This window comes from Rhinocladiella mackenziei (assembly GCF_000835555.1).
Source record: "Rhinocladiella mackenziei CBS 650.93 unplaced genomic scaffold supercont1.2, whole genome shotgun sequence".
NCBI lineage: Eukaryota > Fungi > Ascomycota > Eurotiomycetes > Chaetothyriales > Herpotrichiellaceae > Rhinocladiella > Rhinocladiella mackenziei.
The window spans coordinates 1176393-1303500 of record NW_013550603.1 but is presented as its reverse complement, the minus strand read 5'-3'; the positions used below and the strand labels follow the sequence as shown (position 1 = coordinate 1303500).

Sequence of the window (127108 nt, the reverse complement as noted above, 5' to 3'; positions counted from 1 at the left end):
AAAATTGAATGATTCTTTTTGCCTCTCTTTGGCAAGAGCAATCAACCCAAATTTGCATATCCCGAGGTCCCACTGTGTTAGCTCAAACAGTGTATTCCCCCTCTCATCATTGCATGCATCATAGCGAGGAAAAGAGAGGGAGGGAAAAAAAAAAAAAAAAAAAAGATTCTTGTATGCTAATCGTGACAAGTCAAGTGGTTCGTAGCGCTGCTATCGTGCGACCTTGTTTTAGGGCTTTTCGTAACGAGGTAGTTTGGATCGGGAGGTGGTGCAATGGCTCAACGGCAAAAGAAGAGTTTATGACGGGCCTAGAGCCATTCATGTTCGCGGGATAAGTTCATCACCAAGTTGAAGAGCTAGACCTTGACTAGTCGGTGTTTTGCGTGATAACGTCGGACTGGCTGTTGATGGCTGGACCGAATCAAAATTCAGACTTCTTCGGGCAAATCGACTCGGAGTTTTTGCTATGTTCGGTGTTCGACTTCCCCATTGAGGCTGCGCAGGGGAGGGGGTGACATTGCAGAAATCCGCCAGATTGAAATTTTGAGCTGGAGTCTGTAGAGCACCATTGAATAATCCTAAATGTGTACCCGGAGTGGTCATCACAGAAGATGGGAGGCGTGAATGTTGAGGAGGGGTAGAAGGTGGATCTTTGGAGGAAGTAGAGGCTCGGTGGACGTGAATTGCCGGAGAACGGGATGGTGAGTTGGCAAGGTAAAGGAGGAGATCAGCTCCTGCTTGTTTTGCGTTAACATTGAGCAGATGTTTTGTTGGTGGAGGTGTCCGCGGTGGTGAGGAGGATAAGATACTGCTCGATGGCTCGTTGGCAAAGGAAGGCATTGGCAGGTCATGGTCTTCGTCGTCAGAATGAACATCAAACATAGGAGAATCGTCATGGGAATTAGGCACGCCAGCAGGATCGGTATGAAGCAGACTGTTCTTTTGAGAGGATTGTGACCGTCCTAGTAGCGGTGATGATTGTGCCAGCCGATGGTCTTGCTTCCAGGTCGTGCAGCTGCTAGACTGTCTCTCGAGGCCAGTGGTGGATGAAGATCTCACTCGTTTTCTTGCCACGAAGGGAGGCTCGGGAACCTTGAACGTTGTGCTCGCAGGCTTCGAAAAACGGTTACTTGCAATGGAGGAAGTGGGAATGAACTCGTCGTCAGTGCCGGAAGAAGCGTCGGAGGGAATGTCATCCTCTATGAATGGTCTCTTTCTCTTCAGCTTTTCTGTGAACTCGGGCTCAATGGTGGAAAGGGTTCGATCCTGCCAGCCATTCTGAGCTTTGAAGCTTGCAAAGGCTAAACAGTCTTGAAGATTTCGAGCAACCTGTGAAAAACTTTCCGTTAGGATCCTTGAGGACTCAAGGGGGAAAAAAGAAAAAGAAAAAAAAGAGTCGAGTGAAACTTGGTGGGTGGGTTACCTTTGCAATTTCCACTCTCCGCATCACCTTCTCGGCCACTTGAGCTGCAGCATAGGGATGCTGCTGAGAGGCCATGTTGTTGCAAATACCGTGTGAGACCAACATGAGGGACTGGTCCTGGAGGGAGTTTTGGGGAGAAGGAACTTGAAAGAGTCGAAATATGTGGTGTTGGCCGGGGATGTCAAAGCGCGGGCTAGGAACAGTAGAGCTTGTCAACTTGCCGGATCCAAAGTCGTGACTCGTGGGGCCGGCGACCAGGGCAACGGTGGGCAACCGCGGTTTTGTGGTACTAACGGGCTCTCCTGGTCAGAAGAGTGGAATCATGGTAAAGGACGTTAGAGAGGAGGGGGAACAAAGGGAATGGCAGAAGAACGACCGAGAAGGTTTAGCAGAGGGAAAGTGGTCGGCAGAGCAAGAATTTCTGTAGCAAAAAAGAATATGGGTAACTTTTTCCTCTGCTCGACGCGCCCCAGCTGAACAGTGGCATTAATTGGTATTGGCACTGGAGAAGGGTGAGTTACCTTTCCCACCTCAAGGCCTTCTACTTTGGCTAACGTTTTGCCGTGGCTGGAGCTGGTGTCCAAAGCCATTGGTCGTCTGCCCTCAACCTACTTTGGAACTTACTGACTGGTTGTGAGATTGGCCGCTGCATTGGTGGCCTGCATCTCTTCAACTTGCTGCAGCCATAGGCGTGTCTGCAGCTGAATCCATTTCAAACCCACGTTACCCTGTCACCCAATAACACCCGCGACTGAGCCATGCGTCTCCCGTTTTCTGATCACTCTTGTCACCCAATCTGGCGCCTGGAGGAACCAGATACTGGGCCGCATTTTGCCAATTGTTTCTTCGGATATCGCCTCTCCTTTTTGTGCCCGTCTCCTCTTGGTCCGAAACCCTGCACATCGACGTTTTACAAAATTCCATGGCAGGTATAGTGATGTGCTGTCACTCATTTCGAAGCTGTCAAACGATAAGATGATTTCCTCCTTTATTTTCTTGCTCGTCGTCAGTGGCACCCAACATGATGACTTTTTGCTGGGTTCGATGGTCTGGGTCTGGGGAAAGACTACCTACCAGAAGAGGCGTAGCAGCAAGACCAGGTACAGAATGCACTATGCGATTACTAACCGTCCTCCGTTGTCAGATCCTTTGATAGCAGGCCAGAAACCCTGTCGTGGGATCCTGATGCACGAGAAGCACTATTTCGGTAACGATGCCTCTTCTGAGTCTTTTCGCACAATGAGAAACACGGAGAAGGAAAAAATTTTTATTTTTTTTAAAAAAAAATTATCTTCTGTTGGCTGTGCTAAAAGAATTGATATTCCTACCTCCCTTTCTTCGACATCGTTCTCCATGCCCTGGCCTGCAACTCTAAGTTGAATTGCCTATCACAAACGTGAAGATACAGTGGTGACGGGCTTAGCGAAAGATGCTTTGGACAGATAGGGATACTCAGAAACTATCCATCTGTCGTCTGCAATTCTTGGTGCTGGAGAGAGTGAAAACATGGCGAGGAGTGCATTGATGGAACATAAGACATGATGATACCTATCCTCTCTTATAGAGAAGACCAGTTTTGCCTATGAATTCCAACGATATTCAAAAATTATCATGGGCCCAGGATACGGTCGGTGGCCCCCTTGCAACTGAGTCGCGTGGTACTTTTGAGAAATTGCACATTGATAACGCTCCCTAAAAGTTTTGTTCCTGTTCTCCCATTTCCATCATCTTGCATCATCGATTGTACATTTACCTTTGCAGCAGAAGGAGAGGGTTGAAGGTCGAAGGTCAAGCCATCTCGGTGGATATTTGCCGAATTCTAAGTTTTCTCTGTCCTGTATCAGCATTGTGGATTGCTCTTTTTTTTGGGTTACGGACGGGAGAAAATGAGAAACACACCGATAATCAGTGACCAACAGGGCCTAGTGGGGCTTGAATCTGAGATGCTGGGATGATGGCAGATGATGGGGGGATCCAGTGAGCGCCAACCGCAACGCCACTGACGGAGTCACTCCCTTCCAACATGTGTCATGAAATGCATGGCCGGAGGTTGCGATTTCTCCGGGCACCAGACTGCAAAACTGCTGGGGAGTCTCAACACCCAGGACGTCCCCGGCATGTGCTTTAACTAGTGGTGCTGCTCAACATGCCTATTTACCTTCTCCACCTTTTGTTATCATTGCAAACTTAACCCACAAGCTGATTGATTGCGTGCTTGCCGGCCGCTTGCAAATCCAGCTTCACCAACCCCTTCCCCCCGGGGGGAATGTTTCCGAGCACTGACGAATCGTACCTGCTTGCAGCGGCGTGTGTCTGGCCAAAGCAGTAGAGGCAGAGTCCTCAGCGCAGTCTGCCGTCAGGAGAATAGCTGGAAGGCTGCCTTTTTATCCCAGTAGTGACGGAGTACTACGGACTTGAAGTCTGAAGCGTCAACTTTGCCTCTCACCACTGGCCGGGCATCTGACTCTGTGCTGTAGCAAACACTAACCCAACCTAGTTGCCGGCACAGTTCAGCATCATCCACCATAGCAACCTTTTTGTTATCATCGACAACCTTTGGCAAAACCTGCGCTCCTCAATCCCCCTTATTCTTTTCCGTTTCACCTCACTGTCACTCGTTTACCCTCCGCAGGGAATCATTTTCTAATATCCTGTGGTGACGACCCTTATCCGCAAACTGCCCTACGGAAAAAGGCTCCATTGCACATGCATGTGCTTTCGGTCGTTACATCCCCATCCACTCGCGACATCTTCGTCGCATCGTCAAGCTCGGTCCCCGCAGCATCTCATCCTGAATGACCAGATCATAAACTTTAGGATCTCAATCCTTCATCCGCCATGCCTTTCTTCAAAGACCTGCGCAGGCGATCAAAGGCCAGCTTCCGAACGTCTGGTTCCTCGACTGAATCCAATGGCACAGTACCAACTGCCAAATCTTCTTCTACCCTCAATTCTGCTCTAGGAAACACAACACCGCCGTCGACATATCATGCCAACGGCTCCGCCTCCAATGTGCTGGCAACCGTAAAATCCAATGGCGATACCCCTCCGCCAGTGCCTCAGCGGCCGAACATTATGATGCCAAATTCAAACCGGAACAGCATGATCGTAAGCGATGAGGACACAAGAATACTTTTTACTGTTGCGGAAATTGACAAAAGATCCAGACTCTGTCTCCGTCCGGCTCGAATGGCACAACGCGAGTTCCTCCACCCACTTCCGCGTTTGCGCCAAAGCTCACCTCGATCTTGGACAACTCAGTGGTGCGTAAACACTAGACAAAAGTATTGTGAAAAGCTGGCTCACGTTCAGTGCCTAGGTATATCACAAAGTGTTGTTGGTAAATGGAGAAATTGGTGATCCGAATCAGAAACCGATGGATGGCAACTTGACGGTTCATCACGACAAAGACGGACAAGCTTTTCCGCCCACCAATTGGCCTGTATCCGACTCCTACTTCAAAGCTCTCGTGTATCTTTCCCCTGGATGGAACAAAGTGCGCTTCGATTTCACGTCACCGAAACTGAGCTCTGTCAGCAACGGATTGGCCCCGACACTGCATACATCCTACATCATGCTGAACTACCTTCCTTTGAGCAATGCTCCGCCTTTGCAGTTGGTCATCCTTGCCGGCAAGGATTCGCCGTGCACATATGATGCAGTTCCCCAGAGAATACACAACGAGGGCAACGATCTTGACATGGCAATCCGAAAATTTCGAATGGCGGCTCACCTATGGCAAGCATTCACAGCCGAGCAGATGTATAGGCACAAATTTGGGAGAAGATGCTTCAGATTTGATGAAGAATGGCAGACTGGCTCTCTTTCGATCCGTGATTGGGAAACAGGGCAGATGAAGAATGAGACCAGAGTCCACGTCGTACGGTCGGACAAGACTACCGCAGAATTACGGGATCTGCAGTATGCACAACAGCACCGTCCAGCAGCGAAGAAGGGCGAACTCTATTCCATGGCGGCCGACGCTGTCAAGAAACATTTCAACATCAAACCTGGCCAGAAGCAGTATGTGGCCTGTCTCCTGCTCGATGCCCACTGGGATCCAGAAGTCGGAACCATTACGGGACATGCCGCTCTCGGTGGTACTGGAGATGACCTGGGCCTTGCAATTTTTGGCTCTCATGCCCTTCAGAGTTACCCGTCTTGTATCGAAGAGGTGGTACCGGCTTTTATGGACTGCACGCAAACGGACACCAAGTACGTTGCAAACGATTGCAATGAATCTGGAAGCAGCTGGGAAGCTGCTAATATCGGAATCGGTGCACATCTTCATGAAGTCGGCCATCTTTTTGGTTGTCCTCACCAGGAAAGCGGAGTCATGCTCAGAGACTACGTCCGGCTCAATCGAACATTCCTAGTCCGGGAGCCGTATTCGACCAGGACGAAATCTCAAGGACTCAAAGTTTGTCGTCAGGACGACGAATGCGATTGGCATCGGTTAGATGTCCTCCGTTTCCGGCATCATCCGTGCTTCAGGCTTCCAAGTGACGAACCTTTCCCGTCCCAAGATGATAGCATCCAATATTTTCCAGTGGGCAACGGACGGATTATATGTTCGGCACCAACTGGAATTTCGTTTGTTGAACTGGGGACGGAAGGTGATGACTTGTGCCGACAATGGATCGAATTTATCAACACCGACCAACGTCACAATAGTCTTCCCCGACAAGTCACATTGGTGGAGAGTGACCTTCGAGGGCGTCTCCCTGAGGACAAGAAAAAGGCTAAACTAAGCCTCAACATCTTCTGTGGCAGCTCAAGAAGTCAAAAGATTGAGGATGTGGACGATCTGTTATCAAAGAAAAATATCGTCAATCTCCCCCACGTCAGACCGGCACCAAAGCGTGACGAAGGCTTGACCATGAATGCCTACAACAATGTGGTGGGGTTGGGTAAGACTTTCGAGTCCCGACTTGGCTTCAAGAGCAAGAAATTGGGTTATTCACAATTGGAGGGATCCAAACCAGAAGAATTGATATTGGAGAGTACCCACCTTCAGACAAAACTCTTGACTTCCGTCAAGGTGTATCACGGATATGCCCTTGATGGAATCGAATTTTGCTACGAAGATGGCCAGAGTCAGCTGTTCGGCAAACGAGGAGGCAAACCTGGCGGTGATGAGTTTTTCCTCGGTAAGTTGTATATAGTGTTTTGAGTGAGTCCCGACGCTGACCAGTTATAGATACTCGCCGAGGGGAAACAATTCTTGGATTTTATGTGCGAGCTGGTCTCTGGATTGATGGTATCGAGATTTTGACAAGCACTGGCCGAAGATCGGGTGTCTTTGGCAATGCCACTGGAGGGTCGGGGTGAGTTGTCCACACTTCCATTGATTATTCATTCCTCTAACGATACCACAGACATACTTTGATGGCTCCTCGGGGTTATAGTCTTGCCGGGATCTCGGGTTCCTGCGGAGCATGGATAGACGGTTTTCAAATCATCATCGCGCGGTAATGATAATTGGAGGCGAAATGCATCGACGATGAAATCCACATACCTACCGGGGGGGGGGGGCGATTTTCATGAATAAGGTAATTAAAAAAATACAAGATAAGGTAAAAAGAAAAACTCCACAGTTCTACGAAGGGCGGCAATAACTTCAGTTGGGATCAGTTGATACTGGCCAGGTTCAGCATCACAAACGGAATAATTTTTGTTCAACTCTTGTACCGAAGCCACTGGAAGGTGAATACTCATCACGCATACGATGACGGCCAAAAGGAATGCTGGTGAGAAGAAGCCACAACTCGACGGTTAATGGGGAATGTATGACATGGGCCTGTCAACGATTAGGCAAGTGAAGATATCTTAACAGAATCAGGTCAACATGGAAGCAGGCACGCAAATGTGTATATTTTTGGGACACAGGGAGCATACGCAAGACAGGAATATAGGGTGGGTTGTCCAGCCTTCCGGCACGGGGTCAGTGGGAAAACCTAATTAAATGAACGAGTTCGGAATCCTGGCCCGAGGGAAGGGAGAGGTAGTAGTGATCCGAATTCATATTTTGATCCAGGTATGGCTTTCTTTTCCCAATGTTCTTTTCCGGGATTTCCTTGTCCGCCTGCCGTGTTGAAGGATGCAGATGTATAACCCAGAAACCACCAATCTTGATATATAAAAGTTGACAAGGCCAACGAGTCCTGCGAAGAGCTGGTCTTGGACATCAACTCAACTCCTCTAGCACGGAATGGCTTCCACCTTGAAGACCATCAGACGAAAACTACTCCAGCTGTTCAATCCGATCTGTCTGATGTCTGGCTATCTTTGAGCACCCCAAAGCATTTCTCGACTTCCCGGAGACCTCAACTTATTGTCATTATGCCATGCAATATCCCAAGACGGCGAATGTTGAATTTGTTATGTTCTGCATGGACCTGTTTTGCATCCCATCTTGGTGGTGTTTCCTCTCCCAAACCTCGATCAATATAAAAGAGAGGACCGAAATACCTTGTTCGATTGGCTCTTTGAGTTAGTTGATCAATCAACTCCAGAGACAACAAGCCAAATCACATGCAACGACAACCGAGATGCAACGTAGCTCGAAGTATTGAATCCTCGATGACTGGTTCTCTTGCGATGGATGGGCTTGCTCAGCGGCTCAGAGTACTCGGAGCTCCAGTGGTAGCCGCATCGTAGTTTCATTCTGAAGAATATACCATTGTTGGTTCCGACGAGATATCATGCGTGGCTAGAGTGGAAGGTGGTTCAATTATCAACATTAGGAAGAGAGAGATATCTGTATGGCTTACCGACGTGTCTGTCGTCCATGGTTGCAATGAATGAAACAAGAGCCATGAGGAGGGGGGCTCGGATATCCAATTCCATCATTTAAGCACGGAAAAATGTGAAAGATTATTCCAAGAGGCCCAGACAGTCGACTGAGAGTCTACATTTCTTGCAATGAAGTGAGCTTCCCAAAATTAGCGGCGTTGTCTGACCAAGCCGACGGTCTGAACTTCTCCCTAAAGGCGGGACGACACGGTAAAAAGTTGTTTTCTTTCGTTGACGATGTGACTTCAGGCCGTGACTTCAACTGATGTTCAAGCCACCGTATTGGAGTCACTTGCTGTTTGATCTTCCAGGGATGGAAAAGATCTTCGAGATATGTGGCGCACACATTGTGGACAGTGGAGTAGTGCAGCGGGTTGATTGCGTTTCTTTTCAAAGCTTTGTGCCGTAAGGGAACACACTTTGATGTACACTGACGAGGTGCTTCTCCGAAGAAAGAATGACCGCCATGAGAAGAGTGTGATCCAAGGATAAGCACGAGGGTTATCGCTGGCGAGGCCGACCAAATTTGTGGTTCAAAGCTTCATTTACTAGAGCGAGCCACCCCTAGTCTTTAGAGGCATTGGGGCATGTTTCCAGTCGCAGGGTGCAATTTCCAGTTCAGAGGAGAATCTCCGTTGTCGTTACGAGGATTATAATCTATCCAGTAGCATAGAGAGGGTAAATTCCTGAAGAATACCATCCGTGTCATCGGCATGAATGCCAATTCTGCCACAGCCCCATCTTTGTCTACGGGAGCCCACTGGCATGCTTCCCACCCATGCCCACGGCCCCCAAGGCGCCGCTTGCTCCGCTCAAATTTGTTCCATCCGTGTTCCAAATGTCTCGAATCGAGATTGCCGGGTATTCATCATCTTTCTTGTCCGACCGATATGGTCAGTCACGAGAGATCAAATTTCTCGATTATGGACAATGGTCCGAAGAGATGATTTCACGACCTGTCGATTGAGACGATCGCTTACAACCTCAGCCCTAGGACTGGACAGATTTTGGATGTTCACAAGAAATATGGGGCATCAGTGAATCAAAGTGTGGGACTCATCGGGGCGTATACGGGAGGGTTCGATGCTGCTCATTAAAGATGCCAGTCCGTCATGATTGGTGGAGTCTCCGCCCAGAGACAAATGACGAAAGATACGAATAAAAATGAAGGGGGTCAGTTGACCAGAATATTCGCCCTCTTTTCGTGCACCCCCCGTTTTGTTTCATATTGCAAAGGCTGCAACCACAACGGTTGGTTTGAATGAAAAGGCCGTGATGTAATTTCGGGAGTTGCACCACGCAGCACTATGATGAGTTTGTGCGGTGTGGTTGGAGGAACAGCAACGAGTTGTCATTGGTCGACTTGCCGGGCGATGACTTGGGATTGTCTTGGAAAGGGACGGGAGAATAGCCTGGGAAGTTGCTTTGCGAAGTAGGTGAAGTCATCGATGACTGCCAGTAGTTAGCCGAGTGGTCAGAGTTCAGGACTTTGGTTGGACGAGGCGATTAGAAGGCCAATGGTCAATACGGTGAGCACCGGAGGAGCGGTCAAATGCAGGCAGTCCGGGGACCAAAGGCCGAGAGCGGTGTTTCTCGCTGCGTACGTGTACAGGGAGGATCACTCGGAGAGTTCACAGTGGACGATGCTACTCCGTGAGTCAGTTGGTGTGAAAAGGCAGCTGGTGACCATTGGTGAAGGCGGTTGTACGGAACGTAAGAGGGATGATTGATCGACGCCGACCGGGGGGACCATAATGCTCGACAACACGTGTGGACGATCAGTAAAAAGGTCAAAGATATATGTCGTCCGCCACCCGGATGTACTGGTATTGTAGATACTAATTGGAGCGAGAGTCCGCGCGGAGCGACGAGCTGTTGGGTGAGGACGAATCTTTTTCTACAGAATGGCGTCGATCGGAACCCGGTCTCTAAATCGGACAAGTTGCTCTCGTTGGCCGCTGGCAGATGGGTTGCCAACTGTTTCATCCGTCAACACGCAATTCGGTCCTGGGAGAGATGGGGAAATGAGAGAATCTGATATCAGGAAGAATGGGTGACAAACTTGTGGCTGAGAAAGTGGGTGCCAGATGGATGCCAGAAAGCGTAGGCTTGATCGAGGGGGAGTCAAGCCACAGCTGAGCCGGCAATTGTTACCAGCAAAACCCTAGTTTTTTTGAAGTAATTTGCCACAGTACAATTGCCAGGAATTGCCACCGGTAGAAGGTTTGCGATGCCTCTAGCCACTGAGAAGCCACATCAGGATGATGCAGCGAGCCTCTCATTTTGTCAAGCTACGAACCTTCCAACCCTCCCAGATGCGTGGCGGTGCGCGGTCGATCTGGTCGATCAACCACCTGCAGAGAAACAGTCACGTCCCAGCGTGGTCCCTTTCAGGCACATTGCCTCATTTCCCACGGCTCGGCAGGGATCAGCCTGGTCGAACACGCATCGAGGGCACCATCCTGGCTTGCTTCAGAATTTGCTGCATCTTCCAGTAAAATGAGGTCGATAGATGGTTCAGCCCACGCAACAGCCACATCGCCTGACAAACTGAGGACGGAAGGGGTTGCCACTTGAAGTCTTGCAATCAATCGAATCAAATCGGTCCAGAGTCCTCGAGTGGGAGTGTGCAAGCCGTAGGCGGGAAAGGAAGTGCAGCCTGAGGCACGAAGCGGCACTTGGCAAGAATATCCGTCTCTGCCGTCGCGGTGGTTAGGCGTGGCGCAGTCGCTCAACTTACGGTGGAGGGGGTCCTTGGGTGCTTTAGGCACTCTCCCCCGGTCAGTTTCACCGGAGCTGCTTTCCTTACGGCTTGGACAATTAGGCTCCAGGCTAAAACTGGGGCCTTGTCCAAGTGCCTGCCCAGTGCTCAGCAGTTCGACTTTTCTCCCGTAGCTGTTGCGGCGGTACTTGTGGTAGGCCCTCAACTCCCGGATCGCGACCTGCCTCTCGAGCCACAAACTCATCTCATCCTCTTCTCGATTCAGCATCCACTTCTCCTCGAGCATCCTTGATCCATGTCCCCCCAATCACGGGCTAAATCATCATACAGAACTGCCAAATGGCTGATGCGCCCATCACTATCCGGTCGCACTATGACAGACCACCACTTCAACTCTATTTTGCATCCAGAACGCGCCCTACCTAGCAACCTCATACCTCATTCCTCACTCTTCTCTTCAAACCAACGTCGATCCCTCGTGTCTGATAATTTTTTTTTTTTTAAATGTTTTTAAATTTTTCCTGTTTCTCTTGCTTCTCGCTCCGACTTCAAAAACGTGCGATCATTCCACCTTATCGCCGTGCCACCAACTCGGGTATCTGGAACCATAGCCCGACCACGACTATTGAACAGCAATACTACTTTTCCTCGACACGCGTACGTAGGAAGGCGCAGCACCTCGAGAACTTCATCCACATTGGCCCCCTTGAAGCAGGTCGTCTTTTGGCCATCGCAACCATTCACAAATGCGCGACGGCTGACTACCATCACTTTTGTCCGAGCAGACAACGGCCACATGTGGTTGATTTGACCCCATTCTTTCCCGGAACCTGCAGCCTGAGACGCCGCCTCCGCCGCAAATGTTTCGCAATCGGTTCGTCTTTGCACCTTGATCGATATTTGTTTCACTTCCGCGGGCGATGCCTGCATACTGACCATCATGTTTGCCCATAGGCGCAATACACAGAAACCCGATGAGGAGTTGTACACGGCCTTCAAGGAGTCCTTTCCCGAGGTCGGCCCTAGTTCTTCTCCCTCAGCTGTCCAAGAGCAAGGAGGGTCTGTGCGTCGATTGTCCACTCTTAGCGAGACCATCATGGATGAACCATCTACCACTCAACGGTATGCAAGCCATCGTTTTACTTCAGTCCATCTCTCCGCTCTCTCAGGTGGCCTCGAATGTCGTCGACCGGCAACAATGTCTCCTACACTCCTCTCTTCCGAAGGCCATCCTCACAACGCTGACTATTTCACCAGAGCCTTTGAGGGTCAACCAGATGTCAAAGATCCGGAGGCCACCCCGAAACCTTTTTCTGACGCCTGGCGATTTACACCTTCACTGATGGATCCCAACTCATTCGCCTTCTCCGCTTTCGCAAATCAACCTCCGGGCTATTATACACCCACGCCTGGAAGCATTGGGACACTCTATCATCCTCAAGCTGGCGACCTTCACACTCCCGGAATGGGAATGAATACGCCGTTGTCACTACCGCATTCGGTCCACGACTTGCATGCCCAGGACCCGTTAATAAACCTGCAACATTTTAATCCGCATCTTCTTCACCAGCCCCATCTCTTTCAGGATCCTTTTCACGATCAGCAACCTCAAGTCCATGTGCCGACGCAGCCCCCGCCGACATTTGCGCCTCAACAGTTCCTGCAGCATCAGGACTCCGGGTATGTGGCGATGGACGAGACTCCCCACAAAACGACCCCGACACAGGCGGAACCAGGCGTGGAGCAATCCACCATGACTCGGCCTATTCAACAGTCTCTGTCGGGGAGCATGGGCGTCAACGGTCTACCAATGGAGGAGAAGTCAGTATCGTCACATCTACAATCGGCATTCACTGACACACAATCAGCAGATTTCGATTCCACACGACTCTGAATGCTCCCACCGCGATGGTTCGGCACGCGGATGAAATACCAATCACGTATCTCAACAAGGGTCAGGCTTACACGATGTCCATATGGGATACGACGCTTTCCATCCCGCAGAACACCCCTCTGAAATACCGCACTTACGTTCGCGTTTCCTTCGAAGACGAGCAACAGCGAGCTAAACCTGGAGCGTGCTGGCAGCTGTGGAAAGAAGGGCGTGGTTCAAACGAGGCCCATCAACGAGGAGGCAGACTCCTGGCTGTGGAATATGTCGACCCCAATCAAGGAGGCGATGATGACTTACGGAAGTCCCAAACCCAGCTGGAGAAGGCCTCCTTTGACGGATTCGCCGTCACCTGGTTTCCCAACCCAGTGAACGGAGGGCCGGATTGTTCGATTTCGGTGCGGTTCAACTTTCTCTCCACCGACTTCAGTCACTCCAAGGGCGTCAAAGGGATCCCGGTTCGATTATGCGCGAAAACGGAATTAGTGACCACGCAGACGTCCGCCAGCAACGAACCCGAGGTCTGTTTCTCCAAAGTCAAACTCTTTCGGGATCATGGTGCGGAGCGAAAGCTATCCAACGATGTTGCACATGTCAAGAAAACGATCGACAAGCTCAAACAACAAATTGCTCAAGCCGAGACCGGTTTAGGAAGTTCGGGAAAGAGGAGGAGAAGTGGATCAATCGCCAAAGCGTCAGCCGCCCGACCTGGAAAAGGAATGAAGCACAAACGGACTTGGTCCGTCGACTCCGAAACAGAGGGGACCAGGTTTTCGGCAGAGGAGGACCTTCAAATGAAGCTGGTGAGCATGCAAGATATGTTTTCCTCGACGCGACCTGTCAGTATCCTTTTCTTGCGTGGCGACCCGGAGGACGATCCGGACCTGCACCCGGTTAAACTACCTGGTAGCAGCGCCGATATGAAGGAGGTAGGACGAGCAACTACGTGGGAGTCAAGACAGAGTGCTTCCGACTCCCCGACCTCCAACGCGCTCTCTCCAAGCTCCAGTTCGGCATCACAAACGACACCAAAGAGAAAATATTCGGAAATACAACACTCAGCCATACAGGAAGAAGGTGAAAGCGAATACAACAATGAGCCAGTGGGAGACGTGTCTGGATCATTGTCTCGACCAGTTAAGATCCCCAAGACGGAGGCTGCATCGGTCATCAAATCTGACCTCTTGGCGGTTGATGTGGATGGCAGCTATCAGCCTCCAGCCGAAAGACCAATTCGACCGGGTACGTAATTCTCCCGGATGTGACAAGAAAAACCAAGCTAACCTGTTTACAGTGGCATGCTTTTATGTTCGTCAAAAGGACGCGATTAAGGAGTACTACCGCGCCATATACTTGATGCAGCGAACCGTTAAAGATCTGATCAACGGCATATCACATAAATTCCAGATTGACCCGCACCGAGTAACCCAAGTGACGCACATCAACTCCCAAGGACTCCATATCATTGTGGATGAAGATGTGGTTCGAGAACTGCCAGAAGGGCAAGACATGATTGTCGAGTTTGCACCACTTCAGTCCGATCAACCGGTCAAACACGAATTTGTCGCGCCCGCTGTCACGGAAGTGATGGTCGACGGGGAAATCGCCCCTACCGACACCTTGATATCGGATCCTTTGGAGATGTGGCTGGATTACTGAACGGTGTGCACCAAGTGGCACCCCAGAAAATTGCATGAGATACCCCCCGAATTTTCCTTGGGTTTTTGAATTCCATTACGAACACGACGACTGCATGGAGGCGATCTTTCAGAGACAGGTTTTGGCATATTATATTACTTGATACCCCTAATGGCGCGAAGCCGTGTCAGGATCGAGACCCTGGATTGTTGACACCAATTTTGGCGATTTTGCAAGTTGAGCGACAAGGAGGCAGAGATCTTTTGTGGATGACAGTTTTTGTTTTCTCGATCAACATCTACAGCAACAATTTTTCTCTTTTCAGTACAGCACAGGACGATTGAATGACGGGATGATATACGGGTCCCGGAGCGGAGTCCGACCATATTCTTCACGAGATACATGACCTTTCGAGATACCCACATTGTCGGACTATTTCTTTTCTTTGGCAGGATGATACCCGATGACCCCGTTTCCAGGAGTCGCCACCAATACCGATGTATCGACTAATTTCATTGAAGACCAATTTACTATATTTTTTGGTGTCTGCGCGGATAAATTGTCCGCGTGTTGAGCCAAGACGCGATTTGCAAAGAGATGCGCTATCTCTGACCAGGAGCGATGCAGAATGAAATCATTTGCGCTGTGAACAAGCAGTGCAAGCTGGTGATTGAACACCAAAAGGCAAAGATGGGCAGGTTAGAAGATGGCCTGGTAATGGGGTGAGGTTGGGACGAGGCGGAACTAGTGGTTTTGGGCCTTGCAGGACCCGTTTCGCCTGGTATGGCAAGGGGAAAGGCCTGCACCAATCAGAAGATTTCAAACAGGATCCGGAACCAACGGCTAAATGTTCCAGAGCCGAGTGGAAGGATTGACAAGGTGGGGGGAAGGGTATATCGAAGGATCAAAGAGTGGCGGCCGTGGCAGTGCCCGCGATAATAACAGCAACATCGCAAGGTGAAGCGAGGCACAAAGCACGAAGCACAGTCCGAAGATAGATCTCAGCTGACGATCTTTGTTCACTTTGATATAGACTTGGAACATGCATGGGGCTAGGACCTAGCATGGTCAAGTAAACCAATGCAAATGCCCAGATTGTGAGTCAAGAATAGCTCGCACAGGATATAGTCAGGGCCACGTCACCCTCAAGCGCTGGAATTTTTTTATTTTTCTTTGGGATCTTCATCGAAACGGTTGGTCGGAAGGCCTGATGCAATGGGGCGGCTGGAGGAGGATAAAATTCAGCGGCATCCGCCACGAGCAACCGAGACTGGTTGGACTTGGCTGCAGCATTCTAAAGCATCGATGACGCCATCAAATTGAAGATGGAATGGTTTGCCAAAAAAAGCCAAGCCAATCAGGTACGGGCTATCGTAAGATGGGAGAATGTGACGAGGAGGTCGGGCAGGGTCTGAGACAAGGTTGACAAGATTGTTTCCAGAAGGTTAGAGTTGATGAATGCGGTTATCTAGAATAGAAATCAGCCTTGACTTGTCCAAATGCTAAGCCGTGGAGCGAGACGCCACAATCACATGAGCCCACGTGGATGGATTTGGGGACGGTGTGTCGTATCCTGACATGTCTATTACTGTGCTAGCAGTTCACGGCGCCATGCCCACAATGCGGCAATAATCCTCTCCTTTGTGCTCTTCTCACAGTCTCGAGAAATGACTGTCTTCGTTGCGCACATTGAACGAGCTGTTTCTCCCCCGGATTCGTCGCAGTAGTGAATCTCTCCCTTGTCCAGGTGTCAATTGAAACACGGCAACCCTACTGCTTCTATCGTCGATTCAATAGCCTCAATCCCTCTGACTTGACGCCCGTTAACTGTTGTCCAATCCATCAAAGATGTCAGATCCTTATTCCATGCTCGGTCTTCCTCGAGAGGCAACGTTCCCGCTGCCTAAAGCAACTGGAGTTACGCACCCACCTAGGCAAAGGGAGCTCACGCGACGAACTCGTCAAGACCCAAGCTACCTATGAGATCCTGAGTGATCTAGTCATGTGAACTAAATACGACACCCAGTTGCCTACGAGATCTTCTGGTCAATCTTCAAGTACTATGACAGGGAATTCGAATGATAATACCAATCCAGCTGGTGAGGCAAGCGCCGGGCGAAACAAATTCTCGACGAGACCAATCACCCTCTTGAAGACACTACCATGGCTCAATTGACGGATCTGGAAGCTCATGCACGTTCAAGAGCGACTCAATCTTCAGATCCAACCCCAACAATCCCTGGAATTACAGTCGTCAGTCCTCAGCCTTGTCTGCTCGCTTAGAACCCTATACTCTTCCACCTCTCGCTAAGATTCAACAACACATCGCAAACGTGAAGGCCCGTCTCGCGCGCAAGGTTCAAACCGTCCAAGGTCTACCAGAATTGTACAAACTCAACACGACGATTACAAAAGCTCTGCGAGAAAAGCTTCACCAAGCAAATCTAGCCGACAATATTTCGGAAGATCCCTGGATCCACTTCTCTTCCGTTGAGTCTCTCCTGTCAAGCCAAGTTGCTGCAGCTGTCCCTGAGACTGCAAGCCATTGAAACCCAGGAGTGAGGACTAACCTCGAAGTATGTCAGCATCTCTTTTGCCCTTTGACGCTAGTTAGCACCCCCGAAAGCTGGAAGAAGACAAGAAGTGGCTGGCCGAGATGAGAGTGGCAATGGACAGGACGATAGATGCCGCAAAGAAGGACAGCATGCGCCAGGACCTTGGGGACGCTATCATCCTTCAGCGAGACTGTTGACGTTGCTAGTGTTGGCAAAGAAAAATCTTCTCTGGTAAAACACTAGATTTGGTGTTATAGAGATGTACCCCTAGTCTGCCAAACTTACGAGGATTCACTTACCGGAGGAGTACCCTATGTTTGCATTCTCAACATTGTCAGCCATCCTGAGGAGGTGGCAATTTTCCATCCCACACTGCCCACAGCCTCGACCTGAAGAAGAATCCATTATTATTGGCTGTGGCGTTGATTCTCTCATCCGATGCATACGTTCCATTGTAATCTACTTTTCAACCTAGTGGAGAAGTCGATAAGCCTGCTCAAATGTGGCCTGATCGACAGGTAATCCTACATGCCGTTGTGGCTGTGCATGCGTATACCCCCTTCTTCATCCCGCTCCCAGGTGTGGAGACCGGCATCCGTACATATCAGGTAATCTAACCATATGCAGGTCCAAAATACCTTGCTGCTTTTTATATCTTCTATTTGTCCACCTTAGTGTTATTTCCGGCCTCTCCACCATCTAGAGCACTTCTACTTACAGACCAGTTAAACTTCGGAACTATCTCTGGCACCCGCTTTCAACCGAAGCATCTGGACCCGTGGCACCAAGAGGCTAGATGCTTTATGCCACAGAGGCTCTTCGTTCACTTTATCCAAAGGAGAGCGGAACCGCACGTTCCCGAAGTCCTACAACGGACTGCACTGTTAGTCTGGTATGTGCACAGAGAACGCATTGCGCGGGCTTTTGTCCTTCCCCTGACACTGGTCCTGTTAACTAGGTTATTCGAATAAGTTAACCGAGAGACTAGCAGCTCAAAAAAAGAAATGCTCCTCAATTCTATCGGTTCGACCAAAAGCCGAGCATTCGGTTATCGTCCTTGATAGGTTAACCACGATTTGGTGTCATTTTGGAGGTAAATTTGGTGGAATAAAATATAAACTTCAATTCCATTTTTTTAATTTGGGATTTACGTGGTTGTGGCTTGGCACTGTCACGTGAGGACGAAGGCCACCCCCATCGGATCCAATCCGTGGACCACATGGCCCCTCGGGGAGGGGGGTGCCCTACTCGATGGAAGTCGATATTCTCGATATCGAGATGGTCCATGGATCGGATCCAGTCTGTGGACCACCGCCATCGGACCCAATCCGTGGATCACATTGCCTCTCGGCCAGCAGCCGAATAACTTATCGATAAGCTAGTTAACTTGCTAGACTAGACTAAGAATAAGTTAGTCGAATAATCTAGTCGCTTGGCTGACTTGAATAACTGAGAACACTGGTCCTCGTAGCTTGCGATCAGACTATCGATTCTTCAGGATCTTCATACTCCTTTTTTTTTTTTTTTCCCCTCTCCTTATTACTTGCGTACCTGACCAAGCCTTTGTTACCGGATAACCTCGGCCGGCTTATTGAGAACTTCAATATTCGCTATGAAAAATGCTTGGCCAATCGATAACTTGGGAATGTCTCGGGAGAGCGACAACCCACAGCGACTCGCGTACCACAGCGACAATGCTAAACACCAATCGGGCCTAGTTGTGCGAGCATTGTCCGAACGATGGAAAGGTACCTGGCAGGAGGTAGAGTCAAGAGAATGCGCACTCACACTGCGAGATACAACTAGGCAAAAGAGCATGGATTCATTCAAGACTAACAGGAAACTCACAGGACGTCAGGACAGCCCTGAAGGGGGTCGGCAGCGAGGTCACGAGGCGGCAGGAAGACTACGGAGGCGACAGACGACGGAGGCGACAGACGGGCTACACAGGCGACAGAGAGGGTCTGACATGCCACACCACTAAAATCGAGTGCAAAAAGGCGTGGAAAGGCAAATGCAAAGGACTCCATCAAAGGGGTTCAACGACGTCGTGGAAAGAACATCAAAAAGCGCCAACTATATGAGGGAGGCCAGGTGGATGGAAAGATACTTCAAATCCCTAGGGAAAATGGAGGGTTTTCAGGTACCTTTCCATCATGCGGACAACGCTCGCACAACTAGGCCTGATTGATGTTTAGTGATGTCGCTGTGGTACGCGAGTCGCTGTGGGTTGTCGCTCTCCCGAGACATTCCCGATACCTTCGTGTATTCGGCGAACGCGAGACATGATGACGAAGCACGAAGAGATCTATTGTGAGATGCGAGGTGAGGTGGACTGCAAGCCAGACTTGTTGATCCAATTTTTCCTCTTGGTCTTGAGGGCAGATCGTCGTTGATGATGCGGGTCAGTTCGATTATGTTGGATAATGCTGTTTAAGAACAAGAGAGGAAGACCCTCGATGATGTTGATGTCCGAAGATGAATGATTTTGACATGGTCGAGTGATTAGGACCTCTTTGAGAGATGCTCACCCTCAATCAACCTGATAGTCCTCGCTGTCCTGCTGGCAGGCCAGTCGTATTGGACGACGCTCCCTTCGGCTGGCATCTTTCATCGGCATGATCTTCGCCAATGTCATATCGGGGACGAGAGGGGGAAGGAAAGGAGCAAGGGAATACCGCAATGGCAAAGGTTGACTGAAGTAGTCGTCGTTATAAACGAGTGCTCTAGTGGGCTAGTCCCAACTAGGCCTAGCGTTCCACGTGACAGCCAACATACCCTTGACCGTGTTGAGCATAATGTACAAAATCCCAAGGTTCACAGGAGATGGCATACGCGAATATCTTCTTTCTATTGCTACACACTGGAGATCCTGCTTGTTGGGCCGAGAGAAGATTGATTGATTGAATCTATCTGAGCGAGGCGCAAGCTAGAAAAAGGCCACGAAGGCTGCAGTGCACGTGACTAGGCTAGTCCCAATGTGGACTGCCAACACTGCTGTTTAGCATCCGAAGAAGCCGTGGATTGTCTTTCCCGATCCTTGTCAGCCAGGCAGCGCTTATTGTTAATCAGTATGTCAGCCCGATCGCGCTGGAGGGGATAGGAGTGCTGACTGTTGGCAGTCCACATTGGGACTAGCCTAGTCACGTGCACCGCAGCCTCCGTGGCCTTTTTCTAGCTTGCGCCTCGCTCAGATAGATTCAATCAATCAATCTTCTCTCGGCCCAACACTGACCTTGGGAACGGTCATCATCCCCTTCACCAAGCGAGATTTCTCTCCTTTCCTTTTCCCGCCCTTCCCTTTTCACTGAACAATGGTCATCCAAATGTAACTCGTTCCGCGGCTAGCATTGGGACGAATCGAGGCCAATATCGTTGATCTTTCAATAGATCAAACCACTCGTTACTATAAGCTGACTCTCGCCAGAGCGAACTGGCCTGGTTGAAAATCCCAGCCGTGTGACAATATGGTGTTCCTTTAATACCTACAATTTGATCCCCCAGTGAAAGGCGGCCAGGACAGAAAGGAGACCTCAGCGTACTTTCCACGAATTCAGAACGCAGCTGATGATCTTCAGCAGTTTCCATTCATGCTTCTTTCGAATTTCCGTCCAATGGTGCGACTCGGTGAAAAACTTTCAAAGGCGACATCCCTGCTGACACGATCAACAAACGGCGTGGGCCTGATTGAGCTTCTACTCGTATCTTCCCATTCGTCAAATTATATTTGCGCCCGTACTAGATGAGCGAAAACGATCTTTGCGTGAACAGTTCGTTCTCGTCCACGGACTTCCGGCGCTCGAACCATTGGTCCGAGGAAAAAAAGGTTTGGAATTCGACCAGAGGCTCTCGGCGACAGAATCCATCACTTGGGATCGGCAGATTGGGGAGCGAACGCGACGATTTATCGCTCGAGTAAGCATGGTGACAGGTGAGTAAATTACAGTTCAACGCAGATTGCAGGGAAATTTCCCGCCGACTTTGGCGGCCAGTGCCGCCGCTTTGGGAGGGTTTCTTCCCTCGATACCAAGATCGCTACCCTATCCTTGCCACGTGGTTCCGTGACACCCCCCGGGGCCACTTGGTTCAGACTGGATCCGATGGGGGGTGACCCGGAAAATGTTTACTCCGTTGAGGGTAGGTTGCCCACGGGATTTCATCGGATCCAATCCATGGACATCTATCGAGTAGGGTCCCCCGGCCGCATGGTCCACGGATTGGATCCGATGACGATGCGGCAAAGGGAGCGCCCAGTTGCCCACGTGACACTGCCAAGCCATAGGCTTAAGTGATTGGCCAGCACGCCGCTCTTGGCGTTGCCACACAACGCCAAGCCCTAACCAGGCGATTCCAAAATTAAAAAATAAAAAAAATCAAGTTCATATTTTATAATGCCCAAAACTGCTTCAAAATTGACACCAAATCGTGGTTGACCTATCAAGGACGTAACCGAGTGGTAATACACTCGGCTTGCCGTCGAACCGATAGAATTGAGGGGCCTTACTAGTGTTCGATCATTAGGTAAGGTAAGAGGGTTGTCCGGCCTAGCTTTCTAGGTGCCCTAAATGGGTAAACGTAATGCTCCAGCCAGTGATTGTTGATGATGTCGTCTTGTTCATCGTTGGGAGGTCACTGATTCAAACTCTTCTGCAGTTGAACTTGTGTGGCTGAAGCTTTCACTGGCTGCGGCGCCCCATCTATGAGTTCGTTAGAGATGGACTATAGGAGGGGGCTTGTTTATTTTCTTACTACTTTTTATTTTGCGTGTATGTGAACCATCTGCCTTATAGAGTCCGTATAACCATTCGACGACTTTAGGCGCATACTAGAGGCTCTTGAGACATACACGATTATTTAATCCCCTTTGGCTCTTTACGGCTGCTCGCAAAAAAGGTGTATGCTCTCTTTTACGAATACTCCCCTTACGGTGCTTGTCTATATCTTAACAGAGACCCTTCTTAATGCGAGTAATATACCAACAACGTATACGGAAGACTTACTTAAGGAATACTAAGGTGCAGTGGGAAGGTAGCAAAAATAATTTTTGAATCTTGAGCTGCTGGTCCTAATGCTCCGCGTTACTACGAGCTAAGGTGGCGCCGCAGGTAGCGCCATAACCCTGGTTCCTTCCCACGCTGCTGCCTACCCACCCCTTAGTCATACTCGACTCAGCCGCACCAAAAGACTTTCTGTTTGACCCTCCGAGAATAAGCATTTTTGTTCCTTGAAAAAGAAAACTTGATCTCCTTTCTTTTGAGATGGATAAAAAGGGCCAAAAGACGTTCGCAGAAGGGTCTTCCGATTCTAAGGCGCCTCCCTTGCAAAGAGACTTTTTCGACCAAGAAGGGTCCCCCGATCCCGAGGCGCCTGCCTCCCTTGCAAAGAGACTCTTTCGACCCAGAAGCGTCCTCACCTATGAAAGCGTTTGCAGACTCAGATGAGTCTTCCCGCCACGATTCACCGCCATCATCAATGGTCCTTGAAGATTCGCCGTACGAGCCGAGTGATGAAGAAGCTAGATTATACTACTATGGCTTGCCTTCCGGCCCCCGCTTGGTGGCTCGATCTAGTGGACTGCAGTGGCGTCACAAAGAGCATGGGGAAACTCACCCTCGGGTCAAATTTCTCAAACACGTCGGCAAGCATTCCATCATCGACAAGTGGAATCCACAGCTTCAGAAACAAATTATCGATGTTCTATCGCCTGCCGACTGGACTTCTATCGATATTTTGCGAATTGGCTACCGGGGACCGGACAATGATGGCGTGTGCCCTGTGGTACTCTGGATTGGCGTTACCGGCGGAAGCCTAACTTGGCGTGATGGATTGACCATTGTGAATGCCTGCATCGCCATTCTGAAAAGTCACGAACTCCCCGATATTGAATGTGAGATCAGGGAATCACAAGTCTGGGAACTGGTACAGACAACACCACCAGTCCTATATCTACCGCCGGTGTCTGATACCAATGCGACGGCTGAATACCAACTTCCACTAACTGCCTCTCCTGGCCAAGCAATTGGTCCTGAGGGGTCCAACGTTGAAGGCACTCTCGGCCTATACCTCAAACCCGGCGATTCTAATCCACAAATTCAGAGCATATGGACCGTTACTTGCAGACACGTCGTCCATCCTTACGATAACAAGAAGGATGCATATCGGTTTAAGCCTGCTACCGGCCAGCCGCGCACGTATATGCTATTACCCGGAAATATCACTATTGACAAAATGGAGAAAGATGCCAAGATCCAGCTGGATGCGCAAGCTGATCGGCTGCAATATGCTGAGGAGAGGTTGAAGCAATGTGAGCCCGAAGAAGAGCAGGGGTGGGAAAACGAAGTGCATGAAGCGTCTATTGTGGATAAAGACACTCGGGAATTTTTGGAAAATATACTACCTAAATGGCAAAGCAAGGCTAATCGCAGATTAGGCCATGTGGTATTTGGCCCTCCAGTGGAGACTGCTGATCCTATTGACACAGCGGATGCGTTTGGACCCCGTCGCGACTGGGCACTGATAGAGCTTGATCAAGCAAAGTTTTCAGAACCCATAACGAACGCCGTTGATATTTTGATCGGGCTTGGGATGAGCCGTCAAAACCTGGTAACAGTGCTTCATCCTGACCCAGCGAGTCCACACAAGTTCAGGATGCCACTCAACGGAAAACTGCGTCTTCAGCACACAGTACCGATCAGTGAGCTGAAGAACCCGAAAATGCTTGACAAGAACGGAGACCAGTGCCTAATAGTAGGCAAGAGAGGCAGAAGCACTGGCGTAACATGGGGATGCTGCAATGAGGTGAAATCGATTGTACATGCCAGTGGCGAAACAACGATGGAATGGTGTGTAGTTGGTGGCGTCGACAGGCGAGCTTTCGCACCTTTCTCAAATAAAGGAGACTCGGGATCAGCCATTTTCGATGTCAATGGCAGAGTTGCTGGAATATTGACTAGCGGCGTGGGTTTGACAGCGACATCAGACGTTACGTATATGACACCGATGGCATGGCTACAGCAGGATATGAAGAAGTGCGGTTATACTGTTGAAATTACATAGTCCAGAGCATACGCATCCAAGAAGAGCCCTCAAAATCGCGAATAGGTCTCCATTATCGAGACCATTTCAGCAACTAGCCGTCTTCTTCAATGTCTCGTTATATTCAAAGGTCAAAGTCTTCACGAACGAGAGCACCCCAGACTTCTTATACAACTTCCGGCAATAGCTGGACCTCAAATAATATCGGATTAGCCCGGTTAAAGCAGATCTTTCTTCCACAGACCGCAACAAGCGATTATCGTCTTCTCTTAATCGATGGCCACAAGAGTCACACAACGTACGAATTTATGTGGGAATGCTGGCAAAATAAAGTTGTTCCGTTCCATCTAATACCCCATTCCAGTCATGTTCTTCGGCCTCTTGATTTATCATGCTTTTCTCCCTTGAAAAGTCGATACAGAGAATAGATTGCTAATCTAGCTAGATTCGACGACGCATCAAGCGTTAAGAAGTCTAGATTTCTCTCGTACTACGAAAAGGCGAGAGACGAGAGTCTTACTTTGATCAACATCGAGGCTGGCTGGACCGCAGCCGAAATTCATCCATGAAACCCTCGAAAAGTTATTCGATCTCAAGTTTACAGAACGTCCTTGACAGCCAAACTACTCCTCGTAGGCCGTCAAGTCGACCTGTCCTTCGAGCAAGTCTTTTGCACCCCTCAAAACCGACGTCAATTAAACGAATCGATCACGATTTTTTGTCAAGAACCACTTTCTCGTTCCGTACGAACACTCCAGATCGAGATGTAGAGTCCGGGCACCGACGGCGCACCATGGAAGGAAAGTTGAGCGTCAACCACGACGTCTGAGGATGTTCGATTTTGCTATTATCAGTGACGACGATCTCCCTGGGCTTTTGCAAGTCTGGAACAAACGCCTGAGGGGCCCATCACCCAGATTCATCTTCGCAAGGCGGTATAGGGGGGCTTGTCGACGCCAACACCCTTAGGACCCTAGTCGAGGCGTAGATGATGGACGGGGTCAGCTGAGCCTGCACGTTGCAGCCGGTGCAAAGTCAAATGTGCCACGGAGAAATTGGGAACTTGAGGAGTCGAAGTGCCGGCCGTGAGGATCGGGATTTGAGAAGGTGATCGAGGCGCACTCGAAGAGGCGAGGCAGATTTTGAAGGCCCCCGGGGAAGGGGGGGGAAAGAGAGGGATGGGATGGGAGACGAGGTTCTTATAGACGTCAAAAGCGGCGGCGCGCCCAGCCTACGACCATGCCCGAAAGGGTAGGGCCGCCTAAACCGGAGGTGCAATTTCCCGGCAATACACTTTACATGGCCAATGTGCGAGAGCTTTCTCTGTCAAAATGTCCCCCTGGATGCCAAGACGTTGCATAGCCTGACAAAAGGTCCTTGAAAACACAAACAGCTCGATCATCTTTTTACACAAGTGGCGGCTGTCAAATATGTCATATCTTACATCTCACGCGTTGAGTGTTGAGCTCTCTCATCTAGAACCGACGTGAAAGAACCAAGCACGCGTTCTATGATGCTGCTATTTCTCTCGATGTTGCATCTTTTGCTGCGACTAGACTGTTGATACTCGGAGCTTAACCTTGGGCCAGAATCCCTCAATCTACGCGACACGAGTCTGTTGTCGAAATCTTGGTGAAAAGGGTCTGCGGGTTCTTGACTATTATGACTGACGGAAAAATTCCATCTCATAGAGATTCGCGTTTGATCACCATGTGCGAAGAAGACGACGACGAGATCTCCGAGACACCTATCCTTGAGATGAACGATTGTTGATCACGATAGAGAACACGAACAATTCCCTTGTTGAAGCTTTCAAGACTCATTCTGTCCCCGTCTGTCGGTTACCTGATTTGAAAATCTATCTCTCCTGATTCGCAGGATGTTTTATCCAGATTTCCCCTCAGCTCCAGATCGTGCCACTCGCGTCCTTTCAACCCCTACGGCCATTGCCGAATTCGGGTGCTTTGACATGTTGAGGATTGATCAGACACTTGTCTTTGTTCCACAAATATCTTTCAGACCAGCTTCTGGCTGATGCTGCTCTATCTTTCCCTCTGATTGCCAGTCTGAGCTTCTCAATTTACGTACCGTGACATGAGTGGTTGATGGGACTTGCTCTTCTCCCAAATGCCTCGATGGCAGAGGCCCTCATATATGGCACCCAGTGGCCTGTTCGAGATCACTTCCTCTCGGATCCTCAGGTTCAATCTCCTTCCCATATGACCTGATGTACGACTATTTATTTACAAACAATGACGAGTGAGGTGCTAGTGAACGGTGGTGGTGGACGAATGTCTGATTATAATGGAGCCACTTTGGAGATCCTCACGGTCGTGTTGGCCATTGTCTCTTTCCTCGTGGTACTTGCGAGAGGTATTGCAAGGCACCGCATTAGTCGAGCGATTGAATCCACTGATATGCTTTTGCCTTTAGCACTGGTAGGCCGATCATTACCTATTTTTACGGGGTGGTCAATTGACCCAAGGCTACGCAGGTCATTGCAATTGCCCAAAGCGCATGTGTGAGATTCCTACTATCCAATGGTTTGTTGGGAAGACATGTTTCTTCTCTGGGCGCTGCTGAGGTATCACAATATCAGAAGGTGAGCATGTCCACCATCGATATCATCACCAAGAATCCTAGCTAATTCGTACAGTTAACCTATATCAGCAACCTCCTCTTCCAATCCGTCCTTTCCCTAACCCAGATCATTGTCGTCCTGCTCATTAAAAACGTCGAACCACAATTGCCCGTCCGCATCGGGTGCAACTTTCTTCTGGGACTTATTACGGTCTATTCGACTCTGGCCCTTTCAGTGCTTGCTTTTCAGTGCTCTCTTCCAACACCATGGCTGGCCAGTCCAGGGAAATGTGTTGACCGGGTAAGTCTCCATGACCACGACCATGACCGTCTCCAGAATGGATTCTGATTTACCGGCAACAGCAAACCTTCCTGATCATACTCATCACTATCAGCCTCGTCATTGACGTAGTTACTCTCATCCTACCGGTCATTATGATGTGCAAGCTCAAAACGTCTCTCGACAAAAAGATCTTTGTCTGCATTCTTTTCGGCACTCGAATAGCCCTCCCTCTGGTCACGATCCCACAAGTTTCACACTTGCGATCTGTCCTCGTTTCCCATGATCCAACATGGGATTCAGTCTCGCTCCAGATCTGCATCCAGGTCATTATGAACATCGGTATCATCACGGCGTGTCTGCCCTCTCTTGGCCGAATGATGTGGGAGACGTGGTCCGGCCGGAAATCTACATGGCCATCTCGAGATTCCTCGAGGTCACGGGATTTTGGACATGAGCTGGGACTGGATAATACTCAAACATGTGTTCAAGAGAAGCCACACATTCCGGAACGGAATTACGCGTTGTACACCTCCAGGAAAGATAATTTGAAAAATGAAGTCCTCGTTGGGGTGTCTCAAGTTGGAATTTTGGACTCTACCTGCCCAAACCAGACCCTGCAGAAGGACCCTGCAACTCCCCAGTGCACAGTCTCTCGGCCAGATCCAGTGAGGATGCAGAAACACCCCTACCGACGTCCAGTCAGCAATCGTTTATCTCCTGTTCTCGAACAACCTACGTCTCCTCAGCATCCGATCATCCGAGAAGCCACTCCTATACCAGCATTCGGCCAGCATGGCACAGAGACTGAGCGAATTCCCCCCTCACGGTCTTTGTCCAACCGGACACAAATCCTGTCTTATGTGACGGAGACAGAAGGCTCATTCAACGATGAAGACCACTCTGAGCTCGACATTGACAGCTATTACCTCAGAAACACACAGATGGTCCGATCATATATCCCCAGCCGCACTGAATTGGTGTTACAGAGCATGATTGAGGATCTTCAAAAGGAGAACTCGGCAGTCCATCCCAGTCAACGATGGGAGTATGGTTGGATTTAGAGGCCAAACCTTCCCTCGTGCTTGAAGGCTGATGAAAAAATGATTTTGACGCTTTTATGACGGTACAACCCGTCTAACGGTTTATGTGTGTATGTGTTATGCTTTTCTGACAATTCATTGTAGAATACTCTGGTGTTGACTTTTACATGTGCATTTCGAAAGCATTATATTATTGAATTGAATTGGCATTACGGTCCCAGAAACAACCTGGTAAAAAGGATAAAGGGAACGAGAAAGGGTTTGCCGGAAGGACATTACATGCATGGAATACGCATCTTGATTGCTGACTGCATTACCCGTAAGTGAATCATGGAAAGAAATGGACGGAATGGAACAAAATACCGTCCCAGTTTGTCAAATTCAACGAAACCAAACAAAGGGAAGCTTGTCAATTTCTTGACTTATCTTGTGCCTTGCCCTTTAACGATAAATTGCCCAAGCTGAATCTGTTCTGTATATCTCTCCTCCTCCCCTTGCTCACCGTGAGATCCTCCAGGGTGCCTCCCAATTAGCGAAGGCGAAGCTAATAATTTCCTGCTGCAAACACTATACCACTTACTTGCTTGCTCAGTCCTATCCATTCCCACCAAATTTCGCCAGACCCCTTGTCCTTCGTCTTATTCGACTAGATGCAGAGTGACATCAATAGCACATGCTGGTAACTAGAGTGCACATCCCTCTATCGAAAAGCGCCCGCTTACCCAAGGACGTCGGGAGCGAAAGGTCACGGGTAGTTCCCATTCAGCCGATGTTGACGATGACAAGAGGGCACTCCACTGTCTGTAGCTGGTTTTGGCATTTTGTGGGCCCGTGCCGGTGAAGTGAAAAAGACGGCATATTTTTCCGAGTCAAGAGGGAGATATGTATAGCGTAGGACGGGGCAGCGTAAGCGTTGGTACAAGCAGTTGAGTAAATTGGTTAGAAGGTGGATTGAATAGGGGGAGAAGGACTCAGAGACGTTTTATGGTGGTGGCGGAGTGACAAGGCCGTGTGAAGGAAGCCAAGGCCTCTGATAAATTACTACTCGTATCGCTTGTTCAAGCTGGTGGTATTTCAGACTCACACTATTGTTACACGAAGATTGCACCGAGATCCTGCCAGTCGATTCCATCCAAATCCAAAAAGTTGGGGGGGACAACGGCAGCCGAAGCTTCGTCCACATATTCTTTCCGCACCCGCATATTGTCAAACAACAATGACGAAGCCATTCTTGACCGTATCGATGGCGTTCTCTTGCAATCTCTCAATATCATTGTGCTACGCAATAAGTGACATCCTCTCTGAGTATGATCGTCTTGGACTTTGACGGCAGTAGACAGCGATTGAATGGCATGGTTGATTTTGTCCTGGACAAGTTCGCGTTGGCTGATATATGGAGACCAAGAAATTTTTATCAGCATCACGGTGGCAAAAAACAAATGTCGCAAAATGTGTGCGGGTACAATTGAGAGGTTGCATTCTGATGCCGTCTGGATGAGACGCATGGCCTCGTTCTCGGCCTGGTAGTAAAGGGGGACAATATCTTCTGATCTCGGAGTATCATCATGTAATGCGAACGACAACAGCTGCAATTTAGAGGCAAGAAGACTCAGATCGAGCATCTGGGATGTCTCGCCAGCGATTTCTTCTTTAAGCCGGTCAAATTCGACAAGGAAGAGTTTGATCATGTCAATTCGAGTCGAGGGTTCCAACAAACCTGACGGCGTTGATGCACTTGCACCGATGACACTATTAAACTGTGTAGTGAATTGAGAGATTCGATACAGGTTGGCCAGGAGCGGAGAAATATGGCTGCCACTGAGGGCTGCCCGAAAAGAAAAATCCACGGGGATCGAGAGGGGAATGCCCAGGCGAAATGACTGCAGTTGGGCCACAATGTAACAGGCTAACCAAGTTGACCTCTTGACCTCTTCCCGCTCCACTGATGGGTCCTTTTTTGAACTGAACTCGTTTCCAAAATTGGGTCGATGTAGACCCATCTGAAGGGCCGCCTGAGTCGCCATGCCGCTGTAGATAAGAGAAGGATCTTCCGTGGTGTTGGAGTAAGGAAACGGCCACATACAAAGAATTAGAAGGCCCTGAACAATCTCAACGGACCGAGGGGGAGTGGCGATGATAGTGGCGACGAGGCTGGAGATCTCTGGCTGAAGCAGAAGTATGGGATGATCTGAAGCAGCGGCCGCACAAATGGCCCAGAACAACAGGGGACATCTGTCAAACACTGGGTCCGGCGAAAGACACATATTCATGGGGAGGTGAGGATGGCAGCGGATTGAGAAGATTCGGAAAAGCTCCGTCACCTGAGCTGCGCTGAAATGGACATTGCCAATCGACTTGGCCGAGAGACAAAGTCCGTCTGCTGGCGGTGTGGATGTTGCGACAATTGTTGCCGGAGGCGGGCAGGTTTTGTCAGCAGGAGATGTATGCGGACTGGCAGATATTGTTGTAGAAGATGGCTGGGGTTGGCTTTGAAGAGGCTGGGCGGCAGTGCCTCGGAGATGATTGATCTCTTCTTCCAGCTCCAGAATGCGTTTCGCCTTGGTGATCCGCTTGAAGTTGCGGTCAAAAGTACAAGTCCGACGAAGGGTTCGACATCTAGTACAAGGGTCTGGGTGACTGGTCGAGGCATCACAGCGAGCTTTCCACTGGCGACATGTCGTGCACGCTTTCGGCCTCATGGCGAGGTATGGGTTGCGCTATGCAGCTACTAGTTGGCCGTGGCAGGAGATGGGAGAGATGCAGAGTGCGACTTTGGGCAAAAATGGATATTTACGATGGTATTTCTCCCCGGTAGTCGGCAGCGCTTTCGCAGTGGTGGTAGCTCCATCGCCCCACTCAGTGGCAAAGCTTGCTACCACATTCAACGCCTTCTAGCCAGGCGTACCACTGCCATGGAGGATCCACTTACAGTACAGTAAGCGCCTCCTAATTATGCCTTGGTACTCGGTCCTCCGCAAGTCTTGCCTGCTCGAAGTCATCTCCAGGCATTCATATTGCGGTAGCGCAATGTCATTGGCTACCATGGCCTCGGCCGTTTCAAATTGACCACTCAGAGAACAAGGGACGCAAAGAGGACGATACGTGCATGGATTATGTAAGGGGCAAGCAAACATGGGCGGGTAGAAAGTTGGCGAGTGCATTGAACTTTTCTTGGTATTTTTTAAGAGGACACATGCACACGAAGAAAAGCAGAGCATAAGGAAAGGAAACAATTAGAGCTTTGTGTGTGGTTGCTCAACGACTTTGACGACGACATCCTCCCTGCATGACAGGCACTCAAGTGCGAAACCGTTCATCACCTTTACAATATGGTCGCAGCTCTCTCCCATATCTGCCCTCTTTCTCGTTGAAATATTCTCTCGCTAGTCCCTTGAGAGGCATCTGTATTGGCGCAATGCTACCCTCAGGCCGTGGGTGAAGTCAAAGATGAGACGAAACACGTTGAGCTCACAGGGAAAGAGACAAACAGAGAGATTCCCGCTGCAGGGCCCAGCGAGTCATCCTCCATTCAAGAGCTTTCAATATGGCCAAAGATAACCGCTGCATGTATGTGTGGTCTGAACTCCGGAATCCTTCTATGAGGATTTGACTTGGTCATTGTTGGGACTGTTGTTTCAATGCCTGTCTTTCAGTAAGTGCTCTACTGTACTCTTGTATTCTGCTGAAGTGTATACTGAGAATCTTGCAGAGAAGTGTCTGGTGAGCTCTATGAGGAACAATATATTGTCTCATCTTCATGGTTATTCGGGTAGAGTGCCACAACTCCAATTGGTGTTATGGGCGGCTCCTCGACTGCTGGTTGGTTTCATCAACCCCAACTTGTCTGTCTGAGATCCTTCCTGTCCGACTTCGAGGACCAGTTCAGACCTTCTTTCGATTTCAAACTCCTTGGACCACTCACTGGTGTAGTTTCGGTCCGGTCGCGTTTGGCTAAGACTGAGTCAACGACAGATGCTGAGGTTCAAGTCAGTTTCGAACTTCTTTCCGAATCGATTCAATTGGGAATAACAGCAATCTCACACCGAAGAGGCCACTTGACGTGGATGCCAGCATCGGTATTGATTTCCTCATTGCCGGCATCTGCTGTGGAATAGGGGCTAGTGCCATGGTGACCTTTCGGACTGGGCAAATTTGGAAGGCGGATATTGATTCTGACAATATCCATCCTTATTACCCCCCATTCCGTTGCGAGTATGATAACCACTTACGACCACTGCTGGACGTCGGTGTATGAGCAACCGGTTACGTGAACGCGGCGAAAGCGTCAACACTCCAACTGAGAGCCAAAAACCAAGGATTCGGATGGTTCTTCAATGGTGTTTGGACAATAACTTTTGGTATCTGCACACCATACATTCATATCCTGATGCCAGAAACCCGGGAGGGAAGACTGGGGTTGTCTTTGCAGCGCTTGCAGGCATTGGAACAAACCATCTCGTGGTTTATTCCCCCTGGGATGATGATCAAACACTGGCTGAAATTGATGCCATGCTCGAATTACAATTTCCTACCAGGCTTTCAAGCATTGGAATGGGAGGTGGGCTTCCTATGGGAAAGTGCTGATGTTTGACCAGACAAGGCACTGAGATTATTGAGAGAGGATGAAAATGGATTGATGAAGAATTGCGTATTGATTTCGAGGCCAAACAGTGCCGAACCAAAATAGAAGATGAGGCTTACATGCACAACTAGAGGTGTAGTCTGTAAATACATAACTCGACGTATGAGGGAGCATATCATGATGCTCTGCTGAAATTCGATAAGTGCGACATCACTTCCTAGATTATTCATCTAGAATATCCAAGTACCAGCAAGATTGCCATGAGATATCCTTTGGCCAGATTCCTGGACAACAGTGTTGATAGTGTTGTTGAATTTGCCAATCCAAAAATCCAAGCCTCAGGTCAGTTTTGACCTTGCTCCAGCCTCGAATGTGCGCCTGCGAAATATGATTTACCCAAAGCGCATCGACGTTCCTTTGTCGTTAATCCACCGCCTAACAACACATTCATTCTCTCAATATGGCTGCTGTGACGTCGGGTTATATAAAGAGATATATCAACCACAGAGAGCTTTGGCCGACAAATTTCTGAGAGATCGAGACCGATAGAACAAGAATAAGGCCGCAAGAAAACTCCTTCCAAAGTACACCCACCGGAAAGGCCAGCACTACCGTGATGACACTGTTATTTGATGCGGACTCAGCCTCTATGCAGGAACGCTATGAAACTTCATTGACTCATTCACCAAGTTAGCAGCATTTAATCAAAGTTCTTAGACAAAGAGGAGACTTGACCCTGAGTCTTATCCTTCAGTGGCGTGGATTTTCTGGATCATACCGAGCTGTTCTCAGACAAGGCTGTGAGCCCCTATTCTAATAACCTGCATATGCCTTGGTGTGGTAAACTTAAGCCATCAATGGAAGACAGTCACCATTGTCCGTCAACATCGCCGCGATGATAGAATCTTCACGTGATAGGATAATTGTTCTTCTCTGTGGGACATATCCTCGGACTCCCCGACGAGACTCTCGAGCAGATAATGGGCAAACCCGTGGTGACCGGTCAATTCCCCGCAACTTCGCAAAGACCTGTCAGCGCTTCTACCAAATCTCTGCAGAAGAACTCCCTCGCTTGGTCAAACTCACCGCCGACCGAGACGCATACCTCTTATCGTACACTCTGCTGAATGAACCGGCCCTGGCCAACAAAAGCACACCCATGAATACGTATCTGACTTTCTCCTACCGGAGAGAATGATCGAGGGGCTCTCGAGTCGGCAGAATCTGCCCGTTATCTTTCCAAGCTGGGACGACTTTGACCTAGATGCCATCGCCATCGCTCCTCCTCCATGGGCCTACAGCTTTTTCCAGGGCAAAACAGTTCCACAACCTAGTCGGATGACGGCTTTGCGTTCATGTAAGTACGATATCAATTTTAAAGGTGCCGATGTCATCTATACAAGTAGATGCTAACAAAAACGTCCAGGCAAGGTAGGCTTCGAGGTCATCAATAATTACTCATATTGCCAGGAAAGAGTTAGTACTCGTGAACGTTCGCCTGTCAAATGTCGTGCGTATATCTCTGGAGCACAAAACGTCCACCTCGCCCAGGAAGATTTGTCTGGAGAATTGCTTTTGCTGGGGGATTCGAATCCACCGAATACGTGGGCGTGAATGACTGGTGGATGGCCATGCGGCATCTTTCGCCATGCCTGAACCCTTCGATATCCGACCGAAATAATTGAGATGGGATGGGAGGGACAAGTTATCGGAATGGTAGGATTCGCTCTGTCCGCTCATCAGGTCAATTTTCTGTCCATACACGTCGGAAGTATGAACGGAAGGGATTGCCTGACAAAGGAAGATTCTTCAACGTGAACATCGTCTGGGCCTCAGGAGCTTTGTTTCGAGTTGGGGGTCGATCAGCTTCTACAAAGCCCATCACCTCATCCCGAGGAAGTGTGTACTGCTAAAAAGATCATTGAAAATAGGGAGAGACACCTCGGAGAGTCCCTGGAAGCATATATTCATTTGATTGAGAAACAGACGGAATATGGGGAACCCTGACGGTCAGAATGAGAGAGTGACCGAAAGAGTTTGCCTTGGTTAAAGTTTATTTCTCCATTCTCTGGTTGGGGGAATCATCATTTCATGACAATGTTTTCTGTTTTACCAGCTGAGGTATCTAGCCGTTCGCCGAGCTCCATCACTCCTAGCTAGTCTTTGCAAGCATCGATCTAGCTTGGATTGGTCTCACACCATCTAGGGTGGGGAGGTCGAGGCAACAATCTAGCAGATGGCGTGAGATTTTCCGTGTTTGCCTTGGAGAGAGTGGTTCTCGTCCTTGTAATGCTCAACATTCCGACCAACTTTGCCGGTATGAGTATGTTTCTTCACGTGCCTGCCCAATGCATTTAGCATTATGCTCAAAGGGATAAATTATTTTCCGGAAGACTTACTCTTGGTATCGTTCCATGGTCTTGCGGTCCATCTCTCCCAGCACTTGCAACGCCATTTTGATGTCGGACACCAGACTGTCACAGCGTTGTTTGCTGAAGTCTTCACGGACAACAACACGCATCAATTTGAGCCTCTCACTATGCGGGGCCATGGTGTAGGCAGGAACCACCCAGCCACGTTCACGAAGCTGATGTGCAATGGCAAATTCATCGAACATTTGATCGTCATCTGGGTCCAGGCGAAATGCAACCACGGGTAATGATCGCCCTCCACCAGGAGACATGAGAATAAAGCCCAGGGCTCGGAGCTGAGCAGCCAGATAGTCGGATGTACGGGTGAGGTTGAGCATGATGCTTCGATAGCCACGTTTACCCAAACGAATCATTTGGTAGTATTGGCCGATCACATGACTTGCCCCTTTGCTGAAGTTCAGGGTGAAAGATGCTTGGTCAGCTCCGAGGTAGTTGATGTTAAAGACGAGTTCTTTGGGCAAGTACTCGGGTGATCTCCAGATGACCCAGCCGACACCTGGGTACACCAACCCATACTTGTGACCTGAGACGTTGATGCTAGCCACCTTCTCGAGGCGGAAATCCCAGACCAGATTAGGATTGACGAAGGGGGCCACGAATCCACCCGAAGCGGCATCAACATGAATGGGGCAGTCGATGTCGTTTGCGACAAGTAGGTCATTGATCATTTGAACGTCTTCATACTCACCGGTGTATGTCAGACCCAAGATGGCACAAATGCCAATGGTGTTCTCATCCACCAGATTGACAGCTTCCTCAGGGTCGATGACATAGCGATCTTCAGTACAGTAGACGTATTTCTCCTCGACATCAAAGTAGCGAGCAGCCTTTTCCCAACAAACCTGCACTGCACTGTTCATGACAATGTTGGGCTTCGAAAAGTCTTTTCCTTCGGCCTTGCGCTTGTTTGCCCATCTCTTCTTCATCGCCAGGACGGCAAGCATGATTGCCTCGCTGGAGCCAATTGTCGAGGTGCCCATTGCGTTTGTTCCATTTTCAGCGTCAGGAGCGTTGTAGAGGCGCGCGATCATATTGACGCAGCGATTCTGGATCTCGGCCGACTGTGGATATTCCTCGTAGTCAATGAAGTTCTTGGAAAATGCATCCGTCATCAGCTTTTCAGCTTCGTCTTCCTAGCCACAAGAGTCAGCATAACTATGCACGTCTCCTTCAAGATGAATAAGGGGCTACCATAAAGGTGGTGACAAAGCTGGCCAGGCTATTGACGGCATTGTTAGAGCCAATTCACAGTCTCTCAACGATCAACCTACTTTAGCATTGGGTTGCCGTCGAGACTCAGTTCGTCCTTGATCATGCGATAGGCAATTTCTTTTGGCATTTCTCTTTCTGGCATTTCATGGCTGGGAAGATCTTGAGCAGCGAAGCGGGAGCCGTAGACGGAAGTAGAGAAGTCATCCTCTCCAGGAGGTTCGAGGGAGATGTGCTCAAGGCCAGGGACAACTGATGCCCGGCGTTGAGGAGCATCGAAACCTGCGCCTCGATGAGGGTCGTGCTTGACGCCAGCTAAGTGCACCATGTTGCTCGAGCAATCTTTAGGAGACGGCGGAGTGCGCAATTGGGAGTAGGAAAAACGGTGAGAGAGGAGTCGAGTGAGACGGAGGAAATCGAAAGAAAAGAAGCTGGCAAGGTTTCAGCAGAAAACTGAGAGTATAAGAAGAGGGACGGGCGGTCAGGGAGCAAACAGATAGGCAGGGAATTTCAGTTTTTTGGTTCTGCAGGAGACCAGGACAGCTACAAGGAGGTAGAGAACATGATGATTGGGTCGCAGAAGTTGTGCAAAGCACCTTACTCAGATGGTCCGGCCCCTCAGGTGCATGACGAAGCTCGCATGAGGAACGTCCGGATGGCGAATGAGTATGTGGTGACATTTTGGATGATGAGAGTAGAACAACATGAGCTGGCAGGGGAATTCTATGGTGACAGTTGGTGGGGGGGGAAGGACGGGCCGCAGGCAAGGGCTCTCCATAATCGCCGCGGCTGGATCTGCTCAAGCTGCAAGATTGCAACCTCCTCGACTACCCACGGATGCCACCAAACCCAGTCCAAATCCCAGGATCAGCTCGCATCCAACACTGTCACCCACGGGCCCCTCGGGCTCTAGCGAGCTTGTCGTTGCTTGGTTGTCCTCCTTCCCCCTTTCCGATCCAGCAAGTATTGGCGGCCTTTTGTCTGTGGCTGTCAATCTTGCAGCTCCCCTGCGCCTGACGCTGATTGCGCCCTCAGTTCGTCCAGTCGAGCACTCCCTCTTCGAACTAAATTAGCACTCCCGGTCGAAGATGGTCCAATGGCATGTTGTGTGTGAAAGAGAGAGAGACCGGGTACGTGGACTGAACACCTATTTGTTTGGAGGAAGGTTTGAGTGATTAACTGACATTTCCTGGACTCTGAACATGCACACACATTTCAGAAGCATGCGACTTTGATCCTCCCATGCTTATGCTGTTGCATCGACCCAGCACTGTCTCACCACGCCCTCTAGCTCAGCGATGCTCTCCTGACACCACTCATTCGATCTATGCCCAGGAGATTGATGGCGTGAACGTCGTTCAGCGAAGCCCCTTCCATCGAATAATCTGGTCCGAGATGATGATACCTCTCCGATCCTGAATCACCATACAGTTCCCTTAGTCGTGCACAAATATCCAGCCGTCTTTGTTCGTTTAGCTTGAGGGCAATCTCACTAGGACTCGTGAGCTTCGATGTCTCCTCATCTTGACTTTCGGACTGGCCTAACAACCTCTGTTTGATGGAAAAGTGTCTCCCTTTGGGCCATGAAAACTTCCTAGTGAGTCGTATCATGGGCCCAACACACATGAGGTCGAGTTCTTCGCAGTCCCTCTGAGAAGGAATCCCTGGCCCAATGTTCAGAAGGACAGAGATGTCCACATTCTGGCCGTAGAGGCCGAATGCTTCCTCCAGTGCAATGGATGTGATAGGATGCGATTGGGGAAAGATCTCGTCAAAGAAGATCGTATTCTTAATCTGATACGGTCTTAAGAAAAATTTCACCGCTCCCGTTGCGGCAAATACTTCTGGCATGCGGTAGTTCTCAGGATTTGGACCGGGAAGGCTGGTGTTTCTGCTGTACTCTTCAATGTTATATGACCTGAACAGCTGGTATTTCTCCTGTTGTTTGTTTTGTCGCTGTACGACGCCGGCCGCAAATCTGTTTATGCCACAGAGTCGACTCACGCATATTGGCAGCGGCTCGTACCGTTCCTTTGTCTCTTCGCCCCTTCTCCTTGACGCATCAACACTGGATTCAAGTCGTATCGCTCAAGAGTCTCTTCAACAACTGTGGTAAGTCGATCCTGATCAAGTCTGAAAGATCGGCTCATCCTTTGCGCGTTGGGGTTGTTCGTTTCAACATCCACCTTCCTCGCGATCTCCATGTACATAGCCATACAGGCGGCTATATCGAGTTGATATCGCCCAAGCAGAAGCGCAATCCACCTAGGTCTAAGGTCAGAGCGAGGCATCTTGAGCTTGAATCGAACTCACCCGCCAATGCCCACACCCCCAATCATGTCGAATAATTCACGAGGTGCTGGTGGCCGGGCGGCCCCATTTTGCTTTGCCACTGCTCTGCAAACAGCGTTGATACTGCTCAAAGTGACCAGCGCTTGAAGGCCACCACCATCTACTAGAGTCAGTCCAGGAAAGATACTGAGAATTTTGTTGAATGTACAAAATTTTTACGCACCTAAAGTGAGTATTTTTTCAACGATCTTGGATTCTGTCGATCCATTTTCTGCAGATGCCTGTCTCACTGGAACCATACCCACTGGGTGGGATCTTATTTTGAAGGACTCCTATGGACCTCATGACTTTCTCTCCTTCAAATACCTCGGGCTGGAGCCTGGCGTTTGTTCATCCATATGGTAGGCGGAGCTCTCAGCACTCCTGACGCAAACTGGCTTCTCATTACGTCCTTGTAAAACCTCTCAACGCATAGCCTCGCCACGCGACACCTTGTGAGAGGGTCAAATGAATCAGCCCTCTACCCCGCCTGTTATTTGTGACATGTGCATCGCCTCTTCTTCCTCTTTTGGCCCCATCCATATGCAGCCTGATTGCTTCTTGGCGCTAAATCCCCCCGGTTCGATGTCACTGCAATCCCATCGATTCATTCGAACTTGGTCACTTCTCCTCAAGGACATCCATGTCTCAATGAGTGTGCTCCAGATTATGACTTCGATTTTCCTCCAGTGAGTCAAGCTTTCTGGGGACCTTTGTCTCTCCAATTGGGCGTTCCGTGGCCGCAGCCATGTCATCAGGAGTGATCGGGGTGCATGACCCCAATCTTTCGTTGACACAGTTGAGGGCTCAGCAACAAGCATTACCTTCATTTTAAATCTGCGTCCGATCTCGTTCTGCACGCGCAATTCGCCGTCAGTCAAATATCACTTGCCTCAATCCGACTTGACTGTATACGAATAGACCAAAAGACGATGAATACGGTGCCTCAGGCTGCTGTAAGCCTAACTCAGCGACCTTTGCGACCTATGGCCATGGTGTCACTAGGTACGAGAACTATCGATCCTCTATTCCAGAGGGTGGCGCTAACTATCCGCGCAGATGGTGGCGGCGTCCGGGGTCTCTCATCGTTGTTGATCCTGCGGCTATTACTCACCCTTGTGACCCGAGAACTTGTCGAAAGGCAGGTCATACCAGACGACCAGTCTACCCTGAATCCTCAGGAGGTCTTTGACATTGCTGTGGGAACGTCGACAGGCGGGTAAGTAGGCCTCCCTCAACAAGAAGGCTTGAGCTAACAAGGACAGACTGATTGTATTAATGTTGGTCAAGCTGGACATGTCATTGGAAGAATGTATTGAACAGTATAAAGTTCTTTCGGGAGAAATCTTCTCAAAGGAGCGTCCACTGTTAAAAAGAATCTTCGGGGATGACTGGTCCAAGTTCTCCGGCAAGAGACTCCAACGAGCCGTTGAAAAGTTGTTATCATCCAGAGGCCAGCCGCACGACTTGAAACTACGTTGTAGCACTCAGAAAATTAGCGTGCAGGGGTAGGTAGGGCGGTCCTTTGTCACGAGAAACCGAAACCACTGCCTGTTTTCCTTTGCACGCATGAATGTCGAGGACCGGACCGACAGCACATGTAAGATTGTGATCTCGAGCTTCGAGAAGCCGCAAGGGCGACTTCAGCAGCACCGTCATATTTTGAGCCCATGATAATTCAAGGCCGATGTTTTGCCGACGGGGGATATGGCGAAACCAACAATCCCTCGTGGGAGGCCCAACTTCATTTCCAAAAGAACCATACTCTCTCAGTGGAGCAACAGCTAGTTATGATCAACATCGGAACGGGTACATTGCCCGAAGGCTTTGATGAGGCGGGATTGCCGCAACGACCATGGTGGACTCATCTCTTGCCCAACGGCCTGGTCGAGGCTCTTGGTCTCCTCTCTGATCTCGTGAAGATGGCGACTGAGTGGGAACAACGGGCGAAAGACTTGTACTATATATCAGACAGGTTCCCTGATCAGCTCTTCTTTCATCGATTCAGCGCCGACACTGGTATTCACGACATCAAACTGGACGATTGGCAAGCAGTTACAGATGCTGACGGTCCGAATGAGATTGAAGTCAAGACCACAACTTACCTTCGGGGCTCTAAAGTCCGGACTCGACTGCAAGCGGCCGCGGAAAAGCTAGCCGATGTGTATGTTGCACGAAACAGTCCAGCCGAAATTGTTTCACCCAGTACTGTGCAAAATGAAACTAGGATTGATCTCTCTATCCCACTTGAAGGCTCCGATGCCGAAGCGGGACCAGTGTTCGTTGGAAGGGGTTCTGAATTCCTCAGCATACCGTTAGCAGGAGAAAGACTTCCAAGTCTTGGTTCCAGCTCAGATGCCACCCAATCACCTGGATCATCTCCTCCCGCCACACCAGATCCAAGTCGGAGGACGATGTTACCACCATTAATCACTGACCTTGTATCAATGTGTGTTTTGAGTCCTCAGAGTGGTCCAGTCTTGTTTGTGGGTACTTGAAAAAGGGAGAGAATTATTCATTATGTCATCACGGATACCAGGACACGAATATATGAAAATGTACGATATCGGTTCAAGCCGCCAAAGGGGGGTTCACAACATGCAATTGATGCCATACCCCATATTAGTTTGGTCTTAGAGTCAATAGGCCTTATAAGTTAGGTTGGGCCTTGGAATCCACTTCCTTTACAGCTAGGCACGGCGCTCACTGCTCAGCCGCGAAATGCATGGTATGTGCTTTGTTCCCTTGTGAAATTCGAAGTTCTCCATGCCCACGTATCCTGCCAAACGAAGGCTCTTCGGAAGATGGCTGGAAACGATCGAGTGTCAAGGCTGATGGCGGCGTTTTGCATCTCAACAGGTCCTATGAGAACTTCCATCGTATAGGGCCGTGGCTGGTGGCGCCACATGGTCTCGAGTATAGTTGCTGGCTTTTGTAGGTGGCATATTTGGCGGAGTACGGAGAAATTATGGGGCATCTCTTACACCTCGGCAACTCTTCGCCTCCTCAACTAGTTCCCTCTTTTGTTTCTCTCGCAACCATACACCATAATTTTCTTTCTGCAACCTTGCTATTTTGGTTATGTACTTTTCCAATGACCAATCGCTGCGTCAGGCGCGCTTTCCAAACTCTTTGCTTCGGGGACGGCTGGTCGTTTGGGTCCAACGGCAGGCAGCCCCATGCCGTGACAGGCCACGTCTGGGGAACACTTCCCGGGCAGCAGCAAGCATCATCCATCGGCGCTTCTCCTCGAATTTGCGGGGGAAGCGGACTCGACCATTCCCTAACAGGGCAAACCTTTGATTATGTTTACATCACATTCCATGCCTTGTCCCCGAGTCCAGCACCCTCTCATACCTCTCTCCACCAGCTCCACATCCACATGATCCTAAAGGAACCCTCGGATCACCAGATATTTACCTCGACCTCAGCCTAATGAGTCCTCTCACTGGCCAGAAGGCTGCCTCTTTTATTGCGGGGTTGAACCCTCTCCTCAAGCCATCGTCCTTGAAGATCGAATCCAATGCCAGAGCAAGGAGCTATGCCAAATCTACTGGTTGGCTTGGGAGGTGTGCAGACGTGTTCGACTAGTCTTGTCTCCTCTCAATCCTGGCAAGGCCAGCCATGCCCCCCTCCCCCCCAAAAATGGAATTAAATTCTGTGACCAAATGCATACTTGTGCATAATGTTCTCGGCAGTTGACTGGCCCCTTTTGTGGAGCGACATGGACGACATGGACACGGTGAACAAGAGAATGATTCTATTTTGTCCAAGGCCCCACGTTCATGGCGTTCTCGTCGCCAACCGACTCAGACGTCTTGAGAGGTGAAATAAAGAGGAGCTGTCTGGCCTCACCGAACTCCCGTGGCATTGTCTCTCCGGCTCTCTCTATCGATCCTCCTTTGGGTGCCAGCTTGAAAATTCACAATCAACATGTCGTCTGCAGAACAATCTACTCCCCCTAACCGGGATATCATCGAAGAGAAGCCTCCATTGACACACGCCATGTCTGCCGGCGCGGTCTCAATCAGTCCGGAACTCTTCGAGAAGGTATGCGGCTTCTGCTACAGCACATTTGAGAGGTTCCCGGGCTAACTGCACGCTCCTTGACAGCTTTACCTCACTCCGAAGGTTCCCCATGCCGGTGACAACCTCAAGCGCTTCGCCAATCCGACTCCTCTCGGCTTCGTTGGGTAAACCTGGTCATCCCCGATCGATATTCTCAAAAAGCTGATGTGAACAGCTTCGTCATTTCAACCATGACCTTCTCAATGGTTATGATGGGCTGGGGTGGAGCAGAGGGTCTTTCGCCTGTCGTGTAAGGGCTTTCAGCCTGGCGATCTTCGAATCCGCCCCAACTCCAGCTAACGATGCACACAGCGGGATTTTCTTCTTCGTCGGGCCTCTTCTCCTGACACTGACGACAATCTTTGAATGGATCATGGGCAACTTCTTCCCAATGATGGTGTGCGGCCTGTTTGCTGTGTTCTGGCTCAGCTTTGGCATGTTACAATTGCCAACGCTTGGACTGGCAGCGCCCTACTCTCCCACCGGCACCAACGCTGTCGTCGGTGCTGGGTCCAAGGAATACAACGCCGTCATTGCCCTTTATCTGATCGTCTGGGGATTTGCGCTCTTCACCTTCTTCATCTTCACGCTCAAGACCAACCTGATCTTTGCGCTGATATTCCTGTTTGTCACCCTCGGTGCCTGGGTCCTCAGCGGCGCGTATTGGAAGGTTAGCACGGGCGACTTCGACGCCGCAGGAGATTTGCAAAAGGTCCGCTACTCCGATCTTTCAATTCTACCACGTGCGCCTCAGTGCCATCTCTAACATACTGACTTTGCTCTGTAGGCTGGTGGCGCCCTTCTATTCGTGGTAGGCTGTCTTGGCTGGTACATGACGTTCGTGATGATGGCGGCTGAGATGCGCATGGCTATCACCCTTCCCGTAGGCGACCTCAGCCACTTTTGGCCCAAGACCGACATCGAGATGGGCCGAGCCGAGAAGGAGGCTTGACTTGATCACATTCGAAGGTCAAGATCGACACGCTCTGCGACAAAGAAGAGACTCATGAGCAGTAGTGGGCGAAGGAAGAACAGGTTTGAGCTATGAGTAGAACGCCTTTGGCTCAGCAAAGGCAAAATCATCAATAACGTCTCTACCGAAGGGTATGGGTCGTGTCTCTGCACAATCACAACTCACAGGCCTTGCTTGAATTTGATATGATACCATCGCTGCCTGATAATTTCATCTCTATCTTTCTAACTGCACTGGATTCCATTCGAATAAACTCAACGTTTTCGTTCGTCCTCACCCCTTCAGCAGAGCTGTTTCCCCCACGGGTCGAACGAACAGATCATGACATCAATTATTCTCTACTCCTTTTCCTCCCCACCCGCCTTGTTCATTAGTTGGGCATGAGCCTCATTAGCCTTTCTGCGAGGGTAATTTTCTGGCTACTGTTTCGTCGACCATAAATATCCTCAGATCAGTAGCCTCGACTCCTATCCTTCAATCTCCTTTTTGTGTCAACCGCCAACCCACTCATCCTGGATATGGATGATCACCAATGCAGAGTGAACTTCCCTCAAGCAAGAGTCGACGTGATATTCGCGACAATAACTTTCCCGTCACAGCTGTCGCACTCGGCTTGGGATAGGTCGCACTTATAGTATTCCGTGTCCGGGGACGTAAGGCAGAAATCGGAGAATCTTGTCAGGACGTTGTAGGGAGCTTGGCCGACGCTGTGAGGTTGATTTTCCGGTTAGGGATTTGCTTTTGGGTATACTATACTGTTTATAACTTGTTTGGTTGCCTGGGGAGGGGTGCGCGACATCAAAACGTACCTGCTGTCAATGTGGGTGTGTATCAATTCCAATGAGAGGTTCTGAATTCTGTGCCATGACGTGACGATGACCCCGAAGGTGGTGTTCTCACAGGTACCCTTTGCCCAAGTTGGTGTGCTCGATCCGGACGGCCCATTCCACGTAACAGTGCGTAGGTTTAACCTCTGGAGTATCTTGATCGCGGAAGTCGACTGCCATCTTTGAAGACTCACAAGAGACAAAAGTGCTTTGGGGTGACTTCGGGTCCGCCTGGAATGGTGAAAACACGACTACGTTGCTCAGTTCGAAGCTAACCAGAGAATGCTGAGACGATGGAGGAGAATAGGATGATGATGAACATGACGAGAAGGGCGAGGGAGGTCATGTTTGCTTTCTTGAGAAGGATTTGTATGAAGGAAGGCGAAGGGACCCAATTGGCGACTGGTTGTTGTAGACAGGAGGTTGGGCGCTGATTTTGAGTTGGTCCTGTATTGGAGAGGATAAACAGAGAGAAGGGAGGAGGAGGAGAATGGAGGGAGGGATTCATATTCCTTCCCCTTCGAACCCTATTGCAACACAACTGAACAGTTGACGGCCAGCTTCTCAGTGTATTCGGAGGCCTCCCGGAAACTCAGTCAAACAGGGTTACAATGGTTGGACTGGACCGGTCGAGGGTAAGGCTGTCCTAGGTGAATCAAGCGGGTGCAGAGACCGCGGCAACCATATGTCACATGTGTCTTGTGTCTGGTATCACCGTTCGGTCATTGGCGCTTCCACGACAATACATGAACCGGCGTATGCAAAACAGAAGGAGAAAAACCACTCACGGAGGGGACAAACGAAAAGAGACCAAAAAGTCAAGCACTGAACTTAGGCCACGCATTTCCCCAGAAGTCTACAAATTGTCGACTTCCACGAGTATTTATGATATCTGTGATATCATTGCACCAGCTGCAAAACCCCAGCCATGCCGATTGTTGTTGTCCCCCGTTGACGGCAAAATATTGCGATACTCTTTCAGGGTTTGTCCCAACACCATCCTCCCAACCACCGCCGTAAACGTGACACGAGGGTAGATCGCTTAGCCCTTCTTCTTGCTGACGCCGACGGTACGACCTCTTCGGCCCGTGGTCTTGGAGTGTTGACCTCGGACACGCAAGCCCCAGTAGTGTCGCAGACCCCGATGAGCGCGGATCTTCTTCAGACGCTCCAAATCCTCACGCAATTTGCTTTCCATACCATTTGCCAAAACTTGAGTGTTCTTACCGTCGACGATGTCGCGTTGTCTGTTCAGGAACCATTCTGGGATTTTGTATTGGGTCGGGTTTTGGATGATGGTGACAATTCGTTCGAGTTCTTCGGATGTAATTTCACCGGCACTACCAAATTTTCCATCAGTCACCATGGCTCTTTCGGCCTGTCGTCTCGAGCCCATCATACCGCTTGTTCAAGTCCACATCGGCTTTCTTGCAGACCAAGTTGGAATAGCGACGACCGACACCCTTGATTCGGGTCAAGGCGTACATGATTTTCTGCTTGCCATCGACGTTGGTGTTGAGAAGACGAAGGATGAACTGGACTGTATGGAATGTTAATACCAGATCGTTCAAAAAGGAATCCGCGTTTTTCGTACAGTTCGACTTCTCCCCACTGACGAGAGCTGTGCGACAAAAAGTTAGCCATGGGTTGTTCTCCGGTTCATCGCAATTGCAAACGAATTGTAGTCTTCGCAGAGAATTCTCTTCTTGACCGTCCACTGTTTTGGGGGGGTGCTTACACATGATGGGCAGGTCTCTCTTTGACGGGTTTTGCTGGCAATTGTGAAGTCACAATCTCGACCGCAAGATCTTTTGAAAGTTCCATGGGCTCAATGTGTGGGCTTGGCAGGTGAAAAAAGAGCTAATCCACATTAAGGCTAGGTTTGATCTTTCTCTCACGTGACAGACTTCAATTCCTTATCAGCGTCGGGGGCTGCCTGACTAAGTGTCACATGATGTCAGAGGCCCAAGAAGCGAAGTCTGAAACTGCCGGCCCCCCGACAGCCACTGAGCAAGTTGATGGTCGTCCAGCAACAAGGGGAAAGACCAGACCATCCACATCATCTAGGCACCTTCGTTCCTGACCAGTCTTGCGGTTAAAACCTATCCTCCTCAATCCTCCGTACTCCATTCCTGTCTCTTGTTGTCCCATTGTTTCATCTGTTTGGTTTCTCTGGCCGGCTTGACGCTCTACCAGATTGTGCAAGCGTCTCTCTCTGTCAGGGCGACCTTTATCGATATCGCTACCGCGTTAGCTGGTTGAGCAGACGACCCCCCCCTATCGAGCACCTTGTAGCAGGAACCCCAACTCTCATCATGAAAGCCTTCTCTACCGCTCTCCTCGCTGGGGTAGCTTCAGCTGCCATTGCTCCACAACAACAGCCTCTTCAATTGCCCAAGTCCTTCCCTTCCGAAGCCAAGAATGTCCTGGACAACCAGCTCCATCATCTCAAAGATGCCCTTAAAGGGCTCACCGTCGAAGCCGCAGCGATCTGGGACGAGGTGGCTGCTCTCTATCCCGAAGACATGAGCCGCGCCAGCTTCTTTTCCACACCCAAGAAACATACTCGCCGACCGGACCATGAGTGGGATCACATTGTTCGTGGCGCCGATATTCAGAAAGTGTGGATTCAAAATGCCGACGGCGAACAAGAGCGTCGTCTTGATGGCAAGCTGGATACATATGACCTTCGAGTCCAGTCAGTCGACCCTAGCTCTCTCGGTGTCGATCCCCACGTCAAGCAATACTCGGGATACCTGGATGACAATGAAAACGACAAACACTTGTTTTACTGGTTCTTCGAGTCCAGAAATGACCCCAAGAATGACCCCGTTGTTTTGTGGCTCAACGGTGGCCCCGGCTGCTCGTCTTTGACCGGACTCTTCCTCGAACTTGGCCCCTCTCGCATCAACGAGAAGCTCGAGTTGGTGTACAACCCATACTCTTGGAATGACAATGCCAGTGTCATCTTTTTGGATCAGCCCGTCAATGTCGGATATTCCTACTCGAGCTCCAGCGTTTCCAACACCGTGGCGGCCGGCAAGGATGTCTATGCTCTTCTCACCCTCTTTTTCGAGCAATTCCCGGAGTATGCGAGCCAAGATTTCCACATTGCGGGAGAGTCGTATGCAGGACACTACATTCCCGTGTTTGCATCTGAAATCATGTCACACAAGAAAACCAATATCAACCTCAAGTCGGTCTTGATCGGCAACGGACTTACGGATGGATTGACCCAGTACGGGTACTACCGACCAATGGCCTGTGGTGAGGGTGGGTGGCCTGCCGTTCTCGACCCACAATCCTGCCAGGCCATGGACAATGCACTCCCCCGCTGCCTGTCTCTGATCCAGAGCTGCTACGATAGTGAGAGCGTGTGGTCGTGTGTCCCCGCCAGTATCTACTGCAACAACGCCATGCTCGCCCCTTACCAGCGAACCGGGCAGAACGTTTACGATGTGCGCAGCAAGTGCAAGGACAGCAGCAACCTGTGCTATCCCGAGCTTGGATACATCAGCAAGTGGTTGAACGACAAGTCCGTGATCGAAGCCCTGGGTGCAGAAGTGGACAGCTATGACTCGTGCAACTTTGACATCAACCGTAACTTTTTGTTCCAAGGGGACTGGATGCAACCATTCCATCGATTGGTGCCCGGGCTGATCGAGAAGATGCCGGTCTTGATCTATGCAGGGGATGCCGACTTCATCTGCAACTGGCTGGGCAACAAAGCGTGGACCGAAGCGCTTGAATATCCAGATCACGAGGGATTCGCCGCGGCCGAGATGAAGGATCTTCACCTGGATGGCAGCAAGAACAGGCGGAAGATTGGAGAGGTCAAGACACATGGCAACTTTACTTTCATGAAGATCCACGCCGGTGGTCATATGGTGCCTCTTGATCAACCAGAAGCCAGCTTGGAGTTCTTCAACCGATGGTTGGCAAAGGAATGGTTCTAGACGGTCGATGAATGGCACGTGGCAAGGCGGTTCAAGATTTGAGAAATGATTTCTGTTTTTGGAACCTTGCTGCGACACGGAACAGATTGAATCGGTCAAGTGCCTGTATAGGTTGCTGTCTGCATGGGTTGGCAGCGGTTATGGACATGAAGGTGTGTCCGTGGGCACTGGGCGCAAATGGCAAATGGCCTGGTGGACTCTGGATGGATGTTGTGTAGAAAAAAGAGTGTATCTACTGGCATCTCGATGTTTATCCTCACGGGCTTGTCATTGGCATGTTTGACATTCACCTATTTCGTGTCGTGTGTCCAGCATCTGCCTTGTTGTTTTGCCCCGTCGATTTCAATAGTGTATGCACCGAGAAAAGCAGTTTGACTGACTACTGCATGGAGTGGTTTTGATCACGTTTGGAAGCGCTTGAGTGCAGATTCATCGTGATGTCCTCTCCGTCTCTGAGAACTCTCTTCTGTGTCTATTCTTAGATCTTCTCGATGGTCCTGATGATTGGACTGCCTCGACCAGGATTCCCGTTTCTAGGCCATCTTCATCACACCAATCATCGCTGGCTTAAGCGCCCAGTTGTCGATGGCGTCCCATTCTGTCATTCTCAATCCAGCTTAATCTCTTCTCTCTCCCGCTCTCTAGCCGCCCAGCTCATTGCTCCCACCACTGAGTTGGCTTCTCTCGTCACGATCCTCCCCCGTTCCGCTGCATCGACTGTACCAACACCCATCACGACGCAGATGGGGTTTTCTCACTGCCCTTCAATCCGGGTGCAGGTAGGCCGCTGAGTTGCTCGGTTCCAAGGGCCCATCTGCGGCCACACCGGTCAATGGGTCCGTCTGTTGTCGCCGTATCTAAATATTGCCATCCCCAACCCGCCTTTGCATCTTGATTCCCTTTTCCTTTCTTCATGCAAGCAAGCCTTCTTAATTCTAGTCGTCGCGGTTGAAAGAGCTATTCTTGAAAAATTCTTTTTTGGTTCCCAACTCAGCATAACAGTTGCAAAGGTGGTGTCCGGTACACTATCGGCTTGATTGAAACCAATCTTCAAGAAGTTTTAATACATATCAATCAATACACCCTCAACGTTTGACTCGCGACATTTACGAGCTGTGCTCTTCTTGTTGCATATCAGAACCAACACCGATCTTTGCAAAGAATACAAAAGAAACTTTTCATCATTCACTTTTGAAAGAAAGGGAATCCATCATCGTTGCTGGTCAACGATCATTCATTCCACCAAAATCAAAGTCTAATAGCTCTTTCTCAACGCACGTCTGAACTTGCTGTGCCACCTTCAGCAACACTTAATCCGTTTTGTTCTATTTTCAAAGCACAATCAGTTTCTGCTGTTGTTGTTGTCGTTGTCGATACCATCCACCAACGTCGATTCAATCTCTTCAATCCAATCGAAGAAGACCATTACTCCTGGAGAGTAGTGTTCAGCCTCGACCTCAATCAATCAACCAGACAAGTCAAAGTCACCTTGACCACCGTCGAACATCTTCTTGTCATCACGGCTCAACACTACCTACTCTTCTTCGTACTCAGCATCAAGCACCACCTGTACTACAACCATCCTCAACGTCCCACGTCGGTTTGTTGTCAAGATTGCCGGCCACTCTTCTCAGCAACGACTTCTAATCCACAACGCACCTTTCGCAAACCTTCCTAGATACTGCCCACCACCCCTTGACGTATCTGTTGAGGAAGCTCTGCCCGTATTAGATCAACTGCCTCTCTGTCTGTACGGCAATCATTCACTCCAAAAGACTTCGCGGAGACACAACTCACCTGTGGACGTGCTTGCGTGGTGCCACTTGATCTGATCTGCAACGATTAATCGACCGACCATATATCAAGTCAACTTGCATTCTTCAATTCTTATCTTTTTACGATCCATATCGAGCATTGTAAGCATTTTTAATTGAGCGACATTTACTACGAACGCCCCGACGGCTCTTCAGCGCCTTAACGAATCCACGATCGTCTTTACGCATTGATACGAATCAAAAAGTCTCGACGACAGAGCATTTCCTATCAGTCTGTACGTCACCTCTTCATCCCCCCTTCGACATTGCCCTCATGCTAACTTGATATTAGATACATAGCTAATTCAATCAAAGCAACCACAAAAAGCAAAAACCACCAAAAAAAAAAAAACCCCCCCCCGATTATGTCATCCCCAGCAGTCCAGCTCTCATTCACCCTCCGCACGTCTCCCAACGTCCGGACTGTCCATCTCCTTGGCTCATGGGACAACTACAAGTCACAACTCCCATTGTCCTTGGTCAAAGACAGCTCAGCTAAGCCCGGATCCTGGAAGGGAACGTTCCGTTTCCAAGGCTCGAACGGCCTCAAGCTCGGCTCTCGCTACTGGTACTACTACATCGTCGATGGCTACCATGTCTCTCACGACCCGGCCAAGGAATTCGTCACCGAGAAGACCACTGGTCGCAAGCTCAACATCATCGACGTTCCGGGAGGTGACAAGGATGGCGGCAAAGCGCAACGCCCCACCGTCACCACGTCTAGCCTCCCTGGCAGCCGTCATAGCCGCGAAATCCCACAAGGTCGAGCCCTGAGCCCCGGCAAGATCCAGCATCCCAAGCCCAGCAAGCCGTACGCGTCCCGCCAGTTGCGCGAAGCCGACTACGAGACTTCTCCAGTCGACGATCTCGAAGAACGCTTCGCCGGCTACCGCATCAGTGATCCTTCGTCGGCCTCGCCATCCGAGTTGTCAGATGACAGCTCGTCAAGCGGTACAGCCTTCTCGCGCTCGTCACCATCAAGCATGTCCAGCGTCAGCGACCATAGCTGCCGCTGTGAGCGCTATGGTGTGACACGGTCGGGCCAGCGCGTCAAACTCGACTGCGGCGGCAAGCGTTGCGGAGCCTGGAGTTCCAGCTCGTCCGAGTGCGACTCTCACGAATCTGAGGAGGAATCCAGTGCGGACGAACGCGAATACCGCGCCCGCCAACGCCGTGAGGCAGACAAACGAGGTACTGCTGCTATCAAGGGACATAGTGGGGGTGAGGAGAGGAGGAGAGTAGTGGTGATAGACAAGAGACGGAGATAGATGAGGAAGTTACCCCTAATCGGTGGTGTGCGATGCGATGAGCGTAAGTTGTGATGATTTCCTTTCTTCCACACAAGGTAACCAACAAAGTCGACAATCATGACAACGTCGGCCAGAGTCCCGATCCATGCATACCGAGACAATATGGCCTGTTTTAACGTGTCCCAATCATCATCCAAATTTGAAGTGGGCCAGACGGAAAATGGGCTCGGGCCTACGTCGCCAACAGTGACGAGTTGCGAAGAGAGAGCTGAACGTGAATGTTGAATGGAGCGATCGGAGAGGACAAATGTGGTTCTGGAGAATTGAGAGATGAGAGGAGATGGAAAAGCACCAATGAACCAAGCCAACGCCAAACGAGGAGTCAGATATCGAAGGGTATGAGGGTATGATGCCAAGATGAGATGTGGAAGAGGAGAGCAGAAATGAGCGAAGGAGGAAAGAAAAATGAAAACCCTCCTTCCTGGGAGGGAAAAACACACACAAAAAAAAAAAAAAAAAAAAGACGTGGCAATGATGTCCATGGACGTGAGCAAGCTGCCTGTCGTTTTCACTTCGGCAACCCCCTTTTCTCTACGTGTGATCTTCCTCCGCTGCCGGCTGTTTCCTGGTTTCCCGCTAATGTACTAGGAGATAGGTGACAGAGGAAGGAGAAGAGGAGCAAGAGTTGGATGAAAAACGTTTCTAGCAGACGAAAAGACGTCTATGCCTTGCATCATACTATTGTGCCTCCTATCTCTTTCCTTCGTAAACCCTTCAGTAGTCCTCTCCTGCATCTGCCTCGTCTCAGGCTATTTTTCTAAGCCGACTCCAGGTAGAAGAACTTCTCGGGCAGTGTAAGGAAAGTGCCAAAATTCAAGTCCCAATACCTCAGACCAGCGATGGACCAAAAGGCGATCTCGGTCACAATCCACGTATAATCTTCACTTGCCAATGTAGCAGAGAGTGCTCCGACGCTAAGGACATAGAGCCGAATTTCCTCATGGCTGTCCCAATCCTCGTCTGGAACGGTGGAGTGGAGTTTGCTGAAGGAGCAGTGCAGCTCTTTTTGATGGATCGTCGACGTCTACCGACGGTGAAGATCCCAGGATCGTGGCCACCCTCACGGCATTGGACTTCGAGTCCTCAAGGCCCATGGCTACAAGTCGACACCGAATGGCAAGACTTCGAATAGGCACCCAGAGAGGTCCTTCTGGGGGTGGTCATTCTCCAGCCTCTTCTGTAGATTGCGAGGAATGGAGAACAGATAACACGACGGCAAGGCCCAAAATGATCCAATAGAAACCCGCGAAGATGATTTCTTGGTGGTTTGAAGTAAGGAGATCACTTTCTTTCGGAACTTTCCCACCCAGGAGCTTGTGTGACTCATGTAATGAGGGCTTGATCCAACGCTCTCTGATACATGGACCAAGTGGGAAATGGCGTGAAGAGTGACAAAGCCGGACTAGTCCTAAGATGGAAGGCTGGCAGAGCCCGGAAAAACCATTGTTCCGAGAATCACTGGTACCTACTCGTCTGAAAAGTAAAAGACGTTCTTTAGGAATTCCAAATACTCTCATGGAAGCCGATGGATCTCAACGTCGAACGACCTCTCAAGGCTTCTCACCAACCGTCGAGCAGCATGATTATGAACAACGTTGTCTCTGTGTGAACTCCGGTCCCAAGATGACCCTCCATTCCCCCGTCGGCAAACGATCGTGCGTAGGGATAGACTACAAGCTAGCACCTTTACGGGATTCCGCAGCAGAACAGCCACTAACGATCTCTTCTCTGCCCTACTCACTCCGGGTTGTTCACAAGCCCGAGATGCCAAGTCAGATCAGATCCTAGAAGCTAATGATCATTTGCAGGGTTATCCACCGTTTATCTAATACAGACATCCGAGGTTCACTCAATGTTGGGAATCCTCATATCGTAACCCACTCATAGTTTTCGTCTACCTGGAGAACTCCCCGGCAACCACAACCTCTCCTGGTATTATTCATTCTGGGTCTGGCATCTTCAGCACATATCGTCCTGCGACTTGGCCGGCGTGCATCATCTCGTAAACCTTGGGAAGATCTTTCAAGTCCACCGTCTTGAATGGCACCTTGATCAATCCACGAGCGAAGAAGTCCAATGCCTCTTCACTGTCTTGTCGGTTACCGACATAAGAGGCCTGGATTCTGATCATCTTCAGCACGGACTCGAAAACCGGGGCACGAATGTAGGCCTTGGCTGGAAGACCAATCACAATGACGGTTCCTCGGGGGCGAACGTATTCAGCCGCCTGTTGGAAAGGCTTTTCGCTCACAGCGACGAGGATAACCGCGTGTGGGCCGAGACCATCCTTGGTGGCAGCCTTGACATCCTTAATAATATCGCTGGATTTAGCGAAGTCGATGAAGATCTCCATATCGGTCAGTATACAAATGGCCACGCGGACTCTGTAACTTACTTCTGAGCCCATCTTCTGGCAAAGAACTTTCTTATCATCTCCAGTGTCAATTGCAATAGTGTGCAATCCCATCGCTTTGGCATACTGTTGTGCCAGAGAGCCCAACCCGCCACCAGCGCCAACAATGGCAACGGTCTGGCCTGGTCTGGCCCCTGATTCTTTCAAACCCTTGTAGACAGTGATACCTGCGCAAAGAACTGGAGAGATTTCGTCGAGAGGAATACCTTCGGGGATGTGAGCAACGTGTCTTGCAGAAGCAATGCAGTATTGCTGGAAGGAACCGTCGACGGTGTAGCCGGAGAGTTTGGGGGTCAGGCAGAGAGGTTCATCGGCTTGCATGCAAAATGTGCAGGACAAGCAAGAGTCGTTCAGCCATTTCACACCAACGGCCTCACCAATCTTGCAGATATCATCGGTAACGAGTTCACCACGGGCCACGACAATGCCAGCACCTTCGTGACCACCCACCAAAGGCAGTTTGGTTGGGATGGGCCAGTCGCCATTGGCAGCGTGGAGGTCGGTATGGCAGACGCCAGAGTATTTGATGTTGACGAGCACCTCCTCTGGGCCGGGCTTCGCAACTGGAATTTTCTTATATTGAAGGGGGCCGCCGGCCTTGTCGATGACTTGAGCCCATTGCTCAGTAGGGATCTTGTAAGAAGACATGTCGATAGGATCCAAGGAGGATTCGCAGGAAAGTTTCTAGAGAAAGATTATTGCCACTGATGAGAACGAAGGGTTTTTTAAAGATGTCTCTGGTCTCAGGTAGGGAACAGGTGTTTATGTAGACCGTCAGGAAAGTCTTTGACCCCTCTCATGATCCATTGGCCCATGCTGTAAGAGGGGGGGAAAAAAAATGAGAGAAAACCAACCTCAGGATGAGCGGAAACCCCTCAATGGAGCCTACAGCTGGTGTCCACACGTCATGGAGGAGCTGACGATCTGCATCTTTGCGGACCACTGCGTTTGGCAGCCGATCAGCCAATCAGGACAGTTCCTCCATTGTCATCTCATGACGGGTATAAGGAGAGCTTCGACAAGCCAGATTGAAACCTTGACCCGGGGGACCCAGTCAAGGGTGGGATTGAGAGCATGGACGAACGGGTTTCCTCAAAGATCAGGGCGAATGGTCAACATTGATGGTTGCCGGAGCTGCAGCAGAATTAGACCAAAGGGACGAGGAGGTACAGGGGGTTCTCGAGCACTTGACGCGTTACAGGCCAATACCGAGATCATGGTCAGATGGAAGATTTGACGGAGTCTTGACCTGCGGCACGGGTCAAAGCACGAATACCTATTTTGAAAAGATGGGATGCGATTCGAGGAGGACCGGAACAAGATGAAAAGAGACGAAGTCTAAAGGACCAGAGGAAGCAGAATGGACCAAAGGGAGAGGAGAGAGCGCAGGGGGTGAGATGGATGCCCCCTCCAAGGCGCAGTTGGATGCGGGGGACAAGGGTGGCAGTCCGACGTTTCGCGTGTACGGAGCTCTCTGATTTTTTTGGGGGGGGGGGGGGCGCAGGTACCAAGCAAGGTAACGATTCACCGCAGTCGTCATGCTCCTCGGCCGTATACCATCATGGAGACAGGTTTTGTCGACCTTTTTTTTTTTTGGTTACCAAGTGGCATGATGGTGGGGAGCGGGCAAGGCCTCGCCCGGCTTGTCAGGTCCCTACCAGGTCTTGATTGTTGGCACTCACCTGATGAGATGCATTTCTAAAGCACAATAGAAATCCCAGCGGACGACCACCACGATCCAGAATCTTGCTCTCACTCCAACCTAACTCCTGATGGCCGCTCTTCGGCGAACGGCGATGATAAGAAATCCCCGAGCCACCTGATAAAGACGGGCTCGACACGTCGAATCCTGAAGAGTTACCTCGACAAAACTTTGCGAATACCACCGTGCGACGGCGAGATACTAGTCCTATGACTGACTTTCCTACGAGACAATCAAGCACGCATTGGGATCTTTTGCAGACGGTATCCGCGCAATCCGAAATGAGGATCACACTAGAATAAGTGGTCATGACCGAACGTGATTATGCGATTCCACGATTATGCGGATGTGGTCTGATGGCTACGTTTGCTGTAGGTAAATCTTCGCGAAATTTTGGCTAACTGACCACGAGCGAAGATGACCAGGCGATGGGCCCAAAATTTTCACAATTCTCCTCCAACGTTGAGATGCAGCGCAGAACTGTTAAGATATTTCAAGGGCGACGCGTATAGGATAGGAGATTGGGTGTTAGAAAAAAAGATTTTGTAAGCGCGGATTGATTCCAACACATCGAATGGTCAACTTTCACACTGAAGAGCGTTCAAGTCGGCGTTCAAGTCGAAGTTTCTTCGCCGCGTTCTTCGTAAGAACAAAACGGGGGATAAGAGTTGGCAGCAGATGACCAATACCATCGAGACTCGAGAAGCGATAATCAAGAAGCAGCATGGCATGCGCGGCTCAATCGAGGCGACTGCACGTGCCTGCGGTGATCTCGATTACATCTCTTCCTTTGCTTTGGTTTCCACTTCTGACTGCTTTTCTTTTGACTTTTTCTTCTCTGCTCTTGGATAATTCGAACGACGAGCTTGACGATGATCGAGACTGAAAACCTGCTAATGAAATGGGATCCGACACTCCTAGCTTGCCCCTTCAAGACCGAAGACCGAAATACGCCATATGATCCCAAGGCCCGTGGGCCGAAGTCATCCTGCAAAGTCATCCCGGCCTGGCCTGGATCTCGAGTTTGACGGGCTCCCGGCTGTGATCAGGTCTGTCAAGATGCTTGTGAGTCTTTGCCAATCCTCATGGGGATCCGCGAGATACCACCCCGGAATGGTCAGCCTCAGATTGATCACTCGAGATAGTATGAATGAGTATTCTCCAGGCAGGCGCATGGGCTTGCCTCATCGGATTGAGTGATGAGAGTAGGGCAAGTGGGGGATGGATGGCGGGGGAACAATCCTGTTCCTACATCTGCGCCCGCACCCTCGCCCATATTCTGCCCCGCGCCTGCACTCCCGTTGCAATTTCCATGAGGTTGATTGAGATGCAGGTAACAGTCTAGCAGACGCACTTTCCGATCCACCCCCATTGCCCGTTCCACCTGCCGATGAGATACCTACAATTCTTCATCTCCCCGCTGCCCTCTTCCGACAACCACGAGAGTTTATAAACAACGAGATCCTCCTGACCCTCACCGCCTTTCGTCGCTACCACATACGTTCTTCTACCATGACTTCCAACGTTACCAACGGCACTAGCTCCTCCCCAGCATTTAATACTTCCTCTACAATTCCCTTATGGTTAGACGGAAAGGAAGTCAAGCTATCTTCCACCTTCGATGTTGTCTCCCCGCTTGATCACAAAACACTCTATCAATGTTCTTCAGCCAGTGAAGAAGATGCTCTAAAAGCGGTGGCTGCGGCCGAGAAGGCCTTCCAATCCTGGTCCCAAACCAAGCCCTCAAGGCGAAGGGAGATCTTTCTCAAAGCCGCAGATGAATTCAAACGAAGAAGAGATGAACTCAAACACTACAGCCACAGCGAAACTGGCGCATCCGAGTCCATGTTTGCCTTTGAACACAACCTTGCCTATGAAGCCTGCCTAAGTGTTGCAGGCTTGGTCCAAGTTGCTACCACTTCTACAATGCCCGTCGTCCAGGAAGAGGGCAGCAGCGCCATGCTCATCAAGGAACCATATGGAGTCGTCTTGGGCATCGCTCCGTGGAATGCTCCCAACGTCCTGGGTTTGCGTGCTTGTCTACAGCCACTAGCTATGTACGTTCTCAGCCTGATTTTGTCTCCATTTCACTCGCTGACTATGAACCAGGGGCAATACTGTCATCCTCAAAGGCCCAGAAGCGGCCCCAGCAACCTATTGGGGTATTGCTTCAATCCTCCACAATGCTGGTCTCCCCGCTGGCTGCTTAAACACCATATACCACCGACCCGCCGATGCTGCCAAGGTCACCAGTGCTCTCATCAACCATCCAGCAATCAAGAAAATCAATTTTACGGGCTCAACCGCTGTCGGCTCGATCATTGCCTCCCTGGCCGGCAAGGCTCTCAAACCCACCGTCATGGAACTGGGCGGTAAAGCACCGTCAATCGTCTGCGAGGATGCTAATGTCCAAACCGCAGCTCTCCAATGCGCGCTGGGCTCCTTCCTGCATGCTGGTCAGATCTGCATGGCTACCGAACGAATTCTCGTCAATGCTAAAATCGCGGATGAATTCCGATCAGCTCTGCAGGGCACCATGGACCAAGTTTTCAGCGAGCAGGGTATGGGTGTACCCCAGCTCGTGACTGCTGCGCCCGTCGAAAAGAACAAGAAGCTTCTCGCGGATGCCCTCTCGAAGGGTGCGACCACACTCTACGGCGACCCCAATCACACCGAAGCTTCGACAACCAAAATGCGACCGGTCATCATCGAGAACGTCAGGCCTGGCATGGATATCTACCACACCGAATCATTCGGCCCGACGGTGTCTCTGTACGTCGTCAACTCGGACGAGGAGGCCATTGCTATTGCCAACGACACCGACTATGGTCTATCCAGCGCTGTCTTCACCGAAGACCTCCGCCGAGGCCTCAAGATCGCCAAGCAGATCGAGTCAGGCGCGGTTCATATCAATTCCATGACTATCCACGACGAATCCGCTTTGCCGCATGGCGGAGTTAAGAAGAGTGGGTTCGGACGCTTCAATGGCGTACAGGGTCTGGACGAGTGGGTGAGGACTAAGGTCATTACCTGGAAAGATTGAAAGTGGGTATTGTAGGTCAGAAGGTTCCGGTCACAAGTTGTCATACCATGGACAATTAAGATACCAAAATGAAGTTCCGAAACCCGGGGACACAGCGCCTCTTTACGCTTCTCATTAGCTGTCAATTGAACATATACCTCTCATTAGCCTTTAATCACCACAACCCCCCTATCCATTTCGGAAAGGCTTCCGAGTGTTTTCTTACTGGTACAAGAAGTCTCACTGAATCGACCCACTCCGATCCCCCATAAGCTCCATGTCGTCGGAATACTTTCGTTCAATCCATTCATCATCGCCCCATTCATATCTTGGGCGTATCCGTCAAATTCTCATAACCGTCTTCTGTAATGTGCACATCGTCTTCGATGCGCACGCCGCCCACGGCCCAGAACCGATCCAAGACGGCCTTATCGATGTACTTACTCAGCTCAGGATCCTCGAGGACCGGGTCGATGATAAACTTGCAGAAATAAATACCCGGTTCGACGGTGATGACGGCGCCCGCGGGAACTTTACCACGGACACGCAGGTACTTGAACATTGCGTCCGGGTCGTCGTAATTGGCGTGGCCGCCCGTGTCGTGCGTGTCCATACCGAGGTAATGGCCTAGGCCATGTGGGAAGAACGCGACGCTGACACGGTTGTTGAAGATCTCCTGCTCGTCGCCAACCAAGATGCCGGCCTTCTTCAGCCCTCGGATCGCCACCCAGTGTGCATTCTCGTGGACGTCTTCCCAGCGCACGTTGCCATGGAGCATCTTGAAACAGGACGACTGCATCTCGTCGACGATGGAATAGATGGTCTGTGACTCCGGTGTGAATGTCCCTGAAATGGGAAATGTGCGGGTAATGTCAGCGCAATAACACTCGTACTCGGCCCCGGCGTCAAGGAGCACGTTCAGACGATCGCCCAGTGGCTGGTCGTTGCGGACATAGTGGAGCGTCGAGCAGCTCGTGCCACTGGCGCAGATGGAGTGGTATGCTTGCTCGTGTGCTCCGTTACAAATGCACGTGCCGACGAAGGCGCCGTAGAGTTCTTGCTCGTTCGTGGCGGTGCGGGCAGCTTTGGCAGCTTCGATGTGTGCCATCGTGGAGATCTCGTTGGCTTTTCGTATCAGGGCGACTTCGTAGCTGTCTTTCACTACGCGGCATTCGTCGATGGCGGTCTTTAGGCATGAAAATTCCGCCGTCGCGAAGGGAAGGAACGTGATGTGTTCCGACACCTGTTCCGGAATGGCATAGACGGTACTGGATTTGGAGGGACAGTAAGCTGCCAGTGAGGCGTTGACTTCATTGGTATACAGGACCTGATCGACATCATATTTCTTCAATGCCTCCTCTTTCGACTCCGGTAACCCGGCCCAAATGACGCTGTCGGGATCGATCGGAGGAATGAAGAGGGTCAGAATGTCTTGCGAGATGTTGTAAGTCAGATAGGCGTCGGGAAGCTTGCAGCCAGACAAGTAGAAGAAGTATCGTCGTTGTCGGAAATGCATGGCCTGGTCGTCGTCTTCAACCATGCGGGTCTTCTGCGCTTCGAGATAGATGACTCCATCGTCGGAGAAGCCGGCATCAGTCAGGTATTTGGATACCCGCCGACAGTGGGCTTTTGCCGGATATTTTGCCTTGAGGGTTACATCGGTCGCAGACATTATGGCTGGTCGAGTGTAAAGGAATTGGAAGAGAGGTCAAATGAAGATGGGTTGGAATCAGACATTGAGAATGTTACATACCACTGAAGGGGGAGGAACAAAAGGTGCGGGCGGATGAATGCTTATCTGATTGGGCGTTACGGCCATTAGCGGACTCGTTCTCAAGACCTGTGCCTAGCAATAGATGTCCATTGCCCCATTCCATACATGTAACCAGCCGCCTAACCCGGGACCAAAAACGAATGTATGAGGGAGGAAGACGTTCAGCTTATGAACTTCAGCACCTCCTCATCGCCTCGGCCGCCAAAGCTCTCTTCAGCAAATGATGGTCATCATCCTAGGGACGAGATGTTTTATCAGGTTAAGCGGGTCCCCGTGCTTCTACATCCATGCTCAGCTTGAAAAGAATACGATGTTGCCGGGAACCTGCTTGCTGTGCGAGAAATCAAAAATACGACGCGTCACTCATTTATTGGATCTAAGAAGACCGAGACGACTGTCATCCCATATTCAGCCACTGCTTCGAGTCGGGGATCCACAGGCCGAAGTCAGCCTCGTCCTTTCGGGGATGTTTGCACACTGGTCCCCGCAAATGATTACGGGAGGCCAGAATCCTCAGCTGCCGAAAAAAAGGGGGAAGAGGGTGGGTAGCTAGTTTGTATATATGTTATGGACTGGTCTCCCTTGAAGGACACCAGACATACCTCGGGCCATCCAAACACAACACAACCAACTTCCTTATCCCCAGACTATGGAGCCGAGGGTGTATACGATATTTGAACCCGTTACCGGCACATGGCAGTATGTCGTGGCCGATGAAGCAACCAAGGATGCCGTCATAATCGATTCGGTGCTCGACTACGACAAAGGGAATGGTAGAATTACCACACATTCCGCGGATCAGATCCTGGAATTGGTGGCAGACCAGCACTATACGGTGTCTCGGATTCTCGAAACTCATGCTCATGCTGATCACCTCACTGCTTCTCGATATTTGCAGAATGTTCTTGCACAACGACAGCCAACGAAAACGCCCCCTCCGGTCTGCATTGGTCAACGAATTCGACAAGTTCAAGCAACGATGTCCAAGATCTACAACATCCCTCCATCCGAAATAATCGATGCATTTGATCACACTTTCTCAGATGATGAGACGTTCTTGATCGGCTCCATTGAAGCCCGCGTCATCCATCTCCCTGGTCATACTCCAGATCACATCGGCTACATTGTCGGGTCTAACGTGTTCACGGGAGACTCGATCTTCAATCCGGACGTGGGATCTGCTCGCTGTGATTTCCCCGGGGGATCAGCGACAGAGTTGTTTCGCTCGATGCAAAAACTGCTTTCTCTTCCTGCCCACTTCAAATTATATACGGGACATGACTATCCCCCCCAGAGTCGGGACATTCCGGTTGGACACAACGTGACCGGGAGCAAGGCTGTTCCATTCACCACAGTTGAAACTCAAGGCCGAGAAAACAAACATGTCAAACGAGGGACTCAGATGGAAGAGTTTGTACAGTGGAGATCGGATAGGGACAGTGGCCTAGCCGAACCAAAATTATTGGCACAGGCCATGCAAGTCAATATTCGAGGAGGCAGAATACCAATGGAGAGCTCTGAGGGTTTAAGGCTCACCGACGTGCCGGAGGGAGTAGCGAGAATTGCGAAGACGTGATTCACATTTGCAATCGGTTGGGGGTTTGATTGGCATTATTGGCTTCTGGTGGACAAAAGTTGAAGTGACATTCGGAGCCTGGGTTCTTGGTGACCGTCAGTGGCCAGCAAGATATTGTTAGTCATTGCTTTTAATGATCCCTGGCATCTTTTGCCCCGAAATGGTAATTGGCAATTATTGACAAGGAGCCAATCAGCGAAGAGAATTTTTCTTTATCTCTGGCATTTTGAGCCAATCAGTAGTCACACTAAAAGCGACCTTTTTCCGCCCACGGATTCCCACCCAAGTTCGTGGAACTCTCTCACGCTGCTTGGGACGCTCCCATTATACTCGACCATCACCACGGCACCATACATTGTTTCGTCTCTGCTTCGCACTTTTCAATCAACCTAAGCAATATACCATTTGCAAGATGTGCATGCTTGTCAAAATTGCCGACCCGAGGTCCTTGAGAGATGGATGATCCCGCTGACAGCGCAGCTTGCAGGACAACCTCCCCACCAAAGCCTTCGATTTCTCCACCAACCGGACATACAACGACGACAACATTTTAGACAAATGAACCAGTAATACTCAACGGCTTCGCCCATCTGATATTCGCGTCTGTGACCATCGATACTCATTTCTTCACCGCCTGCAAAACTTCACGTGGACTGTGATGATAACGTCTCGCAAAAGTCCAGATGTTGCAGATATATAAAGAGCCGAGCACAGATCTCCTCCAATCGTCGAGTGGCTAGAACAAGTCACGGAAACATTTGTCAAGGGTGCTACATGAAGATGTCGCTACTACTGCAGTCGAATCCAGCCAAGGTCTTTCAGTCCTTTTCCTGCATGGAGCCCGGCCATCACCAACTCATTCCTGACATGTTCGTGTCAAAACACATCGGGGTCGTTTTCCCTACGGCCCGGGCCTGGCGAATAAGCAGCCCACCCGACGAGCTGGTTCTCCACACTCCTGGAAACGATCTGCAAAGCATGCATATGCAACTGGCGTTTGTGTTGTCCCCTGTGCCATCATTCATATGCTGACTTGACCCGTGCATTCTTTGCTTGGTATTGTCACTCGTTTAGTTTATTCCGAAGTGAGTATTGGAATGTTTCCATCAGTCTGTCGCGATTATCCTTGACTTTTCATGCATCAGCTACTTCCCCGGATGCAAAGTTAACGCTTGTCCGTGAAAGATGCAATTGCCTCGACACTCCCCACTGCCGTGCAGGGAATCTTGACCTTGTGCCAGCACATCTCAATTCTGACGTGGCATAGAAGACTGTTGATCCTTCATACCCACCGCAGGGCAGGAAAAGACCTCTGGTACCATGTGCCTGCACGTATTGGGATCCTTTCGTACGATACTCCTGTACCAACACCTGGTTAGCTTCATGCATGGCATGCCACTTCGCCGGGGGCATATCAGGATGATCACGAGGTGATCGGCCTTCCCGGCCAGTAGCTTCGGAGAAAGTTCTATTGGTGACACTGTCACATTCCCAAAGCCGTTTGGTGAATGGGAACATACTCTTGTGTCATTGGTCCGTGGTATGCAGCCGGCTCTGGCCCGTTCTGATACTTTGACTTTTTTTTTTTTTTTTTTTTTTTCATGAGCAGATATTCCTCACCTCTGTGTCTGTCCTTATAGAAACTATTCTACATGGCTGATACACATTGCGACTGTTCCGAACCCCGGCCCTTGGCTAGAGTGGACTCGAAGTTGGACCTGAATGATGTAGTGGGAGCGCCTGAAAGTACAGAGGGTACTGGGGAGGACGGCAAACCTGTATCTTCTCCGCAGTGCCAGGCTGGGCCAGTGCAAGATGCAACAGAAAATATTCAACCCGAAACCAATGGCGTTCACACACCCAACTCGAAACAGGACGACCATGATACTTGTCTGTCAGCATTACCGGTCCAAAACAATGACCTCATTTCTGAAGGCAAAGAATTACAAACCAGTATCGACTCCACCAGAGAATCACCGGTGGAAAAGGCCCCAGAGACCAACGGAATTACTACATCATTTGACAAGCAGGAAGTGAACGGAGAAGTCCAGGCCGCGACGGAGACCAACAAACAGCCCAAACGAATCTCGAAAATTCCGGCCATCATTGTCGATATTGGGGGGGTTCTCGCCAATTGGACCGCACTCCAATCGTTGGCCATTGCTCCGGCCATGTTGCATCGATTCCGCAAAACACGTTTTTGGTACGAGTACGACCTCGGCCTTCTCTCACAAGACGAATGCTACGGCCGTCTCGCCGCCCAGTACGGAGTTTCGGCATCAGATATTGCGGAAGCCTTCGATAAGGCACGAGAATCTCTGGTTCCGAATGACGCAGTATTTGACATGATCAGAGAACTGAAGACAACCTACCACGATTCGCTCAGGATTTATCTCATGTCCAATATTCCATCGGCCGAGTGGAAATGCTTGCAAGAAAACCCCCGTTTTGAATGGACTCTCTTCGACGGCTTCTTCACCTCTAGCCAAACAGGCATGTGCAAACCCGAGCTTCGATTTTTCCGACATGTTCTTCAAAGCATTGGGCTTAAACCCGCGGACGTGGTTTTGGTCGACGACAATGCGGAAAATGTTCTGGCAGCACGATCTCTAGGCATCCAGAGTTGGAGATTTAGAGGAGCCGATGGCCTTAAACAGTTCTTCAAAATTCTATTTCACGATCCGATTGAACGGGGATGGGAGTACCTGCACAAGAATGCTAAAGAGATGTGGAGCGTAACCCCCCAGGGGAGGGAAGTGAGAGATAACTTTGCCCAGCTCTTTTTATACGAGGCTGTGGATGATCTGTAGGTTCCCTCTTGACTCGGCTGTTCACTCGATCACAGAGGAGAACCATTGCTCACCTGTTCAAACTGCAGAAATCTCGTCACGATGACATTCTACGAACGAACATGGAATTACTATATTGGTAGGTGGTCATCGAAATCTCGACTGCCCGTTTCTTCTGTGCATGAGAAAATGAATTGAACTTTTGATGCAGAGAAACAAATCGACACGGTGGAAAAGCACCCGGACGACATTGACACAACATCCCTGGCGATGATTCTACTACCCAATGATGTGGAAAAAGCGAACTCGATCCTCGATGAAGTCCTCGGGTACACTACCGAAGACGGCATCATTATGGTAAGACTTGGCCCTGTTCTATGATTTTCGACCCCCGCTAATTCCGGACAGACTTATTTCGACAACAAACGTCCTCGGGTCGACCCAGCCGTGTGTGTGAATGCTCTTCGTTTCTTCTACAAATATTCGCGAGGGGATTCACCGGCTCTTCAGCCGACCAAAAATTGGGTATCGGATGTTCTCTTCTACCGGGCGTACCTCGACGGGACATATTACTACCCCACTGGTGATGTCTTCTTGTACCTCTTCAGTCGATTGCTCACCGCGAATCCCCATAGCGATATCTACCGCAGCACGGCGTCTTTGCTGCGGGAGAGGCTGCAAGAACGGATTGGAACCACTGGAGATGCCTTGGAGTTGGCGATGCGGGTGATCGCGTGTCATGACATGGGAATCAAGAATGACGTCGACTTGAGAAAGCTAGAAATCAGCCAAGAAGAAGATGGCGGGTGGGAGGTGGGCTGGCTCTGCCAAACAGGCAAGACGAGTTTAAAGATTGGGAATAGAGGGTTGACCACTGCATTGGCGGTCAAAGCCATCGACATGGTGAGGAAGACTAAATGAGTCGAGGACGTACGGAAGGAGGACGTCACTGCGTGTAGAGTGGCAGCTGACTCGAGACATGAACCCAGTTCTCTCTGCGTATGTCGCACCTTTAGCATCCGTATCGATAGATCATATACTCCATGTTTTATTCCGTGTCCTTCTTCATCGCCACCACTTCCTCATTGGTCACATTGCTGACCTGTTTCTTCAGCAACTCACTGCCAATCTCGACCTCCCCGCTTGTAACCACTTTCAGATCAGGGACATCAGAGTGTTTCTCGCCATCAAACAACCTATCAACCTCCTCGAGCGTGAGACCCCTAGTCTCAACCCAGTAATAGAGTACGCCGACCAACATGAGAATATCTGCGCTGGCATTGATGATGTAGGTTTTCCACCCAATCGCGTCGAGGGAGAAAGGGAACGCCATCGTAACGAGCAAGCCAGACAGCTTTGTCGTGAGGGTATACAATCCCATTCCGGTACCTATTGTCCCAAGGGGAAACAAAACCAGTTAGCTCCGGTTCAATACACTTCCGAGATGGACATTGTTTCCCACATTCCATGACCACCTACCTCGGATCGAAAACGATAAAACTTCGGGAGGGTACAGAACTGTAAGCGGCGTGATGCCATAGGCATAAGCGGCATTGTATAGAAAGATCATGGCGATTGTCGCATAGATGCCTGACTTGTATGTGGACTCGCCGTATAACGCAGTAAGACCGGCGAGAATGTAGAACGTGACGATTTGTCCAACCAGACTGATGGCGCAAAGGGTCTTTCTACCCAGTGAATCTGCGAACCAGGCTCCGAGGAGGGACACAACCAATGTCCAGGAGGTGAGGATGATATTTATTTCGAGCTGGGTGGTGGGGTCATCGATGCCCGCTTGCGTCAACATATCTCCGAAATAGAACGTGATGATGTTAGTCCCCGGAAGCATGACGATGACTGAGAAGGTGGCCGTGATGAGCAGACGCTTTCGATTTCCCTTGGTGGTGAATGATTGGCGGAAAGAAAGATGCTGGCTCTTTTCCCATGCAATCGTGTCGCTAATTTCCCGGTACTGCAGAAGGACGATTGGTGCATCCTTGTCTCCGTGGGCATTGGCCGCGGCGAGGATCTCCAGGGCCTCATCATGGCGATCGTGGTTGATGAGCCACCGAGGAGATTCGGGCAGAAATATCAGCACGAACACGCAGAGGATGCTGGGAACTATTTGAACGAGACTCGGGGTCCTCCAGGCCCAAGTCGTCGAGTAATGTTGGGTCTGGCACCAACATTAGAAGATCCACGGTGATTACTGTCATGGACCTACCGAGTAGCAAACTCCCGAGGCAAGAAGAGTTCCAACACCCCAGCACGCGTAGTAGAGACCTAAGGTGACAGCTCTGAACTTTGGAGGGGTGGTCTCTGCTACAAAGGTCGGGCAAGCTGTTTGGGCAAACCCCATACCAAAGCCTGAAAATACATTATTAGGTCGCCTTGTTCCCCGGCCTCTTTGATCCTGACCACTTACCGACAATGAAGCGGCCGGCAATGAACATGCCAATGTTTTGAGCGGCGGCTTGAATGATCGCCCCAATAAGCGTGAGAATCGCAGAGAGGAAGATGCTTTTCCAGCGACCTATCCAGTCGACCACGAAACCAGCAACCAAGGCTGAACAGGAACCTCCGACGTAGGAAATGGCAGTATTCAGCGACTTTGTGGCGGTAGTCAGGGTGAAGTAGCTGGTATACGTCGGCATCACATTGAGACTTCCCATCAACGAACTGTCATAGCCCAGTAACACAGAGTCGACCACTGAAATCCCGATGAGTGCTACCAGCAGTGCCGTCTGAGATTTGGGGACAAATCGAGACAGGTGTATCCGAGGGTGTGGTGTGTTTGCCATGATGGTGGGCCGATATCACCGTAATGGAAAGAGACGTGAGGGAAAGCCGGGAATTCACCCCAATATATCCTCATTCCGTAAGGGTAAAAGGACGAGCATAGCACCTGGCTTGTTGCGCATATCTAACTGACGGCAATACCGCAATAGCCTGGGCCTTTCTTGCCTTTCTTATCGGCACGAGACCATATCCATGAAGGGTAACATCGGACATCTGCTTCGGTGACTGTCCTTATCAAATCGCGATACGACGAGTGGACTGTTCATCCTCTTGAACAGACTCTGATCTCCGCATTGGCAGAGCGTTGTAAGTGGAGGAATGTTGCCCTTGAACCTTGAAAGTGGAGAGAAAAGATCCTTATAAAGGCAGGTAGCGGATTGGATTTCTACACTCGTGCGTCCTTAGCTTGAAGCTTCCCATGCAGATCAACAGGAAACCAGCACAAAGCGTTGCCCTCGTGGGAAGTGGCTGACGACGCCACATGATCTGCGGCCCTCAAAGTTGGGGGCTCGACAACCCGACTGACGATTTTCTTATATCATCAACCGTTGGAGCAGATGGCGGAAAATAGTTTCGCCGGACACCGAGACCGATGCTTCGGTAGTATCCTCTGCTACAGTGAATGCATTCACAGGAGAAGATGGGCACTTCCAAAGAGAATCGTAGAATGACTATTCAAAGCTCATGATCAAGAAACGAGAGCATACGGTCCGTCGTGAAAGCTGGCCCGCATTTGGCCAAACGCGTCTCTGCAAGCGACCCCCCCCACCCTTCGGCCATCCTCCTCCATCCTCCTATGGGCCAGGAAAATGAATGATGAATTTGCTAATACATGGATCCGTCATCGACAGGCTTAGATTTAGTTAAGATATATCCAAAACGCCTGAGAACTCAACACGAAACTAGCCTCCAGACGTCAAGCCCACCGTTGGATGAATGACTATGCCATAATCGCCAGTCTGTCAAGTCCTAAAATTACACAGCATCCGTTGTTCAGTCTTCCAATCATGCCTTTCCAGCTGCACCGACGACGGGGCAAACTGCGCCCTTGGCCGCATTGGCGACATTGGGGTGTTGATGTACCTTGCCCTTATGATGGCCCAGAGTGGCATTGGTCACGGGGCAAACATCCCCGTCCTTCGCATCATCGGTAGAGGGATGATTGGGAGGGAGGACGCTGGAGACGGTGCCGACCACAGGGCAAATTGCCTCATCCATGGCCTGCTGCTCGGGGCGGCTGACGATCTTGGAGAGGGCAGGACACGACTCAGCGTTGGCGAGGTCGTCGACAGAAGAGCCAAAGATTCCGGGATGCTTGGAAAGGTGGTGATGATGATCGGTGGTCGCCTTGGTGACGGGGCAGACGAGACCAGGCTGGTTCATGTCAAAGTCGGGGTGTTTGGGCGGGAGGACAGTATTGGTCGTGCCCACAACAGGGCAGACTTGAGCGGCAGCCATGATATTGAGGAGTAGTGATGTGCTGCGATGGCTATGGAGATAGAATGCCGACGGCGTTCAACTAAATCGAAGCCTGGCTTTGTAGACGAAGGGGGAGATGGAAGAGGACAAAGGAGAGTAAGTAGATGAAGGCGGCCGTTGACCGGCAAGTTGTAGAACACTCATCTGTAAGGAAAGGGGCAACAGCCTGGAGCAGCCTGGAAGCCATCCAGAAGGCCAATGAAGCAGACATGGTGACGGTCACTTCCCCGCACGCCTAGATAGGAATTTCTGGGGGCCAATCACATCCGAGCTGTTGCTAGTCCCCGGTAGCTGCCGTGTCCAGATGGAACACAAACAGCCGCAGCATATTCTTTCGCATAGTTCACACCCACACAACTAACACTCATATGAAATGGATTATCTGCGTAGGCACCTTGCTTCCATTTGACCTTTTCATTTGAGTGCGCACCTTGGGACTGTCCCACGGTGGACTACCATATCGTTGATCGACATGCAATCGATGCATAGTGATCTTTGCAGGTCCATATTTCCCATTGCCTTTGGAAGATTGAGGACCTGATGTTGGAGACAGTATCTCTTCTCCAAGCTGGAGCATAAAGCTCAAATGATCCTTCTTTCTTGTTTCCTGCATCCTATTTGCTCTTATATTTGACTCGATATTATACGAGGAAGACCCCGTTGTCCTCAATCCATGCTGTTGTGGTTGTGGTTATGGTTGTGCTGCTCGTTGAACCGGACAAGTCCGATCACTTTCTCAGTTCCGTTTGATAGTCTTCCCCCCATTTTTCACCCCCTGTCATCAGCCATTTGATTGCCCAATAACGGACACGTCTTCGCGCAACTTTTCTCCCTTCAATTCCCCCCACCTTCCCTCACAACCCCGCGTACGAGGGGCTTGGCCATGAATTGGGGAGGGTTGATGGAAGGGTCTTTTTTGGGACCAACCGGCTTAAGGAGACACAGGGAGGATCTAGATAATGTCTCCTGGGTTTCTCGACTGAATTCACATATCTACTCTCGATTTCTGGGCTTTGGTCTATGGGTGTTTGGGCTCACGATACCATTCTTGCTGCGCGTATCTCCCTGATCGAGTCCAACCCTCCCTCGGAACTCTTATCTTTGGGCTGGGGGGAAGAGCATCACGGTGATAATTCCACACCTGGCAATTACTACTGCCTCGTACATCAAGAATCACATCCTGTAGGGCCCGATCAAGGTTTTCCAACGGCAATTCTCGCCATCAGTCACCACACACCATCATGGCAATCTCGATCCCCGTGGTATCGTTTGAGAAATTTCTCACCGGCAACCCAGCAGAGCAAAAGGAGGTGGCGAGACAAGTCTACGATGCGTTCTCAACGGTTGGATTCATTTATCTAAAGGACCATGGTATTCCGCAGTCAAGAGTCGATGAGATCTTTGCATTAGTAAGTCTACCCCGAAGGCTGCCCCGACCCGAGCACCCCCTTTTTCTCAGAGCCTTAGCCCCATCTATTAAGCCCCTTTAATTTTTTTCCCCGCTTATTTGGCCAACATTCGAAAAGAGAAAGGGTATCATTTGCGTTATGCTCACATCACCCATCTTTGGCACAGGCGAAAACCTTTTTTGAACTTCCTCTCACCACGAAACTCAACTATAAACTTACCGAAGCACACGTGAACCAAGGCTACACGGCCGACGGCGCTGAAGGCATCAACGACCACAAGGAATGCTACGAGCATCGACGCTTCAGTAACAAACTGTGCCCCGATGAATCCGAACTCCCAGGCTTCAAGTCAACCCTGGACAGCTTCTACGGGCAATGTCTGAATCTGGCGATGAACGTGCTCAAGTGTCTTGCCATGGTCATGCAGCTGGGCGACGACTTCTTCGAGGGCATCACCCAACACGCCGACCCACAGCTGCGGCTCATCCACTACCCACCACTCGACCGCAGCGTGATCGAGAAACAGGGCCACGCACGTATCATGCCACACACAGATTTCGGTCTCTGTACACTGCTCTTCCAAGACTCGATCGGCGGGTTGGAAGTCGATCCGAGCCACGAGAACAAATTCGTGACCGCCCCTCCGATCGCAGGGACAGTGCTCATTAACATCGCCGACCTCCTGCAACGCTATACCAATGGGCGCGTCAAGTCGACTCGACACCGTGTCGTCAGCCCGCCGCCCGATAAGTTCCAAGGCGATGTGTTGCCCGCGAGGTATAGTATTCCGTTCTTCGTCCATCCGGATCCAGAGACCATGATTGATCCGATCACTTTGACAGAGGGGGAGGTCAAATTGTATGAGCCTGTCAATGCCGGGGAGTGGAGGGATTGGAACACGGCGACGAATTATCGGTTGAAGGAGCCTGAGGTTATGAGTGTTGAAGTCGAGACGGTCGGATAGAAATGTTCAGATCAGAAGGAAGAGCATGCCCTATGGCAGAACTTGGAATCAGACGTTGGACATACTTGGAACATAACGTAGACCTTCGTGTTCCATATATTCTACATATTCTATAAAATACCTTCCAACCTTCTCGCTCTTTCTTCTCTTCTTGTCTCTCATTGTGACTATATTCTTCGTGCTCTACCTCATGTAATCAGAAGTCAAGCGCCGTCTTGGGTGGCCAACTAAGAAGCGCTCCACAAATGGTAGGGATTCATTACGCATATCGTCAAGGACATTGATCGCATTCACCCAAATCCGTTCGCGCATTCATATGCTTACACTCACACACTCTATCAAGCGATACTTTCTAGGTCGGAGAGATGGCTTACCCATTGAGACACGGCCGATTGTGAAAATAAACATAACATACCTTGAATATTGAGGAAGAGGGAAACATGATAGGGCTGAAATGAACGCGAGGCTGTGCAGTGAAAAGAGAGTAGGAAAGATAGTGAGAAAGATCTTGCTTATCCAATGTTGCAATATGAGAGTGGGGGTCTTGAACGCCGAATACGTATTTGTCGAGGACTGCTCGCGAAAAGAACGTGGAAGCCTTGTGATGTCTCTGTGTCATGGATTCACAAATGTTCGGGTTAAACTCCCTCTATTTCACCTATCTTGTGCATTTATGGATTGAGTTGTCCTCATCTTGATGATGTACGGTCAGTTATGTCCACATGACGCTCTGGACCTCTGGGGAAATACACGATGGGCAGGCGGTTTTGCCCGAAGAATGAAAGAACCAACCAATGCAGGTCGATGTCTGCGGGTGATAGACCCATCAGCCCTAAACCGGATCAGCCGCCTTCCGCGGTTGCTTGTTGATGATCAGGGCATCATTTTGTTCTGAGAAATGGGAATTGCCAACTGCCGACCTATTGGATCAGAAGGTGGGTGGTCAGGATGAGTGACTCCAAATCGAGCATTGGTGAGACGACTTGCAACCACATCTTAGGCATGAAAGAACTTTGGGTTTTCTTTTCCACTGAAACACATATTCTTTTCCCCCTTCGAATTGCTACGGTCTCACTGATGTCGTCAGGAGCCAACAATTGCATCACAAATACAAACACTCTGAACCAGTCTCGACGTTTGTCCCCTCCGATATCGCTGCTTGACGGCGGAAGTAGACAGTCGACCGTTTTATTCGCTTGCGTACCAAATTCTAACTACAGAGAGCTACGGTTAAACCGGCACTATGACACCATGACTTTGATTTCAATCGGCTACTCTCCGACAGGCTATGCTGCAAGGGGTACACAGTCTGTACGATCATACTACTTGCCTGACTCTGTACGAGCTCTTCATATAAACGTTACATCCCCACGTTTCACCATGCCTTCGACCTCTAGCGTTTGCGGGAGGGGTCCACGTCGATATGTTCCTCATTCCCTCAAAGTTTCGCCGGGAGACGCAAGAAACGGAACCCGGCCTGCCCCGACGGCAGGAAGAGGGATTGGCAGTGAAAATTCAAGACAGAGACGACGAGGACGAAATCATAGTAGAATGGGAGGGCAAAAATGACCCGGAAAATCCTCAGAACTGGTCTACACATTTCAAATCATGGATCACCTTTCAACTGAGCTTGTTGGCGTTTGCCGCCAGTCTGGCCTCGAGCATTATCTCCCCGGCAAATGGAACGATAGCAGAATACGTCGGTGTTAGCCAGAATGTGGTGGTCCTCAATGTTTCTCTTTACATGTAAGAGATCAAAGTGCCCCCCTGTTGACAGAGCGATCTTCAAGGAAGGTATACCTGACTGATTATGCAGTATTGGGTTTGCATTTGGTCCTCTATTATGGGCTCCTATTTCAGAGATATGGGGCCGGCGCGTATCAATGCTGCCGCCCATGACATGTCTAGGACTTTTCTCCATTGGAACAGCAACTAGTCAAAACGCCCAGTCGATCTTCATCAATCGTTTTTTCGGTGGTCTCTTTGGCTCTGCTGCCGTCAGTAATGTGAATGCTGCTCTAGGAAATATCTGGTCACGAGAAGCTCGAGGAACCGCTGTTACATTATACGCCGTCTGTGTCGTCGGAGGCCCGACTATTGGACCAACGACAGGAGCAGCCATTCTCACCAACCCTCATCTTGGATGGCGATGGACAGAGTACATGACAGCAATCACCAGTTTTGCAGTGGTGGGACTAACATATTTCTGCATGCCAGAGATGTATCCTCCCGTGCTGCTGAAGTGGAAGGCCCAAAGACTGCGGAAGGAAACCGGGAATCAAAGGCTCTACCATCCTCACGAAAGACTCAAACTCGATCTCAAATCAATCATCACCAAGCAACTTTCGCGACCTTTGATGATGTTGTTCACCGAGCCCATGGTCACTTGCATAGCATTCTACGCATCTTTTGTCTATGCAATACTTTATCTCACGCTGGAAGTCTTTCCCATTGTATTTGAAGAACAAAGAGGCTACTCTCCGGTCGTAGCCTCCGTTCCATTCCTTGGATTATTTGTTGGAGTGTTATGTGCTCTTGTCATCAATCTTGGAAACCAGCCACGATATATTCGAAAATGTCGCGCTGCAAATGGAAGACCTGTTCCTGAAGCAAGGCTGCCTCCTCTCGCCATCGGTGCTGTTCTCATGGTAGCAGGCTTATTTTGGTTTGGATGGACTAGTGATCCAAAAGACTCCTGGGTACTTCCATCACTTGCCGCGGTATTCATTGGTGCGGGCTTCAATACGATATTTCAGCAATGTACGCGGACCCTCTGCTGTTTTCGTGTCTTTCGGACTGACCTTGATAATAGGTATCAATTACCTTGTTGACGTTTACGGTCTTTATGCCGCCAGCGCCACAGCAGCCAATACTTTCCTCCGCAGTATCATGGCCGCCGGTTTGCCTCTCGCAGCACGACCAATGTCTCATCAGCTTGGAGTCGGACCCGCAATGTCCATACTTGGAGCTATCGCAGCAACCATGCTTCCTGTACCGGTCTTGCTTATGAAATACGGCCTCGCTCTAAGGAAACGATCCACTTTCGCCCCAGTATCGGATGATTGAGGCTGATTTGGCCCATGCTTATATCAACATCAGATTCGACCTTGGAGTGATACAGTCCACGTGAGTATTCGCCTTCACTGGGCCAGCGACTCGCATTGTCACCACACATGGTTAGATGTGTGAATTTCCACAAAGATGGGTTCGTAATACCTACCCCGATATCCTGAATAGGGAAGATAACCCCTTTTCCAATGACGAGGTTCTGGCCATTGTCCAACATCCCATTACACCTCCCCGGAGACCCTTCGACAGCCTGCCGAAAGAAGCAGTAGCTGATAGAAATATGGGATCCTGGTGAGGGCTTACAACATCATGCAGCTCAAGAAGATTTCGAAGAAGAAAGATGTGTGCACGCAGGTCCTACGCATCTAGATCAAACTCTCACCAAATAATGGTGACCTCGGAATCCACTCCTTCATCTCTCCTCCATTTCAAGCCTGCTGCATGAAGCCTGTTCGAGAGAGGTCATCCAAAATATCTATGCTAAAATCTACAACTCCCTTACAGAATGCAAAAATACCCAATCGAACTCCGCTGGAGAGATCGATACCACAATCTTGCGTACACGAGATTGTTTGATGCTTGGAAAGGTTCTGGCCTTGGATTGATATTTCTTGCTGCTTCATCGTCAACCGTTCCAAACCGGGATATGACTTTTGCAAAAAAATAGATCATGCCAATAAGGTGTTGCGTGGCATTCTCAAAAGAGTGAGGCAGAAGACAAAAAGTTCATCGGAACAATACACTCCCGACAAGCAACGATCGCAGTAGCGGCAGGGACAATGAAGAAGTACCAATCCATGTGGATTGTGGAAGGCAGACTCCTCAAAGCGGTTTCCAGAATTGGTGAGTCGAGCAGGAGTTATAATCCTACCGGACGACGGCTTTCCGGGCCGTCATGCAGGTTTCCGGGAACTCAGACCAGGTGAACCATTCTGGCGATATTATCTAGCCTGGGATGATCGGACCTATGGACAACCACCAATCCTAGTTCCAGAAGAAGGACGGAACGGAGGTTAGCCATGGCCACCACCAGTTCCCTGGAATGCTCTTGACCCAATTCTCGTGGAGTCACAACAGACCGAAGATATGAGAGCCCAACAACACAGGAAAATATATCCGAATTGAATTGCGCAATCAACGATATGAACGGTCGGTTTCATAGACATATTGACGGCAATTAGGAAAGAATGTAAGTGGGTAAGACTAACGGAGGATCGAAACGACTTGAAGAGCGAAGGGATGAGACCAAGAGACCGCGCGGAAGAGAATTGAAGGGCTGGTCGAAGGAGAACAGAAGAGTTTCTTGACGAGCTGGAACGAGATAGGGACGAATGGATGTAAGTGTGGGTGGTGGTGAAGGTTCTTTCGAACGATGACGGCGATGACAGAGATGGAATAATCCGTAATCAGATATTTGATGTATTGGAAGATTTGATGGAGGTTTTTGGATGAGATGCGAGATGCAATATCAGCCACGTGACATCGTCGAAGATGTCCACCCGCAGGCAAAGCGCATGGGCGGCCTTGTCCGATTTGTTACAGGGCGTGAGACGACTTCAATTAATAAACTCACCTTCATTCTCTCAGTGTTCACGGTGCCCATTACTTCAATTTCCGCATTATCATATACTTGCCTCCTTGGATAAACACCTGCCCTCTTATAATGACACCCAAACAGCAGATCACCTCCGAAAAGGGGCTCAAATCTCCTTTGTTCTCTCAGGCAATCGTACACAACGGCACTGTCTATGTGAGCGGCAATATTGGCATTGTTCCCTCTACCATGCAGATAGTTGAGGGGACCGTGGCAGATAGAACGGTGTGTGAAACGACCACATCCCCATATCCGGCTCTTGCAACTGATCTGTTGCAGAAACAAGCATTGGAAAACATCAAAGTTGTATTGGAAGAAGCCGGCAGCAGTCTTCAAAATATCGTCAAAGTAGGAAATGTCTTACTCCTTGTAGATCCTCCAACATATCTGACTGAAAGCGAAGATGAACATTTACCTGACGAACATGGAAGACTACGCCGCCATGAACGAGGCCTGTGCGTAATCGCTTTACCCAGCCACATACCACACACTCACTTGAAACAAGTCCTCAAGACTATTCCAGATCCGAAGCCAGCAAGAACCTGCGTTTGTGTCAAGGAATTGCCATTCAAGACTGATGTATGCTTCAATCGGATTCTCTGCAGAGCAGTACATACACTAACACAGAACAGGTTGAAATTGAATGCATCGCACATCTGTGAGGGCACGTCCAGAATAGAAGCCAACATTTCGGACAAGGCAACCGCTAATTGTGACCAGGGGTGACAAAACAGAGTCCAAGCTCTAGGAATGCCTTTTTTTCATCTCAAATGTGAAGACAAGTCTTTGTCTAAGAAGAGTTTGTGTACCCACCTCGGCTAGGATATTCCCGCGAGCCTTTGCTCGTGCATGAGCTGAAAGAGGAAAATCCATAGTGATAATGATCAACGACAATTAGCAGTCTTCAGCCCATTCATTCAGATGAAAACGGCCATTCGGCCGCACCTGGGTTTGTTTGATTCCCCCCATGCTCAAGCAATTCCTATGTTCTGCATGCATAAACTCCCCAACGGCAATCTCTCTCTCCCCTTTTCTTTTGCTTCCACTCTTCCTTCTCCTTTTTAACTAGAGGTCTAGGAAATCAACTTGATTCGTGATTCTAGAATTATATGGCTCGTCCCGCTCCAGTCCCACGACGGGGAGCCAGGCCATCTTCTTATAGAAGACAAACCCAACAGCAAGGCCCTCCAGCAAATCCACAGTTGCCTTCAATTGATGAACATGGGGATGAAGAACCACCAGCACCCAAAGCTCGTCGATCTCCAAGCAAATCTTCATCACTCAAAAGAAAGCAACCTGTAAAAAAACAAGAGGGTAAGGATCCAAATGGAAGACGACGAAGAAACAAACGAAGACGCAGGCATCCCTTTACCTAGAGTCAGCTCGTCGTTACAAGCTCGACTTACACTGGCGAGAAAACAAACAAAGCCGCCAGCTAGGAAGTTTCCCAAAAAGAAGAGGACACCAACAAGGGAGAGACGATGACTATCAGCAGGAAGAAGATGAAGGTGAAGATGAAGATAAACCATCGCAGACACGACCACAAAAGAACACATTCAAGAAGAAGGACGCGACTCCAAAAGAATCAAGGTCTGCAAAGAAAATCCCATCTCATGGTGAAGACGATGAATATCACATTGAAACGTCGGAAGAAGACATAGATTCAGAGGAAGATGTTGATGAACTGCCCCCCAAGCGCCAGCGGAAGGTTGCCACCAAGAAAATTCATAAAGGGACTTCCCCTCCAGGCGCAGCAAATGCTGCAAAGACACAATCGCCTGAACACAACACCGGAGAACCTTCTAGTCCCAAAACCTAGTGCTTCGGTCCCTCCAATCCAGCATTTCCAGTTAGGTTACCAAAATGCGTTGCTTCTAATGATGAACACCCTAAGACTCCCTCCCCAAAGCGAGCTCGCACCGACCATAGTTGAGCGTCTCCAAAAGGGAACCAAGAACATGAGAATGATGAGAACCAACCACCAGAGGGGCCCTCACCGGATATCGAACATGCGGACGACTTATCTACTAGTATCTTGAAAATACCAAAGGTGTTGGAGCTTGGCGAAATCACAGCACTCTTTTTACGCTTTCGGGAGAAGAGCTTTCGCTTTGCCCGAGTTGGCTAATGAAAGGAAGCTATTGACATTTACAGGTTCTCATTTAAGCCACTTGCGCACTCTTTGGCGACATGATGTTGACCTTTGCAGCCTCTGCTTGGACCGTATTATACACTGACACTTAGTTCCGGAACTCAAAACCACATGATGTCCGTTTCCCAAATTCTCATTTCAGTTTCCTAACACCAACAGACCACACTCTGGGACAAGAGCCAAAAAAAGGGTAGATCTGCTGAGCAGTTCGCCTCTGCCAAAAGGATTCGCTTTCGAACGTCTCCAGTCTCAGGGGAAGGACATGAATCTCCCAATATCGATTGAAACCGGTAGTTGATCCATCGATTGACGAAGCCGCTTCCTTCCATGTCGCATCTTGTCCGCTTGGCCCAACAACCAGCAGTCACTGACATTGCTTCAGTTTGTCTCAATCCTGCCTCTTCTCACCCCCTGCAGCCGAGCCTAGAATATCTCTAACAACTCCCTCGACAACTCCAACCTCCTTCTGGACCTTCAGCCAACATACTTCTGCTCGTGCTGCCTCCATTTTGGCTTTCTCCGCTGCTTTCTCTGCATCCCTCGCTGTGATGACCACTTCGACCATAGATTTTGACAGGTCGATTAAATTAGTTTTGTGTTGTATGTTGGGCTCGGCACGCGCGAGATCGAGGATGACGTGCGTTAAACTGGTCGCGGTCGAAAGGGTGGGGGTGCCGGATGGAGTGGAAGGTCGAGATGGGACGGGCGAAGATGTGGATTTGGCGGTCCCTTGTGAAGTGGGGTTTGGAGACGGGCTGACAGTTGCAGTAAATGGAGTCATTGGACTGATGAAGGGATTGCGAATGACGGTGCACGGTTCCTCGTTTGCATTAATTAGTGCTCGATTGGTATCGGTGCCCACATTTCCCTGAGCGTTCAATAGCGGTGGATTGGTGATCTTGTTGCCTGGCATGGGCTTGCGTCGCACAGAACCCGGAAGATTCAGCTTGCCAGGCACGTCTTTCTTAGACGGAATTCTGCTTGCGTTCGGCGTTGATTCTGTCGAATGCTTATGAAAAAGGCCGCGAAGATTAGAGATGACTTTCTTCCCGGATGATGATGGACTGTACGAAAGTTTGTTGGAGTATTTCGGCGCCTGGGAAGAACTGGTATTGGGGGAGATGCTCCGAGAAAACGCTGCTACGTTTCCGGGCTTTTGGATCATGTCCGGATGTACGCTGTACGCCTTAATAGCTTGTCTTGACAAGCTGTCGGCATATGGGATTTGATCAGGAGGAGACACGGTGATTGGCGGCGGCCTCAGCTTTCGTGACGATGTTCGAGGTGGGAAGACTGACTTTGATTGTGTCATTGTAACTAGTCTTGGGTCCTCGGGATTTTGGACGACATCATTGAGCTGTTTCCCTTGCTTGTACTGTTCGTGTTCGAGGTCCCGAAACAAGAACGGTGAAATCTCCCGGCTTGGTGCTGCACGAAGGGCAACTGTAGAATGTCTTGAATTGTTTGACGTTCCGCTTGGTGGTCGGTTAACCGGCTCTGCATCTTGTAGGCCTGAAGGAGTGGTATCCTTTGAAATGGGAGGAGTCGGTTCTGACCCGAGTCTTAAACCCGCAAAGTCTTTGCAGGGCCAGTCACGATGAGTCGAATTTGACATATGTACGAACTCAGATGACTCTTGGGAGACTGCTTCTGCAATGCCCACATCATTCTGTCCCTGACAAGATGACTTCTCGTCGGAATCGACATCACTTCCGGGAAATTCGGCACGATGGACTGTTTCTGCAGAGCCACTGCTCTGGATCAGATTCCCGGTTTCATCGTCTTCCGGATTCTTGACCCGAGTCAGAGATCGATCCGTGATGCTTCTAGCAAATGACAGGGGCCGTGTCAAGAATCCGCTGGGGCGCCGACCTTGGTCATTGCTAGCCGCCGGCTTGCGAATATCCAGTGCACTTGTCTTGTGTGCGGTGTCGGGATTGGTTTTTCTCATCCCTGAACCACCGTCTTCGTTTCCATCCCCCAGAAGTATTCGACTTGCTGAATCTGTGATGCGGAGAGTTGGTCCTCCCTTCGGCGCGTTGCGGACGCGTTTAACTCGAAAGCCACCAAAAGAGTCGTAGCCGTGAACGGTATGTTCAGAAACGTCACTGTCAACCATCGAATCATCATCACGAAGGGCAGGGTTAGATAAGGCTTCTCTCCCGCTAAGTATCCCGGTTTCAGTTTGAGGTAGACCATCCGTTGCGTTGGTTTCCTGAGGTTGATCAATTTGGTGATGAAGGTACGTTTCGTCGAAATCGCTTGGATTCTCAAGCTCTTTTGGTTTGAAACTCATGTCTTCATTGAATGTCGATGCAATGCAATTCCCTGGAGACCCCTCTTGATAGTCAACGTCGGCTGATTGACCATTGGTACGAATTGGCACAAGGGTGGAGCTCTTGTGACGAGTCTGTCTCGCAAAGGTTGAATGTAGATCTGAGGCAGTATCATTGTTTTCGATCGACTCGGAAGTGCTCTCTGACGTCAGAAGAACCTTTGGTCCCAAGCTAGGCTCTCCTTCTTTTTCTCGGGTTGTCTTGCTTGGCCTGGAATTTGGTCGGCGTGGGATAGTGTATGGTGTACCTCGACCGGTGACTCCGTGACGGCCACGCGATGCCGAACGGATTGGTCCTCCAGCAGATGCTTGCTTGGCTCTCGGGATCGAAGGAGACTGAGCTCTCTCGCGAATGGAAAGAAGACTACCATGTCTGTCATGACTCTTCTCACTAGATCCCCATGTTCTCTTTCCAATCGAACGTCGGAGTCGCAAAGCGGAAGTTTTAGTCTGTCGAACAGAAGGGCTGTTGATATGACGTGAGAGCGACTCAAGCACGGAGTCTCTAGGCTTCGGAAGCTGACTTGATGAAAGAGGACGATTCGAGTCACTAGCAGTCATGTCGAATGGGTTTGCATCACTCCTAGGGTGTAAGTGGAATCCCCCGTCGATATTCGAATCACCTCCTGGGCTTTCGAAGCGGACTCTTGCATCGGGTTGAGCATTCTCGTCTTTCATATCTTCCAAATTCATTCCATGCATTCCCTCAATAAAACTCTCACCCAAACTTGGCTTAACTGCGGACTGGCCTGGTTTGGACGTAGTTGCGGTATCGAGGTTTGACGGCTGCATTGTTGGCCAATCTTCTTGTGGCGGCGCTCCACCGCCAACGGGTGATATAGACCGTCGCAGCGGAAGTGCTGTGCAATCGGTGAGGGACTTACGGACCGGAGACTTGAACTTGACTGTGGCTATTGGTAGACTCGGGAGTGGTTTGTCAGACGGGCTTGGACGAGGCGGAGGATTAGTTCCTTGCGAAGGGACAGGGAGGCGAACATGAGTCGAAGAGGAGAGCCGCTGTTCCTGGAATTGGAGTTAACAGAATTGAAAGCGTCGGTAATAGGCTACTCACTATGAGCTTTTGAGGTGACGAACTCTCAAGCGATGATGGGATAGCCATTCCAGCCTTTGGCGGTGCACTTCCCTCCTCTGGCGACTTCTTGAATAACAGATGTCTTGAAGCACTGCCCATTTGAGTATTCTCTCTAGTTCCACGATCTGCGCCAAAAGATGAAGGATGCTCAACCTCGGTTGATGAAGGTGTGCGATAAATGACCCTTGAACCAAGGACGGGAGCGTCACGCCTGGCTGACACAGAGGGAGGAGAAGATTGAGAAATGGGACACTGGTGTGAGGGTGCTCGTCGTACACGAAGACCAGGAGGCTTCGCGCAGTGTTGATCGGGTTGATTGTCAGTCTTCTTGAATCTCAGATCCCATCTCCGAAAGGACATTGCTCAAACGGGGCCGAGAGCGCATCAGCTCAGGAGGCAGTCGTGTTGAGGGTGCGGCAAATGGTTGGGCTAGGCAACAACAGAGTAGGTGAATACAACTTGATGGTTGTGTTGCTGTGGGTAGTAAAAGGTGAGCAGGATCACTGCTCGAAATCTTCCGGTCAAGGAAAGAGAGGTGCAGTGCAGCAGACAGGTCCCGTCTCCTCTTGGATCATTCTCATAGATATGACCATTCCTGTGCTCACCTCGCTGTTCAACGAGTAAACATTTTTCTGCTTTTCGCTTTCAACCCGTGTTCATTCCATTTTCATAGACAATTTGACGGAGAAAATATGCAATGGGCTTCATTATCACATCGTTTGTCTTCTTCCAGCCATCAAATGAACTTGCAAACCTCATCATTCATTGCCTTTTCCTCCTTGATTTGCGTTTGGACCAGCAGGAGCACATTTCTTTTTCTTACTAGCTTCGTACTGGTCCATGTTCTTTGGCCGCCATAGTGGGCCGCCAAAATCATCGTCCCGCAACCTCCCCGCCTCATCCAGCTGGATGCCCCGGTCATCGGCCATAGCCTCAAGTCGGCGTTGCTCCATCAGCATCTCCTTCAGAAACCCTGCTGTCTTGCCTAACATCACTTGCTCACTTCTCTCATGGCCCAACGCTCCAGGGACCATGTGCGACAGCTCCGAGAAGCGTTCCCGGATTGCGCTCCGTCGCTTGTTCTCGGCATCCTTGTGGTTGAAATTCTTTTGAAATAGTGTAAGACGGGGTTTGGCGACCTTTGTGGGCTTTTTGGATGATTTGGATGGTCCGGTAGTCGGTTGAGCTTCCGAGGCTTCTGATGACTCCCTTGTTGAGGGATTTGATTCGGATGCTTCTTCCTCTTTCGACATGTTGACTAGTAGTTCGATTAAAATGTTGGGGGACTGCGCGGTAAATCTGAGAAAGTAGACAAGGCTGAACTTTTTCTTACAGAACAGCCGCAAGAAGATCTCAACGTGGCTTGAAGCGAGACGTATTTCATCGAATCTCTGGGGCTGATCAAACCTAGTACAATTGAAGGGGTTCGGTGGCTCTGCAGCTGGTAATGTTATGAACGAGCGTATGTTCCGGCCAATATCTACAAAGAAGGGAAGTGGTGCTTTGTTGAAGAAAGGCTGGTATGCGATAGAAACCTGAATGTCGCTAGCTTTCCAATTAGCGTTTGCTGCATGCGGATTTAACCGAGACGCGCAGGCCCTTAACCCCGGCCTTCTAGAAACTTTGTCCCCACCCACTGACAAAGTCTCCCATCAGGACTACACCGGATCTAATATTCCCCTACCAATATCAGAGAACTTACTCTATACTTTGATATTCGCGGTGCTCTAGAAAAGGCCTTGACTTCTACGAAGTAGCCTTCACAGACACATTACATGATGAGCAGACTAAGACCCCTCCACGGTGCTTGCAATTGCGGACGCAATCACTATTCCATCATCGTCCCGCAAGATGCTACAGAGCGGGCGCAAGTTTACTTTGACGATAGCAGCGAAAGCAGTACGTCTTCTCACCTTTGCGTGGCGTGTTTACCTCGTGAAGACTAACTTCGCTCTCAGGACGAAGTCAAGCCACTCCGTTAACAGCATGGCTGCGAGTTCCTCTGGCCTGGTACTCGTCATCTACCAGAGCATTCTTTCCTGATGAGACGCACTCTTCCATCCGACGCATCTTCACCCCGAGACACATTCCGCACTGTCGGCGCATATTTTGCGGTTACTGCGGAACACATCTTTCATTCTGGACCGAGCAACCTCCCTCCGAGGCAGAGTACATGAATATTACATTGGGAAGCCTCTTGAGTGAAGATATCCGTGCTCTCCAAGACTTGGACTTGCTCCCCGAAGATGCTGAGCCACAAGATGTGCTGTCTACCGAACAAGGATCAGTCCAAGCTCCAGCGGGACAGCAGGCTCTGGCGAGAACGGGACGCCGTGGAATAACTGGAACACTGTCCTGGTTCGAGGAAATGCTCGATGGCAGCCGTCTCAGCCGGACTCATAATATCAGAAAGGGTGTAGGAGTCAGTGCAGATGGTTCAACGACGGTGGAATGGGAAATCACTGAGTATTTTGATGATGGAACGGGAGAATCACAAGAGGCGCAAACGTCCACAGGTTCGACGTGAAAAATTGGAGATGTTGGCAAAATGGATATAATGCACGACTGATCACATAAGGATCGAGGATGACTAATCCTCTGGCAAGGAAGTAGAGAACGGGAATGCTAGAGAAAAATATCCCTAGAGCATAGCGAAGGAGACACAGGGACAAAATTCGAGAGCCAGATGCTCATCTGCGTGTACGAATAAATGACACTTCATAGCACGGCGAGAGACCGACAAGATGGATTAATTTTTATACCTATCGTATCAAATCCATTCAGAACACTTTTCGGCATCAATATCTTTCCTTTATTTTCATGCCGACCCAGTTACCCTCTGCCACGCGCCTCTCAAGGCCTCCGGTAGAGTCGCGACTTTGCTGTTAAAGAGCTCCTCGGCTTGCTGCCATACTCTCGTCGTCTTGCGGTCCTTCAGCGATAGGAGACTGGGCAAGAGAGCATGACTAAACGCCTCGCTGGCCTCTCGGGGGAGCAAACTAGGCAGATGATCTATCGAGATCACGCACAGAGGTGGATTGTCATAGCCTGGCACCGGTAGAGTCGGGTTGGAGAATGTGCTGTTTTCTGTGTATATGGGAATAGGGTTATGCGGGTTCGTCGTGTCGCATGAGACATCGCATACAACCGAGAGCCTACGCTTCTCCGAGGAGAGCGATTCTTTGTTGATGAAGGGAGGAATCGGGTCAGAGAGATAAATGCAGTTCACAAAGATGTCGGACTCGACGATCTCACCGAACGGTCCGCCTTTGGCTGTCTCCGCCATATCCCATTTGAGGATTTGCTCGTCTGGGATACCTGCCTGCTTGCACAGGTCGACTGCACCTCTACCACAACGGCCCAGGGCGCCAATGACCAGTACTCGGGGTGTGTGACCTGCGATCTTTTCACCTTCTGCCATCTGGGACCGAACGTCGTCCAGCAAGAGATCCTGATTGGCATAGCTTGAAACCGCAGGCATGCTTTTAGCCGATGGGTTCTTGAGTTGGTGCGCCCAAGCCTCGATAGCCAAAGCAGCACCGGCATAGCCCGCATGATATCCAAAAGCTGCAACGCGGCGGCCAGTATCGTCGGTAAGGAACTCTAGATCGAGGAGGGTACCACCGCCTTGAGGAAAACGAGAGAGGACATCTTGCCAGCCTCCTTGCCCCTTGTAGCAGTGCGCAAATTGGACGTGGGTATGCTTGAGGGCGACTGTTCTCATTAGGAAATCAATTTTTTCAATTAACATTGTTGGTAACAACATACAGCTATCCTCAGGGAGCTCCTTGAGGCCGATAATAATGTGATCCGCCGGAGCATCTACCCACGACCCTTCAGGAACCAGGGTAGCTCCTGCAGCTTCGAACTCGGAATCGTCAAATATTCTTTCTGGACTTTTCTCAACATTTACTTTGTATCCTGCGTCTAGAAGAGCCTTGGTAGTCGTAGGAGTTACTGCTCTGAGTCAATATTAGGAAAAGCTCTGGTGACTGGCAGCGCTCAGACATACGGGCAGATCTATGCTCCAGAGGCTTGCATTCTGATCGTAAATGCAGCGTGGTCGCCATGATTGATTCGCTATAGTCGACCGTTAAGCAAAAATCAGCTCCGACTCCTTAAGAGCTCGAGAAGGACGTTGAAAATGCTATGACTCAAGTCTTCAATGTGCAGGGTTGTGGACCTTTTGCTTTCACCCTCCACGCCGCCCGAACTTTTTTTTTTCTGCCACCGCCCACTTCTCCGACAGACAGACACGCAACACATCTCTCCGCGCCGCAATCAGACTGTTATACTCCTGAATTCCAAAGTACAATGGCAGGCCATCAACAGACTGAGATACCAAAAGATGCTCCACCCTCATATGAGGCTCTGTCTGTGCTTCCTAAAGAACCTCAGCTAGGAGTACCACCCCGCCGACTTCGACCGCCTCCGCCTCTCGAATTGCCCGCATTGACCTATTTGCGTGGGAAAAGAGTCATTCTTGCTTCACAGTCGCCCAGACGAAAACAACTACTTGCGCAAATAGGCCTTACGAACATTGAAATACTTCCATCCAATTTCGAAGAGAATCTGCCCAAATTGCACTCTCCTTTTGAATATGTTCTCGCGACTGCCACGCAAAAGGCGCTGGACGTCTATAAGCAAGAAGTGAACAATGAAGAGAAGGGTGAACCGGCGTTGATAATCGCCGCAGACACCATCGTTGTGAGCAGTCTGGGCGAGATTTTGGAGAAGCCTAGGAGCGAGGTGCACCATATCACCATGCTCAAGACATTGCGAGACACCAGCTTGCACAAGGTATACACGGCAGTGGCAGTCATAATGCCCCTTGAAAGCGCGAGAGATCCTGGATATGCACTGGAGACTGCAACTGAGGAAACTACCGTCAAATTCGATCCAGAAATCACAGACGAGTTACTGCTGGCGTATGTCCGGACCAGGGAGGGTGCAGATAAAGCGGGCGGCTATGGCATTCAAGGCACTGGAGCAATTTTGGTCGAAAAGATAGAAGGCAGCTTCGACAATGTGGTAGGGCTACCTCTGAGGACCACACTGAAACTCATCGAGAGGGCCGTGGCTAAATCCGACGATGAGGACACTATGGGCGACGAAGATCTGCTGGAGGATGAGTGATCGGGCCCGAAACCTGCGACCTTCTGGTTATTCAGCATTAGCGGCGTTTGATGGGTGTGTGTGGGCAAGAAATCATACATGTCGGATTAGAGGCTCCGCCGGGTGGGGGAGGGAGGAAGTAAAAGAAAAAAAATATTCAAAGGCAGGCTATGCTTCTGGTATCAAATGTCGAACCTGTTTCCCAATGCGTCATATACATATTGGTAGGTCTGCAGACCTTTTCTTCCGGTAATTGGCTTAGGCAAGCACTCTATCCATTCATCGAACTAGAGTTCACAAAAATCTTGCCTAGCCGATGCCTCAATGCTTCTCACGCCTTCCATAATCTCTTCATGGCCTCGGTGACCCCCACATCATTTGTCTCAAATTCATAAAAGCCGACCGCAACAGCAATAGTGCCCAGGTTCAGGGCCCACATGAAGAGCTTTCGCGCTGTGGGATATCTCTTGATGGGGATATAATCAATGATGACTGATCTGAATTCCATCAGCTTCACGGTTTTGATATCTCTCGAGCTCAACCTACTGGAAACCCAAATGAGAGTGTACTATAAGAGTAAAGATTAGAGCAGCATCTAGAGCAGGGCTCAAAGACCCAGTAGCAAATGGTGTGATTGTCAATGGCACCAGTCCGACGGACAAGACTCGTTCGAACGTCCAGTGATAGCTTCCATGGAGAGGGTCGTTCTTCGGGAAGGGTGCAGGCTGGTTAACTCCTCCTTCAATGACCTGGGGGCCTGGCGGAAGAATCATTCTCTGCGAGGTCGTCGAGAATGGTGCAAATCGGGAGCCTGCTGGCCATTTTGGTGCCAGCGGTTGCCGTGATGGTATGGACGGAGAAGGTCGGAGGAGACGAGGCAGTTGGGTGGAGGGTGAGAAGAGTCTGTTAGAAGAAAGAAGCTGTGTCTGCCGAAGCATGGCTGTTCTCGAGGCTGCTGCCATCTTCAAACAGTAGATTGGAAGTGAGTATTTGTCGTGTGAGCTGTTGATCAAAGGAATCCCAATGTTAATCATGAACTTGCGATGCTTCGAAGTTGCCGAAATGCCAAGCTCTTTCTCGGAGCCAATCACCGACTCCGTATTTCAGACAACCACCACCAGAACCGAAAAGCGCATACTCATCTTCTCTGAAATGTGTTTCAGGGTCTCCTGATCCCAATACTCATTGTGGAAATGGGCTCGGGAAGAGTCGAACTATTTAGTCCTACAGGCTACCAGGAGCCTTTTCCCATCGGGAGACCAATGGACCAGAAAAACGAAATCTTTTTGCTTCCGGGCGATCGCCGCAGATTGATCCTAACCACCATTATGGCCTTGTACAATCGGTCTCATGAATCTGAAAAACATCCCGGATTCTCTCGTGGTAAGGAAACACATCGCACAGCCAACTCCAAAATACGAGCCTCGTGAGCCTCGGACAAGGTTGAGTTTATCAATCGGAGTTCTCTGTACGCATGCGGGGTTCGCGTATATTGCCATATTTCTGTCAGCAGTTCTCGGGCGATCCCCGGTTTTCCCTTCAATTCAAGGCTTTGGATTATTCGATTCAAGATTCTCATGGATTAGAGATCTCGTATTTGTGTTTCTGGATTATTTCAGAGCTTCATCGTGGCTCGCTCTCTAGGCCGGCCTCATCTCTCTTCAAAATGTCGAATGCCAAGGTAGTTCTCATATCTGCCGCTCCAGACGAAGACGTTTCTGTTCCATCGGACGCTCCTCATGAAAACAATTGGTACAATGGAAGAGACTTTGATGGCTACCGGGTTACGGAGCAACTGCTCTATGCAAGTCGCAGGATTCGAGTGATCTGTGTGGGCGCCGGTGCCACAGGTATCCAATTTGCGTACAAAGCGGAACGAGCATTGAAAGACGTGGAACTGCAAATATACGAGAAGAATGATGATGTTGGCGGGACCTGGCTGGAAAATCGGTATCCTGGATGTACTTGCGATATACCTTCGCATTCATAGTAAGTTATTCTCAAAGACATCTCATCGAGAGAATTCATATATGGATGACATAATGATGGTTTGTTGGTACAGTCAATTCACCTGGGCCAAGAACCCGAGCTGGTCGCGATATTATTCTGGATCGGAAGAGATTTGGCAGTATCTCAAAGACGTTGCCGTTCGATATGACCTCGAGAAATATGTCCAGTTCAAGACAACAGTGGAATCTGCAACTTGGGACGAAGAAGTCGGGTTGTGGAGGCTACGCATCGTTCGACCCGATGGCTCATCTTTTGAGGATACTTGCAACATTCTCATTAATGGCTCCGGAGTATTGAAGTGAGTCAGATACCGAAAATCCTACTCCAGGCCCGGAAGTCGCTGACGATCCCGTTTTCGCAGTACGTGGAAATGGCCCAACATTCCAGGTTTAGACCTATTCAAGGGGAAACTGATGCATTCTGCAAAATGGGATGGCAACTATGATCTGACGGGGAAAACTGTAGCCGTTATTGGCGGGGGTTCTTCAGCAGTGCAGATTATTCCATCAATACAACCGAGTGAGTGGACGTCCGCCAGGCCGTCGATGCAAACAATTCTTATTCTACGGCTAATCTCATGAGCAGCCGTGAAAAAGCTATGTGCTTTCCTGAGGTCTCCAGTCTGGATAACGACTGGTTTTGGAGCAAAATATGCGGGCCCCGGAGGAACCAACTTCACCTGTATGATAAACCTCGTGAACCTCGGGCCCTCTCCTGACTGCCATAGACTCGGAAGAGCAGAAAGAGGAATGGAGTAAAAGTCCCGAGAAACACGCACAATATTGCCGTGATATCGAGGGCGAGCTAAACAAGCGATTTACCCTGGTAAGTTGTCTGGTGCTTGTATACTGACCTTGGCGCTTTCCTCACCATCTTCAGATGCACTTAAAAGCCAAAGATCAGAAAGCTTCTCGAGATCTTGTGACAGAAATCATGGCCGAACAACTTGGCCATGACGAGACCCTCACCAAACACATGATACCTCCTTTTGCCCTTGGATGTCGACGAATGACACCTGGTTCTGGGTATCTCCAATCTCTAAGAGCCGAGAATGTTCAGGTCATCCCACAATCGGCTGTACGACTCACGGAAAGAGGAATTGTGGACGAATCCGGAGAAGAGCACCAAGTTGACGTTGTCGTCTGCGCAACCGGCTTCGATACCTCTTTCACCCCGCACTTCAAAGTCTTTGGCCGGAACAACGCTGAGATTCATGAACAATTCGGTGACTTCCCTATAGGATATCTAGGCATCACGGCGGAGAACTTTCCCAACCTCTTTTTGTTGATAGGACCGAATGGACCGGCTTCGCATTCTAGTATTCTGCCCATCTTGGAGTGGTATACCCGTTATGTGTTTCAGGTGATCCAAAAGATTCAGACCGAACGAATCAAAGCCATTGAACCGAAGAAGGAGGCCATCCACGACCTGTACAACCACACACATGAATTAATGAAGAGACTGGTTTGGTCATCAGCTTGCCGGTCATGGTTCAAAAATGGCAAAACCCATGGGCCAGTCACAGCCATCTATCCTGGCAGTCGATTGCATTTCTTTGAGATGATGAAGAATGTTCGGTGGGAGGATTACAACATTACCTACTGTTCAGAAAACAGATTCGCGTTCATGGGCAATGGATTCACCCAGACTGAGGTCGATCCGGACGGAGATCCAGTGTGGTACTTTGATGATCCCTTTGTGAAGATTTAGAAAGGACATTCTTTCGGCGAGGCTCACTTCCTCTCAATAGATGCGGATTATAAGACAATGAGGCCCCGAGGATAGAAGAATGAGAACTAAGCTGCGTCGAACCCCCCCTTGCAGAATAGACCTATCGTCTCATCGGTTGAACTCAGAGATGTGCCCGGTCTTTTCCTCCAACTAGAAACACAATCTTCCTTAAACGCCAGTTCATGAATCATTGCTAGCGATGGCTTTCTGGGGTGACAACATTTGAAGTTGCCACGGGAGGGATGGCCGAGAGGCTCTGGCTCCGAAATCGTGGGGGTAAATGGGAGGTTTCGAGGAGAAGTGTGGGGGCTGGTAGCCGTTGTCTGAAGCAAACGTCGAGGGAATCACCTCCGCCCATCGGCATGGGCCTCTGATTCGAAAGTTCTCATTCTCTGCTTGCGCTTACAAAACAACCGCTACGAAATGCTGCCCATATATTTTCTACCTACGAGACTCAACGGCCTCCCATTACGCACCTAATCATCCCCTTTTCCCGGTCTATCCTCACGTTCGAACGCATCCCACTGAAAATGTCCAAACGGAGTTGGCAAGAGGCAAACCTCCCATCCCCACGACCAGCGCCGGCGTTGCAACGAGCAGGTTCTTCCACCTCACCACATTCATACATTTCACCCGCCCAATCCACTTCCCCCAAAAAGAATCGCAATTCCGTCGATGAGCCCCCTCTTATTGCCAAAGGCCCGGCCCGACCACAGCGAGCCAATTCTACTAATGGAGCCCCTCCCGAGTCCAATAAATTACCTGGAATATCAAGAAAAGTGAAGGCATGCGCGGCTTGTCGCAAACAAAAAGTATGGGTCTCGAAGTCCTCGGCGCTTCCAAAACTAAGTTGCTCCACAGATAAAATGCATAATGGTCGGGGATCCGCCATGTCAAAGATGCAAAGAGCGAGGGCTATCATGTCGTTTGAACAAGAGCCTACAGACCCTGATGTCAGAGGACTCCAAATGGAAAGCAGCTGTAACCAAGGATGTCACTGCTCTGTATTCCACTGTAGAGGAGATAGTTCGAACACTGCAGCTACCCTCTCTCCCCCAAATGCTTACGTCTACACAAGACCCTGCGATATTCTTCGATCAGGAGGAACAAGGAAATGATCAAGACGATGAAGACCAATCGATTGATAATTCACCAAAGGTCACACCCGTCGCCGACAATCTGTCACACGTCCCCATTGAGTCGTTGTATCAAATCACGGGCATGAGGTCCTTGAGAGCGACTGAGAACATCACTGAGGATCAATCACGAATATGCAAACAACTTCGTGATACTGACTTTATAGCCAGAGGTATTATGAAACAAGAAGATGCCGAACATTTGGCCAATTACTATCTCAGCAAGCTCGATCCGTATATCTGGCATATATGTCCCGATTACAAAGACCTAGAGTCTTTTCGACGCCGCTCACCCACATTGACTGCCTGTGTTCTTACTGTGGCTGCTCTTCATGATACCAAACTGGGTCACCTTTACTCCATTTGCAGTAAGGAGTATCGAAGGCTGGTGGCCAATGCCATGTTTGAAAGGAAAATTGACATGGAATACCTCAGAGCATTGGTCCTGGGATCATATTGGTTAAGTGATATCTCTTGGACACTCTCCGGATATGCCATCCGTCGAGCAAGTGAGTTTCATCTTCGACATTACTACCATGAAATCGCAGAGTCGGTCAGATCGCCAGAGAAGGCAGATCCGACTAAATTACAAGAGGCCATAGACGGCATCCGAGTCTTGTATCTCCTCTACATCTGCGACCATCACCTGTCGATTCTTTATGGTCGATCATCGATCATGCGTGACAATGAAAGTTACATTACTGGATGGGAAGCCTACCTCGCATGCTCATTATCCACAGATGCGGACCGTCGAATTGCAGGACAAATCTGTCTGATGTATTTGATGAATCAGATTCGAGAAACTCTTGGCCCCGAAGATACAAGCTCGGTGTTGCCAGCTTCAGCTCTGACCAAAATTGCGGGTTTTGAACGAGACTTGGATGACTGGATCGCGAGATTCTCCCGACACAGTAAGGCGCGCTGATCTACCAGCAAATTTAACTTCTACTGATATCAACCCAGATCCGAGCCAATTTATTGGCAACTGGCCAAATAAGGGCGCCGTGATGCATTACCATTGGGCGAAACTCTACTTACAATCATATGTACTTCGAGGACTGCCTGAGTCAGGCGCCGTCATCCCCGAACACTTTTTGGAGAACGCATCGGCTGCAGTTGCTGCTGCAACAGCGATCATCAATCTTCTCTTAGAGGACAAAGATGCACAAATCGCCATCGCCTATGTTCCCCATCATATCCACGGAATGATAGCGTTTGCATGTATGTTCCTCCTCAAAATTGCCACGAAGCACCGTGAGCAATTGTTTGTGGATATTGTACGGCTCCAGAGACTCATTGATGCATTGGCTCAACACTTCAAAGCGACGGACGTAGGGAAGGACCATTTGATACACAGAATGGCTGAGGGTCTGGAGAAGATGGCAGAAAGTCTAGGTGGACCGGTACGCCGGAAGAACCGACCGGTCAATGGAGAACGATCAAGTCAATCTTTGACATCACCAAGTCAGCCAGTGGTCAGTGAGACTCCCGGACGCATCCCAAATGGACAGCCTGAGGTTCCTGACTATGCTTCACTGGACCCGACTGCGTTTGATTTTGGGGATCCTGCTTTAGGACTGGGTATGCCATTTTTCGATTTTGAGGGAACGACCCTAGGGGCCGGCGAGGCGATGTGGAATTTTACTGGATGACATGTAATAAATGGGCAGACCACTATAGTTGAGGCCAATCAACCGTGTTGGAAAAATTATGGTAGTAAGTTCTTGTTACGTGGCGATTTGACCAATCAGCGGCGGCGCAAATGGAATTTCCCAAGCAGGACTAGCGCGTTATTCTACTCTTGAGCATCTCGATTCTCGATTTCGGAGCTCCCAAAAAAGTACCTGCATCGAAGCTCAATCTTCAACGATCACAGCTGCCGCCGCCCTCCTGCCGTTGTCCTCTTGTCCAAATGGCTTCCCAGCGGTTGGCGCTGAATCTTCAGCGTTCTCTTCGAAGCCGACAAGCTCTCAAGACCATTCGACCTCCTCTCAGACGTTACGCCAACCCCGTCGCACCCTCCCGAACCGAAAGCACCACTCTTTCCAATGGCCTGACGGTACTACTCTGAAAATCTATATGAAAAGCTCTGTCACGCTGACTGCTTTTCAGATTGCAACAGAACATTCCCCATGGGCGCAGACCTCAACGGTTGGTGTTTGGATCGATGCCGGGAGCAGGGCGGAAACAGACAAGACCAACGGAACAGCCCATTTCCTTGAGCATCTGGCCTTCAAGGTAGGAAAATGGAAGAGACGGCTGTTATTGGAAAATGCTGAAAGATACAGGGTACTGGCAACCGCACTCAGCATCAATTAGAGCTCGAGATTGAGAATATGGGTGGCCATCTCAACGCATATACTTCGGTAGGAGGAACTTCCCACAAACTCTCACACCCTCCCCACAGCTAACATGTCATGAAGCGAGAAAATACCGTGTACTACGCTAAATCATTCAATGCCGATGTGCCCAAGGCTGTCGATATTCTTTCCGACATTCTCCAGAACTCCAAACTCGATCCCGCGGCAGTCGAAAGAGAACGAGATGTGATTCTCAGGGAACAAGAGGAAGTTGACAAGCAAATGGAAGAAGTGGTTTTCGACCATTTACACGCCACAGCATATATGAATCAACCTCTCGGACGAACCATTCTTGGACCAAGGGAGAACATCGAAACCATTTCTCGTCAAGATCTGGTAGAATATATCAATACTAACTACACCGCTGATCGAATGGTCCTTGTTGGTGCTGGTGGCATCCCTCACGAGGAATTAGTTAAACTTGCCGAGAAGCATTTCGGCGGACTCAAGTCTACACCGCCATCATCCTATGCTGCTCAGATTGCTGCCGAGCAAAAACGCAAGCCAAACTTTGTCGGTTCCGAGGTCAGAATACGAGACGACACAATCCCAACAGCACACATTGCCATTGCTGTTGAGGGCGTAAGCTGGAAGGATGATGATTATTTCACTGCCCTTGTCACTCAAGCTATTGTGGGCAATTGGGATAAGGCTATGGGCAATGCCCCCTATCTGGGAAGCAAGCTCAGCACTTTCGTCAATGCCAATGATTTAGCCAACAGCTTCATGAGCTTCTCTACGAGCTATAGCGATACCGGGTATGTTGAAACAGCCGACCTCAAGTTCGAAAGCTAACGGATTTTTCAGTCTTTGGGGTATCTACCTTGTGACCGAAAACAAGACACGGATTGATGACCTCGTTCACTTCACTCTCCGCGAATGGTCCAGGCTATCATTCAGCGTCAGCGAGGCTGAAACCGAACGAGCCAAGGCTCAATTGAAAGCGTCGATCCTCCTTTCTCTGGATGGCACCACCGCTGTGGCCGAGGATATTGGTCGTCAAATCGTGACTACTGGACGAAGAATGGATCCTGCCGAAATCGAGAGAGTGATTGGCGGTATCACCGAAAAGGACGTGATGAGGTTTGCCCAGAAGAAATTGTGGGATCAAGATGTTGCCGTGTCCGCCGTCGGTTCGATTGAAGGTCTGCTCGACTACAACAGAATAAGAAACGATATGAGCCGAAATGCGGCATAGATGGAGACTGGGAGTGGTGAGATGCAGTTGGCGGGAGGAACAAGATAAGAAAGTTCCCGGAAGCGGGTTCCCTGGTAGAGAAGGCTTTGTATTGTACAGTGCATCATCGACATTCGAAAAGAATTGCCAAGACGGTCTTCCTTTTGTGCTTGTCTCCTCCAGGTGTTCTGATCTCCTCTATTCGATGCTCCTTATTACATGCCCACTATACTGTGACACCATGACACTATAATACTGTAATCCTGCCCGAATTGGTGGTCAGTTCATCAATCGGCCCGCAAATCAAAACCTGTTCTTGGTCTGAGGGGAAAGGGGAAAATCTATTAGCCCTTTCGCGATCCTTTTTTCCCCTCTCTTGCGTCCTTCCTTGCTTCATAGGTATTGCGCAGGCAGTCGGGTATTCTTATCCGAGAAGAAATGAGAGATTGGAATGGAGGAAGAGGGTCGGAGAATGCCCGATCTCGCCTTTTCTTCATGATGTCGGAATGAATCAGTCATCATGATGATGGTGTTCCCGTCCCGGACCCTGAGCCTGACTTGTCTTGTATCTTGTATCTTTTCATTCGACAAGTCGCACATAGATCTCGAGCATCGATGTCGGTATCCAATGCGCGAGAAAACCACCGAGATCCCGTTGTTCCTATACTACGTATTCTACGTACATTATCCCATAGATAGACTACGACCTCGGCTATGCCTCGATCGCATGACGCACTAGGAGAGGGCCGCAATGTGCCGATTCGGTCCCTTTACTCGGCGAATCATGTAGAGATCTCTGATCCTTGCTGGATAAATCTTCTATCTCCTTCGTTCGAACCCACCGGGCCGTTATTGAGTTTAGGCTTACAAATCGCAATCATCTCTTCTTGTATCATAGTACGAGCACTCATGTGAGGCGAGACATCCAAACCGGAGGGTTATTCCTCACGGAATTGACAGTCCCCACTGCTCAAAACAAGTACTCAAGTGTCAGGGCTATTGCTGGCACTGTGTTCGCTAGAATTTCTACTATAAATACACCGTGCCCAACCCAAAGGTATATATCACAGCTCTTCATCTCCCGTGATTCTATTCGAGATAAGGGGAAAAAAAAAAAAAAAAGACAGAGCTGCCCCTGATAAGTTGTTAACTCGGCTCGACTTGACATCGACATTGCTCGACATCACTGCCCCAATCAATCGATTGACATACTCGGAATGTCCACCAAAAACCTCTCATTGATCTTCACCAAAATTCCCGCCGGCACTGTCGTGCCAGGCGAGCATATCACCGTCAAGGACGTCGGGTTCGACCAATGCCAACATATCCCAGAGGATAGCCTAATCCTGGAAACATTGTATGTCTCCTTCGACCCGTACCTCCGCGGGCAGCTGCGCGACCTGAACGTGAAATCCTACCTGCCGGCAATCCCCCTAAACACCCCCATCGTTGCTGGTGCGCTGTCCAAGGTCCTCAAGTCGAATCTCGAAGGCTTCGTCGAAGGCGACATTGTCTTCCTTCACGTCCCCGTGCAGCAGTATAATGTCTTCAGCCAGAAAGAGAATCCGGGCAGACAGCCACGCAAAATCGACATCACGACCGGCATAGCTGATATCCGCCACTACTTGGGTGCCCTGGGCATGCCAGGTCTCACGGCATATTCGTCGCTGTATGAGATTGGGAAGCCCAAGAAAGGCGAGACGATTCTGGTCTCCAGCGCAGCCGGGGCCGTGGGACAGTTGGTTGGACAGCTCGCAAAACATGAAGGCCTGACGGTCCTGGGCAGTGTTGGTAGTGATGACAAGCTCGAGTTCATCATCAAAGACCTCGGTTTCGACGGCGGCTGGAATTACAAGAAGGAAAAATCCACCAAGGATGCCATCAACAGGTTGACCAACGGCAAAGGCATTGATATCTTTTATGACAACGTCGGCGGCGAACAGCTTGATGGGGCCTTGGAGACATTGAACCTGTTTGGAAGGTAGGTCTATTTGGCCTGGTGCGCAACCTGTTCTTTCGCATTTTTGGCCATTCCAATTGTCCCTTTATCCTACCAAATGCGTCTGGACAGTCTATTGGCCTTTTTCTCTCCATCACACTAACGAGTGGGTTGCATAGAATCGTCGAATGTGGTCAAATCTCCCAATATAATTTGCCACCGGAAGAGCGGTATCCTATCCGAAACACTTTTCAGACCGTTGTGAAGCGCTTGACCATGACGGGATTTATGGTCGGAGACGCCAACATGGGGCCCAAATACGCCAAAGCCCATCAGGAGATTGTCGGCAAATGGATTAACGATGGCAGCTTCAAGGCCAAGATCCATGAGACAGTCGGTATGGAGCATGCTGCTGAGGCGTTTGTGGGCCTGCTTCGAGGGGACAATTTTGGAAAGGCAATCTTGAAGGTCAAGGTATAGGTTTGATGATCGTATGTTGTTCCCGTCAGACTCGTACCAGCGAAGGATATTCTCTGTGGGATATGCTCGAAAATTTCAGCACACTCCAAAAACAGTGAGGATGATGTGACGGGAATGAACTCTCAGATCGGTCCAGTTCGAATAGGGTCATCTTCAAGTACAAATCTGTCCGAAAACCAACGGGGCACAGATATCGTATCATTCGAAGACGAAGACGGTCTCGGATGGCGGTAGGATTCGGTGCCGCCTTGAAATCGACTCGTCCTAGTTTCGTTTGGTTCTGTTATCGCATATTGCACAGCACGATCCCAATCTCTCAGGTATTCATAGGGGCTCCTTAACCAGGCTTCCAGTTCGTGCAAAAATAATCTCGCATTGTCTCTTCCAAGGAAATCCTTCAACAACTCCTCAGCCTGACCCGTACTGCCTTTCAGATCGATGGACTTGAGAATGGCGATAATATACTCCAAGAGGAAGTCAGCATTGTTCGCTCGTCGGTCGGTAGATCTCCCCTTCGAAGATGGTAACGAATTTGAATTCAGGAAGTCAAAGACTTGGAGCTCTCGTCTGATCCACATTCGGGCCCTGGATGTTAGACGTTCGTCCTGAATGAAAGATGCTGGTGCAAGATTGCGGTAGCGCGAGATTCGATTGGTCCCGACGTGGAGGGAATAGAGCTGGTTGCGGTAGACATGCCTGCGAAAGTCGAGGGACGATTCTTTTCGTTCTTCAGTATGTGCATTTCCCGCCGGTAAATTTCGCCCTTCTCTTGAATATTGTCGTCCGTGCCTCAGTCTTCGCTGTCGGTCACGACCCCCAACAGTACCGTTGCCACGTCGTCCTGAAGACGGGAATTCAAGCGCAGGCAGATGGAAGATCTTGCTTCCTCCTTTTGCTAGCTCATCGAAATTGAATTTGATAGCCTTGACTTCGGCTTTACATAACGGGCAGACCTGCTGTCGTTGGAGCCATGTACCTAGGCAGGGAAAATCAAATTGTTCATGCTGACAAGGTAAGGCGACTGCCTTCTCGGAGATGAGATCAAGACAAATAACGCATTGTTCTGAGCGTACTAGGCTCGAAGGCTCTGCAATACTCGGCACTATTTCGTTCTCGTGTGAATGCTCTGCCATCAAGTGGTGTACGACGAAATAAAGTGAGTAATAGAGATTGATGATAATTCGAAGGCGTGTGGTTTGGAGATCAATGGTTCGCCGTAGCACCAGCCTGTATCCATGCTCTTGGAGACCGCCTTCACTCATCGCCGACGCCAGCGTCGTGACATCTCCTTGGTCACTACCCGAAACGCTTAATTCGTACCGTACCTTTACTGCTTCGGTTCCAACATGCAAGAAAGCACTCAGGACTCAAACATTTACTGGGCATTGTTCCGGTTGGGCTGAATAGCGTTCTATACTTTGGCTGGTGGTTGGTCTGGAAGGCCGGTGCCCTTAGCCTTACCTTTGGTTTTGCTGGCACCCTTACCCCTCGCGTTACCACTTCCTTTCCTAGGCCATTAATAGGAGCTCCAAACGCCAGCTTCGACCTTGCAAAAGCCGGTTGCTCAGCTCTTTCTATTTCGGTGTCAGGTACATTATCATTATTTACATCGGGGGTGTCTATCACGATCCTGACCGATCAAAGTCCTCTATTTGCTGATCGAAGCCTTCCGGAATGCCAGACGGCGGGACCCTGGGCCGGGTTGGGGCCATCATCGACGGTCGTTGTTTCTCGTGGAATGGAGGTCAGCTGGAGTCTGAAGCAAAATCAAAGGGCGGCCATCGACCCCATTCCAGTGCGATGAGTCATAGAATGAATTCAAAACACCAACCTGGAGGTGACGTAAGGTGTCTGGTCCTTGGGATTGAAGAGAGAGGGATCAAGAAAGTGAGTTTGAGATTTCCAGTCAATCTCTCGGAAACTGTGACGCACCCAGGGAGCTTCTTCAGCCAGCCAGACGAAGTTTGGGAATTCTTCAACTAGATTGCGTCTGGCTGAGAATAAGTCGCGTAGTTCTCGCTCGACGAGGTCAAGGACGTAAAGCTCTTGCCAAGTCCATGGATAGTGCGGAGAGCTTGAACCTCTCTGGCGCAGTGGAGAAGACCAACGCCCGCGTACCCAATGTGCCATGAGGAAGACCCATTGGGCGCAAAATATGGGTAAATCTTGACGACAATGTCCTGAATGTTGTCGTCATAGAGTTGTTATCCCATGTCACAGTGATAAATCTATACCAGATGACCTTGCATATTTTCAGCAAGGATGTGAATGAAGTAAAAGGGCTGGGTCCGAGTGTTGTTTTTGGAAATGGGTGGCGGGCGCGACTGTTTCGAGAACGATACGAAATGGCGCAACCGATACAGCGTGAAGGTTTAATAGGATCCGGGTCAAATGTGCTGGCATCTGATGGACATTGTGGAAGGGAGCTTGTGAATGCCCTCATTGTGTCGAGAAAGAAGAATATTCTGATATGAAAACAACTGGAGAGGATATCTTTGGACAGACAAGATGCGACCCTGGTGCATAGGATATTATTGTTGAAACATTGTGGATCACTTTGAGAACGGCTGTCCGAGTAATAGCGGTGGCGCCCGTGATTAGTTAGTTTAGAGTTCCAATACTCGTTACAATATTCGTTACAATATTTGATCAATCGTCGTTATTGATGCCGAGTCTGGTGATCAACGAGGCTGGTGAATGGTGGAACACGAGTTTGTGGTGTATGTGAAAGGGGCGGGGAGACCAACGCACGTGCCTTTGTAACAAAATAATCTTGATCGATCAGTATGACAATCATATTGCACCGCAGTCTGTGGTTGGCCTTGTGAAGCTCCCCCTTTGGTACCTCCTCAAGCAAAAAGTTGTGGCATGAAGATGGGAGCAACACCAGTTTTACTTTCTCGCTTGGCTCGAAAGAGCCAAAATGGGCGACGTGACTTATTCGGCATTTGGGGTGCTGGCCAATTTGCAGAAACCTGGTTTTTTTTTTACGTTGGGCCGTGGTTGGCTCGAGGGTTGTCCTTGGTTTAAGTTGGTTGCTCCCTGGCTGCTCCCTGGTTGCTCCCCAGGCCGGGGGAGGCTACACGATGTTTATCTGGCACCCTGGAGCCAATGGGAGGATTAATTTCCACTGGCCGCGGGGGCCATATGCAGCCGCATGCACTCTTTTGCATCTTGAACCTGAAGAATCGACCTCTCACTCCACTGGCCGCTCCGCGTCCTACTCTCTCACTGTCGTTTGTTCAATTGCTCCTCTCCTCACTTCCTCTCCTCTCACGGCTCCATCAGCCTGCCAGTCGTTCATTTTTGTTGTCATTGACCTAAACACTGCAGCCGTTCGTTCTAAATCTGAAACTCCATTTGGATTCGTTTCATTCAATTCCACCGGAGCCTCTGTCACGACTCTGACCTCATCTGAACCTGTCATCGCGAATTGACCAGTGCTTGGATCTTCCTCCGGACCGGCGGTGATACCTCCTGCTCAACACTTGCACGACCTCTCCACTCCCCAGCCGTCCACCACTCTACCTTTGCTTGCACCTCCAACGTCATAGCATCCTCGAGGCTTTGGAGGCCACGAAACTATGGCTACAACACCTTAACCCGGCCAACTGCGAGCCAGGTCAGAAAGGTCCTCGTCCCCAAGGCAACCACTTCTCTTTGCGTCCTATATCAAGCCTGCTCTGTACTCGGTGTCTCACAATATGTGGTTCGGTCGACGCAAATCAAGCATTCCCGTCGAGCCTCAGACTCAGCACCAAGCCCGGGCTGTTCAGGATGAGCGGGAAACTCGTCGAAGAAACCGACTGTCCAAACCACTTACCAGCAAGATATCCACAAGTATATCCACAACCAGTCTTCAAGAGCCCGTATCTCGAAGCAAGAATACCAGCACGGCCGAGTTGGTGACGACAGGTCCCTTGTCCTCTCACCCTGACAATCCCGCCCTTCGACGCCAGATTCGAAATCAGGTGTTCGACTCGGATAGGCTCCAATCCATGAAGAACGACTCGACATGGAGCGTCGCCTATATGGTCAACCAGATTGATAAGAAAAGTACATCGGACGAAGCCTCTCAGCCACAAGAGCCTCCTCCCTCACCTCCCAAACCGAAAAAGCGAGCATCTCTTTTGTTGCGGCGGTTGTCTGCGCAGGGATCGTCAGGTCTGGCTCGCTCGGGAAGTAAGGAAAGAGCTGGCCCATTGAAAGGTGATGCAGCGGCCTCGTCGACTCCGGATTCGTCTCTAGATCAAATTGTCGATTCACCCTCCATTCCTCCTACTCGTCGAGCTTCTTTCACGCCTGGCACTGCCACAAGAAAGCCATCTGCAACCCCGCCGAAAGAAGACATCAAAGAGGAAGAGAGTGTGATTGAGGATAAAAAAGACAGGAATATTGTTCCCTCAGACGACTATGACTGGCAGCCTCCGCCTCCCATGATAGCTGGTCGTGTCGGTACACCGGCGTCCTTGAATTATTCGCATTTGGCGGGTCTAAGGCATGGCTCTCTACAAATCGTCAATGGACGAGCTTCACCGACCTTCAGTGAGATCTCCAAGGTTTCGAGACCCCTTTTGCCCGTGCCAAAACAACTCCGAGACGTCTCGAGCGATTATGGTGACGCCGATGAGGAGTCTGCAGAACAGATCACGACCATAAGGGGTTCGTCCAGGGGAAATACTCCTGATGAGAAGAGTAACCGCCGGAACTTCAGTTGGGAAAGCAACGATGACGGAGCTTCCAGAGTGCACCCTCTTCAGAGTGTCGTGTCCGTAACGGTAGAGACAGTGCCCGATCAAGACGAAGACCAGACATCTTTGATGGCCAAGGCATATATGGCTGAGCTTCCTACGAGTCCATTCTCATCCGGATCTCTACGAAGGAGTAAGTCTGAGGGGTCGCTGCAGAATTTGCCGTTGCCCGTGGAGGCCAGGAGTTATTCTCCAATGAGTCCGCTCGAAGGATCGCTTTCTCCTAGTGGTTCGGTCATCCACAGGCAGAGAGTGCGGACGGATGATGACGCGTCTCGTGAAAGCGTGATGAGTTGGTACTCGCCGGTCGAGCCACGCGTACCGGCCGACGAAGCGTTCAAATCAGCGCTCGAGTTCCAAGCTCAACCGTCGCCAACCCGGCTCCAACTTCCTCGCGCACTGGAGAAGTCAGACAGTGGTTATAGCTCAATCAACTCACTCCGGTCGCTTCAAATGTCGAAAGCAGTGTATCCTATTGAGACGGAGTCTTTGCCAAACATACCTGCTCCAGCATCGAATGTCCGACCTGCACAGCTGGAGCGGAGGGCGTCTCTCCTAGACCGTGGACCGTCCATTCTGAAGCCGCGTAAGATGGAGCCTCATCTACCAACATTTGCCAATTCACGACCTGCCGCCATCTCATTGAACTCTGCCCCGGCTGTGACTACATCGGAAGTTGCTCCCGTCAAGCCCGCAAAGATTCGAAAGAAGCTGCAGAAAAAGCGTCCATTAAGTCAGCCCCCAGGGAAGATTGCCGTAACCCGAGTACAATCATTTGATGGCGATTCTGTTCCCCAAATCCCTGCCGAAGCACGAGAGAACCTTCAAATTCGTACCCAGGAAGTTCCCGAGCTTGAACAAACATATGTTCCACTCAATCACATGAGGAATCAAGCCAGCATATCGAACATGAATCTGCCTTCGACTGAGATCCGATTTCCTTCACCTAACCCCGAGCAAGAAATGCACGGAAGGAGATCTCGTTCTTGCGGTCGACCCAGGTCATGGATTGGTCGCTCCAAGGAAGACAATATAAGCTCGCGGCGCAATTCCGGTATCAGTCAGGCTGAGGCAAGAGCCATCATCAATGATTTTGGCACTGTGGCCTCAACGCTAGGCGGTAGCCCTTACGATTTGGTGCATGGGAACATTGTCTCTGAACGGTTGACAAGTCCATATCCCTACAATATTTCTACTGTCGCACCTCGGCGACGATCCATGATGGATGACAAAGCTGCAGCCGAGCTTGCCCGATTACGGAGTCGATCTATCCAAGAACGTGATCGTATGTTGGCCGAGAGAAGACCATCATTCAACGATAGGGGGGGTATTCCTGGCAAATACCTGAGTCCAGCAAGTTTGGCCAGTGATGCTCCTCCAATCACCCCTGAGATGTTACAGAAGGCGTGGCGAACATCGTCGCAGCAGCAGAGACAGTTCTCGATGGGCAGTGGACCAGCTCCTCCTCCCCCGCCACATTCTCCACGGCCTTCCTATGTCGACTATGAAGAAGATTATTCGGATATGGCAATTGCTCCTCCACCGCCATCTCATTCTCCTCGACCTATGGATATAACCCCAGATTCGTGGGCTGCACAGGCTGCAGCGTGGAAAGCTCGAAAGCAGCCTGCCGGTGAAGCACTGAAAACCCAGTCTTGGGATTCTCAAAACTATGAAAAACATCATAAAGTTGAAGATGAGCCGCTCTACCCCGTCATTCCTCCACGGAACCCGTCACAACAAGGATGGACACAACGTCTCTCACCTGAAGAGTATTCCTCTCCGCATGAAGAGCATTATTGTGGATATACCGGTAACACGCGGCCTCAACGACAGCCCTACTCATCCTATGTAGATTCGTATCATCATTCGAACGAACAGACATCTGCCTACATGCGACAGTCCCGACGACGCTCCGCTATTCAGGACTATCAGCCATCACGCGGCCGGAGCAGTCGGTCACGTGAGCCAATTCAACGTCGACCTCTACCATCCCCGAGACTGTCCGGATCCGCCTCACGCGATTATGGCCCTAGTTCACAGTCGAAAGCACCTAGTGTTTGCAGCTTGGCATCCTCACTTGCCGAGGAGTTACATCCACCTGATCTAGAGGGATCTCAGCCACCCCCTGAATTCGGACGATATTCGAGTGGTATGGGCTTCGGATATGAACGAGATAACGGGTTCAGAGGATCGGCAAGAACGAGGTCTGTGAGTGGAAAAGTGGATGGATCAAGGAAGCGTGTTTTCTTGAGAGCCAGTTTTGGAGTCGATTTAGGCGATGTTCCTGCCATGGCAATGGCTAGAGGTTAGTGATTGCCTCTTCATCGAGCTTGGTCAGATTGATGCAGGTAATGATTTAAACGGTTGGACTATTCGAACAGCGAGGAGCATTTTGGAATTTTGCAGGAGAGGCGCTCGAAAGAAGAAGCCCATCAATTTTGGGTTTGCACAGGCGAACGAAACAGATGGAGCTGTCTCAGGAGAGAATGTTGGACTCAGAAGTTTTTTGGTGTTATGAGGTGTTGACTGTTCAGAATAATTCACATATCTAGCAACGATGCATTGCCTATATTCCCCCCAGATTGGACATGAATATGGGAAATTGAACGAATTGAGAATGGACATTCATTATGAGCTGTACATGGGGTTTAAGGATTTGCCGATGGACTAGTTTATTCCGACCCAGCGCCATTGGTGTGATTGATTACTTACGGGAGTGGGTGTTCTACTACGTAATCCATAGCAGCACGGGCTATTCCGACCTCGAGGGTAAGGGAAAGAAAGAAGAAAGGAAAAATTGAAACGAAAGAGGACTTCGGGTAGGGAATCACTGCCTACATTGCGAAGAGAGGGCGAGTTGAAGTTCGAAAGTGGGGAAACTCACGAAGCGAGACAAATTCGGTTCAATGCGATTCGGCTGGGTGCCAATTTCTTTTAGTCATGAATATTGAATCGTCCGAGTCTATATGAACTTCATTCATCTCGATAAGGTGTGAGCTCGTAGGCTGGAAACATGGAAGGAGACTGAAACCAGATGGAGACTCGGTTCAAGACCCTACAGGGTCTGGTGATATATCTATTTTATACGTCTCTTGCGCTAGGAGGGACAAGCGAAGTGGTATGTTCAGTAGAAATCAGCTAGATAAACAAGTGTGCATCACCTCTTCCTATTAATTATTCAATAATCAGACAGATTCTGGCCAAACCCTTGCGTTTCTTTAAGGGGCGCTCCGCATCAATAACTTCTTGTAGACCAGTCTTCATGTCAATCTCATGAGGGTCCCAGGCCCACTTGTCGCGCCAGAAGACAATACGGTGGCCGAAGTACATGACGAAGAAGATAGGGATGCCGATGTAAGCGGTCAGGAATGACGATGCGGACCACTCGGATGGGAAGAACACGGTGAAGCCATTGATCAAGCACAAAAGCGTAAACATGACCATGGCGATGTACGCGCCGTACGGTTGCAGCCAGTTGTGGTAGGGGGACTGAACTCCTTGCGCCTTGCAGGCCTTTCGGAATCGTAAATAGACGACCATGCAGCACACCCATGAAGTCATTCCCCACGTGTTTGTCAAATTAACAAACCAGTTGAAGACCTCCGAGCCGCTAGATGCCACGTTGAGGTACGCCAATCCGCAAAAGAGTGAACTAACGCCTACCGCCAGGTAAGGAACACCCCACCGATTACAGGTCTTGAAGACCCGGGGCGCTGAGCCTTGCACCGCCAGACTGTAGAGTGCGCGAGATGAGATGTAGAGGAAGGAATTACCGGATGACCAGGCTGAAATGAGGATCACCGCATTGACGATCGAGGGCAGCGTATCGATCTGAGCGTTGGCGATCGCGACGACGAATGGAGAGGAGCCGGCGCCAGCGCCACCGTTGGTCAGACGCGGGTCATCGCTCGGGCAAGTAACGCCAATGGCCAAGACACCGAGGACGTAGAAGATGACGAGACGGTAGAAATAGCGTTTCGAGGCGATGGGGAGGTTACGACGTGGCGACTCCATCTCTCCGCCAGTGACAACCAGGAGTTCGGGGGCAAAGGTGAATGGGAAGACGGAGAGAATAAGTGTTTCCCAGAAGGAAACGAATCGACCTGTGTCGCCGCCAACGATATACGGATGCGCAGCTCCGGGGTCGTTCCAGTATCTGAAGCCAAGTCGGTCGCGGGTAGGTCCGCCACCCCAGAAAAGGATGAAACTCAGCATCAGAAGGCCGATCATGAGGATGACTTTGGTACCCGCGAACCAGAATTCGGTTTCGCCGTAGAATCTGACAGGCAGGAAGTTCAGACCGATGATAACAACGAGCATGATGGTCATCCAGACGGCAATGTTGACATCGTTTGGCCAGTAGTTAATGACTAGACCGGCTGCGGTGACTTCGTAGGGCACTAAGATGCCTAAGGCATACCAGTAAAGATAGCCAAGTGCGAAGCCCATGGAACGTGAGACATAACGATAGCCGTAGTAGGACATGGTGCCACCGTGTACAGGGAGGTAGGCGGCGACTTCGGTGATGGCGGTCACGATACAATAGACGAGAAAAGTCATGATAATGTACGCGACAAGGATGAATGCCGGGCCGCCCAACGAGAGAGTTTGACCCGATCCGACAAAGAGACTGTTCCGAATTCGGTCAGCTGGTTTGTCCTCTTTGGTTGGGATGGAAAATGGGCCGAATGCGAACGAATGAAACACACGAAAAAAAAAAAAAAAGGCCTCAGACAAATCCAGCTCATTTGCCATTCTGGGCCAAAAGATCATGAAATCACAGACATACCCTGTACCAATGGTGCCACCGAGCGCAATCATCTGAGCATGTCTGCTCTTGAGGCCACGGTGAGTAATGGCATATCGTTCGTCGAGGAGATCTGCGGCAATGATGGATTCGACCACGGAGGACTTTCGACCGGTCAAGGAATACTTGCGGCCATTCTCGTCAACGGACGTTCGAATCTTGACGGGTTCAATACCCTTTTCAGGGTCATAGGCATCATTGGTGGCCATGTTGATGGATGTATCTCTGACGAGATTGTCCGCTTAAAGGTGGCCTCCCGATATGAAGATCGATGTCACCGGAGGAAGGAAGCCAGGACAGAGGATGGGAGGAAGGTGTCGGACGAGGGTCTAATGACTCTTTATAACTTGATGAATAGGGTCCATGCAAGAGTGGAGGAGCCGACGGGGAAGAGGTGGACAGCTGGGGGCTACCAGATCGCGATAGAGTAGGGCGGTAACGTGGTAGCAGTGTGGCCTTGTAGCGTGACATGGGTGAGATGCAAACGAGGTGAATGGAGTTGAGTCGAGCAGGTGTCAGTGAGAGGTGTTTGATAACAGAGCGGAGGCCCCTCTGAGTGGGTGCAGATGGCAGTGGCTGTGGCCCGTTGCACCAGGCACGCTTTGGCTCGACTTGGCTTCGCCGTATCCAGTATCTCATCGCAGTTTGGTCCACTCCCGCCTCCCATCCCTCTGGCCACCTGTGGGCGTCGCCCGCAGGGTTATCCTATCCAATTCTGCTCCCATTGGATTATCTCCCAGTCGAGGCGGGACTTAGTATCCTGACAAGGTGTTGTTAAGGCCCCGAAGGCTGCGATAAGCACCGATTGAAGCACTTGACTAAACACCAAGACAACTCAGTTTTGCCTTCGAAAGAGCTATCCGATCGACGGAATCCCACCCCAGCGAACGCCCTAGCCTTCCAGAAACACCCTCTTCAGACCCTGGCTGACGTGCGAATCGTCCTTCATTTGCCATCGCCTGATATACCTCTCGTATCCGGGATATCCTGTCTCCCGAGTAACTCTGTCCGATTGATCGCTGATCGGACAGGCCTTTTTGTCTGAGATATGGCCTGTTGCGGCATTATTCCAGACGACCAGGCACCTGCCACTTTCGGAGCGAGGCCCAGAATGTGTTATCTGAATCTCACACTCTCACGCCCACGTGTGGAAGAAACAGCTCTAGTGGTAGCTCATTTCCGACGCTCTGGTCGGTATGGCAGGGTAAACAGGGCAGATGGGAGACTCTTACACTGGGTGAAGAAATATGGGCAGATGTGATAGGTTGGTGATTATGCCGGGCCAACTCTCAAGCGGCGACAAGCTTGTGTCCACAGATGACCCACCCGTATCTATCGCTCTCATTTTTGTCCCAGGGGTACGGGAAACTCAGAGATATTCCCAGCCTCGAAGAGCCCGCCCGAACCGCCGAGTCTGGAGTATACTGTACAAAGGCGCCAGTTCCCTGCGAAGGAGAGAGGTATATTGGCACCCACCTCCGGGCCTCTTGTCTCAAAAGCCTCATCCACACAGCTCTGTTTTGAAATTCTAAATGATGACAAGAATGGAGTTATGCGACAACGTTCTCGGCATCGTTATTTTGAACAACTTGAGCGCGCAACTCCATACTCGGGATTATGCCCCGGCCTTCCAGGCATATGAGGGCCATTGCCAATGAGGGTTTATTCTGTTGGTCCTCGGTGCAGAATCGAAATATGACACGGACATGACCGCCGGGGCGGTTCCCCAGAATGCTCCAATGTCCGATGGTTTTGCTTTCTAAACAGTGGCGGTTTCGAAGTTGATTCTTCCATCTCGAAAGCGCAATAGTAAGACAAGATTAAGTCTGAAAAGACAGCTCGCAGCCATGTTAGCCAATGAAGAAAAGGCCAAAGAAAAGTCCTTCCAAATGGATATTGAAGTATTGGGCGCCGGTTTGGGCGTTCTGGGGTCACCCATCGGCTTCTGGGTTGTGTTGGCTATAATTTCATATGCTGTTTCTTGCTCGTTTCCGAATTCTGCAAAGCTCAGAAGGATTCCTGGACCCTGGCTTTATGCTGCGACACAGTTCAGACTTGCCATCGATGCATGGCAAGCTCGGTCAATTCATACCGTCCTCAATTTACATCGAAAATACGGTCCTGTCGTTCGAATTGGACCGAATGAAGTTTCTTTCAACACCCTCTCCGCCATGCGGACCATCTATGGAGCAGGAAGTGGTTTTGAAAGAACTGCCTTTTACCGAATGTTCGATGTCTACGGCCGCCCAAATCTTTTTACTTTTGGCTCTGGAAAGCTGCATCGCGATCGAAAGAAGTTAGTCAGTCACATTTATGCCAACCAGACCGTGCTTGGAGCCGATTTCTCAGCCATGGTGCAAAAGAAAGTGGCCGGTTTTCTGTCTCTTCTCGAACGGGATCCGGAACATGCAAGTGAGATATTTGGCAGCTTGCACTACTTCTCCGTTGATACAATCTCTGAATTTGTTTATGGACCGGATCATGGAGCAACAACAGCGGTGTCGGGATCCAAGCAATCCCGAGAGTTGATTCAAGACATCTTGAATCCTGCCCGGCGGCGACTGGCATGGTTTACCGTCCACTTTCCTGCTTATACCAAATGGATCACTACGCGCACCGGGCTCCTGGAAAGAGTCCTGACATCTCTGGGCTTGATGCCAATGAGGAAACCTTTCACTTATTCTGGTATCCGTCAGCACGCACTCACAGCTTTCTACAGTTTCAAGAATGCCCCAGCTGAAGTTCAGGCGAAGGCTGCCAAGACGACAGTAATTGGACGCTTGTTTAAAATACAGAAGGAGACCAATATGACCGACATGGATATCGCTTCTGAATGTGCAGACCATTTTTTGGCCGGAATTGACACCACTGCAGATTCTTTGATGTTCATGATCTGGGCTCTCTCACTGCCCCAACACACGGAATATCAGGAGAAGCTCAGAGAAGAGGTCTCGCTGGTCGCCGTCGACAGTCAAGGTCTCCCGATCCCGAAGGATTTGACCCAACTGCCTTACTTAAACGCTGTGGTGCGAGAATCTCTACGACTGTACTCACCTCTGCCTACATTTGAGCCTCGATCCTCACCCGTCGACACTGTCGTCGATGGCTATGAAATACCCGCCGGCACGATCGTTGGCATGTCCCCTTTTGCCCTCCATCGGGACGAGACTGTCTTCCCGGCTCCTTTGACCTTTAGACCAGAAAGATGGCTGACGCCTTCCGGTGCCGTAATCCCAGAATCGGATATCAGAAATCGATATTTCTGGGCCTTTTCAAGTGGTGCAAGAATGTGTATCGGGATGCATTTGGCCAATGCAGAAATGCTCACCTTAATGGCTGCCGTGTATCGGAAGTACAGAACATCGGCAAAACATCCAGACATGTCGCCAGGTATCACAAGTAGGTACGAGGTCTTCTATGATGAAACCATGCCCAGGATGGTCGAGCACGAATGTTGGATTGACTTCGAAAAGATCGCCGAGGGTAATTGAATTATGACAGGTGAGGGAGCTTGAAGGACTCGCCACCGGGAAATCGAGTCCACACTCAACATTTGATGAGCGCGGATGGCCGCCAGAAAGAACGGTTCGCTTCACAGTTGCGAAATTGAGAACATTCAGTCGGGGACGCGTGCCAGGTGAGAATCTAATCTGGATGCAGGCAGCCGCACAATGACTCCATGGACATTCAGCCAGCACCATTCGAGCTTGAACAATTCCAATCTAAACGCCACACAGACGAAAATTTGCTTGACGGCAACGTTTTGTTCTTTTTTCATTGATTCCCTGCAGATTGCGAGAGGACTGGCGGGAAACCATCAACAACGGTTTGACGTGCGCTGCAACCTCCCCGCGGTCGAGGCGTTTGATAGCTCAATCTTAAGCAACCTCTGGAAGAATGTCATAATCCCTTGCCGGAATCGAGTTCTGCCTCTTCTCTCTCTCTCTCTAGTTCTCTAGATTCCACTGTTCACTTCAGGATGTGTGTTACTGAGGTTTGGACTTACCGCGAATGTGGTTGCCACTACAACCACAGTATTCTCTGCCTTTCGTACCAACGAGATCACTCGCCCTGTTTTGCTCCCAATATTCAACATTCCTTAGACGAATGGCTTGAAGAGAGAGGAGTTGATGCCGAAATGGCCTACAAACAGTTCAGAAGACGTGCAAGACCGGCCGAACCCCGGGATTGTCCCCAGCATCGTACCGTTCAGAAGTCGTTTCTGAATCAAATCTGTGAAGACTGCCTATTGGCCGAACTCGATGCAGAACCGCTCGCTCTCGAAAAGACTGCTACTGCACTGTCTGGTCCTACACATGCTTCTGAGAATGGGGAAGGCCTCATCTGGGACAGCGAAGTCAAGGTGGAAATTCAGAGTCAGCCGTCGGAACAACCCAACAGTCCGGCGACTTCGGATGCTTTCGTGTACGACAACGACTCACAAAGTGACCACAGCGGAATCCTGGAAAGTCAGACTGAGGTCAAGGCCGAGGTCGACAGCAACAACGTATCGGCAGAAGACGTCTCTTCTCCATTGTTCCCGGCATCTCACCAGGGGGCCAGCTCGGGCTCGTCTTCGGTAGCGACGTCTCCAAGTGCCCACATAGTGGCCAAAGGTCGACCTACGTCCCCAGGACGTCGGAATAAGAGATATGGTCTAACGTTCCAAGACACCGTCATCTCCGATGTGGGTGACGCTGACGATGAATTCGACAACGGGCCTAGTCACAAAGATCCTTCCTCTTCACCATACTTCCGCGGAAGGACTCTGACTCGCGGCAACTATAATAGCTTCGAACGATGTGGGTCGAGTCCCAATACAGAACCGACACTGGTTGGTGGCAAGAACAGTATCCATGTACTCTCGAAATTCAAGAGTTTGAGACTGATCTCGAGTTCACTTCGGCCCAGCTCATCCTCGAGGGATCAGGATAAATCGATCGATGCTGAATCTCCGCCCGGATTAACAACGTCCTCGACGTCCGCTGGGCCAAAGTCCAGGAACCCATTCCGTGCGATTCGAACTCGAAAATGCTCACCGCCAGTGGTCGAGACTGTTGAATCCAGACAGGGTTTGATTCAAGTTAGTTTTGGCAACGACGATCATAACCTTTCCACAAACACGGAATCCAACCCAATTTCGCAGATTCCGCCCCGAAAATCTAACCTCAAAGCTTGGGCGCGCTTTCTCCGTCGTGGCAGACGTCGAGGCTACTCTCAATTACCTCGTCAGTTGACGAGTCTAGCTTCCAACCCGACGGGCTCATGGTCCCACAATCGTTTTGAATACCATGAAGAAGTAGATTCGCTTGTCTTGGGGTCGACATCGCATTCACACTCTGCCTTCGATACGGGGTCGGGGATTAAGAGCCTCGAAATCGAAGGGAGAAAGGGAGTCGAGTCAGAAACCGAAATCAGCTCAACGACGGCGATTCTAAATATACCAGAATCCTCGACCATGAATACTTTGCCGGCCACAATCGGCACGTCCAAGGAACTGGATTTTGGCCTGGGCATCGAAAACGGAGGGAAACTGGCGCAGCAGCAACAAGAAAGCCTGGAAGACAAGAGCATGCAAGAGCAAGCCGTCGCGGCATCGGCAGCTAAGATAGAACATCTATCATTGGAACCCGACGAGATCGCCCTACCATCCTCTCCTATTCCACCCGAAAATCAGGCCCAGGTGAAGACCAGAATTGACGTATCAACAAGACCCCAAAGTCCAACCGCTCTTACCGCCCGGTGTGCCACAAATGAACCAACCAACTTCACCGTAGCAGACAAAGCCGATGGACGCGAAAGAGTGTCGATGCCACAACTCGGTCCCATTCAGACAGTACCAAAGGATATGTCGCACCCTCCACGTTCGAGCTCGCTCAAGTCTCTGGCAGACTCGCTTGAAGTGTCAGAACGGGTTTCGCGGCGGGATGAGATATTGCCGGTCAACATTTCTACTCCTCTTTCTCAGGTTGCTTGAGGATAGTGCCACCTAGGCAAGGTTCGCCAGGGCTGAAGGAAAGTCGGTTTGATTTTGAGTTTGACAGCTTTGACGCAGATTAACAACTTTCATTGTGCTGTGTTGGTGAATGCTTTCCTATTCTGAAGATTCGAAATGGTATCAAACAGAAGGTGAGGTGTGTTCTTGACTTTATGGTTGAGGTTTAGGAGGGACGTCTCGAATGTTAGGTCCTTATTCCCAGTCCGTCTTGAAATCCCAAAGTTGACATCAGTTCGGGATTATAAGGGCATCCCACGCGATGCTCGTTGCATATCTCAGCGATGTTCTGCGCAATCTTTATCTGTAGGCCACATGGCCAAATTCACATGGAGATCAACCGAGAGCTGAAAGGCTATGCGCGGGGTTGTGGCCAGTGTTCATCGTCGGATTTACATTGGCATGCGTTTCGCCGTTGAATTGTGAGATGCTGAGATGGGAGGCAATCTGGCCAAGACGGAAAGATGCATGGCTCCGGCCGGGGGCCCAGAGGTCCACCTATTGTATATCGATATCTCATTAATTTTCTGGCCTTCCTATCTTGCCTCAAGTAGACAGTCAGGCTCACCTTGGCTCACCGCATCTCCGTGTAAAGTGAGTCATAATGGGTCGCGAAGAAGAAGCTGTGCGTTATGTGATCAAGTAAAAGAACGCAAGAGATACCAAGATGAAACCCGTCAGTGCAAGGGGGCATTGAGAGCTGCAACAGTTTGGGATTCGTGGTCGAATGAGGTGCGGTCGATATCACGTGAGATGAACAAAGCGCAGTCGAGAGTGGGACTCGGGCCAATACAAAGAGAAAAGCATCATACAGTTGCTGACTTTTTACTAGGAGTAGTATTAGATGGTTGCCGTAGTACGAAGTGAGTGGGCGGTGGAGTTCCTCGCTGCGTCTGTGTTTTCTCGCTCACTAAAATTTATTATGCTTCGGGTTCCTGATCTGAGAATTGTACCCTCCATCTCCCTCGACTCACTGCATTTCTCATCTGCCCCTCTACAGCGGATCGCCCTTCTTTATTTCTCTCGGCCTCCCACCGGCCCTCACGCTCTGGTCACCTTCAGTCCCTGTTTCCGTCTGTTTTCGCGCACAGATTTGAGTCCACAATCCGCATCGACCGATCCCGCATCTTGACAATCCTCTAGTTGCATGTAACAGAATAAATCCGTCAAGATGTCTGTTCTCCCTGCCGAGGTGCAGGGAGCCTTGACTCGGCTCCTCCAAGCTCTCTCCTCTCCCGACAACACGCTGCGCACGCAGGCCGAAGACCAGTTGAATAATGATTGGACTCCAAACCGTCCGGATATGCTGTTGATGGGCTTGGTGGAACAAATACAGGCTGCTCAAGACCCATCGGTACGTCTTATTCAAGATCTGGTGCGAAAAGAAATTCTGAGACTCGGTAGACACGGTCCTTCGCGGCAGTATTATTTCGCAAACAGGCCTCCAAATCGCGGAAAAGTCCTGCCACGGGCGAAACCAAAGAACTTTTTCTGACACTCAGCACGGAGGCCAAAGGTGCCATACGCTCCAAATTGTTAGAGGGCCTTGCCAGAGAGCAGGTCAACCACGTTCGAAACAAAATCGGAGATGCCATCGCTGAAATTGCACGACAATATGTCGACGCAGGTATGTCGATATCTTGTACGGTCCCAGTGGAATTTTATTGACTTTCTGGGGACAGGTGAGCTATGGATGGAACTGCTGGCGGCTTTGTTCCAAGCAAGCCAGTCCAATGATGCGGGCATGCGTGAATGTGCTTTCAGAATATTTTCCACAACCCCGGGCATTATTGAAAAACAACACGAAAGTGCAGTCCAAGAGGTATTTGGGAAGGGCTTCAAGGATAGCAGCGTCGAAGTAAGAGCCGGTGTACAATATACTTTGAGTATCGGTCGTTGATATTTTCCAGGTTCGACTGTCCGCGATCGAAGCATTCGCCTCGTTCTTCCATTCCATCACCAAAAAGACACAGCCGAAATACTACGCCTTGATCCCCGAGATTCTCAACATCCTCCCACCGTTGAAAGAGGCTGGAGATACCGACAACCTGTCCAAGGCGTTTGTGTCCCTCATTGAACTCGCCGAAGCTGCCCCCAAAATGTTCAAAGGCCTGTTTGGGAGCCTGGTCAAGTTCAGTATTTCCGTTATCCAAGAGAAGGATCTGGGTGACCAGACACGACAGAATGCTCTGGAACTGATGGCTACATTCGCGGAATGGGCTCCCGCCATGTGCAAAAAGGATCCAAACTACACCAATGACATGGTTACTCAATGTCTCAGCTTGATGACTGATATCGGAATCGATGACGATGATGCTGCAGAATGGAATGCCAATGAAGACCTTGACATGGAAGAAAGCGACATGAATCACGTCGCAGGCGAGCAGTGCATGGATCGACTGGCGAACAAGCTGGGTGGACAGGCGATGCTGCCTGCAACCTTTACCTGGTTGCCCCGAATGATGCACTCGGCCTCGTGGAGGGATCGCCATGCGGCCTTGATGGCTATTTCAGCCATCTCTGAAGGATGCCGAGATCTGATGATTGGCGAACTTGACAAAGTTCTCGAACTTGTCGTACCCTCGTTGAGAGACCCTCATCCTCGTGTCAGGTTTGCAGGGTGCAACGCTCTCGGACAAATGAGCACCGACTTTGCTGGACCGATGCAAGAAAAGTATCATCAAGTGGTCCTGACCAACATCATACCTGTCCTGGAGGCTCCCGAGCCTCGTGTTCAAGCCCATGCAGCGGCAGCACTGGTCAACTTTTGCGAAGAGGCGGAGAAGTCCATTTTAGAGCCCTACCTGGATCAATTGCTCGGCCATCTTTTGCAGCTCCTGCAGTCACCGAAACGTTACGTTCAAGAACAAGCATTGTCCACGATTGCCACGATTGCCGATTCCGCCGAGACAGCCTTCATTCGATATTATGATACTTTGATGCCTCTTCTTTTCCGTGTTCTGCAATCCGAACAATCGAAAGAGTACAGATTACTCCGGGCCAAAGCAATGGAATGTGCCACTCTCATTGCCCTTGCGGTTGGAAAAGAAAAGATGGGCCAGGACGGCATCAACCTCGTGCAAACCCTGGGTAATATCCAGCAAAATATCTCAGACGATGACGATCCACAGTCACAGTACCTTCTTCATTGCTGGGGAAGAATGTGTCGAGTGCTGGGCTCTGATTTCGTTCCGTATCTGCCGGGCGTCATGCCACCGTTGCTCGAGTTGGCATCTGCGAAGGCCGATATCCAACTGATCGACAGTGAAGAAGATGCGCTAGATCAAGATGATGGCTGGGAATTGGTCCCTTTGAAAGGCAAAGTCATCGGAATTAAGACACAAACGCTCGAGGACAAAAACACTGCCATCGAACTGATCACAATCTATGCGCAAATTTTGGAGGCCGATTTTGAGCCTTACGTGGCCGACATTGCCGAACGAATCGCTCTACCTGGGTTGGCATTCTTCTTCCATGATCCTGTTCGGGTGGCCTCTGCGAAATTGATTCCTCAATTGCTAAATTCATACAAAAAGCGTTTCGGAGATCAATCACAACAACTAATGGAATTGTGGGCCAAGTGTTGTGAAAAAGAGATTGAGATCCTCAGCGCTGAACCAGCAATTGATACATTGGCCGAAATGTTCCAGTGCTTTTACGAAAGTGTCGAGGTAGTTGGCAAGAACTGCTTGACACAGGAGCATATGGAAGCATTCATCCAGTCAGTCAAATCAACCCTGGAAGAATTTCAGAAGCGCGTTCAAGAGCGGGCCGAAGAAAAAGCCGAATCCGCCCTGCAGGGTGTGGATGAAGATGATGACTCGTTATCGGTGCAATACGCCATTGAGGATGACCAGACATTGTTGTCCGACATGAACAAGGCTTTCCACACCATCTTCAAACACATGGGTGTTAATTTCCTGGGTCCGTGGCAGAGGTTGATGCCATTCTATGACGCCTTCATCACTAATAGTGACCCCACTCAACGTCAATGGGCAATCTGCATTATGGACGACGTTCTCGAGTTTTGTGGTCCACAATCCTGGCAATACAGCGATCATATTATTCAACCACTGATCAACGGTATGAGAGACGAAACCGCCGCAAATCGCCAAGCTGCCGCTTATGGAGTCGGTATCGCTGCTCAAAAAGGTGGTGAGCAATGGGCAGACTTTGTGGCCGCCAGTCTCGAAACTCTGTTCCAGATCACGCAGGTGCCCAATGCCAGAGGTGATGACGATGTCTTCGCCACGGAAAATGCCTGCGCCGCAATTGCGAAGATTCTCCATTTCAATTCTTCCAAAGTTCCCAATCCGCAGCAAGTGGTTGAGCAGTGGATCGATACTCTGCCTGTTGTCAATGACGAGGAAGCAGCTCCATATGCTTACTCCTTCGTTGCCCAACTCATTGACCAGTAAGTTAATTTCATACTGGTGGTAGCAGATACAAGACTGACCTCATTCCCAGGCAAAATCCCGCGGTGTTTGCCAAAGCACAACAAGTATTCCATCATATTGCATTGGCACTCGAGGCTGAGATGATCCAAGGTCAAACAGCAAAGAAGGTCGCCGAGAGCGCCAAAAATATGGTCACGCAAACTGGCATCAACGCTGATCAGGTCCTCCAATCTCTATCGCCAGATGGGCAGGCGACTGTACGGAGCTATTTTTCGTGAAAATCCAACGCCATCTAAAAGTGAGCAAGGCAGAGAGAAGAAGTACAGATTGTGTGAATTAATCTGGTTTGCCCATCCACCCACCATTGTTTTCAACGCAACTCGAGCATGGGAGAAAGAAGATAGGACAGGACGTGGTACTCTGCTCTCCGGTATCAAGTCAGGTATCATCGTTATGGTTGACTTTTTAGAAGTGGATATCACAGCGTGCGTGCGTGCGTGCGTGCGTGGGTAGGTAGGGTAATTAAAGATGGAAAATGGACACTTAAGAACCAGAAGAATATATTTTCAAAGCACAGACGCAGAGAGAAAGACAGACATGTGAGTGATCTGTGATGATGATCCTTGACACTTGAAATTGAAACTGAAAGAGGCTTTGATACGAAGACGACAATGAGGATGCAATCCAATCCAACATGAACGTAAAAACACAATACGCGTCATCTTTAAATCGAGCAGAAGCAACAGAAACCTCCCTTGCCAATTTGTGTGGTTAGCACGGCGGACTCAAATTCGCCAAATTTCGTTCTGGACGACACCAGGGATAATCAATAAACGCATTTTTATGTCCACACAACTCTCTGATATTTCCCCTACCCGAATTGGGTATCAATCACAGAACCGTCATCATCAACCAAATAGGAAGCCATCGATGTAATATGCAAGCCGCCCAAGTCTTGGTCCCTTCTATCCTAACCCTCCAGAATCCAGAATGCATTTCCCCATCACCCCAGGTCATGTTCATATTGACGCGCTGTCAATCATCTCATAATCGTTCCCTCTGTCCTGTCTCTAAATCATAGGCTCTCCGGACTCATCATACTGGCATCGCCATATCCGACAACACCATTAACTTTCACCACCCCGTTGACCTCGGGCGTGCCATCGACACCGTCCGCGGCTGGTGCAGCATTGTCCTTATCTGAAGCTTTGAGGTCCGATGCAGTCACCTTGGCTTTCACGACAGAATTCTTCTTCTCTGGGCTACCGTCTCCTCCAAGCCCTGGTGTTGATGTGTTGACTCCATTGGCAACCGGCGTGTCATCACCCACACCATTGACGACGACCGATTTTTTCTTGCCTTTATCTCCAGGCGTTGTACCTCCGTTAGCTTTCGGGGCAGGTGCGTTCTTTACAGGTGCTTTCTTCGTAGGGCTCGTGTTGTTCTTGACTGTTCCTTCGCCAATCTTTCCGCTAGCGGGAATTCTTGCTCGACCATATCCGGGTCGTTGCTTAGGTGGAAGATCCAGATCCTCCGTCAAGGGTCGATCACCATTGTCATGCAGACGCTTCTTAAACCAGTCCTTAACCAGGCCGATTTGGTCTTCAACACTTTCGACATTGATCTTGGGCCAACGGGGTGGTTCCTTAAACATCTTCTCGGCCGCATCTGCCGGGTTCACTTGTTGATTGTTCAAACCAAGGCGGTTTTGGAGGATATGGAATGGTACCGTGAGGCTTGCCATACCAAATTCTTTGTCAAGGCCGAGTTCTCGGAAGCCGAAGAAATCTTCGTCAAGGTCGCCTGCGAAGTCGCCACCGACATACTGTTCACCGCCATCGGCAAAGGAACCTTGACCGTGAGCCGTATCTTCCGTCAGAGCAGGTCGGAGGAGGTCGGCAAGATGAGCTTTCATGCGATCATGCATAGTAGTAAGACGTGTGGCCATTCGATCCACATCCTCCCGGGCATAGACATCAAGATCATTCAAAGATAAGCCCCCGCTATGTAGGGTGTGCAGAATGGCTTCTTCGCCGGTGATGAAAGGTCTGTACATCGAACTTGTCTCGGATTTTAGTCCTTGGGCAGCTGGGACAGCTGTCGTTACTGGGACCTTGTAATCTTCACGGTAGTTGACCAGTGTTGTGCAGAGTCGCCGGAAGAAATCTGCTGCCAGGTCGGTCATGGTATCTAGTGCCGACGGTTGGAATTCTTCGAATCCCGCGTGAAAGAAGATTTTCCCAATGGCCCGTTGAAAAGCCGCTTTGCAAACCCACGGTGCTATTAGAGGACCAGAGTCTGACATGACATGATTGGGAATATCCGCTTCAACAAAGGGTTCTGGCTCGTACTTCTGAAACTGGTTCTGGTAAGTTTGAGATTGTAGCTGCATCTGCTTGACCACGCCGATCTTCGACACCACCTTTCGTGTTTCTTGCATTTGTCGCATATTGGCTTCCATCTTCTTGGTAAACTTGCTCTCAGGTGCGATAAATTGTTTCGGGGGGTACAATCGTAGAAACTCCTCTCCACGTTCGATGACTTGACCTTCGGAATCTTGCTCCCATCTGAGTCGCGGCTCAAGGTCGGGGATGGCGGCGAGCGAATCATAGTAATCAGGAAGCATGCTCTCTTCTTCTACTTCCATTCCCTCCGCAAGTGTTTGGCCGTGGATTTCGACTCGTTTGTCATGTTCAGAGGCATCTCCACCGAGTTCGGAAATATCTTTGCCGGCAGCTTCTTGTTGGATACGTTGCCAGCGGCGCATGCCTGCTTTACTTCGCAACAAGGCAGTTTCGTCAGGGCTCAGTTTGTCCCCCCGAAAGAGTTTGTGTCGGGCGGCGGCAAGCATAGCACGATCTTTCTTTGTCTTCTGTTTCCAGAGTTTATATTCTTCGTCTTCATACTCAGGCATGGGCACTTGCGAAGGCAATGCGGGCAGATCCATGTCCATGGCTTCACTGCCTGCTCCGACCACACTCCCCGGACCATAGGCTCCAACCGGAGTCAAGATTCCCGGTGGAGGAGTGGAATGACCTTGACTTCCATCCACCTCGGATTCAGCTCGGATGCCGTTCTGTACCGAATTGAGTGATTGCAGGACCGGCGGCTTCGTTTCCGGGATGGGAGTGGTTTCTGGCGGCGCTTTCCGCGAGGTTGATGCGACGCCTTTTGAGCTCTTCTTAGGCGCCTTGCGACCACGAGACGACATGATTGGCTCATCATCACTTTCTTCTGCGCCATCCTCCAGTTCACCATTGGCAATCTGCTGCCTTCTCTCTTCTGCCTCAACCTCAGCGCGATCTCGAATCACAATGTCGGGGATCAACGGGACTAGTTTGTCGGTCTCCTTCTGCATGAAGAGTGCATGTTTTCGGAATAGGTGGTCGGGGCTGCTGTTGAATTTCAGGCAGTTTTTCCAGATTTGATTTAGATCGTCGACAAACTCCTTTTTCGACTTGTATGCAAACTGCTTGAGTTTCTTTGTCATAGTTCCGAGATCCATCGGCTGCTTGATGACGAGATAATAATCAGGTGCATCTTTCTTCTTGACAGGGTTGAGGAAAGGAGTCGAGTGCTCCGTATGGGCCTTCAACTCGGTTAGGACTTTCTCGGCCGACTCATACAGTTCTTCTTGGCCGATTTTGTCCTCGCTTGCCCATTTGCTTCGGTTCTTACGCACTTCGCTCATCAATGCACGGAGCTCTGATTCCGTGGCATGGACCATCGAGCGATGCTCGTCCAACAACGCAATCAGATTTTTCAGGGTCAGGCTGGATGCGCCGAGGTTTGCCTTGCTCAGACTTCCCTGCTGCATCGACGCATTCTGTCGATTGGCATGACCTTCCGCTTCGGCTTCCGCCCGACGCTCAGCCTCATCCAGACGTTGCTGATCCAACATGGCGTCTCTATCATTTTCCAGGGTGAAAAACATTGTTCGGGACAGGGATTTGACCGTCTCAGTTTCCTTGCGCTTGGCCTCTTCCAACTTCTTGCGGGCATCTTCGACGTCTTCCTTTTGTTTTGATGTGCTAGTCTTTAGAGGAGCTTTTGCCGGATCGGATGGGACGCTGGAGGGGGGAACAGCCCTGGGCAGCGGCAACGAGGTGGCATCAGTAACGATATGGACTTTGCTGGGCTTGTCTTTGAGGGGGGACGCTCTTGCAGCATCCAGATCTTGATCCTGCTCCTCCTCCTCGTCATCGTCATAATCATCATAGTCGTCATCGTCCAACTTGCGCTTCTTTGATATGGGGGCAGGGGCCGGGCCCGACTGGGCGACATCGGGCTTGGACTCTGCGTGAGTCGCATCGTTATTTGCGCGCCTTTCGGGAATTATGATCTGGCCCACGTCATTGAACAACGTTGCAAGTTTGCTCTCCGTCTCATGGAACAATGCACGAAACCGAACAACTTGTGGATCTTCTTCAAAACTGGGCTCTGGTTCGGCGGCTTGGCCGGACTGGGAACCGTTCCCGAGACTGCGCATCTTGAAGGAATTAGGGGTATGGGGACGAGAAGGCGCTCTGAGCAGGCCATTTAGAGTATCTCGGTGCAGAGGGTGGAGGAGAGGTTCATCGTCGGGTGGTTTCTGACTGTTTGGGGGCGGCCATGTTAAGGACATGGCCTTGCCAACCCCCAACTCCGGCGAGCGAGGGGTGCAGATGCTCCAGTTTGGAAGGCGCCTGGCGGCGGCGATGTAGGCAGCTGGGCACGTCTCAAAACGTGTGTGGATAGGGAAGTGAGGTCGCAGAATCCGAATCCGATGGATTTGAGACGAAAAAAGATGAATGCACGGTGCTGCGTGATGGACAAGTTCGAGGTTTCTGACGTGTGATTTCGCGCAGATGGAAGGCTTGAGGTTGAAAGAAGGTCGGGCGTCTTGCATCGAGGGTATCGCGCTTGCCGAGCCAGGCTTTTTGCTCTACCATAGCGACTCTAAGTGCACTCTGTCTCGGTGTATTAAGCAGGAGACACTCAATTGCCACCACTTACATTGTCCGGCTCTGTCGAACCAGAACATGCTTGCTTTCTCTTAGAGCTGGCTTTCGGCCAGCCGAGTCTACACCTGCACCTTCGACAGCTACCATAAGTATCTGCACACCATAACCCGAAGAGTTCCCTTTCAACATGCGAATTCGTTTCCCGTTCGCAAGCATGTCTCCCGCAATGGTGTACGCTCGATGAACTGCTAACACCTGTGTTAAACAGTCTCCTTCCTGATCCTCCTCATTTTCTCCTCCTCACTTGGCCTGCTTCCTCATTCCTCACTCCCTTCCACACCGGCAGCCGCACAGCCATACATCCCATCTCAATCCGACAAAGCTCTGCATTTTATATGCTTTTTCGCTTTGACTGCCACATTCTACTTCATCCTCGACACTAGCCGGCGACGGGTGATTCACCTCACCCTGATTGTGTGCACGCTCTTCCTCGCAGTCGGAAGCGAAGTCGCACAGGGTTTGCTTCCGAACGACCGCGAGTTCGATCCTTGGGATGTTCTTGCAAATGTTCTAGGAAGCCTTGCAGCTCTGGGGCTCGCCAGCACGTATCACCGACGGGCGGCCGAGAGACGAAGAAGGGCCAAATATTCGTCTCTCACCGGCGATGGCTTAGAAGGCGAAGACCTTGAGCTCGGTGAAGGAGCCAATAGGGAACCTGGACGACCGAACGCCGATGATCAAGAGACTGGTGTTGCGCCTCGGACAGTCGAGGAAGAATTAGACAATTGGGACGAGAATGCTCCTGATGATGCCTGGGATGACGATGACGATGCGACGACCAGTGGCCCGATTACCAAGGTGACACCTTCAACCAGTTCAGCAGGAAGTGACGAACCTCCGAAGAAGGTTGCGGTCGATTGATTTGGCTGTCAATTTGACGATGGAAAGCCAGGGGAATCGATTTGGTATGAATTGAGATGTCCAAGAATGTACGACTATTACAGCTTTTAGCACAATGAAGCAAATTTTCAAGCTGGACAGTTTATTAATTTAAGCGCGATCAATGTTGTCAGGTCTTCATTCTTATTACAGACGGAAATAGGCGCTATGCATGCAGGTTGGAAAGAATAATCATCCCACTCTTGAAGAGCGATTCATCAAAAATTGTGTGGCCAAAACTAGGAGCACCATACCCAAAGCCCCAAAGCCCCAATTGCCCAATGCTTCTCTTTTCATTCAGTCAAGTTCCAACGCTCGGCTTCATCCTCGATTTTTAGGTGTGCATTGCCAATGATCCATTCGTTGCCGTTGCTTGCAGGCGGTGTGCTCTTGTCCGACCACAAACTCGACCCTAGCCTTTCTTTTCTCTACTTTTCTATTTTTCTTTTTGATGTGTGCGATTGATTGTTTCTTGGTTCCAGCACAGGCTCGTTCATCGGAAGCAGCTAAATCGTCCAAAGGAGATTCTGAACGGGTTCCTCCTCACGCCATGTCGGTCGACAGTGATGCCTCCACCGACGTGGCGACCGCCCCAGTTCTTGGTGTAAAGGAAAGGCATGTTGTGTGTGTGAGAGAGAGAAGCTTGGTTATGTGTGGGTAGATTGAGGTATGAACTCTGTGGCTTTTGAGGACGTGTGGAAGTCGGTGATTCGAAGCTTGAGGAGCAAGAAAAATATTTATGGACCTTTGACTGCGCCAGTAGTGATATCTATGCGGTTCGAGGTCTAGACGATGGACAATGTGTCACTTATTTCGATCCTGGAGAAACTTGTCGCCCAGACGCTGAGGCCAGAAGATAAACGTTCCAGTCGTTCTTATAGGACAAAATGCCAGGTAGGTGCCCAGGACAAGAACATCACAGCCACACACGTACTTCCCAACCAACTCGTGTCATGTGCGACTGTCTCACAAAGTGACCATGTCGAAACGAAGACGAGTGGACAGCAGTTTTTTGCAAGGGATAGGAGGTCCTGCAATTCGAGAAATCAAAAGGCTTTTGCCCCCGCTCGTCTCAAGAATCTCTACGATCCGTTGGCGATGCGAAAAGTTCAAGCAGCCAAACAGATTGGACAGGTCAATGACGTAACTGTGCGGCTGGTGAGGCCGTTGTATCGGGACTGCATTCATTGATTGGGCTTGGAGGTTATTAATTCCTCTCCTGCAGCCTCGTGAAAGCTCTTATCGCTCCTCCCCGGTCCATCCCTTTCTCGCAAAGCATCTCTGCCCCTGGACAAGCACATAGCTTGCGCACGTCGCCTACTTTTTTGAAAAGCGCGATCCAATCAAGTATTCATCAAGCATGCATTCATTCATATAAATATCCAAAGCGGATCTGAATCATAGTCATCTGTCTGCCCTGCTTAAACTGCGTAATACTCCGCCCAGATCTTTTGGCGGGCTACCTTGTCCTACTGGCAGTGCCCGTTTTCTTCCTTGTTTCTCTCGTTGTGAAAGCTTATCAGCACATATGGCGAGTACCTTTCCTGCCACACTATCTGCCACGCTACGGTATTGTCCGATTGCGTGGACACCATCCGCAAAAGTATCGATTGTAGGACCCAAGGATTGGTAAATATCATTCAGGCGCTTTGATACTTGGTCGGAAGAAGTCGTGCTTGCAGCGGTTGAATCGAGGGCTAAAATATCTTCATGACAGAGAAGGGATCTGTCCTGGAGAGTTTCCATCGACATGTTCGAGACGCCGAGCTCGTGTAAACTAGGGAGATTAGGTGGTTGCAGTAAAGATTCCAAAGCCTCCTTTTCTGCCCGAAGTCTACTGCTGATCAGCTAAATGTGGAAGGAAACTTCGGAGATCAAACCCACTGTCTAATTTGTTCTTCCAGTTCAGCAATTTTCTCGATGTTTTGAACGTTCTTGGGATTTGGTCGTTCTGGAAGGGGGTTCTTGGGTACAGGAAAATCTTCCTGGCTGAACCAGTCAGAGAGCTCTGACTTGTTGGCCAAATCTTTCAGCAATTCTTCCTCAATGACCCGAGCTTGAAATGAGTTAGAACGGTCCCAGTTATACAAATCCAAGGTGTACCCACCGGCTGATCGTGCGCTTGAATCCTCGAAATCGGTCCCCATTGGCTTTTCATCGAACATGCGTGTTGCACACCATGTAAGTAATTGCCTCATCCTTCGCGGCTCCGGCAGGCCGTCACTTTCGATATGCTTGTAGAAATCTGGAATATCGACTTCGTGGTGCGGAAGAGCTGGCTCGGCATTAGCAAATATTCATTAGTCTGGAGATATTCCCAAACCATTAGAATTCCCACTTTCGATCAGAGAGCTAGCTCTCCGCCCTCGGAGACCCAAACTACTTCTTCTTTCGCCTTTGCCATCTTTCCCTTCGCGCATGGCCTTATTTCGCTTGATCACCGGCGTATCCGCAAATGGAAGAACAATTTTCGTTGCCGACCGGTCCCCCTCCTGTATCGGAACAGTCTCCTTCCCATGGTCCTTTGGGCCCTTTCCAGGTGACTCTCGTCTGGTCATTTTAGGTAAATCCCTGGCTTGTTCTTCCCGATGTCGTTCCTGTGGCTTCGGTTCTTGCTTGTGAGGCATCTTTCTGATGGGACTTCGATCCTGTTGCTCATGCTCACCAGAAAGGCGCTTTGAACGACGCACTGGCGCATCCTCCTTGGGATTGGGTGTTGAAAATGACCGTCTATTCCTCCTTTTCTTGGTTTGTGCCATCGGACCGCCATCTTCACTCGAAGCATTTGTGCTGTGCGTCAGCGACTTTTGAGGTGGTTTCGAGTGATTGAGGGACTGTTTGGCTTTGTCCTCGTCCTCTGTTGAATTCACTTTCGGTTTCTTCTTTTTGACGCGTTTAAAAAGGAAGCCGTCGTCTTCCTCATCGTAGTCTACAGCCGCCAGAGTCAGCCAGGGATTCCTGATTTCGCATTCCTTTTTGAATGTTGTTCTTGCCACCTACCCATTTTCCTCTTCTTTTCGTTGAAGCCTTTCGATGTTTGAGCATGCTCTGCCTCCAAGCTACGTCCCGATGCATCGACATGCCCGTTGACTTGCGTCCGAGTGGAGAGGGCAGGCGCGTCTTCGTTTTCCTGAAGTCGCGCGCTAATTCTTCGATTAGGCCTCTGGGTTGAAGACATTGGCAAAGGGTGTAGCGGCTGGCGCGCGACGAGGATAGTCATCTGGACTTTCGTGGTGGATAAGACGTGGGTGTTTCGCAATCACTTGGGCGGCTGGTCGCATACGCATAGTCCTGCTTTATACGAGTAGGATTTCATTCTAATAATGCCATTCGGTGACGAGTGGTAAGCTTGGACGGTATGGTCGAGCACAATGGCGTGGGCTGAGGGAAGAATCGTAGAGGGATTGCACCACAATTGCCAGCCAAGTCGTGCTCGGGCTCGCATCGCGGCCTCATTCAGTGTTTACATCGCCCAGCTCAGCGCCAAGCATTTTGGTCGCCGCTTTAGGCAAATCACTCTCAGAGCCTGTTAAGAGGGAATTTTAGGTAATTCAAGAGTCTCTTTTCTTCAGCACAGCTATCAAGTCATTGACAGGTATCAACGTCGCTTCTTGGACCCCGAGTGGAGGCCGACTCTGACAGATGAGCACTTCCAAACCGTGAAGTTGCAACGACTTTATGCGTTCCAGTT

The 127108-nt window shown here is 50.1% G+C and overlaps 47 protein-coding genes across 47 annotated transcripts; 28 read left to right on the top strand and 19 right to left on the bottom strand.

The window, feature by feature from the left end:
- Positions 1–318: 318 nt before the first annotated feature.
- On the bottom strand, positions 319–1528 carry Z518_02273 (uncharacterized protein; the record flags this gene model as incomplete). Its single annotated transcript, XM_013419302.1, has 2 exons — positions 319–1329; positions 1424–1528. The coding sequence occupies 2 exons, from the start codon at positions 1526–1528 to the stop codon at positions 319–321; spliced, it is 1116 nt and encodes a 371-aa protein (XP_013274756.1).
- A 2733-nt stretch (positions 1529–4261) lies between these two features.
- Positions 4262–6898, top strand: Z518_02272 (uncharacterized protein; the record flags this gene model as incomplete). Its single annotated transcript, XM_013419301.1, has 6 exons — positions 4262–4531; positions 4591–4686; positions 4743–6266; positions 6348–6573; positions 6618–6750; positions 6802–6898. 6 exons carry the CDS (start codon positions 4262–4264, stop codon positions 6896–6898), a joined length of 2346 nt encoding a protein of 781 aa, XP_013274755.1.
- A 3710-nt stretch (positions 6899–10608) lies between these two features.
- Positions 10609–11226, bottom strand: Z518_02271 (uncharacterized protein; the record flags this gene model as incomplete). Its single annotated transcript, XM_013419300.1, has 1 exon — positions 10609–11226. The coding sequence occupies one exon, from the start codon at positions 11224–11226 to the stop codon at positions 10609–10611; it is 618 nt and encodes a 205-aa protein (XP_013274754.1).
- A 654-nt stretch (positions 11227–11880) lies between these two features.
- On the top strand, positions 11881–14490 carry Z518_02270 (uncharacterized protein; the record flags this gene model as incomplete). The annotated part of the gene is made up of 3 exons (XM_013419299.1): positions 11881–12761; positions 12812–14073; positions 14126–14490. 3 exons carry the CDS (start codon positions 11881–11883, stop codon positions 14488–14490), a joined length of 2508 nt encoding a protein of 835 aa, XP_013274753.1.
- A 7949-nt stretch (positions 14491–22439) lies between these two features.
- On the top strand, positions 22440–24080 carry Z518_02269 (uncharacterized protein; the record flags this gene model as incomplete). The annotated part of the gene is made up of 1 exon (XM_013419298.1): positions 22440–24080. The coding sequence occupies one exon, from the start codon at positions 22440–22442 to the stop codon at positions 24078–24080; it is 1641 nt and encodes a 546-aa protein (XP_013274752.1).
- Positions 24081–26311: 2231 nt separating this feature from the next.
- Positions 26312–27983, top strand: Z518_02268 (uncharacterized protein; the record flags this gene model as incomplete). The annotated part of the gene is made up of 4 exons (XM_013419297.1): positions 26312–26497; positions 26554–26661; positions 26716–26940; positions 27003–27983. The coding sequence occupies 4 exons, from the start codon at positions 26312–26314 to the stop codon at positions 27981–27983; spliced, it is 1500 nt and encodes a 499-aa protein (XP_013274751.1).
- Positions 27984–29053: 1070 nt separating this feature from the next.
- On the bottom strand, positions 29054–30661 carry Z518_02267 (uncharacterized protein; the record flags this gene model as incomplete). Its single annotated transcript, XM_013419296.1, has 1 exon — positions 29054–30661. One exon carries the CDS (start codon positions 30659–30661, stop codon positions 29054–29056), a length of 1608 nt encoding a protein of 535 aa, XP_013274750.1.
- A 3077-nt stretch (positions 30662–33738) lies between these two features.
- On the top strand, positions 33739–34158 carry Z518_02266 (uncharacterized protein; the record flags this gene model as incomplete). The annotated part of the gene is made up of 2 exons (XM_013419295.1): positions 33739–33901; positions 33971–34158. The coding sequence occupies 2 exons, from the start codon at positions 33739–33741 to the stop codon at positions 34156–34158; spliced, it is 351 nt and encodes a 116-aa protein (XP_013274749.1).
- A 615-nt stretch (positions 34159–34773) lies between these two features.
- Positions 34774–36513, bottom strand: Z518_02265 (glutamate decarboxylase; the record flags this gene model as incomplete). Its single annotated transcript, XM_013419294.1, has 4 exons — positions 34774–34885; positions 34944–36109; positions 36168–36195; positions 36248–36513. The coding sequence occupies 4 exons, from the start codon at positions 36511–36513 to the stop codon at positions 34774–34776; spliced, it is 1572 nt and encodes a 523-aa protein (XP_013274748.1).
- Positions 36514–37472: 959 nt separating this feature from the next.
- On the bottom strand, positions 37473–38776 carry Z518_02264 (uncharacterized protein; the record flags this gene model as incomplete). Its single annotated transcript, XM_013419293.1, has 4 exons — positions 37473–38163; positions 38190–38450; positions 38499–38637; positions 38701–38776. 4 exons carry the CDS (start codon positions 38774–38776, stop codon positions 37473–37475), a joined length of 1167 nt encoding a protein of 388 aa, XP_013274747.1.
- A 672-nt stretch (positions 38777–39448) lies between these two features.
- On the top strand, positions 39449–40028 carry Z518_02263 (uncharacterized protein; the record flags this gene model as incomplete). Its single annotated transcript, XM_013419292.1, has 3 exons — positions 39449–39521; positions 39576–39735; positions 39782–40028. 3 exons carry the CDS (start codon positions 39449–39451, stop codon positions 40026–40028), a joined length of 480 nt encoding a protein of 159 aa, XP_013274746.1.
- A 158-nt stretch (positions 40029–40186) lies between these two features.
- Positions 40187–41014, top strand: Z518_02262 (uncharacterized protein; the record flags this gene model as incomplete). The annotated part of the gene is made up of 1 exon (XM_013419291.1): positions 40187–41014. The coding sequence occupies one exon, from the start codon at positions 40187–40189 to the stop codon at positions 41012–41014; it is 828 nt and encodes a 275-aa protein (XP_013274745.1).
- A 1435-nt stretch (positions 41015–42449) lies between these two features.
- Z518_02261 (uncharacterized protein) lies at positions 42450–43536 on the top strand (the record flags this gene model as incomplete). The annotated part of the gene is made up of 5 exons (XM_013419290.1): positions 42450–42566; positions 42630–42709; positions 42760–42834; positions 42897–43296; positions 43372–43536. 5 exons carry the CDS (start codon positions 42450–42452, stop codon positions 43534–43536), a joined length of 837 nt encoding a protein of 278 aa, XP_013274744.1.
- A 1890-nt stretch (positions 43537–45426) lies between these two features.
- Positions 45427–46126, bottom strand: Z518_02260 (40S ribosomal protein S18; the record flags this gene model as incomplete). The annotated part of the gene is made up of 3 exons (XM_013419289.1): positions 45427–45724; positions 45786–45924; positions 45979–46126. The coding sequence occupies 3 exons, from the start codon at positions 46124–46126 to the stop codon at positions 45427–45429; spliced, it is 585 nt and encodes a 194-aa protein (XP_013274743.1).
- Positions 46127–46699: 573 nt separating this feature from the next.
- Positions 46700–48340, top strand: Z518_02259 (uncharacterized protein; the record flags this gene model as incomplete). Its single annotated transcript, XM_013419288.1, has 1 exon — positions 46700–48340. The coding sequence occupies one exon, from the start codon at positions 46700–46702 to the stop codon at positions 48338–48340; it is 1641 nt and encodes a 546-aa protein (XP_013274742.1).
- A 2179-nt stretch (positions 48341–50519) lies between these two features.
- Z518_02258 (uncharacterized protein) lies at positions 50520–51422 on the top strand (the record flags this gene model as incomplete). Its single annotated transcript, XM_013419287.1, has 1 exon — positions 50520–51422. One exon carries the CDS (start codon positions 50520–50522, stop codon positions 51420–51422), a length of 903 nt encoding a protein of 300 aa, XP_013274741.1.
- A 799-nt stretch (positions 51423–52221) lies between these two features.
- Z518_02257 (uncharacterized protein) lies at positions 52222–52558 on the bottom strand (the record flags this gene model as incomplete). The annotated part of the gene is made up of 2 exons (XM_013419286.1): positions 52222–52447; positions 52497–52558. 2 exons carry the CDS (start codon positions 52556–52558, stop codon positions 52222–52224), a joined length of 288 nt encoding a protein of 95 aa, XP_013274740.1.
- Positions 52559–53403: 845 nt separating this feature from the next.
- Positions 53404–54525, bottom strand: Z518_02256 (uncharacterized protein; the record flags this gene model as incomplete). The annotated part of the gene is made up of 2 exons (XM_013419285.1): positions 53404–53811; positions 53860–54525. 2 exons carry the CDS (start codon positions 54523–54525, stop codon positions 53404–53406), a joined length of 1074 nt encoding a protein of 357 aa, XP_013274739.1.
- Positions 54526–57091: 2566 nt separating this feature from the next.
- Positions 57092–58622, top strand: Z518_02255 (uncharacterized protein; the record flags this gene model as incomplete). The annotated part of the gene is made up of 2 exons (XM_013419284.1): positions 57092–57636; positions 57689–58622. The coding sequence occupies 2 exons, from the start codon at positions 57092–57094 to the stop codon at positions 58620–58622; spliced, it is 1479 nt and encodes a 492-aa protein (XP_013274738.1).
- A 301-nt stretch (positions 58623–58923) lies between these two features.
- Positions 58924–60273, bottom strand: Z518_02254 (uncharacterized protein; the record flags this gene model as incomplete). Its single annotated transcript, XM_013419283.1, has 1 exon — positions 58924–60273. One exon carries the CDS (start codon positions 60271–60273, stop codon positions 58924–58926), a length of 1350 nt encoding a protein of 449 aa, XP_013274737.1.
- Positions 60274–61024: 751 nt separating this feature from the next.
- On the top strand, positions 61025–61951 carry Z518_02253 (uncharacterized protein; the record flags this gene model as incomplete). The annotated part of the gene is made up of 1 exon (XM_013419282.1): positions 61025–61951. One exon carries the CDS (start codon positions 61025–61027, stop codon positions 61949–61951), a length of 927 nt encoding a protein of 308 aa, XP_013274736.1.
- Positions 61952–63603: 1652 nt separating this feature from the next.
- Z518_02252 (uncharacterized protein) lies at positions 63604–65661 on the top strand (the record flags this gene model as incomplete). Its single annotated transcript, XM_013419281.1, has 4 exons — positions 63604–64757; positions 64830–64879; positions 64952–65097; positions 65149–65661. The coding sequence occupies 4 exons, from the start codon at positions 63604–63606 to the stop codon at positions 65659–65661; spliced, it is 1863 nt and encodes a 620-aa protein (XP_013274735.1).
- A 127-nt stretch (positions 65662–65788) lies between these two features.
- On the bottom strand, positions 65789–67541 carry Z518_02251 (uncharacterized protein; the record flags this gene model as incomplete). Its single annotated transcript, XM_013419280.1, has 4 exons — positions 65789–66129; positions 66220–66916; positions 66965–67107; positions 67166–67541. 4 exons carry the CDS (start codon positions 67539–67541, stop codon positions 65789–65791), a joined length of 1557 nt encoding a protein of 518 aa, XP_013274734.1.
- Positions 67542–68544: 1003 nt separating this feature from the next.
- Positions 68545–68997, bottom strand: Z518_02250 (uncharacterized protein; the record flags this gene model as incomplete). The annotated part of the gene is made up of 1 exon (XM_013419279.1): positions 68545–68997. One exon carries the CDS (start codon positions 68995–68997, stop codon positions 68545–68547), a length of 453 nt encoding a protein of 150 aa, XP_013274733.1.
- A 1262-nt stretch (positions 68998–70259) lies between these two features.
- On the top strand, positions 70260–71391 carry Z518_02249 (uncharacterized protein; the record flags this gene model as incomplete). The annotated part of the gene is made up of 2 exons (XM_013419278.1): positions 70260–70427; positions 70594–71391. The coding sequence occupies 2 exons, from the start codon at positions 70260–70262 to the stop codon at positions 71389–71391; spliced, it is 966 nt and encodes a 321-aa protein (XP_013274732.1).
- A 1423-nt stretch (positions 71392–72814) lies between these two features.
- Z518_02248 (uncharacterized protein) lies at positions 72815–74457 on the top strand (the record flags this gene model as incomplete). The annotated part of the gene is made up of 3 exons (XM_013419277.1): positions 72815–73137; positions 73208–74151; positions 74204–74457. 3 exons carry the CDS (start codon positions 72815–72817, stop codon positions 74455–74457), a joined length of 1521 nt encoding a protein of 506 aa, XP_013274731.1.
- A 1666-nt stretch (positions 74458–76123) lies between these two features.
- Positions 76124–76780, top strand: Z518_02247 (uncharacterized protein; the record flags this gene model as incomplete). Its single annotated transcript, XM_013419276.1, has 5 exons — positions 76124–76279; positions 76334–76402; positions 76458–76509; positions 76560–76633; positions 76682–76780. The coding sequence occupies 5 exons, from the start codon at positions 76124–76126 to the stop codon at positions 76778–76780; spliced, it is 450 nt and encodes a 149-aa protein (XP_013274730.1).
- A 383-nt stretch (positions 76781–77163) lies between these two features.
- Z518_02246 (uncharacterized protein) lies at positions 77164–77873 on the top strand (the record flags this gene model as incomplete). The annotated part of the gene is made up of 2 exons (XM_013419275.1): positions 77164–77368; positions 77431–77873. 2 exons carry the CDS (start codon positions 77164–77166, stop codon positions 77871–77873), a joined length of 648 nt encoding a protein of 215 aa, XP_013274729.1.
- Positions 77874–78594: 721 nt separating this feature from the next.
- Z518_02245 (uncharacterized protein) lies at positions 78595–81994 on the bottom strand (the record flags this gene model as incomplete). Its single annotated transcript, XM_013419274.1, has 2 exons — positions 78595–81564; positions 81614–81994. The coding sequence occupies 2 exons, from the start codon at positions 81992–81994 to the stop codon at positions 78595–78597; spliced, it is 3351 nt and encodes a 1116-aa protein (XP_013274728.1).
- Positions 81995–82392: 398 nt separating this feature from the next.
- On the bottom strand, positions 82393–82887 carry Z518_02244 (uncharacterized protein; the record flags this gene model as incomplete). Its single annotated transcript, XM_013419273.1, has 1 exon — positions 82393–82887. The coding sequence occupies one exon, from the start codon at positions 82885–82887 to the stop codon at positions 82393–82395; it is 495 nt and encodes a 164-aa protein (XP_013274727.1).
- Positions 82888–83412: 525 nt separating this feature from the next.
- Positions 83413–84161, top strand: Z518_02243 (uncharacterized protein; the record flags this gene model as incomplete). The annotated part of the gene is made up of 2 exons (XM_013419272.1): positions 83413–83533; positions 83593–84161. 2 exons carry the CDS (start codon positions 83413–83415, stop codon positions 84159–84161), a joined length of 690 nt encoding a protein of 229 aa, XP_013274726.1.
- Positions 84162–84452: 291 nt separating this feature from the next.
- On the bottom strand, positions 84453–85704 carry Z518_02242 (uncharacterized protein; the record flags this gene model as incomplete). Its single annotated transcript, XM_013419271.1, has 3 exons — positions 84453–85348; positions 85403–85591; positions 85647–85704. 3 exons carry the CDS (start codon positions 85702–85704, stop codon positions 84453–84455), a joined length of 1143 nt encoding a protein of 380 aa, XP_013274725.1.
- A 244-nt stretch (positions 85705–85948) lies between these two features.
- Positions 85949–86770, top strand: Z518_02241 (septum formation protein Maf; the record flags this gene model as incomplete). Its single annotated transcript, XM_013419270.1, has 1 exon — positions 85949–86770. The coding sequence occupies one exon, from the start codon at positions 85949–85951 to the stop codon at positions 86768–86770; it is 822 nt and encodes a 273-aa protein (XP_013274724.1).
- Positions 86771–87080: 310 nt separating this feature from the next.
- Positions 87081–87711, bottom strand: Z518_02240 (uncharacterized protein; the record flags this gene model as incomplete). The annotated part of the gene is made up of 2 exons (XM_013419269.1): positions 87081–87246; positions 87296–87711. 2 exons carry the CDS (start codon positions 87709–87711, stop codon positions 87081–87083), a joined length of 582 nt encoding a protein of 193 aa, XP_013274723.1.
- Positions 87712–88415: 704 nt separating this feature from the next.
- On the top strand, positions 88416–90469 carry Z518_02239 (uncharacterized protein; the record flags this gene model as incomplete). The annotated part of the gene is made up of 6 exons (XM_013419268.1): positions 88416–88738; positions 88812–89057; positions 89121–89278; positions 89345–89440; positions 89487–89584; positions 89639–90469. 6 exons carry the CDS (start codon positions 88416–88418, stop codon positions 90467–90469), a joined length of 1752 nt encoding a protein of 583 aa, XP_013274722.1.
- Positions 90470–91441: 972 nt separating this feature from the next.
- Positions 91442–93278, top strand: Z518_02238 (uncharacterized protein; the record flags this gene model as incomplete). Its single annotated transcript, XM_013419267.1, has 2 exons — positions 91442–92537; positions 92590–93278. 2 exons carry the CDS (start codon positions 91442–91444, stop codon positions 93276–93278), a joined length of 1785 nt encoding a protein of 594 aa, XP_013274721.1.
- A 260-nt stretch (positions 93279–93538) lies between these two features.
- On the top strand, positions 93539–95184 carry Z518_02237 (mitochondrial-processing peptidase subunit beta; the record flags this gene model as incomplete). The annotated part of the gene is made up of 5 exons (XM_013419266.1): positions 93539–93685; positions 93739–93864; positions 93915–93992; positions 94050–94744; positions 94794–95184. 5 exons carry the CDS (start codon positions 93539–93541, stop codon positions 95182–95184), a joined length of 1437 nt encoding a protein of 478 aa, XP_013274720.1.
- A 1196-nt stretch (positions 95185–96380) lies between these two features.
- Positions 96381–97582, top strand: Z518_02236 (uncharacterized protein; the record flags this gene model as incomplete). The annotated part of the gene is made up of 2 exons (XM_013419265.1): positions 96381–97144; positions 97282–97582. The coding sequence occupies 2 exons, from the start codon at positions 96381–96383 to the stop codon at positions 97580–97582; spliced, it is 1065 nt and encodes a 354-aa protein (XP_013274719.1).
- A 122-nt stretch (positions 97583–97704) lies between these two features.
- Z518_02235 (uncharacterized protein) lies at positions 97705–98844 on the bottom strand (the record flags this gene model as incomplete). The annotated part of the gene is made up of 1 exon (XM_013419264.1): positions 97705–98844. The coding sequence occupies one exon, from the start codon at positions 98842–98844 to the stop codon at positions 97705–97707; it is 1140 nt and encodes a 379-aa protein (XP_013274718.1).
- A 2442-nt stretch (positions 98845–101286) lies between these two features.
- Z518_02234 (uncharacterized protein) lies at positions 101287–104646 on the top strand (the record flags this gene model as incomplete). The annotated part of the gene is made up of 1 exon (XM_013419263.1): positions 101287–104646. The coding sequence occupies one exon, from the start codon at positions 101287–101289 to the stop codon at positions 104644–104646; it is 3360 nt and encodes a 1119-aa protein (XP_013274717.1).
- An 864-nt stretch (positions 104647–105510) lies between these two features.
- Positions 105511–107352, bottom strand: Z518_02233 (uncharacterized protein; the record flags this gene model as incomplete). The annotated part of the gene is made up of 2 exons (XM_013419262.1): positions 105511–106966; positions 107126–107352. The coding sequence occupies 2 exons, from the start codon at positions 107350–107352 to the stop codon at positions 105511–105513; spliced, it is 1683 nt and encodes a 560-aa protein (XP_013274716.1).
- A 1638-nt stretch (positions 107353–108990) lies between these two features.
- Positions 108991–110634, top strand: Z518_02232 (uncharacterized protein; the record flags this gene model as incomplete). Its single annotated transcript, XM_013419261.1, has 1 exon — positions 108991–110634. One exon carries the CDS (start codon positions 108991–108993, stop codon positions 110632–110634), a length of 1644 nt encoding a protein of 547 aa, XP_013274715.1.
- Positions 110635–111281: 647 nt separating this feature from the next.
- On the top strand, positions 111282–113120 carry Z518_02231 (uncharacterized protein; the record flags this gene model as incomplete). The annotated part of the gene is made up of 1 exon (XM_013419260.1): positions 111282–113120. One exon carries the CDS (start codon positions 111282–111284, stop codon positions 113118–113120), a length of 1839 nt encoding a protein of 612 aa, XP_013274714.1.
- Positions 113121–114309: 1189 nt separating this feature from the next.
- On the top strand, positions 114310–117813 carry Z518_02230 (uncharacterized protein; the record flags this gene model as incomplete). The annotated part of the gene is made up of 5 exons (XM_013419259.1): positions 114310–114492; positions 114543–114765; positions 114821–114996; positions 115049–117552; positions 117606–117813. 5 exons carry the CDS (start codon positions 114310–114312, stop codon positions 117811–117813), a joined length of 3294 nt encoding a protein of 1097 aa, XP_013274713.1.
- A 797-nt stretch (positions 117814–118610) lies between these two features.
- Z518_02229 (uncharacterized protein) lies at positions 118611–122159 on the bottom strand (the record flags this gene model as incomplete). Its single annotated transcript, XM_013419258.1, has 1 exon — positions 118611–122159. The coding sequence occupies one exon, from the start codon at positions 122157–122159 to the stop codon at positions 118611–118613; it is 3549 nt and encodes a 1182-aa protein (XP_013274712.1).
- Positions 122160–122665: 506 nt separating this feature from the next.
- Z518_02228 (uncharacterized protein) lies at positions 122666–123399 on the top strand (the record flags this gene model as incomplete). Its single annotated transcript, XM_013419257.1, has 2 exons — positions 122666–122675; positions 122747–123399. The coding sequence occupies 2 exons, from the start codon at positions 122666–122668 to the stop codon at positions 123397–123399; spliced, it is 663 nt and encodes a 220-aa protein (XP_013274711.1).
- Positions 123400–124821: 1422 nt separating this feature from the next.
- Z518_02227 (uncharacterized protein) lies at positions 124822–126595 on the bottom strand (the record flags this gene model as incomplete). The annotated part of the gene is made up of 5 exons (XM_013419256.1): positions 124822–125251; positions 125302–125473; positions 125525–125692; positions 125741–126346; positions 126418–126595. The coding sequence occupies 5 exons, from the start codon at positions 126593–126595 to the stop codon at positions 124822–124824; spliced, it is 1554 nt and encodes a 517-aa protein (XP_013274710.1).
- Between the last annotated feature and the right edge of the window lie 513 nt (positions 126596–127108).